The sequence below is a fragment of the Hyaena hyaena genome, unplaced genomic scaffold, assembly GCF_003009895.1.
Source record: "Hyaena hyaena isolate Hyena2069 unplaced genomic scaffold, ASM300989v1 scaffold_421, whole genome shotgun sequence".
In the NCBI taxonomy this organism is placed as follows: domain Eukaryota; kingdom Metazoa; phylum Chordata; class Mammalia; order Carnivora; family Hyaenidae; genus Hyaena; species Hyaena hyaena.
Genome location: NW_024081057.1, coordinates 1,063,104 through 1,196,836, shown reverse-complemented (window position 1 = coordinate 1,196,836; position 133,733 = coordinate 1,063,104). Strand labels below are relative to the sequence as shown.

The following is a 133,733-nucleotide window of genomic DNA, read 5'->3' as shown; positions in this document are numbered from 1 at the left end:
AATTCCTGGGGCGCCTGGGTGGCTTAGTCTGTTAAGCGTCCGACTTTCGCTTAGGTCATGATCTCGCAGTTCGTGGGTTCGAGCCCCGCGTCGGGCTCTGTGCTGACTGCCAGCTCAGAGCCTGGAGCCTGTTTCAGTCTGTGACTCCCTCTCTCTCTGACCCTCCCCTTCTCACACTGTCTCTCTCTCTCTCCTAGAAATAAATAAAACATTAAAAAAAAAATAAAAAAAAAATAATTCCTATCTGGGACCCTCCCTGAATCAATCAATTAAATTAGAACCTCTATATGAGAGCTCCTTGGGTGAGTCTATCATGCAGCTAGGATTAAGAATACAGGAACTAACTTATCTCACTTTGCCCAGGACCTTCCCCCACCCTGTTTTAAAACCGGAAGCCCCATGTCCCAGGAAACCCCTCAGTGCCGGACAAACTAGAACGGTTTGGTCATCCCAGTTGAAAACCAGGGCCCTACTTCTCAGCCTAACCCTGGAAGAGTTAGAAGTGCTGACCAGCTACTCTTAATACTGTCTAGCCAAGGCTAACTGGCCCTGCGTGGGTGGGTTCGGGACTCTCTGATTAGGGTTGTGGGGTGGGGGAGTGTCCGAGGGCACTCCAGGCCTAACTCTGGTTACAATATCTCATCAGTTAGTTTCCCAGGAGCGAGGTGCCATGTCGAGGAGCTGAGCTTGAGCTCTGAATACCTTTCTCTGGCCCATGGCAGTAAATTCAGGAGCTCTGATTTTAAACCCTCAAGGCCACAAACATTTCAGGAAGGGCCCAGCGAGGTGAAGACAAGTTCTAATAAAGGGTGGGGCAAGGCGAGCACTTGGACCCCAGCGGCTGAGTCTCTGGCCCCTGAGACCAGGCGGGGCCCCTCAGGCCCGAGGCTCCAGCAGGCTCAAGGTAGGCGTCTGCTTGTCTGGCTAACCAGGCCCTGGGTCACGGGCAGGAGGTTTCGGTAAGCGCTGCAGGATAAGGCACACTCCTAGCCTCTGAAAACACTTCTCAGTTTCCGAGAACTGCAGAGACCCTACAGAAGGCGCAAAGCCTCGGAAACCCTCGACCCTCCCAGGTTCCTCCAAGTCCGAGCACAGTGCCCCAACTAGACTACAGAAGGGGACAGGGAGGCCGACACAGCCACGCGGAAGTCAGGGTGGAGCGAAACCGAGAGAAGTTCAAAAGCGCAGATAAGACCGCGACCGACTCCCGCGGGGAGGGCGCCGCGATGGCCGGAAGCGGACGCGGGGAGGAGGGTGGCCCGGCCCGCTTGAGTGCGGGGAGGCTCGGCCGCGGGGGCGCTGGCTCGCGCTGGGGCGGAGGGAGGTGACCGCGCGAGCGGGCGGCGCCACCCCGGCTCCCGGGCCGGAGTCGGCCGGCCTGGGCCGGGAGGGGGAGCGGTTACCGGGTCCCGGGCGCGGGCGCGGCTGGCGGGCGGCGGGGCCGGGCTGGCGGTGCGCGCTGGACTGGGCCGCAGGCTCCGGCTTCCGCGGGCACAGTGGGAAGGGCCGCGGGGGAGTGAGGCCGAGCGCGGAAGAAAGCGTCGCGGGAGGCGGGGGAGGAGGGCGCCGAAGGGAACGGCAGCGCGGGAGCACCCGTTTAGTCCTCACTTGGCATGTTTTTAAGGCACCTTGCTAATCGCTTACATTCCGTTTCGTAATCTTCATCGCAGCCCTGGAACCTTATTTTTTCAGATTAGAAGACAGAACAAGATGGAAAGAAGAAGCCTTTGTCTTCTTTGGGCTTCAATGCTTTTCGCCTGCAAAATCAGACGTCTGGACAGACTCCTTGTTCCTGAGACTGGGGCTAGTCCTTTAGGAATTCGTAATCCACAAAGATACATGGCATTGTTTTAGCTCAACTGTTCTTTGTCGGAAAACGCGTTTTATTAAGTATAGATCTAGTCTAGAGTGAAGTGCCTTCGCAGTTAATTTTTTTTTTTTTTTAAAGAAGCCAGACACTTGAAAAACTGTCCTCTAGCTGTGGCAAATGCCCCTGGACTCACATTTGTGCTTCTGGGTCCCAAGCACTTAGGAGGCAAAGTTTGGGGAGCTGGATGGATGTCAGCTAAGGTTTAGTCGGTGCCTCTGGGCCGGGCCTGGTCAGTGTAGCAAGCCCAGCTGGGACTCACAGGGACAGAGGACTTGGATGGGCGCCCCCCTCCTTTCTTCTGCTATCTATAACATTCTGCTAACCCTGTGGTCTCTGCTTACTCAGGTTACCTCTCTCCAAACTTTGGCCCACATGTTCTCATTTGACATATCTACACAAGTGTACCTGCCATTGACCAACTCTAGTTGGATGGGTCTCAGATTCCAGAAAGAGAAAGTCTGATCAGTCACTGTTCAGCTAATGGACGGTGGTCATGGAGTTCACATATATGCCAGGGAGCCATATTCCCAGAGAGGGATACAGGCCAGGTAGGATCTCCCACGTCTATCCATCCCTTCTATCAGGTATACTTAACCACTCAAAGGCCAGGGAAACTGAAGCACCTGGCAAAGATGCCCTAAGACACAGCTGTGTTGGTTACAATGTTCATGACCAACCAGGATGGAGTCTCAAAACTCCACAAGGACAAAAGTACTTTCCACAGAGTTCTCCCACCAGGCCGGACTCCCAGAGGCCTGCAAGACTTCTTCATTATTCTGTAAGCAGAAGCGATGGCCAGAGACTCTTCTATAAATCGTCTGACTCCCTCAGATGAATAAAAACTTCTGCACAGACTATGAGGAGAACAGAATTCTGAAGGCCAAGCAGGAATAGCCGGAATGTGTTCTCTGAGACTTTGACACTGGACCACTGTTTAGTTTTTATAAGATAAAAAATTGCTTTTATTTATTTTGTTTTTTGACCCTACAGATTAGAGTGTGTAGCTGTTTGTGGCTTTGAAGCCAGTGATTTTCAAAGCAGAGCCCCAGGGCCCCCGCAAGTGTGCTATTTCTTTCACGTGTCCCTACAAAGTCCTCTAAGGGAAGCTTCTACAAGACTGTGAGCATAGAGGATTTACCGTGGTCTCCATACAGAGGGCCAGGGCCCTCTGTAAAGATTAGAGAGCGCACAGGAAGCTGGAGGAGCAAGTGACCTGCCCAAAGCCCACCAGCTGTTTGTGCAGAGCACAGGCCGGCACTCAGGCTTATTTTGGAATCCCTGCGAGGCCAGGCAGCAAGGCAAAGAAGAGAAAATATAGCATTCAGAGAGACATGCCTGGGGTCTCTGAGCATTTTGACCTCCTAAGTTGAGAATTCATTGTTTCACTTAATGTGTGCGGTGGTTGTTTGAGGCAATGGGGTGGTATTTAAGCTCCAGTGCTCTGAATCCCCCTCATTACTCTGGGTTCCTGACTCTGTAACTAAGAGTTTCAAACAGACAGTCTCAAAATATCAAGAAAAAACAGACTAGTATCATTCCAACTACCTTTTTTTTTCAGAAATGGACACGCCGATCCTAAAAATTTATACGGAAATGCAAGGGACTCAGAATAATCAAAACAATCTTGAGAAGAAATTACCATCATGGAAGACTTACACTTTCTGAGTTTAAAACCTAGTACAAAGCTGTGGTAGTCAGGACAGTGTGGTGCTGATGTGAGAATAGACAGATAGATCCATGGAGTAGAATTGATAGCCCAGAAATAAGCCCATACACATATGGTCAACTGATTTTTAACAAGGGTGCCAAGACTTTTCAATGGAGAAAAAATAATCTCTAAGCAAATGATGATGGGGTAACTAGACAGCTACAGGTTAATGGGGAATTTGGATCCCTACCTCACACGATATGCAAAATTCACCTCAAAATGGATAGAAGATGTAAATGTAAGAACTAAAATGGTAAAACTCTTAGAAGAAAACTGTGGTATGAATCTTCATGACCTTGGATTAGGCAAAGCCTTCTTAGATGTGATACCAAAATCAAATGCAACAATAACAAAATAGACGAATTGGGTTAATAAGTGTTTGTGCATCAGAAGACATGATTAAAAGCAAGTGAAAAAGCAACCTGCAGAATGAGAGAACATGTTTGCAAATCACAAATCTGCTAAGAGTTGAGTATGCAGAATATAGAAGAAACCGCTACAACTCAATAATTAAAAGACAACCTGATTTAAAAATGGGCAAAGGACTTAAACGATGTCTCTCCAAAGAAGATCTGCAAATGGCCAACAAGCACTTAAAAAGATATCATAGTAATTAGGAAACTGCACATCAAAACCAGAAGGAGATACCACTTCACACCTACTAGGATGGCTTGCATCGGAGAAATTGTGTTGGCAAAGACGTGGAATAATTGGAGTCCTCATATACACACTGAGACCCATTACTGGCGGGAATGTAAACTGGTTTAGCCACTTGGGAAAACAAGTTGGCACTTCCTGAAAATGTTAAAGAGTTACCTGATGGGCGCCTGGGTGGCTCAATCGGTTAAAGCATCTGACTCTGGCTCAGGTCATGATCTCGCGGTTAGTGGGTTCAAGCCCCGCGTCGGGCTCTGTGCTGACAGCTAGCTCAGAGCCTGGAGCCTGTTTCAGATTCTGTGCCTCCATCTCTCTCTGACCCTCCCCTGCTCATACTCTGTCTCTTTCTAAGAAATAAATAAAACATTTTAAAAAATTGAAAAAAAAAAGTTACCTGATGACCCAGTTATTCCATTCTTAAATGCATGCCTAAGAGAATAGAAAACATATCTTCATACAAAACCTTGAACACAAATGTTCATGGAAGCATTATTCACAATAGTCCCAAAATGGAAACAACCAACTGTTTATCAATTGATGAATGGATAAACAAAATGTGATATATCCATACAATGGAATATTATTCAGCACAAAAAGAAATACTGTAGCATGGATGAACATGTTGTGACACAGACAAACCTCGAAAACATTATCCTAAGTGAAAGACAGACAAGTTCAAATCCTATATGGTTCTCCTTATATGACATGTCCAGAATAGGAAAATCCATAGAGGCAGAAAGAAGATCAGTGGTTGCAAACTGAGTGAAAGGAAAATGTGGAGTGACTGCTAATGAGGATAGGGTATTTTTAGGGAATAATTTAAGTGTTCTGGAATTAGACAGTGGTGATGCTTGCACAGATTTGTAATATACTAAAAATACTGAGCTGTACACTTTATTTTTTATTTATTTATTTTTTTTAAGACTTTCAGGGTCCATTTTTAGCTTCTTTTAACATCAGAAGGAAGAACATCAACTTTCAAGCCAGGAAATTATGTTATCTTTACACCAAGGTAGTTATAGAATATAATTTTTAATACCATTTATGAAGGAGAACCCCACAAAGGCAAAAGTGCCTTAGGCCCATAAAAGTCACACTGCAGGCCTGAGGAAACCACCAAGTAATGAAAATACTTTTAACTTCCAAGGGAAACATTTCATTCACTTGGATTAAATACTGCTCTGTAGCTCTGCAGCCACGCTCGACTCCCTCGTGTTCTCCTAAAAGTGCAGCAATCTCCCGAGTCATGTCTGCTCACGCTATTCCCACCATCTACATCATCTCTTCTGTCTACACCATCTTCTCCACTGGGCAAATATTCTGACGTCTCTCACCTTTGTGCCTTTTGAAAAGGCATTGCAGCCCTTGGTCTCTGGGTTCTGACTATTCGCATCACCTTCATCAGCCTTTGCTTTGCGTTTTAATCATCCACTCAGGGAGCCAGCCGTACCCTAAGTCTGTAGGTGCGGTGAAGCTTAGCGGTAAAGACCAAGGATTTCGAACTGGGTCCTAAGTTTGAAACCCAGTTGTGCCATGTTCTATCTATGTGATTTTTTTGCCAAGTTGGGTCACATACTTTACTTCATCTGTAAAATGGGAACAATGATAGCATTTGCCTCATTGGATTGTTATGAAGATTATTTGAGAATACACACATGTGTGCACACATATTCACATACACAGACTTACTGCTGGGAACATAGTAAGTACTATGTAATGATAGATATTATCATTATTTAATGTTAATTGATATTATTATTATCAATTGCTAGGCCCTAAACATACAAAGAGCCCCTTACGGGGTTCAAAGTCTAGTGGGAAAACCTGAGCTGTACACTTTAAAAGGTGGGTTTTTTTAAAGTTTATTTATTTATTTTGAAAGAGAGAGAGAGCACATGTGCGAACCAGGGAAGGGACCAGAGAGAGGGAGAGAGAGAATTCCAAGTAGGCTCCATGCTCAGGGGAGCTAATCTCACAAACCGTGAGATCATGACCTGAGCCAAACTCAAGGGTCGAATGCTCAACCAACTGAGCCACCCACGTGCCCCAAAAGGGTGATATTAATGCTATGTGAATTATGTCATAATAATAAATTGCAAAAAACATAAAAACTGAGTGGTTAGGAGTCACATTACCCAAAAGAGCTGCCCAGAGACAAAAGCTTTGAAAGTGTGATGGGGCAGATAGGGCCCTGAGAAGGAGCAAGTTGCTCCCACTGGGAGTACAAGACAATCAGAGTTTTGATCCAGACATAATTTGATTCATCAGGAAACAAGTTTAGAAATCATTTCTAAAAACTCAGAACAAAACAAGCAAGCCTCTTCCAATGCTGCAAGTTTCTACTGGGTAGTTAGTATGCACTCCTTTCTGCTCTTTTAAATAAAGTCTTCCGTTGATGAATTTCTTTGGAATAGTAGTCAATGGGGCATAATTAATACAGGTTGGAGATACCTTTTAACACTCTGATATCTGGTCTTACTCCATAACTTTTGAGAAATCTGCAGAAAACCCTGAGAAGGGCACAAATAGTTCTATAGTTGATGTCATTTCAGGTGCTGCTTTCTTACCATCTGAGCAAAGTGTGCATTTATAAGAGATGCTTGTTATAGGGACTGGATGCTGATTTCTCAGTCGCCTTTTTCCTTCCACTGGCCTGTGCTAAGCATTGCTCTGTGTGGATGAAAGCCTCTGTGCCAAGTTCAAAGGTACTTTTGTTCATGCAGACAGGAAATCATGCCTACCCACTGATTTCCACTGAAGCAGAATTAAGTAAAAGCCTAGACTCGTGTTCCATTTTCTCGGGACCATTGTCCATACTGACCCTGTGTGTTCTGCATATTTTTTCAGAGTGGTAATAGTTCAGCAGTCACGGGTATTGTTGGCTGTCAGGACGGGAGGTCGTGTGCTGGCCTTCTGTGGACTTAGACACGTCATGTCACTGGAGCGGACTCTTGTTGCTTTGTTCTGGGAGGGGAACTGGTCCCATGCCACCTGACAGGTGCTGGACCTGCCCTTTGCTCTTCCACTCTCTCAGCCTGGTCTCACGTTTCCTAAGAATCTTCACATATATTAGCCCATTTATCCACCCGGCCATCACGTCATTTCCAATTTTCAGGAGCTGAGACTCAGCAAGATGGTGGCCTACCTAAGGGTACATGATTAGAAAGCAGTGCTGCTGGGATTCACCCCCGCTTCAACATCCAATTTTCTTTTTATCCCGCCATGACTCTAAGTTGCTTGGGACTTGGAAAAGATTTTTTTCCATGAATCAGGCATTCTGTAAACCGGGGAAAGATAGCAGTGTAGGAGCTGCCTTACAAACATCCTGGGACAGACCGCCATGAGATGCTTGACCAACATCCACATTCACCTACTCTTCTGATGTGGCAAGAGGTGCAGCTAGAAAAGTCACGAGCCCTCAAACTTCTCTGCCTTTAGGGGTGACCAAGTGAGCAAGTTTGGGCCAATGAGATATAAGCTGAAAGCTCTGGGTCAGTTTCCAGGACAGCTTTTATAAGGAATAGACTCAACTAGTGCCCCTAGGACTCAGATTTGTGGCCTGGTGTTAAGTCGGAAACCGTGAAGGGTCTGAGATGTTACCCTGCTTGGAAGCTAACGGGTTAGCGTGCCACACTTTAGGTATATCTCCTGACAGGAGACAGGGGGGTTTCTGGATCAGAGAAACTGTTGATTACTCCTGGCCAAAGCAGCCAAATCAGCATCTTAGCACCAGTTCACACATCTCCACCCCACAGGGGAGGTGATGGCAAGAACCCGATGTTACCTGCACATGCAGTGAGATTGGCATCACCGTAGAGGAGCCCTGAAATGAGATGTTTCGTACGCCGTTGGCACATTTGCGTATTGAGATGACTCATTAATCCTCAGTAGTTCTTGTCGCTATAGAATTTAGTTAGTTCTGAGCCCACGTGGCCCAAAAGATTTCTCCAACATCACCTTGAAATATCCCAGCCTTCACCCACTGCGACGATCGAACAGCACTCAGCTTTCTTCAAACCAAGTGTTTTCATATCTCTAGCTATTGCCATTCCCTCTGACAAAATGCCATTCCCAGCCTATTCCACAACTGGCTTTCTCTCGCCACTGAGGTGTTTGCATTAATGTCGTCTTCCCTGAGAACCCTCCCTGACCATTTTCCCTTCCCTGTGTTTCTCTGTCAAACTACTCTTCTTATTTTCTTCATAGCACCTACCGGATTCTGAAGATCTCTTGCTTGCTTGTTGTGGTTCAGTTTATTGTCCACCTACCCACTAAAACGTCAGCTGCTTGGGAGCGGGACCGTGCCCCCCTCACCACTGTGCCTACAGACCCTGGGCCCAGCACCACCCATGTAGGCTCTTAATATTTGCGGGTTTGGGTAGGTGTGACAGCCACCTCTCTTTTCTAGGAGTGAGATGGTATATACTGTTTGTCACTTTGGATCGGGCTTCGAGCGCCCTCAGAGATCACCCTTCCCCCATCACCCTCATATCGCCCTGTTCCATTGTCTTCATAGCACTTACTGCATCAGATTTATGTGCTTCTTGGCTGTTTTCTCCCCTCTATTCTAATGGGAGCTCTTTGAGGGCACAGACCTTATTTGTGGCATCCACCACCCACGCCCTGGCACCTGGAACAATCACCAGCCACACTCAGTACATGCTTGAAATGAATGTACTTGAATGAAAGCATAAAATGCATAGAAGATGAAAGGTCTGCTTGAACTGTCAGCCACCTAAATGTCATCGGTTAGTTATTTAGTAAAGGCCAGCCTGCAAAAGTTGATGGGAGACTGATATGATTCCATAATTGGGGATGCCTTGGTGGCTCAGTCAGTTAAGCATCTGAGTCTCCATGTCAGCTCAGGTCATGATCTCACCCTATGTTGTGGCCTGCACTGACAGCATGGGAGCCTGCTTGAGATTTTCTCTCGCTCTTTATCTCTGCCACTCCCCTGCTTGCACTCTCTCTCCCTCTCAAAATAAATAAACTTAAAAAAATTCCATAATTGGTGGCTAAGCTAAGCATCCCTAGAAAACAATGGTCAACAAAGGTATTTTCAAGCTTCAGAATGAGAACATGTTTTGTTTTGTTTTGCAGATGAATACATGGAGAACTAGAAAGTCTGCGTAGACTGAAGTGGTCTCAAATGTAGAAAAGAACCTGCAGCTGCATAACTTTCTTCCTCTGGGTGAACCAAACAACCATTTCTTGTGGCCTCAATCTGAGTGTAGCCCCTATTCTAAGAATACTTACTGTCACCTATTGATAGCATTAGATCAGTGGTTCTTACACACCAGCGTGTATACATATCATCTAGGCCTATGCTTCTCAAACTTTAACATGCAAAAGCTTCACTGAGGATTTTTAAAATGTCAATTCTAATTCAGTAAATCCGGGACAGGGCTGAGATTCCCAGGCGAGACCAATGTTGCAGGTCTGAGGACCAAACTTTGGATAGCAGGTACCTAGAAGGTTTGTTTAATGCAGATTCCTGGGCTCAATCTCCAAGATCCTGATTCCAAAGGTCAGTAGGGGAGGCCCAGGAATCTTTATTTTATTTTTAAAAAATGTTTAATATTTATTTATTCTTGAGAGAGAGAGAGAGACAGAGACAGAGCATGAGTAGGGGAGGGGCAGAGAAAGAGAGGGACCCAGAATCTGAAGCAGGCTCCAGGTGCTGAGCTGTCAGCACAGAGCCTGACACAGGGTTTGAACTCACAAGTTGTGAGGTCATGATCTGAGCCGAAGTCGGACACTTAACGAACTGAGCCACCCAGGCGCCCCAAGGAGAACACTTTAAAATGCAGGTTATATTAAAAAAATATACAATACTGAGCTGAGCTTGCCTGAAAGGAGTAGGAAGACTGGGGACCTTCGACAACGTGTACCCCGAGCTGTGGGAGGAGGAGACGGCGGCAAGTTTCCCCCAGCGTAGATATGGGACTTGAGAGAGGCAGAGGCTCCTGGGGACAGACTTTAGGAACAAACATCACAGCACATTCAGAATTGCATGTGATTCTATAAATGTGGGCCTCTACCCACCCTCCCACATCAGGTAAGCATTGGATAGGTTGTCCCGGAAGGAGGTGTGACCTTGGGCCAGGATGGTCCAATCAGTGCCTACAGTTGTATCTCCAGCTGATACAGTCTCCAAAGAAGGCTGTAGGCTGAAGGCCTTGTCCCAGCAGCTCCCAGCAGCTGGGGAAGATGCTCTTCCTGAAAGAGGATATGGGCCGAGCATCGTGCATCCACTCCATTTAGAAAATGATTGAAGAGGAGTAGATGTCTCATTCCCCTGGGACTGGCTTAATGAAACTGGTGGACATTTACTCTGCCGTTCACTCATTTTTTATTTTATTACTGATACATAATTTTATATATGGTGTATGATGTGTAATTATCCTCCATATATATTGCACATCTGCAAAGTACTAGGCACTGGGCCAGGCTCTGGACATAAAACAAGACCTCTGCCTTTCAGGACCCCAGAGTCTGGGGAGCGGAGGGAGAGGGACATGCACAGCCCACCTGAGAAATGCTCTTAAGGGAAGGAAGCAAGCCCGAGTGTGGCTCAGCACAGATTGTTGGGGCTCAGGAGTCACACCCAACACTTCATGGAAGACATGGCCTCTGGTCCAGCTTCTGTGACTCAGGTTTGCAGCTATAGGTACAACAGAAGAAGCCTTCTTTTTACCCACTCAGGCCAAGCAGGAAGTTGATACAGAGCATTTCGCTCCCTTCCCTCTTACCTGGTACCAACATCCTGAGCTCCACCTCTCTGGTTCCTGGATCCGTCATAAAACATAGTGTTTACATTCAGCGCCATTAGATGGCAGTATTGGGTCAAAAGAGCTGTTACAGATGCTTTATTGCAAAATCAACCCTAGATTAGGGTTTTGGTTTATCCTGGGGGTGAGCTGGGTGGGAGTGGTGGTGAGTTCCTGGGAGTGGCAATAGGATTTTCAATTTTTTTTTACTTTAATTCATCATATTGCATATGGCATCTATATTCATGGGCCCAAAAGGATTTTAAAAAATCAAGCAAATAGAATCTTGCTTTCCATAGTAGACTGAAATCACTGTTCCCTGTTTTCCAAGAAAATTGGTAAGCTGGAATTTTGCTATGGGAATTATCTTTTCTTACTATGTCTTCCTTACCTTCTGGCCAGGTACCAGGTGTACACATTGGTGATGTTACACTTCATTGTTTTCATGATCTTCCGTTGACACCATCTCCTATCACCTTTGCCTGTTCCCCCAGCTTCTCTAAGTAGATGATGATTGGAAAGCATCTATGTCTAAAATGTTTATGATATTTTAGAATCAGAAGATAGGTTGGACCTTCCCTGATAATTTACAGATGCGAAACCAAAGTTGGGAGTCTCATCTCCAAAGTCATCTGGTTCATTTCCTAGTAATCCCCTTTTGGTGGAATTAAAAATCTCACAGTTCCTGAGTTTGAAAGAGAGAGAGACAGAGAGAGAGAAAGAGAGCCCTGAGGGACAGAGAGACAAGGAAAGAATCCAAAGCAGGATCCAGGCTATCAGCTCAGAGTTGGATGCCGGGTTTGATCTCAAGGGGCTTGATCTCAGGCACGGTGAGATCATGATCTGAGCCAAAACCAAGAGTCAGCCCCTCAACCTACTGAGCTACCCAGGTGCCCCAGGAAACGATCTTTTAAAGAAAACCAACAGATGTTTTGCAAGGCAAAGTTATTCATTCAACAGGCATTAAGCATTTCCTAGATGCAAAGCACCACATCCAACATGAGTGGAAGCTGACAATGGTGGTGTCATCCTTGCAGACACTTCCCGTCAAGTGCGGGAAAGAGAGGATGTTACACAACCCAGTGTCTTTATAGAGGAATGACCTTTAAAAAAATAAACAGATGCAAGAACAACAAATAAAAAATTATGGACAGTTCTGTCAACTTCTCACAAGTGGGGAAGATGATGTAGAGGGAAAAGGGTAGAGGCAAAGGAATGAAGCCGGCGGTGGGGTTTAGGAGCCGGTGGCAGAGAAGTCGCGGGTTGTCACTGTGAGGCAGGAGAAGGCAAGGATGCTCTTACCCACACGGGCCTGCAGAGAAGGTTTTGGATGGATTCCCAGATTTCTCGTGGGTTGGGAGCAGCAGTGAAGGCAGTGGGGAACGGGGCGCACAGACCATGGCTGGCCCACCCAGCACCCCCAGGGGAGGGGAGTTTGGAGTTGCTGTGGCAAGTGACATGGGTATGTCGATACATGTCTAGAGTCTAGAACATTCTCGGACAAGGAAGATGGGAGATGTGTGAGCCCAGCTGGGCACCTGGAAATCCCCATACAAGTCTCATGATGTTAATCACCCATGATAAGAACTTAGTTGAGAATATCTACAGCTAAAAAAGTAAGGAGAGGAGAGAAGGAGGACAAAAGAAGGAAGGAAAGGTCATAAAACAGTGTTATTTAGAAATGTGGAGGAAGGTACTAGGCGAAAAGAAAGCTAAAAGAGTGGAACATAGTTGCAATCACCTCATTACATTACCATTTATGTGTGTTTTGTGTGTATTTTTTAATTCTAGGGCCAGCCCTGATTCTCACACTTTAGCGTTCCCTAAAATGCTGAGGGAGCTTGCCAAACACCAGGCCCACCCTCTGACTCTGAGCAGGTCCACCACCGGCCCAGGCATCTGAGTGCTTAAGCTGCTACAGGATCCCTTGGGCGCTTCCACTCTACATTCTGAGAGAGGTGGAGAGCAGGATGGAGCCAAGCCCCAAATTCTCTTCCAGTTCACATGCCCCTCCCTGTGGGATTTTGACCAACCACTTCACTTCTCTGTTTCCCCATCTTAGCAAGGGGTCGAATTAGGTCAGAGTTTCTCGAGCTTTTTGAGAGGTGAAGGTTGAGGATCTAATGAGAGTCTTATCAGAAAAATGCACACAATTTCAGGGTGTCCCTAGACCCTTCAGAGTCCCTTAGATTTTTGGTTACAATCTTTTGGAAAGAATGTTCTCCAAGAACATGCCCCTTTCATCTCTGATGTTCAAGACTGATCTGGATTCTGGAGCCTGTGGGCAGGCTGGCTGGGGAGAGAGGCCAGGACTCCGTCTAGACAGCTACTTCATAGTCCCGGCCTGTAGGTGGTCTCATGCATTGAACGGGCACCTCACACTGCCTTTGATGGGATCAAAGAGCTGGTCGCTAACTTGGCAAATACAAATCTCCCCCACCTTGACCAAGACACTAGTGGCTATGCCTCCCGCTGGGAGCGATGAGGGACCAAGGACATCTAGGGCTAGAAGGAATCAGAACATCTCAAAGAGTTGCATTTAATCAAAAATGGATTCTAAGAAAGATAAATGAGCTTGGGGGAAGTGGGCCCAGCTCTACCCTTCTTCAGATCCTGGAGAAAATGTTCTTTCTAGATAAGTAATGATTTTGATAGTGGCCATGGTGCTCATTCCTCATCTGGTTCATGGGCTCATATGCCCTGGAAAGGGGCAACCTGTGCAACTGTGAGGCCCAAAGGTCATTGTTAAGCCTGAGAAGACCTTTAATCCAGACAGAAGCCTATTATCTAGGGCCATTGGAGGCCGCTAGATTGAGTGCTGAGTTCAGACCATTTTGGGTCTAATCGAAGGAACCATTGGCTCCTACTGCTTCTCTAATCTCAATGAGATTAATTGAATCTGTGGCATGTGGCCAGCTGGTCAATGGTCAGAGGGCCAGGTTCTTAGATAGGAAGAGCAAACTCAGGGCCACTGAAGTTGTGAGCCACCCACTGGGATATGTGTGCTAGCCCAGGGCTCCTGACCACAAGCCCATCGCCCCCCCCTGGAGGAGCGGCCATCCATGGGAGGCTGGTGGGACTTGCCGCCCAAGATATTTATGTCCCCCATCAGCCTACTGTCCTGCTCTCTCATTCCCAGCCTCAGTATCCTACTACTACATCATGTCAGGCTATATAACAAAGCAGAATAAGGTTGTCAACTGTTCTCTCTGAGATTATGCCTTCTTTGTCTTTTTGTTTTGTTTTATTTTTGTTATTTATGATATGACATGATTACACTAAATGAAAGGTACTCAGAATATATACTCAGAAAAGAGTATATATGGTATGATTGCACTTACATGAAATTCTAGAAAACTCAAACCAGCCCAGTGACAGAAAGCAGATCAGTGGCTGCTTATGGGGCAGTTCGGTGGCAGAGAGTAAGAGGGAGGAATTATAATGGGGCACAAGGAAACTCTAGACCGTGATGAATATTTCATTATCTTGATTGTAGTGATGGTTTTAGGGATTCATACATACTCTACATTTTATTTTATTTTTTAATGTTTATTTATTTATGTTGAGAGAGAGAGGAAGAGAGAGGCAGGCAGAGAGAGATGTTGAGAGAGAATTCCAAGCAGGCTCCGGGCTGACAGCACAGAAACTGACACCAACCTTAATCTCACAAACTGTGAGATCATGACCTGAGCCGAAATCAAGAGTCAAACCCTTAACTGACTGAGCCACCCAGGCACCCCTCAAAATTTTCATTTGAAATATATGTAGTTTATCATATATCAACTAGACCTCGATAAGGTTGTTGAAAATTAATCTCCTACTATAAAATAGTTCAACAAAGTGGCCAGGTTTCTGTCAACCAAAAAAAAAAAAAGCATCTTCCTATGCCAGTTAGAAAATATAATTGGATCTACAGTATCAGCACAAATCACAAAGCGTCTAGCAATTGACTTTCTAAAACGTGATACCTCCGTGGGGAAATTTTTAAACTCCATTAAAGAATCTATGAGGATATGCACTTGATGGGATGGCTCAATATCATAAGGATGACAAGCCTCTGTAGACTGATGTAGACACAGACATAGGTATAGAAAGTACTTGATTTATCAGAAATGCAGAGCTCAAAGTAAGAGAAAGTACAGCACCATCGGAACAAGGTGGGGGTTTTATTAGCAAAGAAGATGTTAGGAAACAATCAAAAGTGTTTGCTGTATCACGAAGCATGGTGCAGGGAAGCATTTCTGACCAGGAATCAAGAGCCTAGGGTTCGAATACCAGGTCCAACACAAGAGCTCTGGAACTTTGGGTCAATCTCTTAACGTTTTTGGCCTCTTACCATCATCTATAAAGGCAGAGTCTGCACCATTTGATCTCTAATAGTATATGTAGCTCCACATTTCACTGCTGAACTTGAACTAACAGTCTTTGGGAAGGTTGAGTGAGTTGCCTACTCCTCATCCCCCCTGTTCCTGCACCTTCACCTTTTGCATAAGCCACCCAGGAAGTAAGGAGGTGCCTCCAGGCCTCTGAATCTTCAGCCTTTGTCCTTTACGAAGATATCCACATGATTGATCTCCATTAATCCTCTCCTCAAAGCCAAGGGACAGCCAGCACTGACGCTTGGGAGGATCAGAGCTCTGCAAATGTCCCATGGTCAATGGTCACAGCTTGTTAATATCTTGGATGAGCAAAGTCCTGGCTCGAGGTAAATGCTCAATAAATATTTGTGTGATGAGTGAATAATTAAATTGCTTCTTATTCTACAAATGGGAAAACTGTGGTCAGGGAAGCTGATGTACCCCCAGGGTGGTGGGGCCAGGAATCCATGACCCCTGGCCACAACTCCCACTCTCTTTTCAATAGATGGTAATGCCTATTACTCATGTCCTTTGAAGATTGGGAGCAGAGGTAGGAGTAAGAAACAGGGACCCTCCCCAAGGGGCACTGAAGATGACTGGCAGCAATAAACTGTAAAGGCTGCAGTCTGAGTCTGTGAATGGCTCAAGGTACAATTTGGGGCCATCTTGGTCGGCTCACTTGAGGGCCAGAGTGGTCTCCTTAGGCCAGGGTGTGGTGATCTCCAATGGAGATTTGAATAGAGTGGATGGTGGTTAACTTGCAGGGTCAGTGGGGGAGATCCCAGGATGCTCAGGGAGGCCTCAAGCAATGCATTCAACCTCATCAGCAGAGCTTTCCCCAGAAGCATCAAGGGCCATGCCTTACTAATGAAGCACAGAACCTTCCTTGTTCTTTTCTTTTCTTGTTCTCTCCTTTCCTTTATTTTATTTTATTTTATTTTATTTTATTTTATTTTATTTTATTTTATTTTATTTTTTTATTTTAGGCAGAGAGAGCAAGCAGGGGAGGGACGGAAAGAGAGAGAATTTCCCAAGCAGGCTCTACACTGTCAGCATGAAGCCCGATGCGAGGCTCAAACTCACAAACTGTGAGATCATGACCTGAGCCGAAGTCAGACACTTAACCAACTTTACTCTATGATGACGTGACTCCCATCTCTTGGTCCTGATCATCACCCTCACACCCGAGGATGACAGAAATGGCTTACACTAGAAACAGAACAGGGCAGTGTGCCACTTGGGGGTGGAAGCAGAAGGCAAGGTCAAAACTACTTGCTGCCTTAGAGGCCCAGTGCTGGGAGTGGGCAGGGCCTGGCCCTCAGCACAACTCTGAGAATGCCACGCAAGTGGGCTTCAGTGGCTGACGAGCAATCGTGACTGGGATAGACTGGGTCCCAAGAGCCAAAGAATCTGCTCCTTCCTGGGCAGCTCCTGCCTGGGCTCAGCCTGGGCCAGAGGTGAACGAATAGGAAAGGCCAGAGACACTGCTGGTGCAGCATGGGGGCTTCTGAAACAGTAGCAAAACCTCATTCATTCATTCATTCATTCATGCATTCATTCAATAAATGGTTATTTATAGCACCTGCAATGTGCCAGGCACTGATTTCTCTGATTTTCTGGTCTAGTAGCCAAACTTGCTGGTGACATACCAGAAGAGAAATTCCCAATTCTGAGTATGTATACTTCATTAAAATACAAAGTTGTTTTCCATTTAGAATGAAAATGTGAAGAGGAGACACCTCTGGCATAGAGGAGACACTCCTGGCATTGCTCCCAGAAAGGCTGCCGTCTCTGCTATTTCCTAGCTGTGCAGCCTCAGACACGATGTTTTCTGTCTCTGGATCTCATTTTCTCTGGGTGAAATGGGAGTTGTAGTGTGCATCACGCCTGCCCAACAGGGCCTTGGGAATACATAAGTTCCACTGAGCTGCGCTATGCAGATTATGGCTCAGCATTTTATTCTAACCTTTGGCCATTTAGATTCTCTTTGAATCAGTCTCCCCAACTATAATGAAAAATATCAACCAAACTGTGTCAAGAGTTTGTCTGCTTGGGCCTATTGGAAAAAGGGGAGAAGAAGGGGAAAAATAGTTGGGGAGAGGGAGGGAGGCAAACCATGAGAGACTCTTGAATGCTGAGAACAAACTGGGGGCTGATGGGGTGGGGGGAGGGGAAGGGGGGTGATGGGCATGGAGGAGGGCACTTGTTGGGATGAGCACTGGGTGTTATATGGAAACCAACTTGACAATAAACTATTTAAGAAAATAAAAGAAAAAGAAAAAGGAGTTAAGCAAAAGGTTGGAGACACCTGACCGGTCCCATTCAGGCTCACACATCTTTGATTTATTATTATTATTATTATTATTATTATTTTATTTCTTAGAGAGAGAAAGAGAACGTACACAAATGGAGGAGAGGGGCAGAGAGAGAGAGAGAGAGAGAGAGAGAGAGAGAGAGAGAGAACCTGAAGCAGGCTCCACGCTCAGCATGCAGCCTGATGCAGGGCTCAGTGTCCTGACCCTGGCTGGAATCATGACCTGAGCTGAAACAGAGAGTCAGACACTCAACCAACTGAGCCGCCCAGGCCCACACATCTTTGTAACAAAGTTTCAAATCCCACTTAACCCAGTTAATCCTGCCCTTTCTCAGAGTTTCCTTGTAAAATTTTGCCCTGACCTTGGAAAACAACCCCTATCAGAACTATTTTCAGCAAAGACAGCCAGAGAAAGCTGACAGACTCCAGGGCCCTGAGTTACAAGAGGGTAGTTTAGTCAAATAATATTTAGTTGAAATTTAACCATATTGTCAAAAGCTTTGTTCAAAGGAGGGACTTGGGCCCGAGTTGGACCTGTGATTACAAGTGTCCCTACCCCTGATGCACACACCTGTCAGCAGATGGGGAGATCCCTCCTCTCAGTGGACAGTGTGCCTGTCATGAGCTCTGCCCACGTCATGGAATCTTGAACTTCATGCTACTTTCCAAGAAAAGGGGCTTTAGCGTTTCTACGAAATGTTTATAAGGATGTTGCTTAAACAGATACAAGGCCCTTTCTCATAGATCTCTAATTACAGCTTCACTCTGTCCAAGGTGTTTGTTCCCTTGGGTAATGGAAGATCTGCCAGGAGGCAAAAGCCGGAAGAGTTGTCACTTGTAGGCAAAGTGTGTGACATTTGTTTTATTCTTATCCGTTCACTCAGCCATCCCACAGGCGTATCAGGCACATCCAGGCACGTCCTGAGTGTCTTCTACTCTAAGGGATTTTGCTAAGCTCTAAAGATACACATAAAAACACCATGCCTGCCCTCAAGAAAGTTACAGGTAGGGGCGCCTGGGTGGCTCAGTAGGTTAAGCATCCGGTTTCAGCTCAGGTCATGATCTCACGGTTTGTGGGTTCGAGTCCCATGTCGGGCTCTGTGCTGACACTCAGAGCCGGTTTCAGATTCCATGTCTCCCTCTCTCTCTGCCCCTCCTCACTCATTCTCTGTCTCTCAAAACTGCATAAATGCTAAAAAAAAAAATAAAAAAAAGAAAGTTACAGGTAATAAACACAACAGAAATAAAAAATGTGATTACAAACCCTAACTCTCCAACTGTACCATTTTACTCCTGAGTTAATATTATGATGGTCATTTCCTAACAATTGAAATCCTCCCAGTCATAGATCAATAAACTGAAAGTAAGCAGTAGAAATTTTTTGTTTTTTGTGTTTTTCGAGAACTTTACTTATTCTTTTTTTTTTAGTTTATTTATTTATTTTGAGAGAGAGATAGAGAGAGGCAAAAAAGGAGAGAAAGAATCCCAAGCTTGCTCTGTGATGACGGCATAGAACCCGATTTAGGGCTTGAACACATGAACACTGAGATCATGACCTGAGCCAAAATCAAGTTGGACGCTTAACTGACTGAGTCACCCAGGCATCCCAAGAACTTTACTTCTTAATCAAATTTCCACAAAGTTTAAAATGTAACAATTCAATAGAAGTTTGAGGCACAGGGGAGAGATGATAATTCAGGGATCTGCAAGATTTTCCCTTTAGCTTCAGACCAAATGGAGCCTTGGGTATCCCGGTGCTTGTCAACAGTGCTGCAGAACAGCTCAGGGTTACATTTTGAAACCTACCGCTCTTTGAGACCTTGACACTTTCAAAAATTCTGCAGAGCATTTGGTGAGGTACCATTTATAGTGAGGCAGTCGCAAATGTTTGGAGAACATTTGTGGGAAACAACCTGTTGAAGGATTTAGCGTGGTTCCTCCTAAGTGGACTCACTCCTGGGTCCAGTATTTTTTTTTTTTTAATTTTTAATGTTTATTTATTTTTGAGAGAGAGAGAGAGACAGACAGAGTGCAAGCGGGGAAGGGGCAGAGAGAGAGAGAGAGAGAGAGAGAGAGAGAGAGAGACATAGGATCCGAATCAGGCTCTAGGCTCTGAGGTGTCAGCGCAGAGCCCAATACAGGGCTTGAACCCACAGACTGTGAGATCATGACCTGAGTTGAAGTCAGATGCTTAACTGACTGAGCCACCCAGGCACCCCCCAGGTCCAGTATTAACAAAGGGAAGGTCAGGACAGTTTTGACATTAATCCATCCTTCTGTCCTGATTTCCACTCAAGTTTCCCACAAAGTTGGTGAGTGTAGTTAGATCCCTGTGAATTAGGTCGCGCTGAGAAATATGATAGAGTTTGACTCCTCATCTTGCATTGCTATCACTGGTCTGGGCCATGTAGCCAGAGTCCGTGGGTTTGAATCCTGGTTCCTTCCTCTGCTTTTGATCTGGGTGGAGCTTAAATTCCGTAACTTCTCTGTGCCTCGTCTCTAAAATGGGTGTTGTGAAATATGATAATTCATATAGATATGCCTGGTACCAGTGAGGGTCAGGAAGTATTAGCTGTAACAGCAACGACACATGGGACGGCCATGAAGCAGAGCCATTGTGAGTCCCGGTGAGACTGCCCACTGTGGTCCAGAGCTGAAAGTGACTGGCTTTTCCCACAGCCACAGGAGGAGGCAGGACCCATCCTTCTGTAGCAGAGAGAGACACTGCTTGAGTATTTCTCACATGGCAATGATGGCCCCATTGTCAGAAATCTAATCATACAAGAAATCCACTGTGAAAAAAATCAAATGAAAGCAAGCAAAAAGTACCTTTCTGCTACTCCTTCACTTCCTACTGCTCTCTTCCCAGGTAAGCGCTGTGAACTGTGGGGCGTGCCCTTCCAGACTTTCTCTACATGCGTGTGGGTGTCTGTGCATACATAATCATAGCTATTGGGCTTTTAAAATTCAAACAAAATCATTCTACATTTTTTGTAACTACTTTTTATTACCTTAACAGTCCATCTCTGGAAATATTTCCAAGTCGCTCATGCTTGTCAATGGCTACACAGTAACTGAAGTCATGGATGGACCATAATCAATGTAGTCAATCCTGTAATGGTGGATATTCTAGTAATCCCTCTCAAGACACCCCTTTTTTCTGGGGGTTATATTAAATAACACTATAAAGAAAGTACCAATATGGAGGCTCTTCCTTCATGAACCCTCCTTCACAAAACTTCCAGACTAAGGATATTCCAGACCACACACCCTTGAAATGAGAAGGTACTACACTTTTTTTTTTTTTTGACATTTTAAGTTTTTTTTTTTTTTTACAAACAGTTTATTGTCAAATTAGTTTTTACATAACACTCAGTGCTCATCCCCAAAGTGCCCTCCTCCATGCCCATCCCCCCCTCCCCCCCACATCCATCAGTCCTCAGTTTTTGTCAACATTCAAGAGTCTCTCATGGTTTGCCTCTCTCCCTTTCCCCCACCATTTCCGCCCTTCTTCTCCCCCTTGTTCCTCCGTCAAGTTCCTCCTAATCCTCCTATACGTGCAAACATATGATATTTGTCCTTTTCTGCCTGACTTATTTCGCTCAGCATAACACCCTCAAGGTCCATCCATGTTGCTACACATGGCCAGATTTCATTGTTTCTCATTGCCATGTAGTATTCCATGGTATAGATAAACCACATCTTCTTGATCCATTCGTCTGTTGATGGACACTTAGGCTCTTTCCATGTTTTAGCTATTGTGGAGAGTGCTGCTATGAACATTGGGGTACATGTGCTCCTATGCCTCAGCATTTCTGTATCCCTTGGGTAAATTCCTAGCAGTGCTATTGCTGGGTCATAGGGGAGTTCTATTGTTAGTTTCCTGAGGAACCTCCACACTGTTTTCCAGAGGGGCTGTACCAGTTTACATTCCCACCAACAGTGTAGGAGGGTGCCCGTTTCTCCACATCCTCGCCAGCATCTAGAGTTCTCTGATTTGCTCATTTTAGCCACTCTGACTGGCGTGAGGTGGTATCTCAGTGTGGTTTTGATTTGTATTTCCCTGATGAGGAGGGATGCTGAGCATCGTTTCATGTGTCTGTTGGCCATCTGGATGTCCTCTTTGGAGAAGTGTCTGTTCATATCTTCTGCCCATTTCTTCACTGGGTTGTTTGTTTTTCGGGCGTAGTTTGGTGAGTTCCTTATAGATTCTGGATATTAACCCTTTATCTGATATGTCATTTGCAACTATCTTTTCCCATTCCTTTGGTTGCCTATTAATTTTCTGGGTTGTTTCCTTGGCTGTGCAGAAGCTTTTAATCTTGATGAGGTCCCAACAGTTTATTTTTGCTCTTGATTCCCTTGCTTTTGGGGATGTGTCAAGTAAGAAGTTGCTGCGGTGGAGGTCAAGGAGGTTGTTTCCTGCTTTCTCCTCTAGGGTGTTGATAGTTTCCTGTCTCACGTTCAGGTCCTTGATCCATTTTGAGTTTATTTTTGTGCATGGTGTGAGAAAATGATCTAGTTTCATTCTTCTGCATGTTGCTGTCCAGTTCTCCCAACACCATCTGTTAAAAAGGCTGTCTTTTTTCCATTGGATATTCTTTCCTGCTTTGTCAAAGATCAGTTGGCTGTATACTTTTGGGTCCACTTCTGAGTTCTCAATTCTGTTCCATTGGTCTATGTGTCTGTTTTTGTGCCAATACCATACTGTCTTGAGGATGACAGCTTTGTAGTAGAGGCTGAAGTCTGGGATGGTGATACCTCCCGTTTTGGTTTTATTTTTCAGTATTACTTTGGCTATTCGGGGTCTTTTGTGGTTCCATACAAATTTTTGGATAGTTTGTTCTAGTTTTGAGAAGTATGCTGGTGCAATTTTGATTGGAATTGCATTGAATGTGTAGAGTGCTTTAGGTAGTAATGACATCTTAACTATATTTATTCTTCCTATCCATGAGCATGGAATGTTTTTCCATTTCTTTGTGTCAAGAAGGTACTACACTTTGAAGTTTGGTATTTAGGGATGCCTCATGGCTCAGTTGATTAAGTGACCAACTTTTGATCTGAGGTTCTTAGGTCTTGATCTCAGGGTCATAAGTTTAAGCCCTGCACTGGGTGCCACACTGAGTGTGAAGCCTACATGAAAGAAAGAAAGAAAGAAAGAAAGAAAGAAAGAAAGAAAGAAAGAAAGAAAGAAAGAAAGAAAGAAAGAAAGGAAGTTAGCTTAGTTTTTACTGAGCTGTACTACGTATATGAAACCAGGCAATCCCATCAGGTAAGAGGTTGAGTGACAAGGCAGCCTGAACGAATTCCTCTAAACTATGTTCACCAAGTTTTGGCTGTTTCTGTTGCACTGTCGACATGGATGCTAAGTTTTGCCCTCAGGATTTTAAGGGTACCATGGACATATGACAGTGCACAAACAATCTAGTAGGGACTGAAGAGGGATGGAGAGGAGAGGAGACTGTACAGCATGAACATACACAAATAGCATCATTACATCATTATAGCCACCTTGTTCCTCAGGCACATGTTGACCTTATCTCTGTGCCAGGGACAATGAAAGTCTGGTTGGGGAGACAAGGATGAATGTTTGCACCCTGCTACCTAGCACCTTACCATCCAGAGGGAAAGGAAGACATAAAGCTAGGTGAGGTTGGAAGAGAGTGGTACAAACAGTGAGAGAGGCATGGAAACTCAGTCAGGAGAGTTCAGAGTGAGAAGGGCATACTTCCAGCTGGGAGAAGGAAAAGAGGGAAGAGGTGAGGATGATCTTCCTCTATTACCCACTGGATGGCACTAACACCCTCATGGTCACCAAGGCTGGAGCTTCTCCCCCCATCCATGCACCTACAGTAGACCCCCAAACACTCTCAGTTACAATTAATTACACAATAACATCCAATTCCCACCCAACCACCTTCTCCCTAGATCACACCCCCCTCGTCCTTTGCCAGAATTTTTATAAAAGTTTCCTAACTCATTTCTCTACCTCCAGATATCTCCCCATCAAGCTGGTCTTTCCTGCTGCCTCCACTAAGTAATCTTCCAAAACCACAATCACACCTCTCCTCTGCTTAAAACTTTTCTTGGCTGTCCATCACCTACCATAGCAGTATCCAAAATGCTGTCACCAGCATATCAGCTTCACTATTTCTTTTTGTCATATCTTCAGGTACCCTTATGCCAGTTTTTTGTCTGTATCTCTCAGCCCCTCACCCTCACTCACCGGTCTGCTCTGTATTTTAGGGACTTGCAGTCTACAAACTACCGTTTCCAAACTCATTTGCCAGCTGCCCTGTTAGGATCTCAGGCACGGAGATCACCCAATCAGCAGAAAAGTGGAAGTCAGAAGGAGGAGGCAATCTTGCTCAGCAGCAGTTGCTGCACATTCTAAGTGGTTGCTAGTGTGGCAGCAGGAATGCAGTAGCTCTAGATTCCAGCAGCCTGGCTGGAGGCGGCCCCTATCAGTCATTCATGCCTGAGCCTAGGCGATAGCCCTTGATTGCATCCAGCACTGAAGACGCCAGCCACTTCCAACACTGTAGAAGCAAGTGAAGGCCTCTGGAACCCAGCCCAGGGGCATTAATATCCTTGAATCTCCTTTGTTTGGTCGTTCCAGCTCTTCTAAAACCTTGGTGACTAATCCCCTGTATTAAATTTCCTCATTTGAAATACCTAGGGCAATATCTGTTTTCCATACTATTATTTATGTACTATTTTTCTTGAAGTTACTCCTCTTTATTTACAAACTTTTTATTCCTTAAAAACAAACTTACCCTGTCCTAAGCAATAACATCTATGAGGTCCTAAGTTGATGTATATTTTTCAAATCTTTATTAGACTCAATGCATAACTATTAACATAAATATGTCAACATAAAAGTGTTCATCCAGGTACCATCTAAAATCATCTCCTGTGCTGATACATACTCCATTCTGGGTCTATACAGACTCTACTCTGGGGGTCCAATCCAGTCTCTCCTTCACTGTCAGGCTGTGGCTTCTGTTTCTGGTCCCCTGTCCCCAGTACACCTACAGAAACTCTTCCCTTTTCCTCTCTACTCTTCTTCCCTGAACCTCATGCTTTGTTCAACAGCACCCTATTTTTCCATGCCTTTTCATGCTTTGTTCTCTATTCATAAAAGTATCTTGACTCCTTCCCTGACCAGAAGATTCCTTCATTCATTAATTCAATCATTCCCTACAGTTTGAAGTTGTTTTTTTTTAAAGTTTATTTTATTTATTTTAAGAGAGAGAGAGAGCAGGGGAGAGACATAAAGAAAGGGAGAAAGAGAATCTCAGTGCTGTCAGTATGGAGCCCGACGTAGGGCTCAAACCCATAAGCTGTGAGATCACCTGAGCCGAAACCAAGAGGTGGATGCTTAACTGACTGAGCCACCGAGGTGCCCCTATTTTGAAGTTTATTCAAACTTCATCCTAGTCAAAAGGCAGCTTAAACTCTCATCGTGCTGCCTACGACACAGTGAGTCCCTTTGGAGATTCAAAAGGTAACTCTCCCCCCAACAAATTTCAGAGTGGGTCAGTGTATGCTGGTTGCGTGAATACTTGAGAAGCAGGTAAATCGTCTGATGCCTGTGGCTTTGTTGGGATCGAAGCTGGAGAAAGGCTTCCCAGGAAACCCTGGAGGAGGAAACAGAATGATGTGCATGATCATCATGGAGCACAAGGGGTGTGCTTATAGAGTTACCCATATGGGATATTCCAGTAAAACCAATATAGAAAGAACTACAGATCATACCGTTAGAGAATTAGAATTTAGTGAAATATGCTTTGCACAGCACTTCTCCTGGACACAAAGGCCCAGCAGCTACCTCTGGATCTTTCATTTCTTTGAGTTTTGTCTTCACACACATGGACTATCAGGTTACTTGATCTAGACTAATAGGACATTTCTGAGCCCAGAGTAAGTCAACCATGAATGATTCAAGAAGTCAATGGCATCTGGACTATTGTCCTATCAATATTTTCTAGACACATACTCCATGGAAAGTGCAATGCTAATTAGGAGAATTTTCAGGAAAGTAAGCAAGCTATACCTTTAAAAATTATAATATGGAAAAAATAAAAGTAAAAAATATAAGCTTTGGAATCCAACAGACTGGGTTCATGTTACTACTTAGCAACTTCTTATTTGGTAACTAGAAGCAGTTACTAACCTCTTTGTACTTTAGCTTTCTCATCTGAAAAATAGGAATAATAACACTTAGCTTATAGTATTGTTCTGAGAATTTGATGAGATAGTACAGAAAACCTATGTACTTCATGTTAGGTTAATAGAAGCTGCTATTTTATCACTATTAATGCAATAGAATTAAGGGAATGGATTAAAAATTGCCATTGGGGACTTTAGTCTAGGGAAGCAGAGAAAGCAGAGACCTCAGGAGGGCTGTGTGTTGGGGGGATGTGCAGCTGAGCCTCAGGGGTGGGAGGGGGGTTTCAGCAGAGTGGCTGTCCCCGCTCTGAAGGTCTGGTGACTCATGGCTCTGAAGCAGAGAGAATGCAGAGTTGCAGGGCAGAGGTGATGGGCTGGCAAGCTTTCTCTTTGAAGTGTCAGGCTGACTTTGAGGCCAACTGGACTAGCTTTCAACCCTCGGAGGGCAAGGGACACAAGGACACAGGGACACAGGACAAGCAAACACTATTAGCTTCACAGCCAAAATAGGAACCTAAGAAACAAGACTTACAGAGAAGTCTTGAGCTCTTTCTTGATTACACCAGCTTACAAATCATCCCCATTGCCTGCCACAAAATCCACAGGACTTTCTACTCTGCTGTGTCACAGTAAAGGAGAAGTCACAGGGCGGGGGAAGGGAGGGTGGCTTAAATACATCATAGGAAGGTCTCCTTTTCTACAAGGATATTCCTAAAAGTTGTAAAAGGAAGTTGTGTTAAGTAGACTTTTCGATGCAATTTGTGTAGGGTGATTCTTTTAACAGTGCAAACCACCACCCACAATATTTGTTTATCGTATTTGCCCTTTGGGTCCCCACTGGGTTCTTCAAGCAGGCAGATGTCTAAAAATGCCAAGGATATTGGATGGTTTTAAGGCAGATTCCATTCTAAGTACTAGACAGTCATTTACACAGGGTTCTTTAAGGAAATGCAATGACCGAGATAGAATAAGCATATGAAAAGCTTAAGGAACGGCTTTTAGGACCACCTCAGCTTCGTGGCTTAGTTGGTTAGGGTAAGCATCCGACTCTTGATTTTGTTTAAGATCTCTGTGCTGTCAGCATTGGAGCCTGCTTGGAATTCTCTCTCTCCCTCTCTCTGACTCTTCCTTGCTTGCTCTGTCTGTCTCTCAAAATAAATAAATAAACTTTTTTAAAAAAAGAATATCTTTTAAAGTTTTTTCATTGAAAGCTATGCATACTGAAATCCCACCAAAAGAATTTAAGACAGCACATAATAAAAATCACGAGACTTCCAGGTCCCACCAGATGGCCAACTGAGCCGATGTAAACTCTTCCTTCAGCATGGTGAAAATGCTCAAGCCAAACCCTAACGGTCTTTCAGATATATAGCTGATGTCACAAAAAGAAAGAAAGAAACATCCTCAGGTTCTGTGAGCACAGAGGGAACACAAAGAGCAGGAAGCAGTTTGATGAGGCTGGGGCACCTGGGGAGGTGTCCAGACTTGGAAATAAGCCTGCTTGGCCAAGAGTGTGGGTTCCCATGCCCTCAGGAGCAGGAGATGGGGCGTTGGGCTTGTAAAATACACAAAGTAGGAACCAAGATGGCTGCTAAGGTTGGAAGACACTACGTACCAGCCCAGGGAGATGGGAAGGAGCTTGTCTCCAAGTCAAGAGGTAAACATAAAAATTGGTCCTGGGCTAGAGATACCACTGAGATGCTTGGAAAAGCCAGTGCAAAATGCTCTGATCCCCTCTGACAGGAACTTCATGGTCCTGAAGGACTTGGCAGTTTATACAGAGCTTTCACAAGGCAGACAATGCCATGGCCATTTAACAGAAAAAGAAGTGAAGGGTCCATAAGGCTGAGTGACTTGTCCAGGATCACACATCAGGGAGAGAAATCTGGGCCCAAATCCAAGTCCTTCCCCTCCACAACCGTGCCTGTCGCAGAAGTATGGGCAGCTCAGGGCACCTCCTGAAACACCCAGGAAATGGGCAGCCTGGCACTGTGGACACCCTGGGATCAGATGCAACTGTAGAGGTGCCTGGCTTAAAATGAATGCCAATCATATTCTGGCCACCAAGAGGCACATCTCCCCTTCTCCCATGCCTTCACACTGTTCATCTGAGTAGGGAGCATGAGGAGAAGGGATGTCTAGTGGGAACTGGGGAGGCATTACAGTTTGGGGGCTGAAAAATCACACATGGCTCCCATGGAGTGAGAACCTTTTTTTTTTTTTTCTCGAAAACCACTTGAACTTTGTCATTGCAATTAAGCTTATCTCTTCTTGTGTTTGTTTAGCTTGTGGGTAGGGGATGTCATAACCCTCTCCAGTTTTATGGAAAGCTACTTACAAGCGTTAGATTTTGAAATGGCCATTAACCTCCTTGGCCTGAAGACTCACTAAAAAAAAAAAAATTGGGGGTGGGGGTCAAAGGAGGCCATTGCAGATTGCCTGAGAAGGCCCTCTCTGAGATCTTCGGGAGACAAGAGGTCCTGGTCTCGTCTGTCAGGCTGTCTATTTGCTGCAAGAGCTGGTGGGTATTAATAACTGCTGTGCCAGTCCATTGACCAGTCTCTGAGTGAATCGTGCCCAGGTGCTGCCTGGCCTGGGTAGGGAGGAAGTACAGAAGCAGGCAGAAGGGTCTGGAAAGGGTCAGACACCAGAAAAGGGGTTCCTACCCCAGGCTTCCTGAGAGGGCTCTGGGATGAGTGCTAACTTCCCCCAAGGAGAGAAATTCATGAACTTCCTTCCTGTTCTCCACCTTAGATCCTGGAGAACAGCACTATGGGGTGTGTCATTTGACATCCATGGTTAAGGGGAGAGGGTCTAGATATTGATCCAGATATCCCTTTATCTGAGGAGAGATGCTGGGCAGCCAGTGGTGGCACAAGAGAGAGTGGGGTATCTAGGGCACTGCCAGGAGATCCTCCCAGATGGAGCGCTTAATGCCTAGGGGAAGAGAGTTTAAATGGCCTCATCATTGCCATTTCCTTAGTGATTCTTCCATTGGCTTTGGACTATAGAGATCCTATCTCCCCACTCATGCAAATGTTTACTTGATAAATGTTTGAAAAGTTCTTTGGGTAGGTGGCAGGTGAGGTGGGTGGGTGAGGTCTCAGGTAGGACTTGAATTTAGTCAGGCGCTCAGTCACTATGGCCATTAGACAGACACCACTAGCCATTAGCTAGTGGATATTATCCTACATCACCCAGATGTCATCTCAGATCACATGGCAGTCTGGAATTTGGATAAAATTGGATTAAATTCCCCTAAAGGCCTCGCTAAGGTTCCTGGGGATCCTTGGAGGGACCATACTCCCATAGACACTCTGCTCTCTAATACAGACAGTCCCTGACTTATGTTCACCTTGGGAGCTTTTGAGTTTACAATAGTGTGAAAGTGATCCTCATTCAGTAGAACCCATACTTTGTAAATTTTGAGGTTTCGCCAGGCTGGTGATATGCAATACCATCATCTGTTGTGATGCTGGGCAGCGACAATGAGCCTTGGCTCTGTCTGCCACGTGATTGCGAGAGTAAACAGTCAATACACTTACAGCCATTCTGTGTCCATGCAAACTCTGTTTTGCACTTTCAGTACAGTAATCAATAAAATACATGGGATGTTCAATACTACATTATATAATAGGCTTTGTGTTAGATGATTTTGCCCAGCTGTAGGCTAGTGTCACCATCCTGAGCACGGGTAAGGTGGGCTGGACTAAGCTATGGTGTTCAGGAGGTTAGGTGTATTAGATGCATTTTCAACCTACAATGTGTTTATTGGGACATAACGCCATGGTAAGTTGTGAAAGCTGTATACTATTTCAGGTGTATTGTTTCAACTCCACCCTATCAATCTGGAAATGAAGCTCAGCCCTTCGTCATTCTCTATTTGTACATGTATTGATTTATGAATTATAATTTACTGAAGCATTTGAGATAGCGGGAGAGGGAATTAAAGAAAGATGGATAGAGACTGACTTTGTGGCCGATGAGCAGCTTCAAATTCAACATTAGCTTTTCCTGGAAGCTCTTAGTGCCTCATTGCCACTGGGGGTGTCTTCATGACTCATCACCCCACACCCACTCAGTGGTTCCCCTCCTTTCTGCCTGCTGCACTGCTCTCTTCCTTTCCCTGATGTCCAGGTGAGAGAAAGAAGACACAACTGGTTCTCTCCCTGGGTCCTGCACAGCCCAGCAGCCCTTCCCCATCACCACCTTAGCCCTGGCTGACCACAGATTGTAGATTTCACATTTCACTCACTCTCTCTCCCAAGCAGCTTCTTTAGCTGTGCGCACGCGCGCGCACACACACACACACACACACACACACACAGAGTTTCCTATCAGAGAGGAATTCCAACGCTAATTGTTAAGACAATGGATTTTTGACTTCTTTACACATACATATATACAATAAAAAGTTATTGTCCCACATGGAGGAGATTAGGGTCTAATATGGGCACCCTCAATACAATGAGACATATCAAAAGGTACACAATCAAGGTTCAAACAAGATGAGAGGATGTTCCCATCATCCTGTGAGCCACTCTCTCACTACCAGCTAGGTGCAAGGGCATTTGCGGTGGCTAAAAATGACTGTGAATTCTGGACGTACAAGCCTGCTCAGTGTTTGCCAGGGACTGTCCTGACCTGTGGCCCGGAAAGCACTTTGTGTCCTGGGCACTGTCAGAGGAGGAAGGCCGAGCAGGGAGGGCAGAGTCGAGCACCCAGCTGCACTGGAGGGAGAGGTTGACTGTGCTAGGATCCACATGATAGCAGGCAACCAGTGCTCTCTGCCCATGCTGCTGAGAGGGGAGTAATCTCTCCACAGCAGGGCATATGCCGTGCCACCTGTTAGGGATGCCGGAGGAGGGCTTTGACATTGAGCACGTGGGTGGACGAGGAGGCTTCTCAGGTACTTTGCCAGATCACCATGTCTAAGATTCTGGAGGTGTCAGAGAGTATGAGGAAGTTGGAGATACCAGAGCACGCCTCTACTGTGGGCAGACGCACTTGAATGAGTGTTGTGTTCCTCCTCAGACTTGTCTTCCTGCAGTGTCACCGTCCCCCTCATGAGCCCTCATCCACTCATCTGTCCCCTGACTCATCTACAAGCAGAACCCGAGGGCTGCTGGGCCTCCAGAGCAGAACCCCCAGGAGCCCAGAGTTGGCGGGTGGGTAAGGGAGCATGTAGGCATCCTAGGGGTTGTGCTGCCAGTGAGAGCAGACAGGATCCCCTGGCAGGGGAGAGCACTTCCAGGAAACAGAGAGCTCCAGCTGCAATCTCCTGCCATCTTCCCTGGTGCAGGCTGGAATGGCAGAGCAGGACTGCAGAGGAAGGAGAAAGGATGGGCAAGGATGGGAAGAGAGTGGTTGGCTCTCAGGCCTGGGGTCACATGGTGCCAGCCCTGTTCACCTCCTCTCACCCTGCAGTCTTATCTAGGCATACATGCCCAGTTAGACACACACACACACACACACACACACACACCCTGATCCTGGCTGCCCAGCCCCAGGGCTTCAGTGATTTGAGGGCACATGCCAACCTGACTACTCTACATTTCTTATTTTCCTTTCACCGGAAGACCCATGGCCTCATTATTCTTTGATGGTTTTTGTTTGCCGACCCATAATAAATGGGATACTTGCTATGTGCCAGGTATTGGGAATACGAAGGAAGAAATGAAAAAGAATACATGGAGAAATAATCCCAGTAGGATTTGGATCATAGGTATTTGTGAGGTGCTCTAGGAGCCCAGATGGTTTATAGAGGAGCTGAACAGGTAGAGGTGAGGGACGAGCAGAGTCTCAGTGGGAAAGCAAACTAGGGCATGGGCACCCTTACACGTTCAGTTGTCCCAGCACGTGCTACCTGCTTTCTTTCTCCTACCTTGTCTCTGCCTAGTAAAATGCATCTCAATTTCCACACACCCCATTTCAATAGTTCCCACTTGCCCTTCAGTATGTAGTATTTTGACATCTTTAAATGAAGACTGATGTGGACGGTACAGAGCTTATAATTAGCAAGAGGATTCCCAGAACACAAAATAGCTCTAAGGGCTTATGACAACTTTGTAAAAATTAAGTTTGTGTAATGATAAAAATGGAAGTGATCATAAGGTATGTAAATAAGAGGAAGGTTTTATTGTTCTTTTTGTTTTTACTATTAGAGAGAGAGAGAGAGGGTGCAAGTGAGTGAGAGCAGGGAGAGAAAGAGAAGGTGGGACTTGAACTCACGAACCCTCAGATCATGACCTGAACCAAAATCAGACACTTAATGACTGAGCCACCCAGACGCCCAATAAGGTCAAGTTTTGAGTTTAAAGGAATTCTTTGGTATTTTTCTGTGTGTCTAAATCTCAACACACACATGTATATGCACACATATACATATATATGGATATATACCTATGCACACAGGCACATACATGTGTGTACAGATATGTAACAGAAGCTTGCATTTAATGGAGGATTACCACATTAAAGTTTGCAGGGACTTAGGGCTTTGCATGTGATTGACATCGACTAATGTTTGCTGAATTAGAGCAAAGCACTGCTGTGCCCATCCTGTTTTTTTATCGTTGACCATTGCTCTTAGCAGTTAATGTTTGAACCTGGCCATAAAGGAGTCGACAGCTGCTGACCTATGGCCAACATTAGAAGCGGAAGGAGCCCCCTATAAATCAGCCCATGCTGGACATCCCAGCCCGCAGAGCTGCAGATCAGCTGTGGAGGGAGACTCGTCGCCACCATGAACTTCTCCGGCAAGTACCAACTACAGAGCCAGGAAAACTTTGAGGCCTTCATGAAGGCAGTCGGTGAGTGCTGGGCTGGACGCCAACGCTGGGGGTCATGGCATTGAGGGTCTGGCCCTGCCAGGGTTCTCGATGAATCAGGGTCTCAATGCTGGAATGGGAGGAAAGGCACAGGCCAGAAGCCATGTGATGCATCCTTGGCAGTGATTTGCAGCTTGTGCTCGTATCCCTCACTGGACGAGGCTACTTCACAGGCAAGTGGGAAGCACTGAGCTAGGTGCTGATCTGGATTGAAGCAATCTCTTCTGGTACCTCACTGTGTGAGCCTGCTCATTCATTCATTCATTGTCCTAACAAACATTGATTCAAGTCCAACCACATGCTGAGTACTGTGTTGGATGGATACCAGGGAGACAGATAACAATGAGCCACATTCCCAAGGCACAGTTTAGAGAGAGAAAAAGAGAAGAAATAGATGCAATAAAGTATCCCCGAATGCGTACTGAGCGCTGGCTCACTGCTAGGCACCATGTTAAGCCCTTAACATGTAATAAATCCTCACCAAAAATCTCTAAGTTGGGTACTAGTATTTTTCCCATTTCACAGTCAAGACAGCTGAGGCCTAAAAAGGTTAAGTAATCTCAACCAAGGCCATGCAGGCAGGAAGTGTTTGCCTTGGTATTTGAAGTAGATTCTGGTTCCAGAGACTCGACTTTAAACCCCTGTGACCCCCAGAGTCATGTGCAGAAAGATGAGGCTCTCACGGGAGGGCATGGACAGAAGACTTGGTGGTGGTGAAGGTGAGCCTAAGCTGGGCCTTGGAAGATGAGCGAGTGTCCCCTAGGGGACAGGGGGATGAGAGTGTGCTCCAGGCAGCAGGAACCTTCTAAGGAAAGGGCCGATGTGACAAAGAAGTGTGCCCAGGGGGGCAGGGCAGGGAAGACTGAAGGCAGAAGAGGAGGACCTTCAGGGCTAGCCGAGGGCTAGGCTCTTCTCCTATAGGGTGTCATGCCGTCTCTATTTCGAATCCCATACTTGGCCCCTACAGGACCCTCTACCTGCACTGAAAGTGCACTTGGACCTCAATTCATGTAACAGTGTAGATATGACCTGAAATCTGTGAAGCTCTGTCCCAGGGCAAGGGACTCCCACAGCGTCTTCCTCAAGAGCCTTGAAGCAGAGGCCGAGGCAGGGGTAGGTGGACGGAGGCTCTGCGGGCACAGCCCCAGCTTGGGAGTGTTGCCCCGGTACCTTATTCATAGCCAGTCTTCTCACTCTCAGGAGGGACCTGGCTCAGAAAATGAACTGTGTGGTCGGTGTGGGTGTGGAGAATGACATGCTGACACTCAGAGAGCAAAGTCTGGCGTGAGGAGGGAGGGCGAGCGAGAACCAGGGCGCTCACTAGAGGACAGGGTCTGCAGGACACAGGAGTGTCTTCTTTATAACCCTCCTGGCAAAACAGGGGACTGCCAGCTCAGGCCCAGGCAGGCCACCGACCTTTCCTTTCAGAGGTCAGCCCATGTTGCTCACAGGACTTGGTTTGTGCCTGTGGCCTCTGGGGAGACACGGCGCCTCCCTCCCCGCCCCACACCACACACTTTCTCTGTGGCCATTGCCTTGCAACTGCCATCTCTGAACCTCAGATGGTTTCCGCCAGGTCTGCCGGACGAACTCATCCAGAAGGGGAAGGACATCAAGGGGGTGTCCGAAATCGTGCAGAACGGGAAGCACTTCAAGCTCACCATCACCACCGGGTCCAAAGTGATCCAAAATGAGTTCACTCTGGGCGAGGAGTGTGAGCTGGAGACCATGACTGGGGAGAAGGTCAAGGTAGGAGGTGCCCCCTTGAGTCGCCCTCTGTTTCTGGAACTTTCCCTGGAACCTGGCCGCAGGGCTTCATCCCACCAGGCCCCCGCCTCATAGTCCCCACCACAGATACCTTATCTCCGAACCCACTTTGAGGCTGGGAGGCAGAAAGACAAGACAGCTCCAGGGAGGAAGCTCTAAAGAAGCCCTTCCAGTATTCCTGTGACTGTGTGGGTGCTCTGGCTCAAGAATCCAAGCTCTCCCATGTGGAGGATATGGGGGACCAGTCATGGGTTCTCCCAGGACCAACAGTAGACAAGCAGGAATCAGTGAAAAACCCTAAGCAGAGCTGTGACGTCATCCTTGAGCCCAAACTAAACTGGCCTTGCTGAGCCTAGAGCTGCTGGTCATGAGGAGAGACTTCCTGGAGGAGGTGCTGGCAACATCAAGAATACCAGAATGCCAAGACCCCAGGCAGGCCCTCAGACTGAGGCTTTAGAAGTCCTTGGGCCCCGGGCCTCAGCTACCTCATCTGTAAAATGGGCATAGACACCCTTTTTACCTCTTCTGATGGCCTCTCCTTTCTGCTTCTCCACATAGGACATTAGAGGTCAGGAAATCTGTAACAGGAAATTCTCTCGATAGGCCTATAGCAAGGGGCAAGCTCTCATGGGTTTTACCACAGCCTTTTTCCAACTGTCCATTTTGGAGGCAAATTTTTTATTTTGGCCAGAGTCTTCTGTTACCTGCTGGGTTTCTGTTGCCTCCTCCTGGATGCATAAGGCTTAAAAAAGAGACCACCATAGAAAATATAAATATGCCAGAAGGAATACACACCAGAGCTAAATATGTGTTTTCCCAACTGGCCAGTATTTGGAATTTTGCTACTACCTCTGTGCATCAGCTTGGAGAATTGATACTTAACTAATTTTATTTTAGTGCTTGTAGTTGAGACCACTTCAATGTCCTATGCTCATTTCTAGTTCAATTAAAAGTTAAGAGACAGAGCATGAGTGGGGGAGGGGCAGAGAGAGAAGAAGACACAGAATCCGAAGAAGGCTCCAGGCTCCAAGCTGTCAGCACAGAGCGCATTGCGGGGCTCAAACCCATGAACTGTAAGATCACGACCTGAGCCGAAGTCAGACACTTAAGTGACCGAGCCATCCAGGGGCCCCTTCTTTAGCTTTTAAATGCAGCTCCCATTTTTACAGCCAGAGAACCAGGGGGTGTGAGTGGTTTAGGTTGCTGTAAGCAGAGAGCCACGCAGGGGAGCCAGCCTCATGAGCGAGATGTTCCTCACAGGTCATCTCTTCTGTCCCTTGCAGGCAGTGGTTCAGATGGAAGGTGACAATAAGCTGGTGACAACTTTCAAAGGCATCAAGTCTGTGACCGAACTCAACGGCGACATAATCACCAACGTAAGTTGGCACTCTGAACTTGTGGTTCCCAGTGCTTGAGGGGAGGGGAGAGGTAGAGTGGGGAACAGCTCTGTCATCTTCCCTGTTATCAGTCTGTGCTAGCACTTACTGAGGACCCACTATGTACCAGGCGGTTTACACACATTATCTTCCCAACAACCCTGAGTTTTCTAAGTGGGGAAACTGAGTCAACAAAAAACCAGGGAATGGCAGAACTAGGGTTCCTTTGATTGGGGCCTGTCACACAGGGCCGTCATCCACAGTTGTACACTGCACAACCCTACAGGGGGCCACTCCCATTATAGATGGTGTAGACTTGTATTCTTATTACCATCTTGAAGTGGTAAGTTAGCCATTTTGTTCTGACAAAACGAGTGCCGTGTATTTGGACAGTTTCCCAGCAGATAGGAGTATGGCATCTTGAGGAAGGGCTGCCCTTTTTTATTTCACCAAAACCCCCATACGTGTTGGCGGCAGCTCCCGGCTGGTGCTTCCCCACCTCTCCTGAGTTCCTTCAGGCTGCCTTTCCATCCCCACTTTCCAGGTCAGGGTCAACCACTCCAACCTCCCGCTCTTCCTTCTCTCCTCATTGCTATCTCACTTCTTCCATCCATACTGAAAAGGGACGGGAAACAAGAGGCGCTTAGTAGGACAGACACCGTTCACATAGAGCCACCAGCGTGGCCCACCTTTCTCAGTCTCCGCTGGGATGGGGCCACAAGACTTGCCCACAGGCATTTACAAGGAGAATCATATTCACAGCAGCTTTATGGTAGCTTATCAGAGTGGCACACACTAGTTGTGTAGCCATCCCCGGTGCCTGATGGCCGGCCACGTCCTATCCCTGATTTGGAGGTGAATAGTGCAGTGTTTCTGCTGCAGTTGTATTCCTCTGGCTCTTCTTTGCTTTGAGGAGTAACAGAAGGCAGAACGCTGCCCAAGGGGTCTGTGCACCCCTGTTCAAGTGGGAAAAATCCCTCAACTAGAGAGTCAACCAGGAAACATGCAGTCCCACCCCTGCTGGGCACATTCACAGCACATCAGGAAGGTGCCAGCAGGAGGAAGGGAGATGAGCCTGAACTCAGTTCCAGCCAAAGCCCCTTGATAGGCCTTTTTTGTACTTTGATATGCATTTGATAGCTCCCCTAATCTTTCCCTCTGCCACGAGGGAGGCAGGATGAGGGATTTAATTGACAGGTTGACCTATCCAAGGTCATCCAGCTAATGAACTGTAGAACCAGGGTTCGAACCTAGTTCTTTCCTTTCTATTCCATTGCTGCTGAAGTTAAGGGGCTGCTTTGCAACCCCGGTGACATTACCCCGGGTCATCGTCACAGACTTGTATAAGAGAACCAGGGGGAAGTATGGGTGGTGGGGTTGTGCGGGAGAAAGGAAAGTCCCTCAAAAATTAAAAAACTGATTAATCCGATGGTCCAATGCTTTTATACACTTCCTGGTTCTTTGAGAGGAAAATTTTGCACTACCTGCTATGTTCCAGGCTAGGTGCCTACGTGTTTCCACGTATGTGTGCTCTTGGTCCTCAGCATGTGTTTGGTACATAGTAGGCACTCAGTGAAACAGAAATTGGACTGGAATGGACTCATTTGGATGGTCTTGCTCTGACTGCCATTGATATAGAAAGGAATTCACTAAATGACAGGGCAAGTCTCTACACAAGGAAATGAAGTGACCCAGATCTAGCATGGGATTTTAGAAAAGATTGCCACCTCTCCCTCTGGTCCTACAGAAAACAGAGAAAACTTCGGGTCGTTTCTTATGCTAGCATATTTGGGATGATTCTGTAGCCTTAACTACCTTGTGCACTCCACATCAGAAGAACATTTTGTGATTTTTTTTTTTTACTTTCAGACCATGACATTGAATGACATTGTCTTCAAGAGAATCAGCAAGAGAATTTAGACGAGTCTGCATTTCATATTCTTTTACTGTGTAAAATTAATGTAATAAAGTGAACTTTGTTTTTAAAAAAAAAAGTCTTTTCTTCTCGATTGATGGTGCTGTGAGTATCAATGTGCACTGACCCACCTAAATCTTCGTAAATCTTGATGATCTGCATGTTCCATCCTGCTGGGCCAGGTCTGAAGGATGGCTCTCACCCTGAAAGCAGCCCCTACGCTGCCCACACAGGTGACCCTACACGGAACCCAAGATGTGGCTGGATCTGTATGGCAGCCCTGGAATGATGTTCCTGGTCAGCTATACAGGCAGGGAGCCAGAGCAAGAGGGTGTGCTGGCTCCCTATAGGGACAGAGGACAGGAATACCAGGCAGGCACCCACCAGGGGACATGAACTGAAAGACTGGGCTCCGACCCACCAAATGAACAATTCACTCTCCTAGAGGGGTGCTGATAGAGGAGCTTAGCAGGAGGCACCAAGTGGGCAGAGGAAGGTCAGGTGGAAATTCCCCCCATGCTACGGGTAGTGGGAGAATGTGGAAAAAGCATTTCTCTGAACAGCACTTTGTATCAGGCTCCGGTAGCTGTTATAGGTTGAGTTGCACCCCCCCCCCCGCTAAAATTCACATAATGAAGTCCTAATCCCCAGGATGGCAGATTGTGACCTTATTTTGAAATAGAGACATTGCAAATATAACTGGTTAAGTTAAAAGGAAGTCATGCTGGAGTAAGGGGACCCCTAATCCATTATGGGTGGTGTTCTTAATGAAAGAGAGATATTTGCCGACAGAGACACCCACATGGGAGTATGCCATGCGAAGACCAGAGTTATGCAGCCACAAGCCAAGGATGTACCAGAAGCTAGGAGAAAGACCTGGAACAGATCCTTCCCTACCTCCTTTAGAGGGAGCGTGGCCCTATCCTCACCATGATCTCAGACTTCTGGCCTCCAGAACTGTGAGATAACACATTTCTGCTGTTTGAGTGGCACAGTCCAAAGTACTTTGAAATGGCAGCCCTAGCAAGCTGATATGGTGTTCATTCCCCACATCCAAAGAGCAGCCAAGCTCAGACACATCTACCCTCATCATGTCTTTCAGCTCCAGACCCGTACCAGCCCACAGAAAGCTCTCAACACAGTTGCCTTAAATATGAATGAACCTGTCACATTTCCCACCTCCTCTCTTCCCACTTCGGGAGTTGAACCCCCATAACTTGTTATGTGGATGGTTGCACAGGCCCTATAGCATCTCCCCACCCCTCTCTCTCACTTACCTACTCAGTCATCTTCCTTAAAAACAGCACTGATCATAAAGCTTCCTAGTTCATTGCCTTGCACATAGGAGTCCAACTCCTCAATGTGCATTCATGTCTCTATATCGGGAGTTAGGAAATGTTTTCTATAAAAAGCCAGAGAGTAAATATTTTCAGTGTTATGGGCCATCCAGTACCTGTCACAGCTGCACAGTTCTGCTCTTATAGCACAAAGCAGCCCCAGGCAATACACCAACAAATGGGCGCGGCTGTGTTCCGACAAAAATTTATGGACATTGACACTTAAATTTCATATCATTTCTGGGGCGTCTGGGTGGCTCAGTCAGTTGAGCACCCAACTTCATGACAGGTCATGATCTCACAGTCTGTGGGTTTGAGCCCCGCATCAGGCTCTGTGCTGATAGCTCAGAGCTGAGAGCTCAGAGCCTGGAGCCTGCTTCAGATTCTGTGTCTCCTCTCTTTGTCCCTCCCCTACTCATGCTGTCTTTCTCTCCTCAAAAATAAATAAACATTAAAAATTTTTTAATTTCATATCATTTCCATGTGCCATAAAATAGCATTCTCCTCTTGATTTTTTTTCCCTCAACCATTTAAACACAGAATGTCATTTTTAGCTCGCACACTGTGTAGAAACAAGTGGCAGCTGGTCTGACCCATGGACTGTAGGTTGCTGACTCTTGCTTGATAATAGCCTGTTCTGCCTTATCTAGCTTCAACCTTTTCCTGTAATATACATTCTAATCAAGCTAAATAATCTCTCATTCCCCTAGTAATTTAAGTGCTGCCTCTTTCAAGAAGGCTTCCTGAATTGTACAGCTAAAAGCACTCTTTCTGTCCCTCTGGCATTTTACCTACACCAGTTTATTGGATGATATTCTTCCTGCCTTGCACTATAATGTTTGACATATGTGGAGTGGGGTCTTGAAAAAATAGGGAGACCATAATTTGGGGAACTAAGTTACACTTAAAGAAAGAGCTTCAAAGCTTCAGTAAGAATTCAGAGGTAGGAGATACAAGAAAAAAAGCCCCTAAAGCACACTATGCCATTCACAAAAATAAATTCCAGATGAACTGAAGAGCTAAATGAATAAATGTGAAATATTAAAAATTGACACGGCAGATAAATCAGTATATATTGATACATAGAAGACTGTCTTAAGGTGCAAAAAACATGAAGAAAAAGATTAATTCATATTACAAAGGTTTGTATGAAAAGAGACTATAAACCCAGGTTCCAAAAAAAAAAAGCAACCACGTGAGAGAAAATATTTGTGACTTACATCACAGAGGTTAACACAATACAAAAACCTCTTCCAAATCAGTAAGAAGCCCAACCAAGTCAATGAGAAGGTGGGGTGAGCACACTAATGGGCAATTCACAGTGTGAAATATGCTTAGTCTCAGAGTAATCAGGGACGATTAAGGGATGTAAGATGAGATACTGTGTTACAAATCAAACTAGTAAAAAGTAAAAGGATTGATAACGTCGAGCGTTTGCAAGGATGTGAGTGAGGAAAGGCTCTCCCATCACTGGTAGAGATGTAAACTGTTACAGCCCACATGGAGCGCCATTTAATGGTATCCACTAATATTTTCTAAATTCCCTAATGTCTAGCAATGCCACTCTTGTATATCTCCCTAGAGAAGTGTTTTAACACATACCCAAAAAAGCATATAAGGATGCAAGAGCCAAAAACTGGAAACAAATGCCCATGAGTAAGAAAGGGCTAGATAAACTGTCGCATAGTCATACTCTGAGATAACGTGTGGTAGGTAGAGTAAATGAATGAGGTAGGTTTTAAGTGTTATTGTAGAACTCTAAGATGAAGCTTCAAAAAAAAATAACAAATTTCCAATTGTACATGTAAATGTTGTTCAAATGTGAAACAAAATTTTCTATTTATATAGATTGTTGGAACATCAGATAGTAGCCATCACCTCTGGTGTGGGAGTTCAAGAGAATTTTTTACATTATTTGTATTAAATTTTTTTGCAAGGAACTAATTTTGTGGAACTGGCTTTTTAAATTTTTTATTATTAATTAAAAAAAATTTTTTTTGAGAGAGAGAGACAGAGTGCAAGCAGGTGAGGGGCAGAGAGCAAGGGAGATGCAGAATATGAAGCAGGCTGCAGGCTCCAAGCTGTTAGCACAGAGGCCAATGTAGGGTTTGAACCCACGAACCATGAGATCATGACCTGGGCCGAAGTTGGAAGCTCAACTAACTAAGCCACCCAGGTGCCCCTGTGGTACTGGTTTTTTTTTAAACGAGCCATGATTTTTTTTTAGAAGCAGATGATTTAGAGTCAAAATGTTGGGCTTGAAGACATGGTTCTAATAAACTAATCCATGATTTTGGACCTCAGCTTTCTCATCTGTACAATGGGCACCACAATATCTCCTCCTGTGGCTTTTGTAAGGAGCCCATGAAATGATGCGTGTCATTACTGCTCCTCAGCCTCCGGAGAGAACTACAGTTGGGTAGGACCTTAGAACCACTAGCAGCAGCTATGTTATGCCCAGAGAAACATCTGTGCACAGATGAAGAAGCACGGAGAGGGAAAGAGGTTTGCTAGGACACCTGGCTGAGGTCTTTTTAAGCTACGGGAGGAGAAACATAGTAGAAGCAAGGTCTCTTCAGTCAAGCCTCCAGGGATTTGACAAAATTCCCAAAATCTCCTCCTAACTGGGATCTTCCCCTGGGAACAGCCTTCTTCTGGAGGGGATTGTTTGTGTGTTTATGCCTGAAAAGGAAATTAATTTTATGCTGAATTTGGATTTTGTACAGGTGCCCAGAGAACTTTGGACCTGAAGTCACCTTTAAATAAATTGGATAAACAGCTGTTGATTGTCACAGCTCTTTTCACCTTGACCCCTCTCCCTTCCTGACCCTGTCCTCTCCTCTCCACCTGTCCTGTGAGCATCCTGACAACAGTGTGCACTCTGTACCCAGGAATGCCGACTGATTTGTAAAAAGCCAGATTTGGCAACTAGATGCACACAAATGTAGACATTTCCAGATTTCTTCTTCCTTTTTAAAAAATTTAATGGTTATTATTTATTTTTGAGAGAGATAGAGACAGAGCATGAGTGGGGGAAGGCAGAGAAACAGAACCCGAAGCAGGCTCCAGGCTCTGAGCTGTTGGCACAGAGCGTGACGCGGGGCTTGGACCCATGAACAGGGAGATCATGACTTGAGCCGAAGTTGGACATTTAACCGACTGAGCCACCCAGGTGCCCCTCTTCTTTTGTTTTTTAAACTTTTTTTTTTTAATATTTTTTTTATTTATTTCTAGGAGAGAGAGAGAGAGAGAGACAGCGTGAACAGGGGAGGGTCAGAGAGAGAGGGAGTCACAGACTGAAATCGGCTCCAGGCTCCGAGCTGGCAGTCAGCACAGAGCCCGACGCGAGGCTCGAACCCACGAACCGCGAGATTGTGACCCAAGCGAAAGTCGGACGCTTAACCGACTAAGCCACCCAGGCGCCCCTCTTCTTTTGTTTTTTAAACTGACTCCCAGTAGGATAAAGAAAGTGATTTCAGGGTGAATGGAATGTCTAATATAATTTATATTCGATATTCAGAGGTTTTTTTCTATACATATTAGAGGCATATTGACCATCCCATGATTTTCTAGCATTTCCTACTAGAAACACATGGAGATAGATATAAAATTAAATTATCTTCTCCAGGGATGCCTGAGTGGCTCAGTCGATTAAGCATCCGACTTCGGCTCAGGTCATGATCTCATGGTTCATGGGTTTGAGCCCCGCATTGGGCTCTGTGCTGACAGCTCAGAACCTGGAGACCGTTTCAGATTCTGTGTCTCTCTCTCTCTCTCTCTGCCCCTCCCTGGTTCGTGCTCTGTCTCCATCTCAAAAATAAATAAACGTTAAAAAAATTAAAATTAAATGTATCTTCTCCACACAACCTGGCCTCATTCAGCCAAATCAGGACTGAGAGGCATTAAGCTCTGAGGAGACAATGGTCCCAGGGAGACTAGCTGTCTCATGGGGTGTGGAGGTCAGGAGGAGATTAACCTATATTCCATGATGGCGCCAGTATGGTCCATGATGCGATCCTGGTGGGGAAAAGCCCCAGACTCTGCCCGGCTAGGAAAATGCTTCCGAGCAAGTGACATTCCAGCTGACTTTCAAAGCGTTCAAAGATATTTGCCTAGCTGGGAGGCATTGGTATAAATGCAGGCTTGGCAAGGGATGAGGCAGAGAAAGGATATGGAGTCTCTGTCATGGTAAGAAGTCTGGACTTGATCCTGGAGACAGTGGGGAATCATTGAAGAGTTTTTAGCTGCAGTAGTAAACGCATTGTGGAAAATTATTCTGGCCATGGTGTCAAGGACCAATGAGAAGGGCCAAGGCTGAATACAGAGACACCATTAAGAGACGATAGCAATGGTCCAGGAGAGAGATGTGGGGGCCTGAATCAAGGCCTTGCCTGTGAAGTCAGAGCAAAGTAGAAAGGTTCAAGAGCATTTAAGAATTAGAATCAATGGGCTCTAGCGACTAGAGGTGAGAAGCGCTTTAGAAAGACATCTGTCAGGGATGTATCCATGGGAAAAAAAAAAAGGCTTACTTAAAAGGGTTCTCCGGCTGAGGATATAATGGAAGTACCATTTACACAAGTGTAGTTTGAGTAAATGGAACTCACAAGGTAGGTGAGGCACTCAGGCAACCACTGGAAGCCATTATCACCCATAGGTCTGTAAGGACAATGTGGGGGACTGCAATACTCCCCTCACTGAGCACTGGAGCCATCGGAGGGCCACCCAACAGGAGTCAAACCCCGCATAGGCAGGGAGGAGGAGGGGGAAGGGTTGCTGCAGGGAATAACACACAACGACTCCTCTGCCTTCCCATCTCCTACTGGGGCCTCCCATTGACTGAACAAGAAAGCAGAGATTGGCCTTTCTGGGCACAGAGCAGGGCAGAGAGGGAGGGAGAAGGGATGTAAGATAAAGGGAAATAAACTAGCACCATGGAAACTCCTTTAGTCACAAGTGAAAAAATCTACTTCATCTCACTTGGACCAAAATTAAAGTAGAGTGGCGGGAGCGGGGGTGTGGGGGTGGGGATGGTTCGCTGATTAATAGAAGTGGAAAGACCAGGTGGGTCCAAAGTCTTACAAGGTCATCAATGCTTCTTTCTCTTCTTATCAAGTCCTTTTCTCCCTCAATGGTAGTTATGTTCTCCCAGAGCTTTGCAAACAGATGTGAGTATGACTACCAGCGCCTCCAGGGTCACAAACTGAGAGTTATATTCCCAGAGAAGAGCAGGGACTCTTCTTCCTCCAATGCAAGAGGGCCCTTTTGACCCAACTGCCTAGCTTGGGTCACATACAATGGTGCCAGCTTCCAAAACAACATACAGCTTGGCAGCTTAGTCATGGACCATGGTGGGAGTACGTATACAATAAAAATCAGCAAATGCTGGGGCACCTTGGTGGCTCAGCTGGTTAAGCGTCTGACTTCAGCTCAGGTGATGATCTCATGGTTCATGAGTTCGAGCCCGACGCGGGGCACTGTGCTGACACCTCAGAGCCCAGAGCCTGCTTCGGATTCTGTGTCTCCCTCTCTCTCTGCCCCTTCCCATGCTCATGCTCTGTGTCTCAAAAAAAAAAAAAAAATAAAATAAATAAGTTAACATTGGGAAACAATCAGCAAATGTTACAAATCAGGGCTTTTCGTAACACTGCTGTTAAATGCTTCCCGGCACACCACTGTGTATCAGGGAACGGCGCACCGTGATAGGTCCAGGCTGGGTCTTGAGCCAACCTGTCCTGAGCAGCAGCCTACAAACTTCGTGAAGCAGAGGAGAGTCTCTAGAGAGTGAGTGGGTGCTGTTTTCACAACTGGGGAGATGCTGGGCTGAAAAGAGCAGCGCAGAAGCCCACTATAGGAGGTGAAGGAGGAGGCACCTAATACCCCAGATCTTGGGGAACCAGGTAGGAGTGAAGTAGAGGTTTGGAGGGAAATGATGAGTTCAGGCATAAACAGGTTGGGTGCGAGGTGCCTGAACACCCACCATAGTGAGCAAGGCAAAATTTCCCTCAAGATATAAACTTGAGCCAGCCAGATGGTGAATAAGGGGAAATAACTGTCTTACAAGGCCAAATGTCAATGCCACAGAACAAAAGCTGCGTATCTGGAACGCTATCTACTGCTTCCAGTTGTAGTTCCCTGTATGACTCCTGGCTCCTTGCCCCACCCAAGAAGGTGCCTGGCTTACAGTGGGATTCCACACACACCACACACCACACCTGCCTGGGACAGGTGAGCAAAAGGAAGGCAGTGAGAAAGGGCTGTGGTCCACTACATGAGAACTTACAACCCGTGTTTTGGTGAATGAGGAACAGAAAGAAGGCAAAGTTGATATGGCAGCCAATATGATGCAAGGGAAGGAAAATTCATTCTCCTGGATCCTGGAAATCCAGATTCAAGTCCCAAGCCTTCTGCTCAGTGGTTTGCAGGTGTGCATAACGGGCTGCTTTGAGGGCTTGATAGCAAAACTGCTGTAGTGGGCAGAATAACAACCCCAAATATGTTCACAAGCTGGCCCGCGGAACCGTGAATATGTCAGCTTACATGGCGAAGGATTTTGTAAAGACCTTTAGATGGGGAGATTATCTTGGATGATCCTAGTGGGCTCAATGGGATCACAAGTGTCTTTATAGTGAAAGAGGAAGGCAGGAGAGTCAGAGGAGCGATGAGGTTGCTGACTGGGGCCACAGGCCAAGGAGTGTGGGCATTCTAGAAGTTTCTAGAAGGTGAAACAGACAAGAAATAGATTCTTCCCCTAGAGCCTCCAGAAGGAACCCACCTCAGGGCACCTGGGTGGTTCAGTCGGTTAAGCATCCGACTTGATCTCAGCTCAGGTCATGATCTCACAGTTCCTGAGATGGAGCCCTGAGTCGGGCTCCTCGACGTCAGTGAGGGGCCTGCTTGGGTTTCTCTCTCTCCCTCTCTCTCTCTCTCTGAGCCTCTTGTGCTCTCTCTCTCTCTCTCTGTCTCTCTCTCTCTCAAAATAAATAAACATGAAAAAGAAAAATATCCAGATGGCCAACAGACACATGAAACGATGCTCAGCATCCCTCCTCATCAGGGAAATACAAATCAAAACCACACTGAGATACCACCTCACGCCAGTCAGAGTGGCTAAAATGAGCAAATCAGAGAACTCTAGATGCTGGCGAGGATGTGGAGAAACGAGCACCCTCCTACACTGTTGGTGGGAATGTAAACTGGTACAGCCCCTCTGGAAAACAGTGTGGAGGTTCCTCAAAAAATGAACAATAGAACTCCCCTATGACCCAGCAATAGCACTGCTAGGAATATAACCCAAGGGATACAGAAATGCTGAGGCATAGGAGCACATGTACCCCAATGTTCATAGCAGCACTCTCCACAATAGCTAAAACATGGAAAGAGCCTAAGTGTCCATCAACGGATGAATGGATCAAGAAGATGTGGTTTATCTATACCATGGAATACTACACGGCAATGAGAAACAATGAAATCTGGCCATGTGTAGCAACATGGATGGACCTTGAGGGTGTTATGCTGAGCGAAATAAGTCAGGCAGAGAAGGACAAATATCATATGTTTGCACGTATAGGAGGATTAGGAGGAACTTGACGGAGGACCAAGGGGGAGAAGAAGGGGGGAAATGGTGGGGGAAAGGGAGAGAGGCAAACCATGAGAGACTCTTGAATGCTGACAAAAACTGAGGACTGATGGATGTGGGGGGGAGGAAGGATGGGCATGGAGGAGGACACTTGTGGGGATGAGCACTGAGTGTTATGTGGAAACTAATTTGACAATAAACTATTTGTAAAAAACAAAACAAAACATGGGGCGCCTGGGTGGCTTAGTCGGTTAAGCGTCCAACTTTCGCTTAGGTCATGATCTCGCGGTTCGTGGGTTCGAGCCTCGCGTCGGGCTCTGTGCTGACTGCCAGCTCGGAGCCTGGAGCTTGTTTCAGTCTGTGACTCCCTCTCTCTCTGACCCTCCCCTGCTCACGCTGTCTCTCTCTCTCTCTCTCTCCTAGAAATAAATAAAAACATTAAAAAAAACAAAACAAAACAAAACATGAAAAAGAAAAATAAAAGAGAACCCAGCTGTGCTGAAACCTCAGTTTTAGCCCGGTGAGACCCAGTTTGGACTTCTGACCTCCAGACCTGTAAGGTAATAAATCTGTGCTATTTTAAGCCACTTAGTCTGTAGTAATTAGTTACAGCAACAACAGGCAACAAATACAGCTCCTAAAGATGTCTAGGAAACTTTGGCCAACCGTCCTCAGACCAAGCTGAGCTGTGGAGGCTGACAGTGACAAGGTCATGCCAGAGTTGTCGAACCTGTGTGGTGGCCCGTGGTCATGCTGCATGTTGTGCTTCTCTGAGACTGATGAGGTACTCCTGGGCAACGGAAGATTGGGGGATTTGTATGCAATGTTGGCCCAGCAGTGGGCAAGGGAGCTTCCAGAAGTACTGCTAACCTTCAATGCACTGGATGTTATCATCAGCACTGTGCACACCTCTGTCCAAGAGCTTGCATTTCTCAGTGCTCTCACACGTGTTGCTCTTCTCTCTGCTGTATGCCCCAACTATGCTGATTCCCCCCTGCATTCTTATTTGTTTAATGTTTATCTATTTTTGAGAGAGAGACAGAGCGCAAGCAGGGGAGGGGCAGAGAGAAAGGGAGACAGTGAATCTGAAGCAGGCTCCAGGCTCTGAGCAGTCAGCAAAGAGTCCAATGTGAGGCTCAAACCCACGAGCCCTGAGATCATGACCTGAGCCAAATGAAGCCTGATGCTTAACCGGCTGAGCCACCGAGGTGCCCTAGGAAAGATTTCTTTAATGATGTTCTTAACTATTCATTCTGCTACTTGTATGTAGTAAACCCCGTTTTTAATAGACTGACAACACTACAAATGAATGTGTTCTTTTAAAGTCAAGCCGATTGCCCTGGTATAAATATTCCCGCCACGGCCAATGCCAAGCTATCAAGGTGATGTTGATGAATGTCGAGTTTGGAAGATATGTGCACAGTCTGCTCTCACAGGTTGGGAAGAGATGGTCCCCACATACTGCTGCTTGCATCTACTCTTGACCTTTACTTTCCTCTTAGGGGAAGGGACCCTCATGGCCAGAGTGCCCACAGAGCACATAGGATGAGCCAGGCATCCTTCAGAGGGCTTTCACATTTTATAAATTTAATTCTCACAGCAACCCTGTGTGGGAGGTAGATATGAGGAAACTGAGGCATGAGTGAAATCTCCAGTCCAAGGTCATGCAGCTAACATTAGGAGAGCTGAGACAGGAACCTCGCTTGTCTCAGCATCCATAATCTTAAAAACCACACAATCCCTAAAACCGCATTGCCTAATACAGCAGCCAGTGATCACATTGGCTTTTTAAACTGAAATTAGTTGAAATTAAATATAATTTAAATTCAGTTCCTCACTTATAATAGACACATTGCTAAGAGCTTGAATAGTCACATGTTGGTAGGGGCTACTGTACTGGATGACACAAATACAGTATGTTTTCATCATCACAGAAAGTTCTATCAGACGGTGCTGCTCTACACGGACTGTAAGAAAGAAGCAGCTACACATATTTGCTTGGAAATATGGACAATTTAATGGCCTTTGTTGACTACTGTAACATAAAAACTCAAAACACGCAGTTTTAGGTCTCTTCTGCTCTGAGATAAGCAAATTCATTCACTTATTCATTCATTCGACACATATTAACTGAGCACCTATGTTCCAGGACCTGTGGTAGGTTCTGGGGATAGAAAGATAAAGAAAGGGACATGGCTCCTGCCCTCCAGGAGCTCACAATCTGATGGAGGAGGAGGCAGACAAGTAAAAAGGCAATTATATAAGCTGTGAGGAGAGTGTTATGGTGGGGGATTTGAGGGTGATGTGAGAGACTCAGACAGGCAGCAGATCCAAGGAACTCAGGGAAGGTTTCATAGAGGAGGTGATTTCCCAACTGGATGCTGAAAGATGAACAGGAGTTCACAGGTTTCAGATATTTTAGATAGAATGTTTCAAAATTCAAAGAGAGGCCCGGAAGAACATGGGTCACTCAGAGACCCATGAGTAAGTGGGTTTGATCAAAGTCTAGGATGCAAGCAATGCAAGGAATGGAAGCAAGTGGCTAGAGCAGAAGTCGGGTGTTCTCAGGTGGTGTGTGCTGAGGGACAGATGTCGGGGAGGGCAGAAAGGAAAGAGAAAGAGTTTCATTCTGGATGTACTATGGGCGGTGTGCCTGGAGAACATTTGAGAAGATATGTGGGGCTGGAGCTCAAGACAAGGTCTGGGAATACAGATTTAACACTATCAGCTTCAAGGTGGTGATTAAACAAGAGGCCTGGCTGGGCTCCTGCAGGGAGCGTGTGTAAAGCTAGATGATCATGAACCAAGAGTCACCAGAAGGAACAAACCAAATCCCAGGAAACATGCCAATGTTTCAGGGGCAGGTAGAGAAATGGGGTCAGGGGAGAAGAGAAACCACTTCAGAGAATCATCACAAGGAGGTGGTATCCAGAAATCAAGGCCTGGGAGTGTCAACTGGTGCAGAGAGGCCAAATAATATACAGACTAAAAAGTGCCCACCCACCAGAATTGACCTTGGTATGAGCCATTTCAGTGGAGTGGAGGAAGCCAGTCTGCACTGGGTTCAGGAGCAAATGAAAAGTCAAGAAATGCAGATAATAACTATGAAAGACAAGTTTTTTATTTTTAAAAAAAACATTTATTTATTTATTTTGAGAGAGAGAGAGCATAAGTGCAAGTGGGGGCAGGGTCAGAGAGACAGGAAGAGAGAGAATCCCAAGCAGGCTCCACAATGTTGGTATAGAGCCGGCTGTGGGGCTCAATCTCACAAACCATGAGATCATGACTTGAGTCAAAATCAAGAGTCAGACACTTAACCGACTGAGCCACCCAGGTGCACCAAAAGACAAGTCCTTTAAAAAATGTACTCAGTGGCCCCCTAGGTTAAGTGTCCGATTCTTGATTTCTGCTCAGATCATGATAGGATCATGAGATTGAGTCCTACGTTGGGCTCTGTCCACACTGAGCATGGAACGTGCTTGAGATTCTCTCTCTCCCTCTGTCTCTGCCCCTCCCTTGCTTGTGCTCTCCCTCTGTCTCTCTGTCTCTCTCTCTCAAAATAAATAAATAAACATTATAAAAATACTCAACTGTGAAGATTATGATCAAAGAGCCCTCAGCATGTTTGGTGACAGCATTGAAGAAGGAAGTGGACAGAGGAATGTCAAGGACCCAGGGTGGAGAGGGAATGACAGGTGAAGCAAGGCCCAAGGACATCAGAGGGGAAGAGGTCCAGAACACAGGTGGAGAGTTAGCTATGTGGGAGGGCAGGGGCTCCCATTCCACTGATGTGAGGAGGAGGAAAAGAAGGTCAAGCACAGACAAGACATGCATGAGTGTGGGAAGAGGACTGAGGGCGTCCAATCTTCTGGCCTCTGTTTCTCCATGAAGCAGGAGATGAAGTTCTGCTGAAAGCAGAGGACTAGAGGACAGGAGTGAAGCCCTCAAATAGCTAAAGGGCAAAAGGGAGAAAGAGCCAATGAGGTGCACATGAAATACTTCTGGGCTATGCCCAAGGGCCAGCTGAGGTTGGCAAGGAGTCTATAGAAGCGCCTGTGTTCAGAGAGCCACTGTTCTCTCTGGCTGTGCTTAGCATCTCCAGGAGCAGCAGAGGGAAAATAAGACAGCTGAATTAGTCCAGGATTGGACTCTGCCAGGCAGAAAGGGAGAATGGGCAGAGGCTTATCTGGAAGGAAGCAAAGAAAGTAGGAGGGTGAAACACTCGAGTATACATGTCATATAGTAATTTGGGTGGAGAAAAAAGACAGAGGTGAACAGGTAGGAAGCAATGACCACAAGGTTAAACATCAAAAATGGTAGAAATTAGGGTGCCCCGCTGGCTCAGTCAGTAGAGCATGTGACTCTTGAGCTCAGGGATGTGAGTTCAAGCCCCACAATGGGTGTAGAGTTTACTTAAAACTAAAATAAAATAAAAATGGAGAAACTATGGCCAGGAGAGGGTGTGAATGGGAAAACTGGAAAGATATCTGTAACTGAGTAAATAAAGAATCTGTGAAGCAAGAGGATTAGGTGATTTTTGTGAGTGGGCATTGAAGACACCAAATTTGAGGCAGAGGAGGTGGAAAACAAGACCATGTATATGGGAGAACCACCAGCGGGATGACAGATGACAGTGACAGAGAAGGGTAGTGGGTGGGGACAGGTTTTACAGGAGGCAGAAGAGCAATCATTTCAGCGTGCAGTTGGGCCCTGGAGAGAATGCTGGTGCCATCTCTAGGTCTGTTTGTATGAAGGCTTGGAAGAAAGGCTGATCTTTCTGTGAAAGCTTCTAGAGAAGGGGGCATCCTTGAAGAAGAGCCAAATGCCAGATATGAATATTCTGCAAAGATGTAGCACATTCAAAGAGCTTTTCAACAGTGTTTTGGCATATTTGCAGACCCACTGAAAGGCTAAGAGGGAGGCAGCAGGTGGTTCTGAGGATGAAAACAGAGGGATGGAGGAACCAACACAGAAATGACAAATATGGGGTCTGGTGGGATCACGTGAAGATGGTAGCTAGAGCTCTGGGGTCAAGGGTGGCCACAGGCGGTATAGAAGCATCAGTGACACGTCCCAAATGGAGAGCTTTGCTCCACAATTCCCCCAAAACATTGGTGAGAAGTTTAGGACCCCAGAAGGTAATGTGACAACTAAATTTGGCTGATCCCAAGACCCTAGCTCTTGGGTAGAAACCTGGCAAGTTGGTCACATCCCCAAGGAGATCTTAACCTAGGCATGCAGAGTCTAGGTAAGACATTCCTCCTGGTGAGAAGAGCAGAGGCCTTAAGGGATGGGCAGTGAGAGAAATTAGTCAAGGGAAATCATAATTATTCCTTAATTACTGGGGGCCTATGATGACGGCTAACCCGGTAAAGACTATCCAGGCACACGTAACCAAATAAAACCCCCCAAAACCAGTTCTGCCGAACCCATGACCATCAGGCATGTGTGTTTCTCCCTCAGCTTCACCCCGCTAAGACTTCAATCCTGGTTGGCTAGTGGCCAAGAAAATCTCAGATATTGTCCAAGTGGCACCCACATCACAGGGAATCAAGGCTTAAAAGTGAGGATGGGAGGAGGAGACACTCCCTCCATGTATTTTAGAAAGTTTCAGAATAATGCTTGGGATCCAGACTTTAAACTGAGGCCTCGAGCGGTTTGGGCAAAGCCCCATCTGTTTCTGCACATTCATCTCATCCTCATATTTACTAAGAGGTCTTGGTTCTCTGAGTAGAACCCAAATGGCCCAAACATTACCCCTTTTTTCTAACTCCACATTAGTCTGAGGAAACCGGACATCTTCCATCCTAGTCAGACAAGACCTGGGTTTTCTAGACCACAAGTAAGACCAGCAGTCCCTGAGATGCCTGCACAGGTGGGTGAGTAGCCACCTGAGACTCAAGGTGCCTGCCACCCTCTCACCTCTCAGCTCGAATATCACCTCCTCCATGACAATCCTCCCAATGCGCACACACACACTCATACCACACGCCAGCCACATGCCCTCCACTGCACCTGCCCCCATATAGTTTACCATTGCATTTATTATTATACTGTGCTTTAGTTGTTTACATTTTGGCTGCTCAGCTACATTTGAAGCTTCTTTATCCCTAGGGCCTACCACCCAATAAATATTTATAGGATAAATTGGGCTAGGCTGGGCCAGGGGAGAGTTCAGTTGAGTTGAGCTGGGTTTAAATGAACTGAAATGAACTTAGGAACACAGAGCAACACACTCCCACGGCAACAAGTGTGAACACTACCCTAACTTCCTCATCAAGGGTCTTCCCAGAAGCCCACCACCTGCAGAATGGCTCCCCAGGTCCCCAGCCACGGTGCCCCTCCCCCACCAGACAGGTCCTCATTGCTTCTTATGGAACAGAGCTGGGGCTGGCTCGTTGCTGGGCTCGGCCATGACCTGCATGGGCTGGTTGTTGAGAGCAGCCTCCCGCATCTTGTGGTACATGAACTCGTTTTGGCGGAACATGCGCAGCTCCATCTCCGTCTGCATCCGCATGGCCTGTGGGACGCAAATACATGACAGTGATCACAGGCCACCAGGACATATTGGCCTCTGGCCTACCTTCACCGCTTTGGGAAGCACAGACATTGGGGTAAATGACTCCCAGACTGAGATTCAGCTGTACCCACTCAGAGGACATACACACTCACACTCACACATACACACATACACACACACACATCCTCTGGGGGCCTTAAGTCCTGGAAGTGGGCTCAGTTTGTTAGGAAGAGGGAGCAGACCCCTGAGAGAGTAGCTTGAGGGATTATTCTCAACAGAGAATAATCACAGGAACTGATAAGTGGGGATCGGATCTGAACCCTGGATTGCTGCACATAGGTCCCAGCTAACACTGTGGGACCTTAGGCAAGGGACAACTCCTTCAGGCCTCAGATTCCCCACACATAGAGTGGGTGAGATTCCTTCATACTTCACAATGGACCAAGAAGATTATAGTACGTGACACATAGAAAAGCCACCATGCTCCCACATTTCCATTCAAGAAACATCTCCTAAGGGCCAGCCATCATTGAGGTACTGGGGATACAGCAGTGAATACAGCGGACGTAAATACGTTTGGCAAATTTAATACACTAGACATAAAGTTAGTCTCCTCAGACATTTTATGACTCCGAAGTCTGTCCTCCATCCCTGTACCATACTGAATGAGGACCATCCTCTGAACTCTGTCACCCTCAAATAAACCAGCCGTTCCAAGCACAAAGGTCCCCGCTATTAGGACCAGGCCATTAGCTAGGCCCTGTTCTGAGTGCTTTTCACACATTAACTCACTGAACCCTAATCATGACTCTGTCCTCTTCCTCCATTTTACTGATGAGGAGCCTGAGGCCCACACATTCCACGTTTGCACTCACACAGCTAGAAAGTGGGGACACTGGAGTTTGGTCCCGGCAGCCTGATTCCAGAGCCTGTGCTCCCCAGCTCTGCTCCGTGCGGCACAGCTTCTAATGTACATGGCTGCACATACACTGTGGGTTAGGCTTTCCCAGTCCATGTGTGGAGCATCTCAGGGTTCAAACCTCAGCTCTGCCGTCCACTCACTATGTGACCAGGGACAGTTTATTCCCCTTCCCAGGGCCTCCATTTGCTCAGAAGTAAAACAAGGCAGGTGGTGAAGTGAAGCAGTTCTGAATTCCCTTCTGGTCCAGTGGGCAATCTATGGACTTTCCAAAAGCGGAGTCCAGAACTTAGGAGGCCCATCCCTGAGATGCTACTTACCTCTAAGTCCTTGGTAATCGGGTGGGAGGGTCCATGTGTCACCAGGAGAATGGCATAGGCTTTGCAGATCATCCCATGCCCCACCTCAATGTTCCCAGCATGCCAGTTGGTCAGCCCCGCCCGCATCACAGCCATGCCCAGCTGGGCATTGTTGGGGTGGTAGAGCTTCCTGTGGGGGCATAGCAAATCACTGTATGAAACATCTCAACCTTCCTGATAGGTATGCAGCATTTGTCAGCTTACAATGTACCCTCATTGATTTGGTCCATCTGCTCTCTCATCAGCACCGTGAGGCATCTTCAACCCATAGGGCAGGGACTGAGCCACAGAGAAGGGGGGCGGTGACCAAACATGCCGAATGGCGAGGGTGTGAGAGCTGAGACTCTGACCTGGGTCACCAAGGCAAGTCCTCATGGGGAACAGGGGTCAGGATTGGACTCTGAACTAGAGGACAGGGAGCTGGGAGCTCTCGGTAGCACCCCAGCCCTCTCCCTGCAAAGTAGACATTCAGGGGAATAAAAATAACTTGAATATCCTTCTTGGGACAGAACTGTATCCTCACCTCCTTGGCACCCTCCTAACAAAGCTTCCATTTAGCATATTGTACAGGCTTTCTGGCTTTTGTTTACGAGGAATATTCTTTCAAAAAAAAATGTACCTTCTTGTGCTAACTTACTCATTTGGCCAAAAGATACAAATTCAGATGCCAGCATGGACATGGAAGGCAAGAGAAAGACATTGGCAGAGGGAAGGCAGGAACTTTGCATTTTCTAATTTATAAGCAAGGATGGCTAACACCTCTTCTTCTTCTTCTTCTTCTTCTTCTTCTTCTTCTTCTTCTTCTTCTTCTTCTTTTTAATAAAAGAAAGGTGGCAGAATTGTCTGTACTGACTGCTGGGGGAAATCCTTTTGAAGCACTTAAAGTCAAGCTGGACTTAGCCTTAAGAAAACCAAATGCAGAAGGTGCCACCCAAGTGATAGATGAGCTGGGGGATTTGGGAAAGACCAGGGATGACAAATAGGTTCATCCCAGGTCCTAACTCTGATCATTTGGTCAGTAGTACTCAGAGCATCCATGGTAAAAAGGCTCAATTTTAAAGATAAAGAGGACTGGGCACCACCTGGGTGGCTCAGTCGGTTAAGCGGCCAACTCTTGATCTCGACTCAGGTCATGATCTCATGGGTTCCTAAGTTTGAGTCCCACATCAAGCTCTGCACTGACAGTGCGGAGCCTGCTTGGGATTCTTTCTCCCTTTCTCTGCCCCTCCCCAGCTCGTGTGCACACACATGCTTTCTCTCTTTCTCTCCCAAAATAAAATAATAACTTTAAAAAAAAGATAAAGAGATGATGTAATCATCGATCAGTAATCATGATTGATTACTGATGCTGCTGCGGGTACAGGAGGCAGAGATAGCCATGTGCGCCATCTCTGCCATCCCTAGAATAGACAGTTCCAGAAGACTTTCTGAGACCCAGCATTGTTACCTACATATAGCCATCCACCATCCTCCTGGCATAGTACGAGGCCTCCTGGAAGGCCTGGAGGTAGGAGAGGACCTCTGAAACAGTGCTCAGCATCCGCAGCATGTAGAGGTTGGTGTCGGCAAACACTGGCTCCTGCTTCTGCAGGCACTCCCGGCACAATTTCACAACCTGGAAGAGACACAGGACCTGTCTGTGACCACTGTACCGCAGTGCATGCTTAACTCACATATGGGGGCACCATGACAACACTAGGCATTCTTTCTTTTAAGGCTGAGGAAATGGCTGACAGAGGTGGGACAGCACTAGTTTGTGACCTGAATAGCAAAATGGTCCTATTTGGCTATGATGTAGGCATGGAAAGGGTAACAGTGGGAGATACGGGTGACATGGCAAAAATGAGGAGTTTTCATAGTCAATAGGGAGCAGAGAGTTATGAATGGAAGAGAGAGTTTGACTGATTCATTGATTGACACTTAAAATAATGCAATGAGATAGGTACTACTAATATTCCCATTTTATCAGATGAGGAAACTGAAGCACCGTAAGGGTGAGTGCTTTGCCAAAGTCACACAGGCAGCAAAACATGGAGCAAGAATTTAAACTAAGCAGTTGAGCTTTATCTTAACCACCATTCCTGTGATTCTCCACCCTGGCTGGGCTCTGGAATTACCTGGAGACATTTTTCAAAACAGTGGTGTCTGGTCCCTACCCCAGGCCAACTGAAAGCAAACATCTGGAGGAGGGACCCTGGCATCTGTAGTGTGTATAAGCCCTGGGGTTGTCCTTATGCACAGCGAGTTTGGACAATCATTTGCGATGGAAGCATGTAAGATGAGCTGGCAGAAAGGGAGGCTCCCAGGAGGTTGGAAGACCCACCAGGAGGATGTCACCTTGGTTCTGGTAAGGAATAAGACAGGTCTGACCCCAGTCAGCTTGGAGTCAGGCTTTCCTGACTGGTTCCTGTGTCCACCTGGGCCTGGATTGCACCCCACAAAGTCAGAGGGTCTTTAGATTTTAGTTGTTCATTGTTCCTCCTTCCCTTGCCACTGTCACGGGAGAAATGCCACACAATTCCTTCCATTTCAAATGAGCAGAAACTAATTTTGCTCTGAGGCTCTCCCAGAGTCCCATGGGGCAAGTGGGTGGGGGTGTGACCCAATATGGGCTGGCAATCAGTCCATCCTAAAGACAATCCTCTTAAACCCATGGGGCCAGTGTCCAGGCCTACACCTGGTTCTGTGTTCTGTTAGGTTTGAATGGAAGAGGAGAAATGAGGAGAAGTCAGAGGAATGGAACCAGTGGGGGCCTCCTGATTGCTTCAGCTTCTACATCATGCCTCTGACATAGGTTTTCCATGCTGTTCAATAACACCCTGCTGGCGTGACTGTCTCCCCACCCGTCAGAACTCCTAGGAGACAAGGAGCATGTCGTGTTGGTCACTCCACCAATAAGGGCTCAGCAATGTACAATGAATGAGTAAATGAAGAGGATGAAGATAAAGGAGAAGCAGATAGAAATGAAAACAAATTCATCTCTCACACTGCCATGCCTTAGTGGCTTCCAAACCCAGCTACGTGCCTGGGTTGTTGAAAGGGCTTAGAAAAAAGCCACTGATTCACAGTCACTGTGTCCTGTTGCAGACTGGATGAATCATATCTTAGGCGGGAGACACAGGAATCTGCATTTCCAACAAGCTGCCCTGGTGAATCTGATGCATATACTCTGCAGGTCAGTGTTGGACAGTGGTCTCAATTTTGGGTGCACATTGAAATCACTTGTGAGTTTTGAAAAGCCTGACACCTGGGTTTCACCCCCAAGAGATTTAGGTGAAAATGTCTGGGTCAGAGCCTCAGCATCAGGAGTTTTCCACGGATTCTAGTGTACAGCCAGTTGACAACTCCTGCTGCTTCGAGAGCCAGGGCTGAAAGCTCAGTCAGTAGAAGACTGGAAACTGTAGCCAGGACATGCATTCAGTTACGATAAAGCAAGCAACTCTCGCTGCTGTTTCCATTCCTCCACCTCTGATGCCAACCTGAGATATCACAGATCCCCCAGGGACCCTTGCCAGGCTGCCTGTGCTCTCCTCAGACCCAGTTTCAGTAGGTTGAACAATCACTGAGAATACACCCCTAAAAGGTGCTAAAGGCTTAAGGGCAAGAAGAGTCATGGTCTAAACCAAGGGCTCTCCTCCAGAAAACCAACCTGCTGGTAGCCTCCTCCTCATCTCACCCCTCCCCATGTCCCTCCCTTACTAGAGAATCTTCCTCCCCATCCCATCCCTGTAAAAATGAATTCTTACCTCATGGTATAAACCCTCAGAGCGAGCCTTGTCGATTTTTTCCAGCGTATCCTTGGACAACTGTATCATTTCCTTTACCACTTCCTGAGAGGGCTGGGGCAAAAAGGGACATTGAGATAGAGACCCCTTCAGGAAGCAACCCATTGCCTTTTTGAATAGCTTCCATCTTTGACATTCAATGTAATACAAGATTAATGCCTTCCTCATTCTGAATGTTCATTTCCATAAATGCTTCCCAAGATCCCTATAGCTCTTCCAGCACCCTCATCACGCTTCTGATGCACGTGTACTTTCTACTGGTCAAGCCCTAGAACCTTGCTGCCAGCCAATTGTTCCCCACCTTGTGCTCATGCCTGGGTTTTTGAATGCCAGTGCAGAATCTGACATTCTCATTCTATCACCCAAAATATTTTGTATTGTTCGTCTTTACTTCAAGTCAATCGCGTATTCTACAGGCATGCCCTTGCATTTTAGTCTTCACAAGTCATTGGTCTTAAAAATGTTTTAATGTTTATTTATTTTTTAGAGAGAGAAAGACAGAGTGAAAAGGGGTGGGGCACAGAGACAGAGAGACACAGAATCTGAAGGCTCTGAGCTGTAGAGCAACATGGGGCTTGAACTCACGAACGGTGAGATCATGACCTGAGCTGAAGTCGGACGCTTAACCAACTGAGCCACGCAGGTGCCCCATCATTGATTTAAATACTGACAGGCACAGGGCTGAGGACAGAAGCTTATGGCTTGACCAAAAACTCATGCTCCAGTTTGCCACTGCAGTTCATAACAGAAGGGACTTGTGGCTGTTGGCATTCAAACCCTTCGAAAGTATCTTTGCATCCAGTTCATATTTCTTTGTCTTGACCAAATTACATCATGAGAGAATTTGTCACCGGTTTCTGTGAAATCTAGACTCATTAGGTTTACTGTGTTTGCCTATGCTAATAAAACTTTTTTCCAAAATGAAAATAACTTTGTTATTTATTCTGACCATGAAAATGACATATGGACATTGTAAAAAATATTTTAAAATATGAAAAAAGCATAGAGAAAAAAATGGAAATCCCTGGAATCCACCCAAAGATGAACACAGCATTTTGAGGAACACTTTCCAATGTATATCTACAGGAATAATATTTAAGATTTTTAACAACTGGTACAGGAAAGGCATTTACCAATCAGAACTGGCACTGACCACAAACAGCAAGTATGTTTATATGGCCTTAGCAGTAAGTACTGGCTAAACTACATGCCTGTAGATGCACACATGTGTGTGTGTAATGCCAGCAGCACCAAATACTTCTAGTATCAGATTTCTGTCTATAGTCTGTTTCTTTCACTCAGAAAGTTATGGATATTCCTCCATATCGATATAAAAATACAGCACCACTTTTAATAATTACAGCATTTTCCACTATATAAAGCCAGAATAATCTATTTAACCAGTTTTCCAGGGGCATCTGGGTCGCTCAGTCAGTTAAGCATCTGACTTCGGTTCTGGTCATGATCTCATGGTTTGTGGGTTCAAGCCCTGCGTCCGGCTCTGTGCTGACAGCTAGCTCAGAGCCTGGAGCCTGCTTCAGATTCTGTATCTCCCTCTCTCTCTGACCCTCCCCTGCTCACGCTCTCTCTCTCTCAGAAATAAATAAATCATTTAAAAAAATTTAACCAGTTTTCCAATTTTTTCACTATAAGGAATCAGGTTCAATGGCTCCATTTCGATTTGCTGCTTACATCATTTTGTGAGGTCATGACCTTCACCAGACCACCAAAAAGTAACAAGAGGATGGGCATTTGTTCCCATAAAAATACAGTCCCTTAATAGATGGAGATCAGGACATCCCTCAGTCTCCCAGCTGTCCTGAGCCAGTTCTGTACTGAGTGTCCACCCTGCAGTATGAGAGGCCCCTGGCCAGGACAGCTGGCTTCAGGGTCAGGATCTCCTAAGGAGTGGCCTTTATATTTATTCTTCTACACACCTCACTTTGGCTTCCTCAGAGTTCTTAACAATCCCAACAGTTTTGACTACCCTCATCTCCTTCTATATCTGGCCTCCCCGGAATCCTTCTGTATCTCTGGGGTCTTGTATGGTCTGACCCCAACAATTGATGTGTCCCCCAATGCTGCGACTTCTGCTCACAGGCCTCACTCCTGACCCAATCTGTCTTGATCTTTGCTATGGGTGAGATTTCTGGCTTCTGGCTCCCCTCTAGTCCCAGAGTACTCCTTCGCCTTCTGTTAACCTGGATCATGTCTTGGTTCCAGACAGGTCATTTAAGTGCATATCTGCTTTCCTAAACTCATTTGAATCAAGGACATCAATAGGAGGGGGCCCATGTCTCACCTGGTTGGGCAGAGTGCTGTAACTGGTAGTTCAGAGGTGTACCACCAATCTGTCAAACCTAGATTTTTCCTTTCATCCGTAGCTTATTGCTCAAAGAGTGGCTCATTAAAGCACTTCTAGTTTATGACCGCTAATCTCTAATCTATGGTAAGTTCCATCATCTTTAAAACTCAAAATTCTGGGGCGCCTGGGTGGCTCAGTTGGTTAAGCATCCAACTTCAGCTCAGGTCATGATCTCACAGCTCATGAGTTTGAGCCCCGCATCAGACTTTGTGCTGCCAGCTCAGAGTCTGGAACCTGCTTTGGATTCTGTGTCTCCCTCTGTCTCTTAAAAATAAATACACATTAAAAAAAAAAAAATCCTCAAAATTCTTAATGAATCTTATAGAGAAATCAGGTGATTGCAGGGTAGAGCTGGATAATACCAGGTGGTCAGGTGTTAATAAAAGTCTTGTTCAATTTAATGTTGTAAGGAAGAGTGTTACTTCAAGCTTTGGGAGTGAATCACGTTTGTACAAGGAAGCAACTGCCAAGATTCTCAAAACATCCTGGCTAGGAGGTTGTTAATTGTAGGTGCACTATGTGATAAAGCTATTCTGAGAGAGGAAATAGGGCTGCTCCATTTGGCTCCAGTTTTCAGAGTAAAGGCAGGAAAGCATGGTCAGTAGATAGGATTTTAGGAACACTGAAGAGAGAGACTCTCTTCCCCAGAAGCACAAAATAAATAGAAAACTAGGAAGAAAAGAGTGAGGAGCTAGAGCATAAGGAAGCACCAGTGGAGGATGGGCCGGAGGAAGAGGAGGAGGAAGACTAGGAGGAAGGGAAGAAGTCAGCAGAGAGGGAGGAATCATCAGAAGGGGAGGACCTCGTGGAGGGGGAGGAGCCGGAAAAGAGGGATGTTGGTTCCCCAACCTTAAAAAATTGGCACATTCCTATTGTGAAAACCAGGATGAGAGCTGAGGAGACAAAAAAAGAAAAACCTAAGCAATCCAAACAAGGAGGGTCCAAAGCTACAGTTGAAGGGAATGTTAAGCCTTTTGGTGTTCTCATTCTGTAAATATTTGGTTTTGACTTTTTATCCAGGTTAACATACACACATATATTAATGAGTTAACACATACATCTATTAAGGAGTCAGAAGGGATTCTGATGCCAATCAAAATTTGAGGAGGAGTCACAAAGGTAGAATTACTGGACAGGGTTTATCAGGCTGAGATAAAGCATTATAAACACATTTAAAGAAAAGCAGCTTTGAGGACCCCCATAGATACGATCAGCTTGAAAATACTGTTAACAGTGCAACTCCCTTTTTACAGATGAGGACACTGGCTCAAAAGGAAGACACCTACATTAAAAAAAAAAAAAAAGGAAGACACCTGCTCACACTCATAGACATTCAGGGTCATAGTCTGAACTCATTTCCCAGGATTCTTTCTACTACATTATAAAGGCCTTGAATTTGCCTTAGGATGCATTGCTTTTTTTAAAAAAAAATTATACTCAATTTTTGGGGCACTCAGGTGGCTCAGTTGGTTAAGCATCCGACCCTTGATTTTGGCTCAGGTCATGATCTCACGAGTCCTGCAAAGGGCTCTGAGCTGACAGTGTGGAGCCTGCTTAGGATTCTCTTTCTCCCTTTCTCTCTGCCCCTCCCCTGTTCTCTCTCTCTCTCTCAAAATAAGTAAGCATTTAAAAAATAAAAATAAGTTAAACTCAATTTTTTTTCTGATCAATATTTTTTGTTTGGGTTATTTTTATTTTGTTTATTTGTCTTAATAGAGAAACCAAATCTTATATAAAAATGATAGAGAGCTTTTGCTTTGGATCCAGGTAAGGTCAAGCAGAAATCATCAATCCTTCATATCAAGAGAGATGCCAACTCTGCAATTCACACTGAAGACGTGGGCATATTGTCACTGCCGGTAGCAGCATATCTAAGGTGAAGAGATGAGAACCAACAGCCACACATGGTGTAGTTGCCTTCATTCCTAGGTCTCTTTACCTGAAGCCTTGACTTCTGGAGGCCTCCTTACAGGGGAGGAGCAGGGATCCCTGAAGATACTCTCTCCCACTCCAACTCGATACCCAGCACTTTTCTACTCTAAGCCCTTCCCCCACACCCTCTTCTACACTCTCTCCACCTCAGGTCCGTAAAACTGCTGAACCCCTTTGCTAAGCCCCTCAGCAGGGAGAAGACCCTCACATCTATGCAGATCCACCTGACCCTCCACCTGTGCACCTTTCCATGGGGGAAAATAGAACAAGAAGAGTCCAGTCTTAGCCTTTTGTTTATACCATTGTTGGGCTCTCTCCCAGCTCAGCTGAGCTCCTGAAATCTCCTTCAGGAATCCTTCAGCTGCTCAGTGGTGTCACCATCAACCAGGCAGCAGGCTACTCAGGACTGAAGCACATTAACCAATCTCTACATTGCCCATTTCCATGGGACTAGGAATATCTTTGTGATAACCAGGCAACTAATCTCTTTGCCCATCTGCTCATGATATATGAAATTCTCAGCATTACTTAACCAGCAAAAAGACAAAGAGAGGAACTAAAACTTATCTGGTGTCCACTCTATATGCCACTCCCTTTACATATATTACTTTGGCCAGTCCCCGTAGCAACCCCTTCTGGGAGGTGCCATCATTCCTATTTTACAGATGAGAAAACTGAGCAACTTCACCAACCCAAACTCCTGGTAAGTGGTGGCCCCAGGACCCTAGCTGAGACCTATCTTCCATGCTCTGTCCACCATCCCACACCACCTTTCCAACAGTCACGCTGGTTCTCTGCATGGATTAGCTGTGAGATCCACCCTCGCCCACCCCTGGAGAAGATAGTTGCAGACACCCCAGTAGCAGGACTACAAATACCTTTGGGTCATCTTTCACCCCCAGAAAGAGGTCATCCTTCAGCTTTTTCTGGCAGTGCTCACACGTGCAGTCAAAGTAGTACTGCTTCTTCAGCTGCCTCTTGCGTTCCTCACTGACGTTAAGGAAGTCAATATAGGATACTGTCAGCTCCTCTCCTTCTGAGATCTTGCCCAGGGCCCGGAGCTCAATTCTGGGGAGGGTAAAGGAAGGAGTAAATCAACCAGGGTTCTCAGAGTGGGGTCTCTGCTATTCAAGGTCTCAGGGAGTTGAATCTCAAAGACAACTCCCACTAGCACTCTGAGAAAACTCCCCATCCCGCTCTCCCCCCAAAAGGGTAAATGTGACCCAGAGGACAATTTTCTGGGTAATTCCGCTCTACACATTATAATGATCAAATCTGCTCCATTTAATTAATTGCTCTGAAATCCAATTAAATAGATTCCCGGGAGAGGGTTGGGCATGGTCACAAAGCCATACTTAGCTTCCCTCCCTACATTTATCCTTGTACATTTAGCTATTGACTGCCTGAAACAAAAGAAAGGAGAAATAAAAAGGCCAAACATTCCAAACAGGAGAAGACTCAACAGTTGCCTCTGCTTAGTTTAGAGACTACTCTCTTGGAAGTACATATATCCAGTTACCCACAATTGTGGCCCGATCTGGGTCCTACATTAAGCCTTCCCTCACCTATCCTTCAGTCCACTGGTTCTGGTCTACATTATGTAAAGAGACAGGCCTGGAGATCACTGATGATGAATAAGCAAGGGCTGGCTCTGTTAGCTGGCTGCATTGTTCGTTTTGTATTTACTGGGGGATGTGGGTTTTGACTGAAGGTGGTTAGCAAGAGAAGACGGCATTTCAATTCCCTTCCAGCCTGGACCTGACCCTCTCCTTACCTACAGCACTACCACCTTACCAGGTCATAGATGTGGAAGGGGCTGAGGACAAAATCCCACTGCAGAGCTGACAACCAGCTAAGCCAAACAAAGCAGAGCAGCTCATGGGCTTCCCAACCATGCACCCTCCACTGAGAGCTCCAGAGAACGGCCAGGAAGCCCAGCAAGCTGGCTACCAAGCTGTGGTCTTGTATCGCCCCAGGATCTTCTCACTGCCCAGTGGGAAGCCATCACCCACAGAGTGGGTGGCAGAATGCACAGCGCTGGGGAGAACATCTGCAGAGAGATCTGTGGCTACTTCTGTCACCTCCTTGAGAGGCTGAGTCAGACACCTTGTGACCAGCAGTCCCTTCATGCACTATGAGGTGACAACCAGGTGAGTAACCACTGACTGGAAGTAACATGAGTGTCCAAGCATCTGAGGTGACCACTTAAGGTAAAAAAAGCCTTCTCCCAAAGCAGGGTACACTGACATGCCAAATAAATGTGATAATATATACAAACAGTTCATAGGGAGCCTGGTAAAGCCCCAGTGCCTCTTCAGTGCCCATGGGACCTCCTTCTTTTCTTCCCCACCCCAACTTCTGGCAGCAGCTCTTCCTGCCATGGTGAAAGGCAAGAGGGAGAGGTGAGCCATGTGATGCTCCTTACAATGCAGCTTAGAATCCTAATAGTCCCGCGGTTCGTGGGTTTGAGCCCCGCGTCGGGCTCTGTGCTGACTGCCAGCTAGGAGCCTGGAGCCTATTTCAGAGTCTGTGTCTCCCTCTCTCTCTCTGGCCCTCCCCTGCTCATGCTGTCTCTCTCTCTCTCTCTCTCTCATAGAAAAAAAAAAAAAAAGAATCCTAATAGTCCCCGCAGCAGGGGATCAACACCCCCATTTCACAAGGGAAGGTGCTGCCACCCAGAGAAGGGAAGGAACTCCCCTCATAAGGTCCCACAGCATTTTGGCAATAGTCAAGATGAAAAAAATCGAGTGCCATTCACACTTCACCTCATTATACTGCTCTCCCCAGACTATTCTCAGTCTGCCTCCCAGGTCTGCCTGCACAGGGAAGGAGATGCACCAAAGCCCTTGACTTCAGGCTCTGAGATTGTTCTAAATCGTTCCATGTGAGCACCTCCTGGACCAGTGTTGAGTGCAGATCTCTGGCATCTGGTCCTGGTAAGGTAAGTAATTCTGCCCCCACCAACCCCTTCTACAGACATGGCTCCATTGTGACATATTCCCATTAACAGTGATTCAATGCCAACTGAGTCAGGATTTCCAATAGCCTTTCTTCCTATCACGGCTCAGTCAATTCTTGCAAGGTCTCATAGTATCTCAAATTATCTCAATTGTGTAGAGAATTTTCAAAGCTCAAATAATTTAGTGTCACTTAAAAATGAAAAAATGCATGCCCTATTTTACCTTACTTGGGATTGGGGATCAGGGGATGAATAGCGACCACCAGTCCATTCTCCCTCTTCCATCTCTAATGCCTGCAATTCTAGAGTTCAGCTAATTGAGTCACATATAGGCAACTTAGTTAACTTACTTATTTCTTGGAGAGATTAAAAATGCAGTGTAGAGCCCCAGTGACTTAAAACTAGGAAAGTCCCTAGAGATGTGCTCATCTTGACCTTTGCTCTAAAGATGTGGAACCAAACACCCAAGGGATGATTGGAATCATCCAAAGTCACATGTAATGGAGGCAACACAGACTCCAATGTAGTGACCACTCCTGCCCCTGCCTTCCCAGAGCCCAAACTCCCATGCAGAGTCTTAATCCAAAGAGTATTTCAAGTACTTTCAAACTCAGCCTGAAATGACCCACCTGGGGCCATTTATTTGTCATTAAGAAAAGTCAAAGCAAAATCTAACCTAAATCACTAATTCATAGTCAGCCAGAAACATTGAACAAATAGCGTAAATAAATATTTATCAAAAAGATTGCAGCTTTGGGTGCTATTTGCAGAAGACAGTCTGGGTGAGAAATTGGGAGGGTTATACACAAACACAGTCCCTTCAGTAGGTCAGTAATACCAGCATTCTCATTTTATATAAGCAGGACTTCAACGGACAACATGGGCTTTGCTAAGGTGATGTGGACTAGGAGGGACTGGCATGCTTTGGGGTTGGGGGAGTGAGAGAAGCAAGGAGTGAAAGATAGGAAAGAAAAGAAGCAAAGAAAAGCAAAGGCACCATGGGGCGTGGGTAGGTGAGGAACAAAATGATTAATATACATGCATTTAAAGTACAGCATTCAGCAAAGACCAGGGTCTGGGCTGCGGAAGGACATTACAGCCAGAGAGCAGCCTCGGAGTCTCGGGAGGGGGCCGCCCCAGCAAACCAGGCAAGTGAGGGAGATGGGTCAGAGGGGCAGGGATGCTTGCAAGGACTGACCCACCTCATCTGGGTGTGAAACATGGATTTCACTGCCTCATGACTGAAAGACAAAACAGACACCCGAATGGAAATCATTACCATTGGCTGATCCAGTACAGCTAGCAAGGGTGCACAGCATTCCAACTTATGCAATCAAAGCTCTGGCCATCACCACCACTTTTATCTCAGCCCCTTCTGGTGGAGGCTCACTGGACAAGAAGCACCCTGCTATAGTGGAAAGTGCACTGGATTTAGAATGAGAAGTGCTGGGTTCAAAGGTCCTCAGCTTGGACAAGTTATTTCCCTTTCCTGGGCTCAGTGTCCTCAACTGTAACCTGGTAATGGGACTACCATGATACAGTGCATTTAATAATAGGCGCTAAACCATGTATGGGTGCTCGTATCTCACTCACAAGCATCGTGGCCTCTTTAATGTCTATCTTGGGGACCATGTGAACTGGTGGTGATTGGTTAGTTCACATGGATAGTATATAAAATTCGACTGGGTTAGAATTGGGTTCTTTCCACTATGGCAGGCAGCTAGGCCATGACTGCAAAGTCTTGCACAACAGCCAAAAAGCCAGGTGAAACAGGGCTGCTCAAAATTAGTGGACATGAAGAAGCCAGAGCAGACACCAGATTTTTTCTGAAGGAAGGGTTCCTGGGCTCCTACGGCTGTTATGTGTAGTGACAAGGGAAGCCCTGGGTCACCACTGGAGTGGTGTCCCAAAAGACCAGCCCCATATGTGGCTGAATTGGATCCTCAGCCAAGCAGGCTAACCTGGGACAATAGCCCCTCTGAGGAGGATTCTATGGGATCCACGCCAGTGACCCCCTGAGAGGCTTAGGAAGGGAAATGCAAATTCTGGAGGAATATAATCTGGGTCCCAAATAAACTTCTCTGTCTTGAATACCTTTCTCACTTGCTTAGAGCCTGGTGTCATGCAGGCCTTTGTTTCCAGAAATAGGAAGAAAAAGGGAAATCAGAGTCCTTGCTATATTGGGGTTTAGGTTTGATTCTTGACTGAGAACCAGAAACCATTGTCTCTGGTTTCCAGGAAGTTTGGGGGCAAACTAACTCATTGCTGATGGCTCAGAGTTCACTTGCATCTGTCATAAAAGCTTGTCTCGTCTCTAAGGGCAAAATAAATAATATTGCTTAGGCCTCATTCCTCCAAATCCCCCCAGCCCTGAGTCGTGGACATCCGGGGTCTCATTCTGTTTGCTGACTTCTCCATTTATGCCCACCCCAAGATCCATTCTTTGCCCCTCTGTCTCCTGATCTGTGCCTTTGGGAGTAGGGGATAAGGGGGAAATGCCTCTGAGAGCTTCATCACCCAGGGTCCTTTGCTCTCTGGTTTCTGGTTGGACTTTGGCCAGTGGGAGAGGATCAGAAGGTGGGAGGAGAGGGAGGTTGGGGTATTTAGTCTCCTGGCTCCCTCTCTGCCTGGCCATGACTCCAGCAATGGCTGCTTTCTCTATCAGAACAGCCAAGCTACTGGGTAGGGGAATGGGCAGTGGAGAAAGGGACCTCTCCCATGCTGCAGCTCTCACCAGTTCAGGCACAGTACTTCCTCCACCTGTCCCTCTAGGTCTGGAGGTAGTAATGATTTCATACTATTGCTAGGCCCTACACACCTCACCATTTCTTGTTAGTTTCTTAAACTTAACCCCTACCTCTGTAAAATTTCCTGTTATTTAATTCTTTTTGGGTAAACTCTGAGTGTGCCTTCTGATTTCTGCTGGGACCTTGACTAATATATGCTTCTGCCAAGCACCTTTTCAGTCATGTTGTTCTGCAATGACTGCCTGATAGATAATCCCAGCTTTGAGCTTTAAAACAGGTGCTTTTGGAGCACCTGGGTGGCTCAGTCGGTTAAGCATCTGACTGTAGATTTCAGTTCAGGTCATGATTTCATGGTTCATGGGATCGAGCCCCACCTCTGTGCTGACAGCATGGAGCCTGCTTGGGATTCTCTCTCTCTCTCTCTCTCTCTCTCTGTCCCTTCCCCCTCTCAAAATAAATTAATTTTAAAAAACCAGCAGAGGTTTACCTAACACATCTAGGCAGCCTCAAGAAACATGCAAGGACTCAGTTGTAACCCATGTGGAATTCTTTGCTGTCCTTCTCATTACCTTTCTCTTATACACATTTATTCTAGAATAATGAAATTTCTTTTTTTATTTAATTTTTTAAACTTTTTTTTTTGGTAATCTCTACTCCCCATGTGGGGCTTGAACTAATGACCCTGAGATCAAGAGTTGCTCGCTCATCCAAATGAGCCAGCCAGGCGCCACTAGAATGAGCTTTCTATTTGCTGCCCAGTCGAAATCCATGCTAGTTCAGGTTCCACAGTCTGGTTTAGGTCAAGTAGAGAAAACATAATAGGGTCTCCCCATCCCCATCATACCATCCCCAGTTAAAGACGTACTCACTTGCCATTGTTAAATATAACGGTGCAGTTGGGCCAACAGTCATGGTTCACCAATCCCAGGTTGGGGAAGATGCCCACACCCACTGCCTGCAGGCCTCTCTGGTCACTGAGTGTGAAGCCATTGCAGCTAATCTACTCAGAGGAAAAGATGAAAGAGTCGATTAACAGACATAGACCAAGGAGAGAACACCACCTTGGCTGTTGAAAATTCAAGACGTATAGGAGGATTAGGAGGAACTTGACGGAGGAACAAGGGGGAGAAGAAGGGCGGAAATGGTGGGGGAAAGGGAGAGAGGCAAACCATGAGAGACTCTTGAATGCTGACAAAAACTGAGGACTGATGGATGTGGGGGGGAGGGGGGATGGGCATGGAGGAGGGCACTTTGGGGATGAGCACTGAGTGTTATGTAGAAACTAATTTGACAATAAACTATTTGTAAAAAAATAAATAAATAAAACATTAAAAATTAAAAAAATAAAATAAAAAAAAAAAAAAAAAAAAAGAAGACTCAGTCCCATCCTGGAGATGCTTAGAGAGTCTGCAACAAAACAGTTCATCTCCTGTTCTCTAGGTGACTCCAAAGTACCCTCTAGGTGAGCACCCGTGGAGAGTGCTGTACTTTCTAAAATACCAAGCATCCTTGGAAGCTTTTGGTAGTCGTATTCTAAAAGGCCAAAGATGGAAATGTTGGTTCTGAGATGCCTCCCACTTTTCCTGTGCCTGGGTCTCACAGGAGTCTTCCCCAGTATCTATCTCTCTCTCCATGCCCTGCTCTGCCCTACTGTGTGTGTGTGTGTGTGTGTGTGTGTGTGTGTGTGCATGTGTGTGTGTGTGTGTATAGGGACAGAGGACTGTGTGCCTTCCTTTGCCTACCCGCCCTCAACTCCTATCACTGCTCATAAAATTGCCATCTCTTTTTGATTGTTTTGGGTCTGGTGGATGGATATTTTTTACTCCAATTCACAATTTTAAAATCTGATGAGTGCCACACTTAACATATATCTCTGAATGGAAGACAAATCAAATTGGTTATTACTTATGTGGCACTCCATTAATTTCCTTTTCCCCCAAAATCAGTTGTTCATTATAAAAACAGATTCCAAATACCTGTTCTGAAAAAAAAAAATGTGTAAGAATAAATACAACCTAGAATACATTAACCACTGCACACAAATGTCTGCTGTCTGCATAAATACATATGTAAACGTGCGCTACATTGCACTCCTGCATATGCATGCATGCACTCACATGGCTATTTGCCATAGATGTCTCAGGAATGTCACTTTCTCCATTCAATCTCATCAGTCATTCAGCAAGTACATGAAGTCAAGTCTGTGAGTACCACTAATAAGCTGTTACCTTGGGCAAATTTTCTTCTTCCTTGAGCCTCAGTTTTCCCATCTGTAGGTTGGACTAGATGATCTCTAAGGGTCCTTTCAACTCTGCACTTTGGTGATTATGTGGTCTTGTGGCTCTAGTCCCTGGACCACCTTAGGTATACCCAGGATTGGTCTATGGTATAATGGTCTAATGGTATACCCATTCACCCCAAGGCTATGGAGCTTCACTGATAAGAGTAAAAAGTCTAGAATCACCAGCCAGACTGCTTCTAGTCCTTTCTGGGATATAAGCCCACTATCACAATGTGGGCTTTGGAGATAACATAGCCTCTCTAGGCCCAGGCTTCCTATTCTATAAAATTGGAGTGCTAAAAACAATGATTTTATCTTGTATTTAAAGATTGTATAAAATAAGTATATGGGAAGCTACGATGGTTAGTTTTATGGTTATTATGGGCTGCAGTGCCCAGATACTTCATCAAACAGTATTCGGTATATAACATTTAAATCAGTAGACTGGGGGGTGCCTGGGTGGCTCAGTTGGTTAAGCATCCAACTTCGGTTCAGGTCATGATCTCATAGCTTATGAGTTTGAGCCCCACATCGGACTCTGTACTGACAGTTCAGAGCCTGGAGCTTGCTTTGGATTCTGTGTCTCGTCTCTCTCTGCCTCTCCCCTGTTAGCACTCTGTCTGTCTGTCTCTCTCTCAAAAATAAACATTAAAAATTTTAAATTAATCAATCAGTCAGTAGACTATGAGTGAAGTAAGTTAGCCTGTGTAATGTAGGTCGGCCTCATGCAATCAGTTGAAGCTGTAATTTAAAAAAATTTTTTTTAAACATGATTTATTGTCAAGTTAGCTAACATACATTGTATACAGTGTGCTCTTGGCTTCAGGGGTAGATTCCTGTGATTCATTGCTTACATACAACACCCAGTGCTCATCCCAACAAGTGCCCTCCTCAATGCCCATCACCCATTTAACTCTCTCCCCCACCCCCATCAACCCTCAGTTTGTTCTCTGTATTTAAGAGTCTCTCATGGGTTTGCCTGCCTCTCTGTTTGAAACTAGTTTTTCCCCTTCCCTCTCCCCATGGTCTTCTATTAAGTTTCTCAAGTTCCACATATGAGTAAAAACATATGGTCTCTGTCTTTCTCCAACTGACTTATTTCACTTAACATAATACCCTCCAGTTCCATCCACGTTGTTGCAAATGGCAGGACTTCATTCTTTCTCATTGCCAAGTAGCATCCCATTGTATATATAAGCCACATCTGCTTATTCCATTCATCAGCTGATGGACATTTGGGCTCTTTCCATGATTTGGCTATTGTTGAAAGCAATGCATTAAACACTGGGGTACATGTACCCCTATGCATCAGCACTCCTGTATCCTTTGGATAAATTCCTAGTAGTGCTGTTGCTGGGTCATAGGGTAGTTCTATTTTTAATTTTTTTGAGGAACCTCCACATTGTTTTCCAGAGTAGCTACACCAGTTTGCATTCCCACCAACAGTTGCAAGAGGGTTCCTGTTTCTCCACAACCTCTCCAACATCTGTTGTTTCCTGAGTTGTTAATTTTAGTCACCCTAACCAGTGTGAGGCAGAATCTTAATGTGGTTTTGATTTGTATTTCCCTGATGATGAGTGATGTTGAGCATCTTTTCATGTGTCTTTTGGCCACCTGGATGTCTTCTTTGGAAAAATGTCTATTCATGTCTTCTGTCCATTTCTTCACTGGATTGTTTTTTGTGTGTTAGGTTTGGTAAGTTCTATAAGATTTTGGATACTAATCCTTTATACTATATGTCATTTGCAAATATCTTCTCCCATTCTGATGATTGCCTTTTAGCTTTGTTGATTGTTTCCTTCGCTGTGCAGAAGCTTTTTATCTTGATGAGGTCCCAGTAGTTCATTTTTGCTTTTATTTCCCTTGCCTTCAAAGACGTGTCAAGTAAGAAGTTGCTGTGGCTGAAGTCAAAGAGGTTGTTGTCTGTTTTCTCCTCTAGGCTTTTGATGGTTTCCTGTCTCACATTTAAGTCTTTCATCCATTTTGAGTTTATTTTTGTGTACGGTGTAAGAAAGTGGTCCAGGTTCATTCTTCTGCATGTTGTTGTCCAGTTCTCCCAGCACCATTAGCAAAAGAGACTGTCTTCTTTCCATTGGATCCTCTTTCCTGCTTTGTCAAAGATTAGTTAGCCATACATTGTGGGTCCAGTTCTGGGTTCTCTATTCTATTCTATTGGTCTGTGTGTCTGTTTTTGTGCCAATACCATACTGTCTTGATTATTACAGCTTTGCAGTAGAGGCTAAAGTCCAGGATTGTGATGCCTCCCATTTTAGTTTTCTTTCAACATTACTTTGCCTATTCAGGGCCTTTTGTGGTTCCATACAAATTTTAGGATTGTTTGTTCTAGCTTTGAGAAGAATGCCTGTGCAATTTTGATTGGAATTGTACTGAATGTGTAGATTGCTTTGAGTAGTATTGACATTTTAACAATATTTGTTCTTCCAATCTATGAGCATGAAATGTTTTTCCATTTCTTTGTGTCTTCGTCAATTTCTTTCATAAGTTTTCTGTAGTTTTCAGCATAGAGATCTTTTACATCTTTGTTTAGGTTTATTCCTAGGTATTTTATGGTTCTTCAGGCAATTGTAAATAGGATCAATTTTTTAAATTTCTCTTTCTGTTGCTTCATTATTGGTGTATAGAAATGCAACCAATTTCTGTACAGTGATTTTGTAATCTGTGACTTTGCTGAATTCATGTATCAGTTCTAGCAGCTTTTTGGCGGAGTCTTTCGGGTTTTCCATGTAGAATATCATGTCATCTGCAAAAAGTGGAAATTTGACTTCTTTGCCAATTTGGATGCCTTTTATTTCATTTTGTTGTCTGATTGCTGAGGCTAGGACTTCCAACATTATGTTAAACAGCAGTGGTGAGAGTGGACATCGCTGTCATGCTCCTGATCTCAGGGGCAAAGCTCTCAGTTTCTCCCCATTGAGGATGATATTAGCTATGGGCTTTTCATATACGTCTTTTATGATGTTAAGGTATTTTCCTTCTCTTCTGACTTTCTCAAAGCTTTTTATTAAGAAAGATGCTGTATTTTTTCAAATGCTCTTTCTGCATCTATTGACAGGATCATATGGTTCTTAAACTTTTTGAAGCCTGTAATTGAACAAAGACGGACGCCTCCCCCCAAAACAAGAAGGGATTCTGCCAGTAGACTGCCTTTGGACTTGAACTACAGCTCTTCCTTGGGCCCCCTGCCTGTCAGCTTACCAACAGATTTTGTATTTGCCAAGTCTCCACTATCACAAGAGCCAATTCATTAAAATAAATCTCTTTTTTCTCCCTCCCTGCCTTCCTCCCTCTACACACACGCGCGCACACACACACACACACACACACACACACACATGCTATTGGTTCTGTTTCTCTAGAGAGCTCTATCACAGAAGCACTGGCACATGGTGAGGACTCAGGATATGTAGAGTATGGTCATGCTGTTGTTGTTATTACAGTAACCTCCCTCTTAGCCCACTCATCAGCATCACAGAAGGAAGACCCACCAGATGGAAGACATCTACCCCCAGAGCCCCAGGCCTGAACCTGCTGATCCACAAAGCTCTTACCCCTATGTTTTGGCCTCTTATAGCTACCAGAGGTCAGGCTTTACTGCTCCAAGGCAGCTCTCTCCAAAAGTCCTTCCTTTCATCTCCCAAATGTCCATAACCCACGACTCTAGGCTCTCCATTTTCCTGCCTACCATATCTGGGAAAAGGAAGGATCTCATTTCCAGCGTGACTGCCAGGCAACAAGGGATGGTGACTGGGTCTTAGCTCTCAATACAGACAAAGAAAAAGTAGAAAGCGCAGATTAACAAGAAGGTAAATTTCTACCCAAATCTACCATGCAGGGATAATGAACAGTTTGTGTGGGGAATGACTGCTTCCAATAGGGTGGTAATGACTTTCTAGTGAGCAAGGCCAGAACAACAGAAACGGGACAAAGGTTCTTCACTTTGGGCCTCTGTCCCCTCTGGTCCTTCTCTTGGCCTCCCCTCCCCAGTCCAGCCTGGCCACTTCTGAATGCTTCTTGGTTGACCAATCCCAGCTGGCACCCCCCACCCTCACCATGTTCCAGGGGATCATACCACGCCGAAGATGTGGGAGATATACTGCATGCTGAACTGCTGGCTCTGGGGCGGCCAGTACTGTAAGAAAGTGTCCACATCCACCCGCAGCTCCTTCTGCTCCTCTTCCCCAAAGTGCTCCACGTGGTTCTGTAGGTCATCCACGGCCACCAGGCAGCCCTCAGTGAGCCCGGTGCCCTCTCTCTCCACCCGCCACATGATGCGGGCCGCCAGCCTGTGGAGAGTGGAAGGGTTAGGGATGCCCAGCATGGTCATTCATTCAACAAACACATCCTGAGTGCCTACTGCGTGTCAGGCACAGTGCTGACCGACATAGATGGAATTTCTTTTTATCAATAGGAGCTTTTCATAGTGGGAGAGACCTAAGTTAAAAAATAACAGTAATTTAAACTAGTGTCAGTGCTGACCGACATAGATGGAATTTCTTTTTATCAATAGGAGCTTTTCATAGTGGGAGAGACCTAAGTTAAAAAATAACAGTAATTTAAACTAGTGTTAAGTGTCATGCAAAGAATAAAATAGGGTGGAATATAAACATAATAAAGAGTGGCTGGGGGAAGGGAAGCCAAGGTGATCAGGGGAGGTGATACTGAGGATGAACACTCGAGCTGAAAAGGGAATGAACAGAAGGAGCTGGCTCTGTGCAGATGGGAAGGAGCAGTGAGTACAAAGACCTTGAAGAAGGAATGAGCTTGACATGATGAAGGAACAGCAGGAAGTCCAAGGTGGATAGAGCGTAGTGAGTAGGGAGTGGAGAACAAATATAGGTAGAGAGGCAGGCAGAAGCCAGGTCACGTGGGGTCTATGAGACCATGAAAAAAGGGTCTGGGGACACTGAGGGATGGCAGCCTGGGTCTCTCCTGATAGTATGGCCAACTGAGATCTGCACTAGAGAAGGAGTCTAACAATCTGGGTTCAAACCCATTTCCACTTACTTTGTGACCCTGGGCAATTCATTTGACCTCCCTGACCCTATCCAGGAGCCAGTAAAAGACGATAATACATATCCCCTGATGTAATATTTGGAAGACAAAATAGTGTAATAGATGTCTACATGTGTATGAACTTATCTGTAGTCTTAGTGATTAAAGAGAGAGGTGGGGAAGACCATCTGGATGGGGCAACTATAAGCAAAGGCTCAGAGGCAGCCACAGGCTTGACATATGCAGGAAGCAGGGAGGGGGCTGGCGTGGCTGGGGCAGAGGGCTCTGGAGGAGGAGGGGAGGCAAGGCAGGATAGGAGGGAGCTCTTGGGAACATAGGGCGTTGAGTATGAGAAGGAAGGGTGCACTTCACCTTGACAGTGAGGGTGCCTTGTTACCTATTCAGCAGCCTATGCCCACAAGACGAGGCCTATGACTGAGGGACATTTTGGCAACTCTTGGCTATTCATTGAATGCATGCTGGCCAGGCACCTGCAAGGAGGTGGGGGTCTAAGGCAGATCTTGTCCCTGAGGGAACTCCTTGGCAAAGAACAGGCCCCTTTCTCCTCTCATTTGGGTCACAGAGTTATTTCTGCAAAGATGCCCTGCTGGCAATCCCAGGTGCTTGAGAACCAAGGTATTCCCACATGGAGTTCAGGACAGCACTGGAGAAAATTAGGCTCTGGTAGGGTGTCCATTGCCTCCAAATATTAGGGAAATGGTCCCCAAGTGTCCATCAATGGATGAATGAATAAAGAAAATATGGGGGGTGTGTGTGTGTGTGTGTGTGTCTGTGTCTGTGTGTACAAGGAGATCCTGCCATTTAAGACATCATGGATGGACCTTGAGGGCATTATGCTAAGTGGAAGAAACCAGATGCAGACAAAAACTGCATGGTATTAGTTATGTATGGTATCTTGAAAAAAGAAAAAAGTCAAACTCATAGAAATAGAGAAAAGTGGTTGCCAGGGTCTGGGAGTGGGGGAAACAGGGAGAGGCTAGTAAAAGCACAAACTTTCAGCTAGGAGATAAATAAGGTCTGAGGATCTAACGTAAAACATAGTGACCACAGTTGACAACACTGTGTTGCATAGCTGCAAATCCGCGGAGGGAGTAGAACATAAAGGTTCTCACTTGGGGAAACAAAAAGGAGATAGATGTGTTAACTAACTAGATAGTGGGGGGTGTCCTTTCACACTGTATACACACATCAAGTCACTGTTATGAACACCTTAAATATCTTACAATCTTATATGCCAAGAAACCTCAGTAAAACTGAAATTTTTAGAACATGAAAATAATCAAAATAAAAAAAAAGAACATGTTTTTAAAGAAGCAGGATTTCACAGATGGAACTAAGGGGGATGGGGAGGCTGAGTGAGCCATTTCTTTTGCAGTTTCCTAAAAATACTAGGATATCATGATTCCATTCTGTACTTGAACTTCACACCCCACCCAGTGAAAATGCTCCCAACTTCACCTTCCCCATCTCCTCTGCTCTCCAACGTCACCTCTTAAGCACCAGTCTGCAGCCCTATCTGATGACAGTGGCCCTGAGATTTCCAGCCACAGCCGCCCTGGGGATGCTACTAACTGCTGTGAATGCCTTTCGCACATGCAGAGTGCAGAGGGCTGTGTGCACAAGCCCAGGGACAAGTGGGCTATGGTTACTTGAAAAGCTCTGCATTTACTATACATTAATTTTATAACAGACTCATTACTCATTTCTCTTGTTTGTAATCAAGTAGGTTCTCATAGGTTTTCCAGATATATAATCATAATAATTATATATTATAATCATAAGTCTATAAGTTATGATATATCACCCAGTTAGAAGACACAGTGGAAGAATTTCCAACAGCAATTAAAGTATAAAATAGTTTGTAATAATTCTTAAACTGTTCAAGAAACATATAAAGAAACCTTTAACATGCATGTATAGTGGCAGATGTTAACTATACTTATCGTGATGTGATCATTGCATAATGTACAGAATTGTCAAATCGTTGTCAAACTATGCTATATACACTATGCTATACTCCTGAAACTAATATAACATTGTGTGTCAACTATACTTCAATAATAAAAAAAATTTTTAACTTTAAAAAAAAAAGAAAAGCTCTGCATTTTATCTTGATTTGCCTCTCTCTTTTTTCCCATTGCTCATATGTTTTGTTTCTTAAATTTCACATATGAGTGAAATCTGACTTACTTCACTTATCATACTCCTCTCTAGCTCCATGCATTTCGTTGGAAATGGTAAGATTTCACTTTTCTATGGTTGAGTAATATTCCATTATGTATATACACCACATCTTCCTTGTCCATTCAGCAGTCGATGGACACATGGGCTGCTTCCGTAATTTGACTATTGCAGTTATGCTGCTATATAACTACAGAGACAAACTGATGGTGACCAGAGCGGGGGTGGGGGGGGGTGAGTGAAATAGGTGATGGGGATCAAGGAGCGCACTTGTGATGAGCACTGAGTGATGTATGGGAAGATTCAATCATTATATTGTACACCTGAAACTAATATTACACTGCATGTTAACTGGAATTTAATATTTAACTGGAATTTAAATAAAAACACTTTTTATTTAATTCTGCTAGAATTAAACAGCTCAGCTGCTGTTGAGCTCTAGCTCATTTTGCCACATCTTCAGATTTTTTTTTTCAAGAGAAACCAGAAATCCTATTTTTTAATGTGGAATTTTCCAATTTTCTTTAACATTGGCAGATTCATTCTTTTTTTAAGTTAAACACTAGGGAGCCATTGAGAACAGGCCTACAGTCAACTCTAGTGAGGGGCTGTGGACTAAAACCATGGCCACTGGTACCTGGTTCTAGATGGGCTCCCAGATCTAAAGAGAGTGCACAGAAGTGCCCCTATTCAGTCTCTTTGAGGCTGTACCCTGATTTGCATTCAGCCTGGCTTCCTTGAGCCTGAGAATGCTTGCCACTAACGCCTTCCCCACTTGACATTTGGGAATCCCAAACCCTACCCCCAGGAACCAGGTCTGACCTGATGTTCTCATTGGGCACCGTCCCATATCTCTTGATGGCTGAACACTCGTTCTTGTGGTTCAGCCAAGCATCCTTCTGGCAGGTGCGGTCACAGTAGTGGGCGAACTTGCACTGTCCACAGCGATGAAGCTTCTCCTGCCTCTTGAAGCAGGTATGGCACACAAAATTAACAAGGCTGGGAATGGAGGGAGAAACAAGTGATTGGGGTGGCACAGCATATAGGGAGTGCACTGGACATTAGGTCCCAACATGGGGGACACTAGTGCACCCTGCCTATAAGCCTTTCAATTTAACTCCGCAAGTGTAGATTTAGACCCATATGCGGTAGGCACTGGGAACACATAACCAGCATGAGGAGGCTATGACAGCGGCCCCATGGGGTATTCCTGGAACACACTGGACCAGACACTTGAGGAGCCCAGGAAGTCTTCCAGGCCAAGGGACTAGGTGGAAATTCCTCATGGTCCCCTCGCCAAAAGCCACAGGTCACTGGCACCATAGCACTCTGTGTGACATGACCCTCTTATTCTTGAAATGCAATGTCCCTTTCCCCTGAAGAATAGAACTCGTAACTATCTACAATATGATGGGACATGAAACATGGTATTTTTATGCAAAATGGGGTCTGCGCATTCTGACATGTGTCACGGTTCCACGTGTTTTGCAAGAGTAACAATTACAAGGTTACTAATGTCACTGAGGTTGTCCGGTGTATTCACCTGACTCAGAGAGACAGAGTGGAAATGACATGGAAGATCTTGCCTGCCCATTCAGTGGATGAATAGGAAGATTCATGTTTCCCATCCCTGGTGTTTCCGGCCCCCCAGTGTTCCCAAGAGAGAGCTTTGTGTCTCCCAGAGTCTTCTTTCCGGCAGAAAACAGCATAGACTAGCATAAAGAAAACCTAACACCAAGAGGGTGAAATCTGGCATGATGTGCAGTATCTCAATATCTCTGCAATGTGGAGAAAAGAAATCCTGGCCACTGAGGCAATACATACATACATACATACATACATACATACATACATACATACATAAAATGAGGAAAACAAGTTCAGCAGTATGCGCAGAAGCACTGAGCTCCCTGGGAAAAACTGGGTATGTGAACTCAGGCTGGAATTTATGGTCTAAAGAGGCATCTCAAAAGTATAGGAAAACAGGATTTTTTGGAATCACGGAACGCTAGAGGCTGAAGAAAGAACCTTCGACAGAACACACAAACACAAGGATCCCTTGTGTCCATCCTTGACCTTGCACTTTTTAAATTCCCATAGTGAAAAAGAGTGTACTGCTTCCAAGAACAGTTAATCCATTGCTGGCCAGTCCTAATTATTGCAGATTTCCTCCTTAAGTTCAGCTTGAATTTGCCTTCCTGAGAAACATACTCCTATCATCTAATTTGGCTCTCTGGATCTTCGTCCAGTGGAACAAGCCTAGGTAGGTCAGTGATGCAAGAATTTGAAGACCCCTGCTCTGACTCCCTTCCATTTCCCATCTCACTCCCACCTCCTTCAACAGTCCTATTCTGGTCTCCAATGCACCCACAGTGGGTCCCTGCAGCCAAAGGAAAGTGGGTGCATCAGGGCAATCAAGAAAGATTCAACAGCCAACACTAGGGCATCAGGCTCAAGGAGAAGACCAAAGGTCAGGCCCTGTGGTCCCAGGAGGGCATCAAGAAATGGAGACACGTAGAGAGCCAAGCTGAGGGCCCTGCTTGAGCTACTGCTCTAAGCTAGGTCCTGGGCTTTCTGGAGTCCAGTTTTCAGCCTCTAGGTGGCCAACTCAACATGCTGTTATGTCCCCATCTGCTGTAAGGTATGTTGCTAAGAACTTGTTATTAATCATGAAATACTCACGGGCATGGAAGGTTAGTGGTTATAAGTTTAGAGCAGGTTCAAATTTATCCCCATAATAATGTCTTCCTTATTCCCATGCAATCTTGTAAGCCTTCCCAATGAGAGAGAAAGGGTAGAATTACACTAGCATATTTAGAATTGCACAGAATCTGCAGCCAATCATAGCTATGCCACAGAGGGTATTCCCTACTTGAGAAGGTCATTTGTCATGAGCATTCCAGCAGAACAGAACAGACAGGCTCATGCAGGACCTGGAAGATTTTAGTGGAATCTTCAAACCCCTAGAGATGGGGAGCTATGGCTTTTCTCATATCTGCCCCAAGTGAAGATGGCATTCCTTGGCAGGAATGTAAAGTTCACTAGCAGAGACTGAATTGCTGAAGAACCCAAGTAATTTGGATCCCAATGAGGCTCCAAATCCTGTCTCCTGGCCCCTCAAGGGTGGACATTGGGTCATAGTGTTTTATAATTACAATGCCAAGAACAGAAAATGGTATCCAGGTGTGGTGCTATAAACACTTTCCTGCAAAAAAATCTCACAGTTATTTAAGATCAAATTACAAATGTAGTCACTAGAATGTCCCAGGTGTTCTCAAAGGCACACAGCCAAGTCAGAGCTTCCCTCCATTTGTCCATATGATGCTGCGTTTTTTAAATAGCTTGAGGCATGACTGACATACACGTCCAAAATCTTTACTGTGATATATACTCTGACATATGCACATACCAGTGAAACCATCGCCATGACCAAGACGGTGAACCTATCCATCATTCCCCTCAATTCCCACACGACATTGAATTTTTTAACCTGAAGTAGGGTCTTCATCTTTATAGTATTCCAAATGGCCAAAATCATTTTGAGCTTTCATTTTTTTCATCACTTATATCAGTATGCTAAGCCTTGAGGTTCTGCAAGTCTGAGAGCATCTCTTAGTCTGGGAAGGGGAAAGAGGAGCAGATTCTTGCCTCTGGGGTATCAGGACTTGGACCAGGAATACAAACCCAAGGCAGGAAAGAAAGGGAAACGGTCTGGATCAAGACTTTTCACTTGGAACTCCCTGCCTATATGCCCTAGGGGCCCCAATCAGGGAACAACCCCATACTGCACTGCTCTGACATTTTACACCCAAACTGATATTTTTAGAACCTTCAAGCATTATATCCTCACATTTTTATTCGTACACATACATGCACATTCATATACATATTTCATGTTGAAACTGGAATTTATGCCTACCAAACATTATGCTTTGCAGTTCTCACACTATTTCACTGTTTCACATTTTAAAAAGGACCACAAACTCCAGGTGGTCACCTAGAATAACAAAAGTTCTTCTGCTTTAACTTTATGAGCTCTGCTTATTTCCTTTTTAAAATTAAAAAAAATTAACATTTATTTATTTTTGAGAGAGAGAGAGAGAGAGAGAGAGAGAGACAGAGCATGAGTGGGGTCAGGAAGCAGACACACAGAATCCTAAACAGGCTCCTGGCTCTGAGCTGTGAGCACAGAGCCTGATGTGGGGCTTGAACCCATAAGCCATGAGATCATGACCTGAGCTGGAGTCAGACACTTAACTAACTGAGCCACCCAGGTGCCCCTGGAATCTGCTTATTTCTAATATACTTAAACTTCAGGAAGAGGTAATAGCACAGGAGTTAGAGACATGAACTGTGGCCTTCGTAAGCTCAAGCAATTGTGAACCTTAAGAAACTGCTCTTGCAACAAACACGTAGTGGAGGGCACACGTGTTAGCGGCCAATGGAGAGTCCCTCAGATTAACTTCCAGGCAAAATACAATGTTTATTAAGGTCTATGTGATTTTAAAATGTACTAGCTTGGGGCGCCCGGGTGGCTCAGTCGGATAAGCGTCGGACTTCAGCTCAGGTCATGATCTCATGGTTCGTGGGTTAAAGCACTGCGACACGCTCTGTGGTGACTGCCAGCTCAGGGCCTGGAGACTGTTTCAGATTCTGTATCTCCCTCTCTCTCTGACCCTCTCCTGCTCATGCTGTCTCTCTCTCTCTCTCTCTCTCAGAAATAAATAAAACATTAAAAAATGTGCTAGCTTGAAGTTTATGCAACAGCAATTGTTTAGAACTTACACAAACATAGATTTTTCCCCCCAAGGAATAGTATTTTATCCCTGACATTGTTTAGAATTACTGATGCATAATAATAAAGATGGAATCTTTTAGTCAGGTTTTTAGAAGTCAGTTTTGTTATTGTTTTTAAATTCTGTACAGACAATCACTGCTTACTCTCTGCCCCATGGTTGGACCTCTGGTATTGCCCTTTCTTTGGTCCACACTGCCTTTAAGGAGGCTCAAATTTTCTTAGCCTGGCTCAGAGAGAGACAGTACATTTGTCCTAGAGTCTGCCTCCAGGCTCCCATAAATGGACTTACCACACTTCTTAATGGGGCCTGATTACAGAATAATCTATCTGCCATGAACTATAGCTATAATATGTCCATAAGAAATTCTAGTGCAAAGCCCTTGCATCTTCCAAGTCACTAACAACCATTTTGACCAAGAGAAGGCTGGAGACTGAGCCCTTCTGCTGCAGGGTGAAGACTTCACCCCAGGCTGGGTGACAGAGAGATCTCTGCAGTCACTAGTCAATCAATTATCAGTCCTTGAATCAATTCGGCTCTCAGTTCAACATCTCACCATCATCTTGTCTCATGAGAGTCTTTACCAATACTTTGCTATTATGAACTTTTAGTTACTTTTCATAAAAAGAAAATGTGGTCAATTTGGATGATTTATTTCCTTACAGTAAACTCTTAGGGGGTTCCAAATGTTAGCCACCAAACCATGCAAACTATTTTCTACAGGCTCACCCACCTGTTTTATACCACTTCCTATGATTTTGCTAGGGCCCGGAGTCAAATTTTAAAGGCTAGTGGAAAAGCATTGGGAGTTATCTCCTACCTTAGATCTCCTTAGGAAGGGGCTGACCTTTCTCTCCATTACTTCACCTGCCAATAAGGCTTAGCCATGAGGCTGGAACCAGGAAGGATTACGGGGGTAGGTTTGAAGCAGAGCTGGGTTTCTTGAACTTCCCTGTGTACACACATCACCAGGGGTCTTATTAAAATTCAGTAGGTCTGGAGTGGGGCCCAGGATCCCACATTTCTAACAAGCTCCTGGGTGATGCTGAGCTGTAACTTTGAGTAGCAAGAATGTAAAGATGAGAGAAAACTTACTCCTTCTGGTGGAGTGTGCAGGGAAGTGTCAGGCAGGCAGGAAAGGAAAGCTTAATTAAAAAAAAAAAAGCCAGTCTCTCTGGTCTCCATCTCCTTTAATGGTGGTAGGATGGGTTTTATGCAAGGTCAGACCTGGAGCCGCTCAGAGCTGGGTTCAACTCCTGATTCCAGTATCTACCTCTAGCAAGTACACTAACCTCTCTGGGCTGTCATTTCCTTATGTGAAAATGAGATACCAACACCTAGATCTTCATTTTTAAAAAATTTTTTAACATTTATTCATTTTTGAGAGACAGAGACAGAGCGTGAGTGGGAGCGGGGCAGACAGAGAAGGAGACACAGAATCTGAATCAGGCTCCAGGTTCTGAGCTGTCAGCACAGAGCCCGATGCGGGGCTCCAACCCATGAACCCTGAGATCGTGATCTGAGCAGAAGTCGGATGCTTAACTGACTGAGCCACCCAGGCGCCCCATAACAACACCTAGATCCTGATATCTTTAGACAAACAAATATTACTTTTTAATGAAACATGCTTACTCTTTTAAAAAATTCAAGCAAGAAGAAAATTACAGAGAAGTTCCAAAATCCCACCACTATCAGATTAAATGCAAAGTAGCCAGCTCTGAACCTGGCACAAGACAGTGCCTGGTCTACCCGCCCATCTGTCACATGGGGGTTTGGACCAGGTGATCTCAGAGCTCCTGATCTCCTCCAGCATCCATTAATTCTCAGGCAGCCGCCAGCGAGGAAGACCTCCTGACTAGCAGAGAACCCCTGTAAGAGGGGCAGGTAATTCTCTGACAGAAATACCTCCCCTCTTTCTTAGTAACCCCAGTGAGAGAGAGAGAGAGAATCCAGAAGACAGGGAGTCCTAAACCCACTTTTCGGATTCCAGGAGAAAGATACTTCTCCCTGCCAGGCTTAGTCAGACAACCTTCAGCAAGTCCCAATATTCCTCCTAGTCTCTTTCCCCAGTGCTCACAGAGGATGTTAAATTCCCACTTACACAGCGCTCTGCAATTTTCAAAGAGACATTGTAAGCAATTCTCTTTTGTTAAACCTTCACAACAACCCTTTAGAGTAGTGATCACTACCTTCATGGGGATGTAAGGATCCTTACAGGGGTTCCTGATGTCTACCACTGAGCCCAGCACAGAGGACAGAGGAAGCCACCAAAGCCCACTTTAGGGCTCTGCCTGCAGGCCTGCGCATTCTTTGCCCTGGCCAGCGGGTCCCCACTCACTCATTCTGCAGCCCTGCCCTGGGTCACATCACCTGTCAGAATCAAGAGGGCTAGAAGGGCAGCTGCTGCTCAGCTCCTTACATGGAAATAACCAGTTACTGGACAGATAAAGGCAAAGAGAAGGCGCCTGCAAGGTGGACAAGCCCCCTAAAAATACAGCCAGAAAGGACCAAACCAACAGCTCTGGCTTTCTGTACTGCTTTAAAACTTCTAGCCCGCCAGGGCTGTCCCCTCAAAAACTGAGGGGGAAGGGAGCATGTCTTAAAGAACATCCCACATTCCTCAAGTACCCAGAGCACTTTACAGTATTTTAAATTCCTCTCTCCTTCCTTACTTGTCCCTTTCACTCTACTTTCCTCTCACAAGTATTTATCGGGCATCCACTATGTGCTGTGCATTGAACTCGGTAATACAGCGCCTTAAAGATAAACAAGACACAAACCTTGATTTCGAGCAGTCCCTAGGCTGAGCTGGGGCATAAACACATATAAGCAAGGTGAGGTGTGCCATTCAGGAGTGCAGGTATCTCAGTGCAGGGTTCAAGAGAGACCTAACTCCCACTGAGGTGGGGAAGGCAAGGAATCCGGGAAGACAATAATCTGCGAAGGAAGGAGGCACTGTTCTGACCTCCAGCGATGGGCTGAGTTTGTATTCAGAGAACATCAGTTCTTCCGTGGAGGGGCACTGGCTTGAGTCCAAGGTGTCCACGTGTGTGGGGGGGGGGGGGCACCAGGTACATATAGGAGAGATAGGAGTAGTTATCTGACAAGATTGTAGGATGTGCTACACTGGGAAATAATGCTGGAATAAGACCAGAGACGAGGGGGCCTGGAATGCTACTCAGTAGTATGTGCTTATTCTGCAGGCAAAGGGGAACCACTGAAGGCTCCTGTGGAGAGGAGACACCCGCCCAGAGTCAGAAGGCTCATTTTCTTTTCTCCATGGCATCTACTTAATGTCATTTTGAAATGGCCCATGTCAACCTCTGAGGGGCATTGCTGCATTCACGTTTGCACCATATAGACCTTAGCATAAGAAGTTAGGTGATACTGCTTCCTTAGGTCAGATCTAGGTATTGCCTAGTTTTAACATCTCTTCTATATTAAAGTAGCAGTTCTCGAGATTTCCTCTGCCACACCTCACATGAAGAAGTTCACACACCTTACTCAGACCTGTCTGCATTTCCCACACTGTAGCTGTGACCGCACCCTATTTTTCATGTTTAAAACACATCTTCCAGTGTGACTGAAGATGACGTCACTGTGGGGACAACCTGGCATTTGATCTAATTTATATTGAAAAGGCAATTATTTGCAAACTTCTGCATCTAAGGATTAAATGTGTTTCATAAAATGTAGCAATACAACTTGTAACAGGGCATGTCACATGTCATCATGTCTTACATCTGCAACTAAAAGTGTCAAACTAAAGACATATTTCTAAGGGTACCTGGGTGGCTCAGTCAGTAGAGCATGTAACTTTTGAGCTCAGGGTTGTGAGTTCAAACCCCACATGGGGTATAGAGCTTACTTAAAATAAAATAAAGATGTAGTTTTAAATCTGCTATGATTATCTGCATCATCACGTGTAAATGTTTAACACTGCAAATTGAATACCAAACGGTGATTCATTCATTTCTGAACTAACTGTTCAGGAATTTCCTTAATCCCTTTATTAAATGATTTCCATTTATAACATCATGTGCTCCCACCACCCACCCACCAGCTGTTATCAGATTAAAGGCCACAGTGTGTTGGTGTGTATGCCTTACTAATCCTGGTGTTCCCACAAGCCCACATAGAATTACACTGGCTAAAAGCCCAGCTGTCTCCAGTGGACCTGAAGCTCCTAACTGGTCCGATTTTTAAAAAGCCTGGCTGGCATTAATTTCTCTTCAAGTACTCTACTTTTTCTTATGTGCTTATTGGTGTTTTTTCCTACACCTGTTTGCAGAATCCCCTGGGCACTTTCAACTGCTTAAACAGAATCGCTTAGGAACCAACCAAATTTTTACTTAAAGAGATTTTTGTAAAAATCCACTATCCCTGCTCCTCCTTAACATTTTGTGTGATGAATTGGATTAAAAGGAAATACGTCTTATTCGTTGTGGTAGGTTGAAAAATAGCTCCTCCCAAAATGTCAAGGTCCTAATCCCTGGAACCTGTGAATGTGTTACATTACATGGCCAAAGGGACTTTACAGATATAATTGAGGTTAAAGACCTTGAGAAGGGGAGATTATCCTGAAGCACCCCCATGGGTCTAATGCAATTACAAGGGTCCTTATAAGAAGGAGGCAGGGAGTCTTAGGGGAAGAAGATGCGATGCTGCTGGCTTTGAAGATGAAACCCAGAAATTCAGGCAGCCTGTGGAAACTACAAAAGCCTAGGAAACATAGCCTAATGGACCCATTTTAGATCTCCGAACTTCAGAAGAGTGAGATAATAAATTTGTGTTGTTTAAGCCACTAAAATTTGTGGTAATTTGTTACAGCAATGGTAGGAAACCAATACATGGGTTTGTTATGAGAAGCACTTTTTTCCCTGTGTAATCACATGTGTTTTACCTATGAGTCTCTGGATCTAAAGATTCTCAGGTCCCAGAAACAGATTCTGATTGTTCTGAAATTGATGGACAAGTGCCATTTCCTTTATTAAGTTAAGACTAAATATTATGAACTGGACTGCCAAGGAAAAAAGAAATTAAGTCAGCAATGGGGTGGGGGGTATGATAGCTGGACAAGATCCCAGGAATCTCTGTCCTGCCCTATGGCTTGTCCATCCATGGATGACCTGGGATGGCCTGTCACCTCACTAAGCCTCAGCTTCCTAATCTGTAAGAGAAGATTGAATATATTCAATGGGTCTCAACCTTCTTCTAGGTTGAAAGTGATTTTGACAGTGATGAAGATTCTAGACTTTCTCCCCAGAAATAAAAAGCACAGATGCACATCCACATAAACTTTGATCTTCCAAATGTAAGTCTCTCCTTCACTAAGGATCCATGGATGCAAAGCCTAGATGCACTCTAAATTCATAACGTCCGGGACTGTTAAAAAGGAACCATCAAATAGCATTTTTGGCTCCTAGAACTGCTCATGAGCACCACTCCCATGCCATGTCTTGTGTTTAAGGCTAAAATAAAAAATAATCAGAAGCAGCTCCATTTCTATATTAGCCCAGCACCTCTCTGTTGCTGCACCAGAGTCCTTCAATGTGAAAAAATCATGCAACCTACAGAATAGCATGCTAGAAGAGATCTTCAGGTTCAAATGACCCAATTCCCCTCTATTGTCCAACTCTTCATGGACATCATCTCAGCCAGGTTGCCACCAGGAACTACACAACTTTGGAAATAGCCTTTCCATCACTGCTAGCCCTGGTTTCCCATTAGGCAATAGAGACTCAGTGTCAGGGGCCTAAAAGCTTGCAAATGACCCAGGAAAAGGTTTGGAATTCATCATACCTTTGAATAGTCTCCAAATTTTCTTAAAACAAAAACAAAAAAAATCCAAAATGGAAATTAATAACAACTGCAATAGCAAAGTTATAAAAAAAAAAATCTACTCAGAAATGGTAAGCAAAGACTACCTTTTGACATATTGTGAGGTGGAACTTCTAAAGATAAAGGTGTCCAGGGCCTACCTAATTCTTAAATGTCTTGAGCTATAACTAGCACTTCTCCCACCACACATCCCATTTTGACCAGAAATAGGACTCTGTAACTTCGGCTCAAGGAGCTTGCTTCTCACCCTTCCGTCAATGAAATAAAGCTTAGAACCCTTTGTCTTGCAAATGAGGGTTCGTTATTTGTAGATGGCTTTTAAGAGAAGAGGTTCTCCAACATTTTTGTAAAATATGCTTCAAATTCCTATCCTGGTCAAATCTGATTCTATTCCAGATTGGCCATGAATCTATTTGTTTGTGGGTTTTGTTTGAAGATGATGATGGTGGGGGGTGCCTGGGTGGCTCAGTCTGTTAAGCCTCTGACTTCAGTTCAAGTCATGATCTCACGTTCATGGGTTCGAGCCCCATGTTGGGCTCTGTGCTGACAGCTCAGAGCCTGAAGCCTTCTTCGGATTCTGTATCTCCCTCTCTTTCTGCCCCTCCCCCTCTCATGCTCTGTGTCTCTTTTTCAAAAATAAATAAAACTATTAAAGAAATTGAAGATGATGATGGTGATAGTGGAATTTTACTCATAGTGTGATAAATGGTGCCCAATGGATCTCAGTCTGTAGGTCCACTGGGCTAACCCATTGATTTTATAGTTTGGAAAAGATGAAGGTTCTACTTCAGAGAACTAGAAGGGTCCTTCCAAGACCAAAAAGTGAAAAGATAAGGATTGAATTGCTCTGAAGGCCTGAGTCACTCTTAAGGCTAAAACCATTTATCTTCTCATTCCCCTTGACATAAAAGGAACTAAATAAGCAAAAAAATGAAAGTGAATGAATGCAATGACAATAAGTAACTGGAATAAAAATAAACTCAAAAAAAGAAATTTAAAGCTTAGACATAACTTGAATATCTATAAGATAGAAAAAATGAATAGTTTTAAAAATAAAAGACATGAAAAGTTAAAGAAAGTCAAAAGTAACTGAGGACTAGAAAAGAGTTAAAATCAAAAGAGCTAATACACCAAAATGATTCATAAGAATTCAAACAATTTAGAAGTTCTGAACATTAAGGAGTGATAAAACAAATGAGCTACACATAAAGTTTTAAAATGAGGGCATCAATAGAAAATGGACAAATCACAAAAGAAGGATGTAACAATCAATAAACATTTAAAAAAAAAAACCTTCACCTCCCTCATGATTATAAAATTCAAAACAAAATAATACTAAGATAAGTTCATATAGGTGAATCTGGAAAATACAAAAGTAAAAGTTAGTCTTCTGTATTAGTTCTTGATAAGGAGGCAAATGCTATAATGCTCATGGAAAAAACCCGGTATAATCCTCTTCGGTGGGGTGATTTGGAAATCTATAGTAAAAGCCTTAAAATTGTCTTTTCAATCCAAAATACACACTTCTAGGAGTTTATCTTTAATAAATAATCAGAGATGAACAGAGAGGTCTATTAGGAAAAGCAGAAAACAACTTTGCCATCCAAAGTATGGCACTGGCTAATCTGATATATAATAGTCAAAAGGCATACTATGTAGTCATTAAAAATTCCTTAGAATTTTTAAATTCTAAAAAATTTGGCTCAGTCAGTTAAGCATCTGACTGTTGACTTTGGCTCAGGTCATGATCTCATGGTTTGTGGGCTTGAGCCCCACATCAGGCTCTGTGCTAACAGCATGGAGCCTGCTTGGAATTCTCTCTCTTTCCCTATCTCTGCCCCTCCCCTGTTCATGCACTTGCTCTCTCTCTCTCTCTCTTTCTCAAAATAAATAAATAAACTTTAAAAAGTAAATTATATATTGTTTAAGAATATGTACACATGTGGTGAAGCTATTACTCAAGAGGCAAAGGAATAAATAACATAAAAATCAGGATACTCATTTCCTTTGGGAAAAGTTGGAGACAGGGTAGGGGAAGATAGAAAAGATACAATATAATGGCACACTCTAGTTAAGTAGGATGATGGTTTCATAGGTGTTCATTTCTTGTTATGCTTCATAACATACAGAGGTACATATAAGTCATATATATTGTTTGAAAGAATGTAGTCCTCAACTAAAAATAAAATCTTTCCTCAAGTCTGTGTTTGGAACATAAGGCAGGAAGTCTGGCTAGCACTAACATGGATTAGGACGTGCCTCTTCTATAGAATGATTAGAATGTGCCTCTTTTGTGGCTGACTCTCAGGCCTACCTCCCCACTCAGGTTCCTCATGTACAGTGGCTGAGTCTCCCCAGGAGGCCACAGTGGGAGGGCAGGATGGGCAAAGGTTTCCTTCTCTGCCTTTCCAGGCTACTCAGGTATACCCCAAAAGTGACGCCTCATGTGTGCAGTGACACATTTGGGAAAAATCACTTTTTTAAAGTATCTCTTTTAGATTTTTTTCAATCATTTTAAAGATCATTTACCCCAATCATCCCAGTTTTTATTATTGTAATAATAATATAACATTTTGTTAGCATTCTATCTGCAATATCACTAAAGTTGTTTTGTAATTATTACTTCAAATGAATGATGATGTATTTATAGCAATAAAACCATGTAAACCTCAGCCATAAAGAAGTGGTAGGAGAGCAGGCAGCCAAGAAATACTATATTCATGAAGAGAGTATAGGAACCCAGAAATACTTAAAGTATTGAATGTAAGACATCATAGCTTCTGTAACAAGATCCCAGCTGTGTGGTAGGAATGAAACCTACCTTTTAAAATAAGTGGGAAGGAAATAGACAACAATGTTTAGAGTTAGTATCTTTGTGTGAAGATACATTTTTTTCTTCCTTACTTTTACTTTTATAATGGAAGGAAAACCCACTCAACTCCAAACACTCTTAAAAGGGATACTAAGTGGCTACATTAGCTTTTAGGGAACTAGACGCACCAATGGAGGTATTCTATCTATATAAGGCAACGTGGCAACTCTGTGGCGCATCAAAATCATTGTTCTGAGTTTCTGTTTTCTAGCTTTTTTGTCTTTATTCTGAACCCAACTGACTCTTTTACCGCACTCACCTCCAGCCGTGACACACATACAAGTAAATTAATAAGGCCAGACAGATGCCTGTTGAAGAAGTATAACTGTCGCCTCCACCCCCTCATATTCCTCAGATGGCAGCCAGCCATTCACTGCCTTCTCCCTGAAGGTCCTGGGAGGCAGGAAGAAATGAAGATGTGAATGCTAATCAAATTATCTCTGAAAAGCAGTGCCCATTCCCAGGATGGTCTGTACAGTGAGCCAACCACAAAGCCTAGATTATCAGAGGCCATCTTGATTCAGATCTCACCAATGTCAGGCAGGTCACTCCAGCTTTAGGCACAGGGAACATTGTCATAATTTAATTACTAGGCAGGGTTTTTTTTTTTTAAATAAAGATTTAATACTAATTTAAAACTTTGGTGGTTAAGTGTAGACATGGTTGTGGGGAAATGGGAATGTAAATTTAATAGAGCCGCTTCAGAGGGCCTATTAAAATAGAAACAGCACACTCTGGCACAATTTCCCTTCTAGCCATATATCCTTGAGAATAATCACACACATGTGCAAGTGGACATGGTCAAGGATTTTATGTGCAGAAATGTTTGTGTTTGTGAAAAGCTAGAAACCACCGAGTGTCTCTCAATAAGGAAGTGGATAAATAAGTTTTCACGTACTTATTGGGTAGAATATCCATGGCAGTTGTAACTGGCCATCCATATTGCATATGGATCAACATGGATAGATCTACATGTGGATAAAAGAAACATATTTGAGGATAAAAAGAATTATCTATAGATTTATAGTTCCCATAAGGGTAGGAATCAAAAACATATTCAGTGAAAACAGCAAGTTCTAGAATGACATCTGAAGTATGATACCACTTCTATTTAAAACAAAAATAAAAGACAAACTACAGTGCTACATTTTTGATAAATGCAGATATAAGCATGTACTAGTACAAGAACATTCTAGAAGGAAGCACATGAAAATCATAACAAGTATTACCTCTGAAAAAAGACAGAGGAGATGGGTATTGGGGGTAGAAAAAGTAAAAAGGGATTGCAGCTTCATGGTGATATTCTAATGTGCCAATGGTAAATGGATTGTAAGGCTTACAATTACTTTTTGAAAGTCTCAGCAACTACTTTACGCTGTAATATATTTATTATACTCAAGAAGCTAAAGACATAGAGCCTTTTGTAAAAAAATGTTTCCTGCGAGGCACCTGGGTGGCCCAGTCAGTTGAGCATCTGACTCTTGGTTTTGGCTTTAGTAGTATCTCAAAAGTCATAGGTTCGAGCCCTGCGCTGGGCTCTGTACTGGTAGTATGAAGCCTGCTTGGGATCCTCTCTCTCCCTTTCTCTTTGCCTCTCCCCTTCTCACTCTCTCTCTCTCAAGGAAGGAAGAAAGGAAGAAAATGTTTCCTATAGCACCACACCTACCTCTCTAGTCTGCTCCAGCACACCCACTCAGCCAAGTTCAATGGTATTATGAGAAAGTGCCCCAGAGCCTTGGCTCACGTTTACAACCCTCCTAGGGACCAGAGCAAATCACATTAGTGATGACTCTTTGCAGAAAAAGTTATTCCAGAAAACAGCTGTCAGAAGTGTCATTCTGTTAAAAATGATCAAGTGGATTCTATCCCTTTCCCTGATGATTTTGAAAGCAAGTGTTTTAGAGTTTGGCACCTGGCAAACCAAAAGAGAAAAGAAGGCAACACCCCACATTGCGTACCTGTCGAAAACCACTGCAGAGTAAGCCCGCTCGGCGAAGATGACATCCGCAGCCCAGAACTCCTTAGTGGCCTTCAGACCCCTGCCTTTGCCCTCAGAAGTAAAGACCTCCACGTTCTCCATTCTCCCTATTGTCATTTCAGAGTCTTTCAGGCAGCTCGGCAGATATTTAACACGGAGCCAAGTCCCCTGTCATTGCTATTTCAGCACCTTCAGCATCTCAAAGAGCAAGCCTATAAATGGACAAGCACCTCCCCTTCCCTGCCCCCTCTCAGCCACGGGGGCCCTCACCTCCCCCTCTGCCACGCTTCCCAGAAATGGGAGTGGGCCAGGCAAGAGAACAGTGATCCGAGAAGGGTCACATTCATCACCAGCAAAACTGACAAAAAGCAAAAATGACCATGGGCTGGTGCACCTCTCGAATTGGGCCTGAAAACTTTTGCAAAGTTCCTTTGCAAGAAGCAGCTCTAGTTCTGGAGGGCGGTCGTGCTCGGCTTTCATTGGAATAGGGAACACTTGGTCAGTGGGGTATTTTTAGCAGCCAGATGCCTCTGTCAATCCCGAGCAGACAGCTGAAATGGTCCAAGAGAAGAGGTGATGCTTGCTGCTCTGGGAACCATCAGCTGTCAGGCTCATACTTTCTCAAGTGAGATGGGCCCCTTGTCCCCCTCTGCCCTTCCCCATAGGTGGACTGCTCACAGAATATAGCAGATGCCTAACTGACCCCCTTCACATGTACAGAACAGTACTATTTTGGCTCCAAGTGGCACTCCCCTTCTCCAGTATGACCTGGGGGTCCCACAGCACCCACACACGGGGCTCGGAGGTCTGGGAGCTCCCTGATGATGCAGGGGTGCTGGACACAGGCTGTATTAGGAGAGGAGGTAGGCCTTGATGAAAACCCTCATTTCTATCTTTTTATCATATCTCCCTTAAACATGTATCTGCTGCCAGGAAAACACCAACGTGCTTTCTTTGTTCCCAGGAATAAGAACATTGGAGGGAAAACTCTCAAGTGTCCATTGACCTAAATGACACTCTTCTTCTTTTCTGTTTTTAAGTAAATTCTACACCCAACATAGGGCTTGAACTCACAACCCCTAGATCAACCGTCACATGCTTTACAGACTGAGCCAGCCAGGTGCCTAAATGCCTCTTCTTGATGGCCAGACAGCTCTTACCAAAGTTGAAAAGACAAATACCACATGAGTTCACTTACCTGTGGAATCTCGAAAATAAAACCAACAAAGCTGAAAGAGCCTCACAAACACAGAGAGTCAACTAGTGGATGCCAGGGGAAAGAGGGGTGGGAGCATGGGCAAAAGGGGCAAGAGAGATACAAGTCCAGTATGAAAGGAATGAGTCACAGGGATGAAAGATACGGCATGGGGAATATAGTCAGTGGTACTGTAATAGCGTTGAATGGGGACAGATGTGAGCACAGCATAACGTACAGAGTTGTGAAATCACTATGTTGTAAGCCTGAAACTAATAATACATTGTATGCCAATGATACTTCAAAAAAAATAAAAATTAAATAATTTTTAAAAAATAATAAATTAATTAAATAAGGCTGGATGTCCCAAAGAGTAAACATCACATGCTCCCAATGGTAAAAAAAAAAAAAAAAAAGAAAAAAAAAAAAAAGAAAAAAGAGCCCTTCAATCCAGGTTGACTTCAAATGGATACCTGGACCCCCATTGCCTGGTAATTCGGAGCTCCTCTCAGGAAGGGAGTAGATTGTTTTCTAGACACTATACCCCTGGACCAGGTTCAGCCCAAGCCAAGGTCAAGAAAGAAATCTAGCTGCCCCAAGACAGAAAGAGAGCGAGCATTGAGCCCAAAGCTTTAGTTATATCTGTGAGTCTCAACCTTCTCAGAACAAGTATTATATTAAAGTGTGGTCAATAGGGGGCACCTGGGTAACTTAGTTGGTTAAGTGTCTGACTTTTGGTTTTGACTCAAGTCATTATCTCACGGTTCATGAGTTCAAGCCCAGTGTTCAGCTCTATGCTGAGCATGGAGGCTGCTTGGGATTCTCTGTCTCTGTCTCTCTCAAAATAAATAAATAAATAAATAAATAAATAAATAAGCATTTAAAAAAAAAAACTTTAAAAAATTAAAAAAGTGTGGTCAATAGAATAAAGCCCCCTCCCCCCAAAGGTGTCCTGGCCCTGCTCCCCAGACCTGGGAATATGTTATCTTACATGACAAAAGGAACTTTGCAAGCATGGTTAAGTTAAAGATCTTGAGAGAGGGAGATTATCCTGGATTGTCCAGTAGGGCCCCCTGGAACCACAAGAATCCTTACAAGAGGATGGCCAATGGTCAGGGTCAGAGAAGGAGATGGAACAAGGGAAGCAAGAGGGTCAGAGTCTGGGAGACATTTGAAGATACTCTACTGGTGGCTTTGAAGATGGAGGGATGGGTCATGAAACAAGAAATGCGGGTGGTCTCTGGAAACTGGAAAAGGCAAGTGAACAGCTTCACTCCCTCAGACTCCCAGAGGGAGAACAGCCATGAGGACACCTTGATTTAAGTCTAGTGAACCCAATTTCTGGCTTTTGACCACCAAACTATAAGATAGCAAACTTATGTTATTTTTTTTTTTTAATGTTTTATTTATTTCTAGGAGAGAGAGAGAGACAGCGTGAGCAGGGGAGGGTCAGAGAGAGAGGGAGTCACAGACTGAAACAGGCTCCAGGCTCCGAGCTGGCAGTCAGCACAGGGCCCGATGCGGGGCTCGAACCCACGAACCGCGAGATCATGACCTAAGCGAAAGTCGGACGCTCAATCGACTAAGCCACCCAGGCGCCCCTCAAACTTATGTTATTTTAAGCCACTAAGTAATTTGTTATGGCAAAAACAGGAAATGAATATATAAAATACAATAGTTTTGCATTCTAGTAAATATTTTATAGCATCCCTTTTGCTACTCTGAAACGAAATGGCATACATAATTTACCAGCTCTTATACCTAAAAATATAAATTACTAAATCTGGTAGCTTGAATGCTTGTGTAAGTCACTCCCCTCCGCCCCCAACCCAAATTTCAAAATATGGAAATTTTTGAATTTTTTCAAAATATGGTAATTTTGAAATTACCTCACCCTCTAAGATAATAAATGGTATTAGCAGGTGTGGGCTTTAGGAGGTGCTTAAAAATCATGAATGTGGAGCCCTCATGATTAAAAGGCTCCAGAAGGGTCCCTTCCCTAGGCCCCTCTGTTATGTGAAAACTATGAACGACCTAGAAGAGAATCCTCACCCAACCATGCTGATGCCCTGATCTCTAACTTCCAGCTTCCAGAACCGTACGACATAAATTTCTATTGTTTATAAGCTACCCAGTCTGTGGTATTTTGTTATTGTAGCCCGAATGGACTAAAACATTTACCTAACCTAATAAGGGAGAAATTAAGTGAAAGTTAGCCTATAACAAAATAATATATATATATCCTAAATCAAATATGTCAGCGAGCTCACTATGCATATGCTCAGGGACAACTACACTAGAAAACATGATAAAGTGTTTGTACCTTCAAGTAGAATCACTGTGAGAGTGAGAGCTGAAAATGCACATTGATTTTGAGGACACAAATATCACACAGGGCACTGTTGTCTGTGACACGATTTTCTGAAATGGTGAATTACTCTTAGTCAAGTTCTGAATGAAAGAAAGCATCATCCTTCAGTTACTAAGAGGTTGCTTTCCTGGAAATTTTAAGATGTACTAAAAATGACTCTAAAATGCCCCCTAAGTTCATGAGAACTGCTGGTCTTCATCATCAGGGAAAACCCATCTAGAGTTTTGGAAGGATTTCTTACTGCCCACTGGAGATGTTTAGCAGAAAAGATTCAGGAAGAACCTAAGAGCTGTCTTCAACTCATATATCGAGGTATGGATGAAACAGATTTATTCTATGCTTGCTCAGAGATCCAGCTAGGGGGCTAGAGTGGACATAACCATGTGACAGTGTGGTATGGTGGCTAGGGTCACAGATTTGAGCCTCACAGACCTTCAAAGGCATGTTTCTGTCAAGCCCTTTTCTGCTCCAGGAAGACAGAAACTTTTTCCATTATTAACAATTTTAATAGCCATCCAGTCTCTTTCTTTTGTGTGTCTGGATAAAGAAGGGTGGTAAGAGAGGGAGAAAAACAGGACAGCTCAAGCCAGGGGACTCCTAGTCTGGAAGAGAGATCTAAGCTGGGAGATTTCAGACAAGGAATGACAGGAATAACAACAATGGTTCCAAGCACCTATTTTGGATGAACTTCTCTTGCACCTCAGGCCACAAATACATGCGGAGAACATCACTATGGTTACCAAGTACTCCCATGCCCTAAGAAAGGTGTGAGGAAATTATTGCAGAATATGCAGAGCCAGGGTAATGTTGGGTCCCCAGTCATGCACTGTAAGGGTAGAAAAAGGTGACACGAAGAGACCAAGAATGGGGGCTGTTTTGGAGTTTTAAGTATCAGCACTTGGGCTTCAAGTATCCTCTTAATATAAGCTCCACTTATTAACCTGTATCTCAGGTTACATCTGTTCTCAGATTTCAAGTTGCAGCCCCCAAATCTTTAGCCATGGCCTGTATTCACATTACTGTCCTTCTGAGCTTTTGAGCAAATAATCTCAGAGGACTTGAAAGTGATTGCATTCCTTTCAGTATGTTATGCTGCCAATAGAGGGAATATACACAAATAAGTGTGAAGGTGGAGACATAAATGAAACCCAGAGGAATGGTTTTTGAAACTCTGAGACAGTTAGTATGCCTGAGTTAACACAGCAGTGACTGATCTACTATACTCGATGGAAAAACTCCAATCATCCCTTCTATTGGAAAGACTCGCTGGCTGGGCCACACACCTACAAAGGACCACCATCTAGTGGTAAATCAAGAGAACTGCAAGATTTATTTAGTTAAAGAACAGTCCTTGATCACTGAATTTCACCTCCTTTGTACCTGGAAGGTTCATTTCCACCTGGGGTCAACAAGTTTTTTTGAAACAGTGAACTAAGTATGGTTTATACCTTCTTTAATAGTTGGGGGGTAAAGTCAAAAGAATATGTTGTGACACATGAAAATTATATGAAAGTTGAGTTTCAGTGACCATAAATAAAATTTTATTAAAAAACAGCCATTCTAGGGGCACCTGGCTGGCTCAGTTGGTGGGTCATTGGGCTCTTGATCTTGGGGTAGTGAGTTCGAGCTCCACATTGAGCATGGAACCTACTTAAAAAAAAAAAAAAAAAAAAAAAACAGCCATACTATTCTGTTTACATATTTTCTATGGCAGCTTTCACACTGTAACAGCACAGCTGAATACTTGCAACAAAGACCATATGGCCCACAAAGCTGAAAATATTTACTATCTGGCCTTTTACAGACAATGTTTGCCAATGCCTGCTTTAAACTAATAACAGCTTAAAGCCTGGCAATGTTAAATAAGCAAGGGGCTGCTCACCGCCTTCAAGTGAATTCACTGGCTGATTCGTTTATTCATTTTATAATCCCTAGGAGTGACAGATTCAAAGAAAAAGTTCTTGCATACATCTAGCTCTCACATTCCAGAACGACAGGAGCAGGTCTCCTCCTTAATCGTCCATTATATCCTGTGTAACTACATCATTGGCAAAACTTCAAACTCTCTTGGGGCACTTGGGTGGCTCAGTTGCTTGAGTATCTGACTCTTGATTTTGGCTCAGGTCATGATCCTAGGGTCATGAGATCCAGCCTCACATGAGGCTCCATGCTGAGTGTGCTGCCTGCTTAACATTCTCTCCCTCTACCCATCTCCCCCTGGCCCTCTCCCCGACTCTCTCCTTCCCTCTCATTCTCTAAAAAAAAAAAAAAAAAAAAAAAAAAGCCTCCAAAAAAACCCCTTCAAATTCTCTGGTCTCTGTGTTCCTAGTAAAATAGCATGCTTGCTTCCATCTCTCTTCTTTTGGCTCCAAGAAATCCTTGGCTGCAAATTGCTTTCTTCCCAAGAATTCCTAAGTCCACTCAGTCCACATGCATTTGTCAGCATATTTATCAGCATTGTGCTCAGTAGCTGGATACAAAGATGAATAAAGTGCAGACCCGTCTTTAAAACGCTGACCATTTAGAAAGGATTATGAAAGAGCATGTAAAGATGGTGAGAGAGAGATAGGAAGGGCGGGGAGAGGCTATCTAGGCAGCCAGAGGAGTCCAGGAAGGCTTCAGAGAAGTAGCTGACAAAGAAGGAAGGGAGAGAACCAGAACTGGAAGAGACCATTTCAGCCCAAGGACACAGCCGCAGAAGCAGAGGTGTGGAAGTAACAACCTACAGACAACTGCAACAGGTTGGGTACTGTAGGAGCTACAGAAGCACACACACTATGCTTCTGTTCACCATGCTAGCACCAGAGCACTGCCCCTGGGGCCCACCGTTTCATATACATTTGCAAGTTTTCTAACAATAAATTATTGAATGTCTGAAATTGTGTTTCATTAACATTACCTCATATGTTTTTCACAATACCCTTTGAAGTGGGTTATGAAAGCCTCTATTTAAAAAGCAGCAGCATCTCGTAAGTATAAACCCCAGAGAAACTCTTGCATGGGTGCCCAAGGAGACTGCACGAGAACATTAGAACAGCACTGTCTGTAAAAGCAAAAATGGGAAACAAGCTCAATGTCGAATGGCTAGTTCATGGTGTTTTCATGCAACAGAATGCTATAAAGGTGGGAAGGTAAATTAATTAGAACCTTGCATCTCAGCATACCTTAATATCAAAATATAATAAGTGAAAAAGGTAAACTGCAAGGGAATAAACAGTATGTATAACAACATTTATGTAAAGTTTTAAATCACGCAAAGCAATTATTTCATGTTCCTTAGGAACACATACATATGTAGCAAAAGTATTAAATGAATAGGAATGAGAAATGCTGCATTCAGGACAGAATTTACTTCTGAAGGGAGAAGGAGTTCATTAGGAAATAGGGAGAAGGCATTCGAGAAGAGGGTGAAGGCACTCGAGAAGAGGGAGCAGCATATACAATAAACTGAGTTATGCAGTAGTTTGGTATTTATAGGAATCAGTAAAGGTTTATATGATGCTAAATCATAAAGTGAAAGCAGGGTGGGGAGGTGAACAGTAGGAAGAGTGAGATCAAGGTACACAGAAGCTCAGTAGTACTCCCGTTTGGCTTTCTCCAACAGACAATGGAGAGCCAGGAATGACTTCTAGATAGAAGGCACTGGCAGTCATATGGAGAGTAGACTGGACTGGTGAAGTCGCAAGGGGAAGTTAGGCATCTCTTGCTATGGTTCTAAGGGATGATGCGCACCTGAAATCAGGCAATGGCAGTGTGACAGGGCGGGAGAATACATTCAAGAGAAACTCTGTCACACTGCACCCGGAGACATGCGCCTCAACAGGAAAATGGGTGGAATACCGTACACGGTGAAACAAACAGGCAACAGCCTGGATGAACCTGAAAACGTTGAGTGAAAACAAGTTCCGGAATACTGCATAAAGATATAAATCTTGTGAAATTAAAAAATCATCCAAACTTTATTAAGCCACGTAAGTATGTAATAAAGATATAGATATGAAAAGAAACTACTAAGGAGGGAAGTGATTTCTTTGGTAGATGGGGAATGGGGTGAGTGAGTTTCCGGGTGTAAGTGCGCGCATATAGGTATATATTGAAGAAGGGGGACCAAGAAAAGTCATTTATGGACCAGTGACGACAACGTATCAGGACCAAGGCTTCTGCTTACTCTAACTCTATGCAATAAGGCCCTAACAAAGGAAAGACAAACAGATAAAGGAGATGGCGTATTTTTCAGGTACTTTGGAGGAAGAATCCAGAAGTTCCCACACTTTTTGTTTCTTAGTCGGTTTTAGATTCACTCACCCCAGGCGAGCGGCCCCACGCGCTCGCCCTTCCCTCCGTCAACGAGGGGAAAGTCCCCGGGGAAAGTCCACGGGACCGAGGGTGACAAGCCACAGTTAGAGCTGAGCCCCCAAAAAAGCCAGCGAGCTGGGTAGGACGAAAAGGGGCGGAGCTAAAGAGTCTCCCTGGGAGCGGGGCGCCCGCGCAAGCGCAGCAGTAACCCTTGCCGCCATGGCGTTGGCGCTGTCCAGTAAGCCGCCGGTGGTGGCGGAGACTTCCCCTCAGGAAGCCCGGTCTCCGCCTCCTCCTCTCACCCCGCCTGCTCGGCGGCGGAGGCGGCGGTGGCGGCAGCGCCTGTCCCTGCCTCTCCGCCACCTCCAGCCGGGCCTATACCCCGGCCGGCGGCGTTGGCGGGGAGGGGGACAGTAGTTGTAGACGCCCGCCCCTGCCTCAGAGAAGGTGAGTTCCCGCCCCGGCGGCGGGGGCGGCCCGGCCCATAGCCCCTCAGCCCCGCGGCCCAGTGAAGGCTGGGTGCGCCCAGAGTGTGCGCCATGGCCGACCGGGTCGGGGCCGGAGTGCATCCGCCCTCCTCCTCACCCGTCGCCCCGGGAAAGGGGCGCCACGGCCCTTCCGGTGGAGCGTGGAGGGGAGACGGACGCCTCGGCAAGCTCAGGGCGCTGAGGATTGAGGGGGCAGAGAGATGGCCAGGGAGCTGTCTTGACTGGAGTGGCAGGGAAAGGGAAGGGGGATTGATGAGGCAGCTCCGAGGGTAAGGAGAGAAACAGCCTGGGACGGGGAAGCCAGGACACCTCCGCGGGGCCGACTTCAACATCCGGGGAAGTAGACACTTGGGCCGAAGCGGAATTAGGACTTTGCCCACCGGAGGAAGTAGCCCCGGAGCTTAAACCTTCCGGGGCCCTGGGGCGAGAGCAGAGGGGCCAGGGCCTTGAGAGGTCCCTTTGGAGACTTTTCCTGGGCTTTTTGAGGGTAACACCCTATAAAACAAGCTTCTAAGATTTATAGGCCTGTCTTGATAGTGGTCTGAGTTCAGTACGGATCTACCAGTGTCAAAGATCGCAAAGTGGACAGTAGTGAGAGCGGTGAAAACCAGATTTTATCCAGACGCTCCCAACCGTAGGGGAAAGAGCTGAGCTCCATTTGCATTTGCGCAGAGGTGACTGGGAGTTTCAAAGGGAAAATGAGGGACCGGGGGAGAGGTGAGGGGTTCAAGAAGAGTCAGGGAAGTGAGAAATGACCAAGGGTTGTTCCTTGGGCATTTTGTTAGGCCAGCTGTGTCGGGCTGCTGGCAAGTAGAGACCTTAGGATTCTGTCCTCCCACAGCCACTGGGAGACCTAGGCCTCTCCTTCTCAGAGACAGGAAGGATTCACAGTCCAGATTCAGTAAGTACTCTTAAAAAGAGAGAGGGGGACCTGCTGTCAGTTGTTGGCACTGAAAACAGTTTCTTTTTGACAGCCCTGAGCTTTTTCTAGCAGGAGCTCCAAAGGGGACTGGGTCATCGCTGGGATTAATCCTTGAGCTGCCAGAGGCCATGTTAAAATGTGGTCAAGTCTCCCTGCAGGAGTTTGGAAGGAGTGTTTCTGCCCAACGTTTTCACAGTTCTCACCAACACATCTCCCCTAACACAAAAAGCTATTTCTTCATCATCTCGATCTAACAGATGTTTGAGTTCCTACGAGTACTATATGCCTGTGAACAGCCTATTTGTTCCAAACTAGGAAGTAAGGCTGTAAGGCAGTTTTGGAAAGGATTTTAGATGCTGGGGCTTAATCGCATTGCAGGTCTCAGTAAAACATTTAACCACCTTCAGTCTCATCATTTTTAGTATTTACCATGTTGACTTATGTTGCTTTTTGTCTCCAGAGGGAAAGATGGCGGAAGCCAAAATATCGTCGAATAATTTAGATTCTTTGTTTTCTGGAGAGAGATCAGTATAATAATCTCACGAAAATAATTTTGTTTTTACCCTCTTTCATGATAGATTCTATTTTTTGTACTATTCAATAGTCTTACATATTTCACTTTGGAGGAATGACAAAGTAAAAAATTTAAAAAGTATATGCTTCTTAAAACATTTTTAGAAGCACTTTTTATAAATTCCATGCACTAAAAATGGAACGAGAAAGTCATTGCAACCAAATGATGTCCTAGTGAATCTCTTAGTGAAGGCAACCTTAGGAAGACTAGATTTAATGTCTTGAGTCAGCCTAGGTTAGTTATTGTTCTGAGATAAAAAATAAAATCTGGATTTACTTGTTTTCATACCAGACTTACTGCCTCTCACCAACAAGTAAACCTGAGCAGTTTACAGATAGATGTTCAGACTACAGTTCAGTTTGGCCCCTGTAGCCAGATCACAGAAAGGTTTGGAAACAGTTTCTCACGGAAAAACAGGTTTTTGCCAGATGGCATTTTTTGTTTTTCGTGTGTGTGATGACTTTGAATGTGTGCAGTTTCTTAAGACTTTGTACAATGTCAGTTCACACAATGCTAGCTGTAACCATTCTATACAACTTCCAGGTGGTATAAGGAGAATACTGGAGTAGGAATCTTGACTAGTAATAGGTTCTAGTGCTAGTTTGCCCACTAGTTGTATGACCCGAGTAAGTCCCAAGCACTTTTTTCTTTTTTTTCCAAACTTTCAAAGTCCCAAACTTCCTTTTTGAGTTTTGTCATCTGTGGGGAGGCAGAATGGGATTAACCCAAAAGAATGGTTCTCAGCCAGGGATTATTTCGTGCCCCTACCCCAGAGGACATTTGGCAGTGTCTGAAGACATTTTTGGTTTCTACCACTGAGCACGGAAGGACATGGTGTGCACAGGTGCTGCCTGGCATCTATTTGATAGAAATAAAATGCCCAGGGCAGTCCCACACCCATGCCAACAAAGGATTCTTCTACCCAAAATGTCAGTGGTATCAGGGATGAGGACCTCTGTACCAACCAGACTCTGAGGCCCTAACTGACTTTACACTTCTGTATTGATATTCTTGCCATGGGTTGGCCGTGTACTAGAAGAGCAGTTCATAAAACACAAAACTTCGACGTATAATGGCTATCAGGTGACATTCAGAGTGATGAAATCTCTGGGTTAAGATTGAGACTATTCATTAGGATTTGAAAAACCAAATATAATTCATTACCTAAAAATTACCTCTTGTCACATTATTTTGGGTAAATATCCTTCATTAACTGTTCAGTTAACTGCTACCTAACAAATGGTAAATATGTGGCATATTATACTATTTAAAACACTAATAGAAGTCATATATTTTTACTTGAGATATTAGTAAAAGCCTTAAATAATTGCCAGGTTAGATAGTACATAAACAAGAAGAGGGAAAAAACATTGCTTGTTATTTACCCAGCATTTTTTTTTTCTTGGAAGACTTTGTTAGGAGATTAAAGGTATGAAAGAATTATTGTGCTTCCAGTTATTAAAATTCCAGTCTGTGTCAAGATCCTGATAGGACCATTCAAACCGATTTGAAGAACATCTGCTAAACCATTTTCACCTACAGCTGTATAGGTGAAACAGCTGTAACTAAGTGGAGTTCCTCTGTATTGAGCTTGAGAATGAACACATGTCAGTAAGGATTAAATATTGGCAAGCAGAGAATACATGGAAAGTATAAGATTACAAATAGGAAATTGAGAAACTCAAAAGAACCCAAAGAAATACCACGTAACCAGACTTATATGAAAAGATATAGACAGAATTTATGGTGAAGTTGTCATAATATTTTCCAGGACACTGTAATTCATTCTGTAACATTTCTCAAAAAAATTTTTTTTGGTTTCTCAAATATTTTTTACTGTTAAAATTTTTTTTACCCAGTAATTATATTCCTGAGGGATTCATAAAAATGAAACCACAAATAACCAATTCCTGGTTATTTGCTTCTTTTTAAGAAATTAAATGGACTTGGTTTGAGAATGAAGGACATTTTTGACTCCTTATTGAATCAGTAACCCATTTACATAGCATTGCCTAAAAATGTTTTCCTTTGTTTTCATGATATTAAGCAGAGATTTGGCTCAAATGACAAGAATCTAGCTAGTAACCATTGTTTTATTTATTCAGAAAACACTTTGAGCTCCTGCTCTGTGCCAGGTACTCTGCTCAGTACCGAGGATATACTGATGAATGAGGCACAACCCTTTTAAAGAGCTTAGTAGCTAATGTTTATTTGTGAAATTAGAAAAAGAAAAAAAACAAAAGGCAGTTTTAGAGGTTTTTTTTTTTTTTTAAACACCACAGTAAGTGTTTACTAATCTCTCAAACTGCAGTAATGGTGAGTGCTCCAGAGCTGGAGGTGGCTACTTTGCCTTTCCTGACACACAGCTTCTATCTCTGAGTCTGAAGTGGCTGCAGAGGAAACGTGGGATAGTAGTGTAAAGCAGGCAAATTCTCCATAGGGTGGAGAGGAAACAGGTTGACAGCCTCTAAAATTGTCAGTTTTAAGTGTAGATTAGCCAGGACTCCTGGGATAATCAGGAGGAGTTCATTGTTTTGTATAAACCTGTGCTCTGCCCAAGACATATTTGCTACCTGCACACCAGAGCATGTTATGTTGTAAATCTAATGTTGACAGATGGATAGAATGGTTTGGGAAGGAAGCTCTCTGGAGAGACATTAATGATTGATTGCTTGTTAGTTTCAGATCTGCTGACATTACTAGATGTCAATATATGAAAATATTGACTAGGCATGTAAAGTGACTAACAAGATTTCCCCTACTGTATTCATCACATATATGTTAGGACATAAACATTGGGGCTTTCCCCCCAACAGACCCATTCACAGCTACTAATCCCTTGAAAGGGATGGAATGCATCTGGTGGCATTCTGATGTAGGATGCCTGCCTTGTGTCCAAGTAAAACTAGCTTCACAAGCATGATCCTTGAGCTAGCTAGCCATGGAGTACTTACAATTATTGATGTTCAGAGACTTAGTTTAAATAAAGACAAATTTTATATTAAATATGTAACTATATTAAATGTATAGCACTCCCAGTTAATGATTTTGTTAATTCTTTTGTATTTTATCATTGGAAATATGCCATGGTAGTAAACCCTTAGTTATTTTTGTGATTGTTTTGTTAGTGTGAAATAGCTAGAGCTTGGCAAACTCCTAAATCAGATACTAATCTAATTTCCTGAAAAGGCAAGGTTAATAACCAGTATAGCTAGGAGTATTTCTGAGGCTGACAGCTACAGGGCTACATTTCTAGCACAATTAAGATCTCTAACAAATACTTAAATGGGTAAAATAAATAAATAAAAACCTGCAAAGATAACAAATAGTTACAAAAGATAGCAAGGATAACAGTCAGTTACTTAGTCTCCTAAAATGTAATGCTCTACTCTGCTTAGTCTTTCCTGAGATTATAATGGTGTTAAAAGATTGCAAAACTCAAGAGCAGGAACGAGGGAAGGCTATCCATTCTCCCCACTTCTATTCGGTATTGTACTGGAGGTCCTAGCCAGTAGAGTCAGACAAGAAAAACAAAAGGTGTTCAGATTGCAGAGAAATAACACTGTCTCTATTTGCAGATGATATGATCATCTGTGTAGGAAACACCAAGAAACCTAGGAAAAGACTACTAGAATAGGTTTAGCAAGGGGGCAAAATATTAGATCCATATAAAAAATCAATAGTATTTCTAAATATTAGCAACAAACATTTAGTAAGTTTAGATTTAAAGAAAAATACTGTTTACTACGGCATCAAAAAACATAAAGTACTTTTAGCTAGCTTTAATGGAATACAGAGAATGCTACATAACATTGCTGAGAGAAAAATGCAAATAATGGAAAAATATTAAATGTTTCCTAATACTTCTGAGTGAGTTAGATTTAAAAGTATATGGCCATAGGGTACCTGAGTGGCTCAGTTACTGGTTACGCATCTGACTCTTGATTTCAGTTCAGGTCATGATCTCATGGTTGGTGAGTTTGGGCCCTGCATTGGACCCTGAGCTAACAGTGTGGATCCTCCTTGGGATTCTCTCTCTTCCCCACTCATGTTTTCTCTTTCTCCCTCTCTCTCAAAATAAATACACTTTAAAACCAAAGTACAAGACCATACCATTTGGGGGTATATTTATTAAGGGGAAAGAACTAAGCTGAAACTAACCAAATTAACATACTAATTTTGCTCATTTTTTCTTCAGAGATGTTTAATACACATTTTTTAAAAAACATTCATGCTGTATGATGTTTAAGTGCCATGTCACAACATAAATGATGTGCATGGAGCATGAAATTTTTTTTACTAGATTTTTCACTTAAAATTCAGTTGATTTATTCATCAGACCTGAGACTTGCTGAAAACATTTTATACAGTGCAAAAGCTTGGCCTTTGCAATTTCTATTTTTTTAATTTATTTTTTAAAATATTTATTTTTGAGAGAGAGAGTACATGTGCTTGCAAAAACAGGGGAGGGGCAGTGAGGGCGAGAGAGAAAGAATCCCTAGCAGACTCCATACTCAGCATGGAGCCCAACACAGAGCTGGATCTCATGACTGAGATCATGACATGATATCTATTTCTAGAAATAAAAAAGTTTTCAGAATTTTGCTAGATATTTTCCAAAAATATTAGAAGGTAAATCTAAAAAAAATATTCCAGATGAGTTTCAGTCTAGACAAACTATTTCTGGCTTGAGACCTAATGCCATCCTGTAAGTAGTAAAATTAGCAGTATCCTTACAGGTTTCTGCTTCATATTGCATACTCCTTTGAGTATTAAAGTAGACATGACACACATTAACACAGGATATAAACTGAAATCTTCAAAAAGTTGGCTCAAAATCAGAAGAGCCAGAAGAGATAATAATGATCAAGTCTAACTTTCAGCTTTCTTTTTTTTTTTTTCTTTTAATGTTTATTTTTGAAAGAGTGAGAGCAAGGGAAGGGAAGATAGAGGGGGACAGAGGATCGCAAGTGGGCTCCGTGCTGACAGTAGACAGCCAGATACGAGGCTTGTACTCCTAAGATCATGACCTGAGCCACCCAGGAGCCCCCAGCTTTCATTTTATTTACTTTTTTAAAGTTTGTATTAATATGTTTATTTTTGAGAGAGAGAGAGAGTGCACGTATGTGTGAGCAGGGGAGGAACAGAGAGAGGTGGAGACAGAATCCAAAGCAGGCTCCCTGCTGTCAGCAAAAAACCCAGTGTGGAGCCAGAACCCACCAACTCTAAGATCATGACCTGAGCCAAAGTCAGTTGGTTAAGTGTCCAACTTGTGACTTCAGCTCAGGTCATGATCTCATGTTTAGTGAGTTTGGGCCCCCCATTGTGCACTGCGCTGGCAATGGGGAGCCTGCTTAGGATTCTCTCCCTCCCTCTCTCTCTGCCCTTCCCCCGCTTGCTCTTTCTCTGTCTCTCTCTAAGAAAAAAATATTTTTAAAAATAAGTACTAAAAAGTCCCTCTAAAACATGAGCTATCTTGAAATATGAAGAATTAGGTGGTACTGTCAGGCACTCTTGCTCTGCTTACATATAATCTTTATTTGGCTTTCTGTAGTTATGAGAATATTTGGTTGGAGAACATTTCACTATGTCAGTAAAATAGATGAAATCCTGAATAACAATAAAAGCTTATTCATTCAGTACTTACTATGAGCCATATACTGTTCTAAGCATTTTAATATATATTCATTTCCTTAAGGCTCACAACAACTCTTTGAAGTATATATTATATCCCTATTGTAGAGAATAGGAAATTAAGGCATAGAGAGGTTGAGAAATTTAACCAAGCTTACACAGCTAATAAGTGCCAGAACTAACTCCAGAGTCCCTGTGTCTGGCTCGTAGAAACAGTGAGATAAGTGACATAATATGATGGGCATTAGTTCTGCATAGGTGAATTGGCCTTATGTTTGGTGGATAATCTTTCTGGAAAAAAAAGCCAGCATTTAAAAATCCAGTTTAACAAATTAAGGTAAAATTATTTCTTTTTCCAAAAATATCTGTAATAAATCTTTAAGCTCTTCTAGTACACTTCATTGAGATATACTTTACTTAAAATATACACCTTTTTTTGTTTGTTTGTTTACTTATTTTTGAAAGAGAGAGAGAGCATCAGCAGGGGAGGGACAGAGAGAGACACATGAAGAATCCAAAGCAGGCTCCAGGCTCTGAACTGTCAGCACGGAGCCCAGCACGGAGCCCAATGCAGGGCTCAAACCCACAGACTGTGAGATCATGACCTGAGCTGAAGTTGGACGCCCAACCAACTGAGCCACCCAAGCACCCCATACACATATGTAAAGTACACAGGGCAGTGAGTTTTTGTCATGTGTATAGTCACATGCAACCATCATAAACAAAATGCCACATACTTCCATCAACACCCAAAGTGCCCATGCCTCTGTACAATCCATCCGTCCCTCTACTCCTATCCCTAGCAAGCACTAATCTGCTTTCTATCATTATCATTAGTTTCTATTTCTAGAATTTTTTGCAAACAGAGAATCATACAAGTAGGTACTCTTAGGTCTTGGCAATAAGCATGATGATTTTGAGATTTATCCATGTTGCCTGTATATTGCTATTTTGTTTCTTCTTTGTTGCTGAATAATTCTACTGTATTGATATACCAGGTTTCCTTTATCCATTAACCTACTGACAGACATTAGGGTTGCTTTAGTTGGGGGCTATTACAAATAAAGCTGCTATGAACATTCATGTACAGGGCTTTGCGTGGATGTATGTCTTCATTTCCCTTGGGCAAATACAAGTGAAATGGCTTGGACATATGGTAGATGCTTAATGTTTAAAGAAATTATCAAACTGCTTTGTCTAAAGTTGTACCATTTTAAATTCTAACAAGTAATGTATGAGAATTCCAGTTGTTCAACATCCTTACCAACATTTGGTATTTTTAGCCCTTTTAATTTTAATCATTTCCAGTGATAGTGTAGTAGTATCTCATTGTGATTTTAATTTACATTTACTTAGTCATATATAGAGAGGGGGGTGTTTATATATGCATATATGCATATATATATACACACACAGACACACACACACATACATACACTCTTTTTGAGGTGTCTTAAAATCTTATGCTCAGGGGCGGCTGGGTGGCTCAGTCGGTTAATCGTTTGACTTCGGCTCAGGTCATGATCTCACGGTTCATGGGTTCGGGCCCCGCATCGGGCTCTGTGCTGACAGCTAGCTCAGAGCCTGGAGCCTGTCTTCAGATTCTGTGTCTCCCTCTCTCTGACCCTCCCCTGCTCATGCTCATGCTGTCTCTCTCTCTCTCTCTCTCTCTCTCAGAAACAAATAAAACATTAAAAAAAAAATCTTATGCCCATCCATTTTAATTTGAATTTATCTTACTGAGTCATAAGAGTTCTATATGTATTCTAGATACAAGTCCTTTGTCTGATATATGAGATGGGAATATTTTCTCCCACTTTATGTCTTGCTTTTCATTTTAATTTTAAAGTCATAAGTAATTAAATTATAAACCTTGAAACAACTCAGAAATAATTCAGAGAGATAACTATATATAATAGAGAAACATTTTTAAATATTCATCATCCTTTCTAAAAAGTTTCTGATTTATAGTTTTTAAACTCATTTTTAGACAAACCTTATTCATCTATACACTGGTTCTGAAAATTAACCTGTAGAACCTTTAAATTCAGTTTTTATGGAGTTTTTAATTGCAAAGTAATGTTTTTTTGCACAAATTAAAACAGTACAGACATATGCAGAGAGCAAAACGTTAAATCTTGTCTCTGACTCCTTTCCTAACCCATATCTCAAGCCCCATTAAATATGTATCTTTTCAGATTTTTTTCTATGGATATTGATATATATATATACAAGATCAGACTCAAATCACACTAACACAAATCCATAATATTACCTAGTATCAAGGCTTTCTAAGTATTTCAAGGATATAGGCAATCAGGCAACTCTAAAGAAGCAAAGATCTTTAGGACATGAAAGATGGCTCCTCAGACATGCATCTTTGGCCCAAAATAATAGATGAGGTTTCTAAGTGAGGGTCCTCTCACACAGTGGGGGTATTTAAATTATGAATCATTTTATACCATTGCTTATGTGATATTCTTCATAGAGCTATGCCTCATAAGTCCTGAATTTATTTACTGTAGATAATCCTTAGGAACATCTTGCTAAGGGCATTTCAAAGATAAGTTCCCTTTCTTCTAGCCAATATCATTAGTCTCTTTTCTCAGAGGTCCAGAAGTTACCTGTCTTCTTCCTTCTCCCCCAACCCCTGAAAAGGAAATGAAGCAGCCCAGCTCCTTTAACTCCTTCCTATAAATAAATAAATAAATAAATAAATAAATAAATCGATAGATAAATAAATAAGAATATATTTAGTTTTTGGTTTTGTGTTAATAAATAAATAAGAGAATATATTTATTTTTTGGTTTTGTGATGTGTTTTTATACTAAAATTGGATTTTAGATTGATCAATAGATAGGTATTCTGGTATATAGGTAGATAAAGTTCTACATCTTGTTTTTTCCCCTTAATATATCATGGACTTTTCTCCATGACAATACATGTGGTTCCAACTCATTCATTTAAATGGCTGCATAGGAAGTACAATTTTGGCGTTCCATGATTGGTATCATATTTATAAACTAGTAAATTTCCATAAAATTGATTTCAACTGTTAGGAACTTTAGATAGTGGTACAGACCTCAAGCGTACATGTAGTATGTTTGGTGGAGATTATTTACTGTGGTGAGAAACCCTTTGAGCAAAAGTTCTGGAAGTTAATATGTGAATATGACTATAGCTTTAAGTGGCTTAGTGATCCTTGCTTGAGATCTTTTTTGTACAACTGTAGACTGTTGCCCACCCCAGATAAAGATCGTTTGTGGTTCCTTTGATTCCCAGATGACCTGAGATATAGCTAGAATCAGTAACTGTCTTAAAATAGACTGATTGTATTTCTCAAAATTGTCCGCTATAAAACACAATAATGCCAACGCCAAATATCTTTGCCCAGCCTTTCAAAACAGATCATTTCCATAGAGCCCAGACCCCTACTGGTGACCCAGTAACTTTTCTTTCAGAATATATTCTGGACTAAATAAAAATACACTATATTAAATATCAGAACCTTACTAAATGTTTGCATACTGAAATTTCATTCTAATTTGCAAAAAGATAGTAGATAGTCTTGCAGGCACTCAGGAAATTAAGATTTAAGATGGCATATGAAGTGATAGCTAGCTAAAGATTGAAAATATTACCTTAAATGTTTCATATGATCTTCAATGTTCCCTCCCTTTATTCATAGATACTACATTGAATGAATAAATATTGAGCTTTTACAGATACTCTTTGTAAAAGGTATATGGGAAGTAGTGATATAGTTTGAATTGCAAAGGATTTCACATTATGAGGGAGGCTGAAAATAAAGATCTTCTAAATCATAGGATTATTTCTTCTGAAGCTGATACTTTAATTTGAATGCAAACAAAACTCTGTCCTTAAACTTTTAGTTCAGACTAAACATGTTAAAAGTTATGAACGCTGTTTTCAAATTTAGAGGTAGACATTTGGGGTCACTGTGTTGTAAAACAAAATATAATTTATTTCTCCAGGGTGAAATATATGCTCAAAAAGCTAGCATAACCTTCAGGTTTATAGGAAGTAAAATAATAAGGAAATGGATTTGTGAATTTTCAGATACTGGATCTATGTTGGTGGTGTAAATTTAAACTTTGAACTACTTAATCTTTGTTGTAATAAGATTGTACTTGTTTTAGATGACTAGGAGTGGAGTATTAGACAAAAATAGATTTTGAGATCTCTGCATCATGTTTTTTAGCTTCCTGATTGTTGCACAGTCTCACCATTTGGGGAAAGTCCATGCTAGAAAACTGAAGCAGTTAATGGGAGAATATGATCAGATTTCTTCACCAAGTTCCCAGCCTGGTAAGGGTAAGTTTCCATTCACCTCTTTATTGATTTCTGCATGATCTGTAGGCTTTGGGGACTGGCTTCTTTCACTCAGCATGCCTTCAGGGCTTATCCATGTTGTACCACATATCAGCACTTCATTCCTTTTTATTGCTAAATAATATTCCATTGTATGAATATACCATATTTTATTTACCCATTCATCAGTTAATGGACATTGACTTGTTTCTACTTTTTACCTGTTGTGAATATTGCTGCTGTGAACATTTGTGTGTAAGTTTTTGTGTAAACATAGGTTTTCACTTCTCATGGATATATACCTAGGAGTGAAATTGCTGGGGCATATGGTAACACTGTGTTAACATTGTGAGGAATTGCCACATTGTTTTTCTTTTTTTTTCTTTTTAATTAGGAAACATTTCCAATGGTTATTCATAAAGTTATTAAAACAGCAAAAGTTGATTTACACCTATCAATAACAAAACAGGAAGGAAATGAAATGTTCAAGAGATATCCTAATAAGTTTCAAAGGAATATATACCAGGCTAAAAAGCTATAGTTAAACTGATTATATAACAGTTTATACTCATTCCTACATTTTCTCATTAAGTTCTTCCTTATATTTGCCTTTCCCTTTTCCAACTTGTTGAGATTTGGCTTTGCAGTCAAGATTTCTGATCAGGGGCGCCTGGGTGGCTCAGTAGATTAAGCATCTGATTCCAACTCGTGACTTCAGCTCAGGTCATGATCTTTCAGTTCGTAGGTTGGAGCCCTCCGTCAGGGCTTGGGATTCTCTCTCCGTCTCTCGCTTTCTGCCCCTCCCCAGATCCCTCTCTCTATCTCTGTCTCTAAATAAATAAATAAACTTTTAAAAAAAAAAAAAAGAATTTTTTTCTGATCTTTGTCCAGTTTTCCTGCTGATGACCACCTTGCTTGTGTAAATGCCCACATGGACAATTGTGCCATTACCTTCTCACATTGTACCTGCCCAGTGTAGATGACCTATGTCTTTCTATACACCTGGACTACCTTGCTGATTGCTAACCTTTATAGTGTCCTTGAACTGCCTGGACCTCATCATCCATGTGGATGGGCATGGAGCAGACATTGTACTTCTGCCACCAATCCTTGGAGAGTGGGGAAGACATGATCTTCCTGCACATGTGCAAGGGAGCGCTGCTGTGGCATTTGGGGGGTTTGCTGTGGTCCAAGGTCCCAAAGGGGTTGAACTTCATGGTGATGGTCTACGTGGCTCCGGGCAGGCTCAGACCCATGTGCATGCGGCCAGAAGTCCAAACTGTTTTTCAGAATAGCTGCACATTTTACATCCCCACCAGCGATGAATGAAATTACCCATTTTCCCACATCCTTGCCAACACTGCAGATCACCTGCCTTTTTTATTATAGCCATCCTTGTGGGTATGAAGTGTCAAAAATTGCTTGGGGTGCCTGGGTGGCTCAGTCAGTTAAGCGCCCAACTTCAGCTCACGTCATGATCTCACGGTTCGTGGGTTCTAGCCCCGCATCGGGCTCTGTGTTGACAGCTCAGAGACTGGAGCCTGCTTCGGATTCTGTGTCTCCCTCTCTCTTTGCCTCTCCCATGCTCACACTCTGTCTCTGTCTCTCAAAAATGAATAAACACTAAAAAAAGTTTGTAAGAATAAAAGTAGACAAAATGATATAATGAAACTTCATATACCATCATCCAGTTTCAGCAGTTATCACCATCTTTTGTATTTTGTTAGTGACTTTGTAAAAAACAGCTTTATTGAGATATAGCTAATATACAATAAACTGTACATAGTTAAGATACAAAATTTGATGAGTTTTGACAGACGTATATACCATCAGATGATCAATATAGTAAATATATCCAGACTCCAGAAAGTGCCCTTTCTAATCATCCCTCCCATCCTTTCCTGCCTCAGCCCCAAGCAAACACTGTTACTGTAGATTCATTTGCATTTTCTAGGGTTTTGTGTAAATGGAGTCATATGTTATGAACTCTTCTGTCAGGCTTCTCTCAGCATAAATATCTTGAGATTCATCGATCTTGTTGACTATATCAATAGTTCTCTCGTTATCACTGATAGTATTTCATTGTATGGATATAGCACTACCGACCGTTCCATTCACCTGTTGATCATCATTTCGCTTTTTTCCTTTCTGGGGCTATTACAAATAAAGTTACTATGAATATCCATGTATCATTCTTTGTGAGGACATTTGGACATATATTTACTTTTCTTTTGGGGGAAATATTGAGGAATGGAATAACTAGATCATACGGTAGGTGTATGTTTAACTTCCTCAGAAACTACCACATTGTTTGCTAGTGGTCGTGCCATTTTATATCTCTGACCAGCAATGTTCTAGTTGATCCATAGTCTTACCAGCAACCTGCTAATGTCATCCTTTTTATCCCAGGCATTCTAGTGAGTGCATGGTGGTATCTCATTGTGGTTTTAATTGACATTGCCCTGATGACAAATGATATTTTTTCATGTGTTCATTGGTTCTTTGCATCTATTCCTTTCTGAATTGCCTGTTCAAATCTTTCGCCTATATTGAATCAAATATTTGCTGCATTATTCTAGTTAGAATTTTTGTACTATTTAAGTTGAGTAGGAGCTAAATTTTCTGATTCACCAAATTAGACTTCATTTAGACTTGGCTTTTTAATCTCAAATTTCCAGAAAAGATAGCTGATCATTAGTGACTCTGGAGTGCTATGTCATGCTTCTTTCTTTCTGTTAAAGGGAAGAAACATTCTGTTCTATGTGAGTTATACCACCTCCTAATTTTTAGAGACAAAGTATATCACCAAAAATATATAGGGCATGATCTTGAGGTAAGTATGTTTTCTGCTGCATTTGTACTTGATGTAGGATTTGAGGTAGGGGAACGAAAAAAAAAAAAAAGGAATAGTGGTGCCCCACCAAAGGAATCAAAGAAACCAATGAAAAACTCATGTATCTACTTTAAATTTCTTCTGAAACTTTTCTCTGCATCAATCTCACATTCTCACAGCTTTCATCTCCATTTCCTCCCTTAACCTTCCCACCAGTGCTTTCTTTTATGTTATTTTTTTTAAAGTTTATTTATTTTTGAGACAGAGAGAGACAGAGCAGAGCAGTGGAGGGGCAGAGAGAGGGAGACACAGAATCTGAAGCAGGCTCCAGGCTCTGAGCTGTCAGCACAGAGCCCAATGCAGGGCTTGAACTCACAAACCGTGAGACCATGACCTGAGTGGAAGTTGGATGCTTAACCGACTGAGCCCCACCGGGTGCCCCACCCCCACCACTCCTCCCCGACCCACACCAGTACTTTACTAGAGAACAAACCAGAACATTCTAGAATGTTTTTTTTTTTTTTTTTACCGATCAGAAGTAATGGAATAAAATCCAAGTCCTGTACAGAAGATACAGAACTCTGTTCCCTCATCTTCCCTCATCCCCTATATGAAAGAGTAGTTTCATCTCATAGCAGAATTTCTCATTTCTAGCATTCCCAAACTATTTTATAAACATCCTTTTATTGTTAAGTCTTACAGTACTCTAGTCAGGTAAGTAGGTGTATTTATTTTATTTTGTTTGAGTAAACTGAAGATTTAAAAAATTAAATTACTTCTCTATGGTTCTGTTACTTCTCTTTAAAAACAATATACAGGAAACTGCTTAATCAGAACTTTAGGAAAATTGAATATTTCGATCAGGCCTCCTATCAGGGACGTGTGGTCCTTAACCACACATCCCTATATGCCTTACATTTTTAGCCATACAACAGAACCCTGTATCTCATCTGCTCTCTACCCTCTTCATCCCACTTCTGAGAATGATAGAACTACTTGTGAGTGGACTGGGAGATATTTGACTATCCTAATGCACCTTTTTGGCATATAATGTCATGATACTTAACTTTTATGCTGAATTAGGTTTTAATTTGTCTGGGTTTCTTTGTCTTGTTTTTTTGAAGCTCTCTTCAAGAGCAAAGGAAATATTCAGAATACAATAATCTAGTAAGAAGAATTTTCTCCCGTCTTCTCTATAGAGGATCCCTAATGAAGCATTCGAAGAAGACATATGACTCTTTTCAAGATGAACTTGAAGATTATATCAAAGTGCAGAAAGCCAGAGGCTTAGAGCCAAAGACTTGTTTCAGAAAGATGAGAGACGACTGTTTGGAAACTTGTGGGTACAAAGAAGAGGTTGCTTACAGACCGAGGTATAGAATGTTTGATCACAGACTCTCATCTGAGACTGCCCAGACGTACCCGAGATCGTGCCCTGTTTCACAAAAGGTGGAAAACCGGTTACCTCAGTGGCTACCAGCTCATGACAGCAGGCTAAGTGTAGACTCCCTGAGCTACTGCCAGTTCACCAGGGACTGTTTCTCCGAAAAACCAGAACCCCTGAACCTTAGTCAGCAAGCATATAACTGTCGCTCATACAGTGTGGAATCTGGAGTTTACAACCGTCTCTCCTCAGGAAACAGTGCCAGCACCCATCAAGCCAGTCATAAACAGATCCGTCCGCAGGGGAAAGGGCGCCCCGAGGAAGGCAGAGAAAAACCAGACGAGGAGCGGCCCAAGCATAAGAGGAAAAAAGGTTGTGAGGAAATAGATTTAGACAAACACAAGAACTTGCAAAGAAACGAAACACAGACGGAAACAGTCAGGGTCAGTACGAAAAAGCTTAAGAATCGAAAGGAGAGAAAAGGCCAAGACATGGCCTCTAAGAAAGAGGAACGTAAGCATAGAAAAGCGAAAAAGGAACAAGGTGAAGAGAAGACAGAGGAAGAAATGCTTTGGGACCAGTCTATCCTTGGATTTTGAAGATTCTGAGTTGGTTCTCCTGAGGTTAAATGGAAAAAATAGTCGAGGAGCTTGGTTTTATGATGTTCATGTTCATGTTGATTTTTTCATGTGAACAGGTACTTTAATTTCTAACAACAGGCCAAGTGAACAGAAAGTATTTAATATGCTTACTCTCCAGCATGGAAATTACTTTTCCTCATTTCCTTAAAGCATTCTTACATTTTTCTTCTCTATAGTGTAATTTTCCTTAATGAGAGTGGCACTGCTTTTACTCATCAAATTGCGATGATAGTAGAAGTATTTTTCCCTTAGGAGATCATTTATTTTAAATTGGAATATTAATAGGCTTTGCAAAATCTATTGCTTGATTTCTTTTAGTTTGGGGTGGAATATTTTTATATTCATTAGTTTTCTCTATGACACAATTTAGACTGATTTTTTTTCCTTTGTTAGCTCTAACTTGCAGTGCATTTTCTAGATTGTAAAGTGGAAAATGAAATATATTATAATAATAATAAGCTAAGGTTACATATAGTTTTAAAAGTTTCAAAGAGTCTTGATATAAAATCAGTTTATATTCTGGAAATATTTATAATAAAGTATTCTAATTTCTGCATTTTGTTGTTCTGTGTCAATAATATGTTCCCATTCAATGATGATTTTCTTTTGGAAAAGAAATAACAGAGTACTTGTACTTAAGAGGAAGATCTTTTGGGTGGGTCACACTTTACAGTTGTAAAAATTCTTTACTATACCTTGCTTATTCACATTTAAACCGACTTTTTGGGATAGAAACCTATTAATGACCACAATTTTTCCAAATAGTTGAAATTGAAGAGAGAGGAATTTATAAGAAATAAAACACTAATAGATTACTCTTTCCTAATCAGTGTTTTCATTCTGATCATTACCTTTTATTATGTAAAAGAAGTTATGGCCTGGGAATCTGAATCCCAGAATTTGAGTCTCAGCTATGCCATCAAGTTGTTATGTGACTTTGGGAGAGTCACTTAACTTCCATTTTCCTCGTTATCAAATATGAGTAGAAAGATTGGCCTCTAAAATGCCTTGGATAACAAGGTTCTGTGATATGAAAACTCTTTTTGCTTTCCACAATGCTGGGCTTACATGTCTATTTTAATATTAACTTTAGAATTATTTTGCTAAAAGTGATCTTAGCTTATATGTTAAAATGCATATAAATATATATATTATATGATATATATCTGTATCATATATATCACTCCATATACTCCCCCCCGCCCCCAACACACACACACCCATCCTCTTGCATGTAACCAGTCTCCCCACGCTTGCTGGGCTGCTGCCTTACCCAGCCCTGACCTCTTTCTCTGTATCACCACCTTGTTGATATAGCCTCCTACCTCACTGGGTCCCAAATAGCAAAGGAGGAAAGAAGGAGAAGAGGAAGGGAGAATAGATGACCTGTTTTATTTTAAACTAATGATCACAAGCCTCCAATCCATCAAGTTTCCATAGTAAGTTTCCCACTCTCAAAGATACCACTTTTATATTTTCTTCCCTTAAACCTTTCCCTTCCTAGTGCCTCCCAGAAGGCCTCTCTTCTCAGCTGATGACCTGACCTCACACTCCAGTGAGGAAATATGAAGTCTTCAGAGAGGAACTAACTCATTGTGGTACCATCAGATTTGTGAACTTCCCTCAGATACTCAGTTCTCTGTCTCCCCTCCTGTTACAGTTAAGGTATCCCTGCTCTTTTTAAAGATAGATCTCCCCTCATGCACTGGATCATATACCCTTTCACCTTCTCAAGGTCTTTATCTCTCCTGAACCCTGAGTCTCTCCTCCTTTACTGGATTATTCCCTTAGAATGGAAACATGCTTCTCTTTCTCCTCTACAAAAAACAACAACGACTCCCCTGACCCAAGGGAGTCATTCTCTCTCTTTCACCAAAGAACTTGTCTATGCCAGCCTATGCTTTCTCACCTCTCATTCTCTTCATCTCTGCCATCTAGTTTCCATCCCTTCTACTTTGCTGAAGCTGTTCTTGTCAAGGTCTCCAATGACCTCCATGTTGTCAAATCCAATGGATATTTTTTATTTGTATTCAGTTCTGCCTCTCAGCAACTTCTATCTGGTTGGTCAGTGCCTCTTCCTTGAAGTGCTCTTTCCTCAGCCTTCATAGCACTGTATTCACCTGATTTTCCTTACCTCTATAGCTCCTCCTTCTCATGGGCTTCTTTACTGTTTCCTCCTCCACCTACCTCTAAATGCATCATCATGTATAGTGCATTAGGGACTAGTTCTAGACCACCACTCTGGAATCACACATCCTAAGTGATCTTTTCCAGGCCCATGGGTTTAAACACACCTGTTTGTTGATGTTGTAGACTACATGTTCCCCATCCCCCAATTCATATGTTGAAATCTAATCCCCAGTGTAATGGTATATGGAGGTTGGGTCTTTGGGAGGGATTAGATCATGAGGGTAGAGCCCTTATGAATTGGTTTAGTACCTTTATAAAAAGAGGCCAAAGCTACCTCAGCCACCTAGTCTATGGTAATTTGTTATAGCAAGCCAGACTATCTAAGATAGATGACCTCTAAATTTCTATTTCTAGAGTAGATCTTCTCCCTGAGTTCTAGATTCATGTCCAACTGCACTTGTTGATATTTCCACTTGGAAACCCAAAAAAGTACTTGCTTCCCTCATCATCTGGCATTCCTTCCCACCTTCTCCCCCCCCGCCCCCCCCCCCCCCCCCCCCCCCCCCCCCCCCCCCCCCCCGTCTCTGTGAATAACAACAGCAACTCCATTGTTCAACCTTTTCTCTCCTACATCAGAGCCATCAGTAATTCCCCTGGGTATATCATCACATAATCTCTCCTATTGTCCAGTTTTCTGCATCTCCATTGACGGCATCCTGTCCCAAACCATCATTTATCCTTGTACCAAACAGGACAAGTTTGAAGAGAACTGCAGGACTGGAAGAAATCATCATGGGTTCTGAGTTCATGAGTGCAAAACGGGCACCAGAGACACCCAGCAACCAACTACGGCTATGGTCATCTAAGCCCTGAGGGTTTCAGAAATATCCAGCAAACAAAACCTGGCCTGAAAACAAAACAAAACAAACCTGCTGGGTTGAGAAACCAAATCGAGCTGGGAGGTAACACTAGGAGTAAGGAGAAGAGAAGGTTCAAACAGGGAGCAGGAAAATGTCCCAGATGAAACAAAACCCAGAAACAGCTGGAACAGCAAAATACAGCATCTAAGGTTCTCACCTGCGCAAGTAAAACCTGTAGGCCAATAGGAAATACAGCAGATTTTTCTGAAACGAGGCTTAGCCCTGAAAAACAAATAACGATATTTTGCACCCTTCACGATAACAAAAGAGGGAGCTCTGAGCTGTGAAGCTGCAAAAGGTACTCTAGGCCACCCCCTTCTCAGAAATGTCCTCCTAGTAGTCAAGGTTAACACATTTCATTAAATTTTGGAAAAGAGGAGGAGAATGTGCTCTAGCTACACATAACATATTACAAGAGAAAAATGAACTGTAAAATATTTTGACAAGAAGACACCAGAAAAATTTAGACACAAAACAGATGAAAAGTCTGACCTAACACTTCAAACAGGGTTGAAGTAAGAAAATAGTGAAAGCTTTGAGAAAAGCACATAGACTAGAAAAAGAATGGCCAGACAAGTGTGCAACTGAAAAAGAAAAGTAATTATGAATTCCAGGAAATATAAAATGTCATGCAGTAAAAAAAAAAAAAAAATTCTATTTTTCAGTCAGAAATATTCATTGAGCGTCACATTTGAGCAAGACATTGTTACTAAAACAGTAACCCTGACAGACACAGGAAAAAATAAGCAAAAGAAAAAAAATTGTTTTGGAAATAAAAGTTAAAAGGAATTCAAGGGAGCATAGACAATATGGAAAAAGGAAATAAAGTATAGAACGGAGAATAATGAAGATACAGCAACAGAAGTAAGAAAAAATACAAAAGACTTGCAAAAAGGTGATAAGGATAAAAGATAAGCAAAGGAGACTCAAATACACTTGTCCCTAAAGAAGAAAACAATCAGTGAAGCAGAACAGACACTTAAAACTGTGTTTATTGATGTGTAATTTGTGTTTATTAATGGCAATATGTATACACATTTGCAAAAACAGTTGCAGGTGTGCATGCAAAAGGTTGTTGACTTATTTAGGCAATGCATGGAGTGTTCTGACCCTGGGCAATAACTTATGCCCAAGACAGTTTTGAACTTTCAGATCTGACATACTTGGTTTTGAACTCCAGTTGTATATTTACAAGCTACATAGGGTCTATTCTTTGTTGGGGCAAATGGCAGCAATAATTTTTCCTTCCTGTACCACCCCTTAGAGAGTCCCTTCCCATACTGCTGAGCTTGGCCATGGGACTTGGTTTGGCCAACGAGAAGATAGCAAATGTGATGCAAGCTGGATTTGGAAAAGTGCCTGTGCTTGCTACTCATGCTACTTTTGGAACTCAGCCACCGGGAACAAGCCCTGCTGAATAACGAGAACCTCGTGGCCATGTCTCCATCACTCAGCTGACGTTGAACTGATTCCTCTTCCCCATGTACAAGGCACCTTGGCCACCCAACCCCCACTGAGACCGGCCAGCTGGCTCACAAAATTGTGAGAAATTACTGCTTGCTGTTCGACATCCTAAGTTGTTTGGCGGTGTGTGATGCAGCAAAAACTAACTTATACACTGTGATTTTAGGTGAGTTTCTGAATCTCTCTGGGTCTCAGTTCTCTCATCATATGGTGATGAGACAGATACCCTTGCAGCACTCTTCAGAAGATTAAATGAGAGGATATATGTCAAGTGCTGACACACCATAAAATACTCAACATAAAAACAAACAACCTTCGCAACCTACTCCGGAAGGACAGTCCTCAGGCTGGGCACTCTGCTTTAGTACTCTGTAGGCAGTCCTTATACCCAGAATGCCAGCGGAAAGCATGTGAAAGAGCTGGCAGCTGAGACCAAGGTATGAAGGTGCATGCCCCAGGTCACAGCACTAATCATGGAGGAGAGGGGTGCACTCTAGGCTTTCCCTGCCACACACCCCCAGGCTACCTGCCCTGGAAACAATGGATGCAAGGGCACTCGGGAACTCAGCTGGCTCTTCCAGGAGCATAAAGTATGGACTTTCATGGACAAGAAACAAACCAAAGAAAAGGACAACTCTCATAGGCAGTAAGGATATCCACATGTATCGTGGATCACTTGGAGAACAGGGTCCCTAATAACAGTGGATGCTGACTGGGCTCTGGCGCACAGCAAACATTTGACATTCTGTACATCTCATCCCCCACAGCGACCATAAAGGGAACTGCTCCCACCATTTTACATGGAAGAAAGGGAGACTCTGAGAACCACTCAAAGTAATTTTTCCAGGGTTACCCTGGAGCCCAGCCCTATCTCCTCCCAGATTTGAGGTTTGAACCCCAGCCCTTTAGGGAACCGATAGAATCCACGAGAAGGTGTGGTGGGTGGGGGTAGCTGGCAGACGGGTACTGGCTGGACTTCAGAGAATCTAGGGTCTTCCTGGAGGGACCAAGAGTGAGGAAACAGTTTTACTATAGACTTTGAAGGAAAGGAGGATGTCACCTCAGCACATATGAGGGAATATGCAGAGAATGTGAGGGCACAGAAGGCCCTGGAGGTTCTTTAAAAGTAAGGTGATAGTCTTGGTCTGATAAGAAAGGGGTAATGGGCTGTTTCTAGGCAGAAAAAGAGAGCATTGGACTAGAGGGTCTGGAAGATTCCCCTCCAAATGGGGAGAATGGAACCATGCACCATGAAATTTTACACTTCATCATGAGCTGTCAAGAGATGCCACCAACAGGATGAAAATGTAAGGCAAAGAGGGCAGATCTCACACCCATAGATCCAGCAAAGGAGGGGCACCTGGGCGGATCAGTCAGTTAAGTGTCTGACTTCCATTCAGGTCATGATCTCGTGGTTCATGGGTTTGAGCCCTGCATCTGGCTCATAGCTAACTGCTGGATCCTGGAGTCTGCTTTGGATTCTGTGTCTCCCTGTCTCTTTCCTCCTCCCCTGCTCATGTTCTGTCTCTCCTTCTCTCTCAAAAATAAGTAAACATTAAAAAAAAAAAAAAAAGAATCAGCAAAGGACTCATCTGCAGAATATAGAAAAAAATGCAAACAATACACCAGAAAAATGTTCAAGAGACCTCGATCAGAGCTTCACAAGAGAGAGGGCAATCTGGGTGGCTCAGTCGGTTAAGTAGCTGAGTCTTGATTTCAGCTTAGGTCAAGATCGCCAGGTTGTGGGATTGAGCACCCTCTGTTGGACTCTGATGCTGGGTATGGCAGAGCCTGCTTCAGATTCTCTCTCTCTCCAGGTGCCTTCGTGGCTCAGTCAGTTAAGTGTCCAACAGACTATATCATGATCTCACAGTTCATGAGCTCGAACCCCACATGGGGCTCTGCACTGACAGCTTGGGGCCTGCTTGAAATTCTGTCTCCCTCTCTCTCTCTGCCCCTCCCCCACTTGTGCTCATGCTCTCGCTCTCGCTCTCAAATAAATAAGTAAAGATTTTTTTAAAAAAGATTCTCTCTCCCTCTGCCCCTCTCCCCTACTCTAAAGTTAAATGAATTAATAAACAAACAAGAGAGCAACCCCCCCAAGCCAGGAGATGTTAGGAAAGGGACTCGGTATCATTGGAAACAGGGAAATGCCTGTTTTGTTTTTGCTTATTCTGAATTTCACTTTGATTATTACAATTAGATACAGAATTTAATTCGAAGCATTAGAAAGAATCAGAAGCACCCAAACACTTCTGGGGGAGGAGTTCAATTGATAAAACTTCTTTCAAAAAATATTTGGTGTTGCTGTGTTTGATAAAGCTGAGTATACAATGCATGTTACACAGAAATTCCACTCTTAGGCAAACAGCCTCTAGAAATGCAGATTTGTGGGCATCAGAAGATGTATATATGAATATTTATGACATTTTAAATACCCTAGACCAGAAACATTCATAACCCCATGAATGGATAAATGATCTGTGATTATATATTTTTTAAAAATAGAATGGAATATCACACAACCATGAACAGGAACACATTGTAGTGAAGTTCAGAAGTGTGTTGAACAAAAGAAGTGCACGCTGTATGAATTCCACTTGGGTAAAGCTCAAACACAAAAACTGACTATCATTTTTCAAGATGTCTACTTAAGTGATAAGCTATAGGGAAGGACGAGATTACCACAGAAGTCAAGCTAGTGCCCCACAGTTCAGGTGAGGAGGGAAAGGAGCCAGACTTCCGGGGTGTGGGCAGCGTTCTGTTTACTGACCTAAATATGGTTCGCTGCATATTTCCTTTGTGATAAATCACTGTGCTTTGTATTTTTGTTGTGTGCATATTTTCTGCATGTGTGCTATATTTCACAGTGTAAGAATGGTGTATTTTTAAAATTTTTTTGAAATAGACTTGAAACCAGATATAACGATGTCGATTAGCTTAGACACAGGTTGCATTCCAAGGTGATGAGCTTGGATGGCTTAGGTGTTCCTGAAGCAGCTTAAAAACTGCAGTGGGGACATGGGAATGCCTGATATGTAGGATGAGATCTAAAACTCAAGGCGGATACAAAGGAAGGGGTGTGGCTTGCTGCTTCCCTGGCTCGCAGGGGCCTGGCTAGGAAGTCTGAGCGACGGGAACGTTGGACTTCTTCTGGAGCTCAGAGTGAAACTTGCACCCGGCACTAGGCTCCTTACTTCCTCTTGAGATTCTAGCCAGTGGCCTCTGCTCTCTGTGGGCCCACAGGACTTCTACTTAACACGGCCTCAAAGACTTGTAAGCTTGAGAAGGTGAGGGTTCCATCTTTTTGTGGAAATTGCTTTCAGTAAACTAGTACATTCCAGGTAAGAGTTGAGCCAAACATGCTGGTGGCATTTGGGCACTAGTTGGGAGGGAAGATGGCTGAGGTGTGAACTGGAGGAGGTGGTGGGGCGGGGTGGGGGGAACCCTGGGTGAGGCAGGTGGGACTTCTTGGATCTGGGCTTCCTAGTGGGAGCCACACATTGACGATGAAGTGTCAGGGCCTTCCTTCACTCGTGTATTCAGTTGTATTTATTAAGCATCTACTTTATGCCAACACACTTTGATAGGGTAAGGAACTCCTATTCAAGTGTCGGGGATAGAAAATGGGCCAAATTTCAAAAAGCTAAATTGCATTTAGATCCTTGCTACTCAAAGTTAGTCTGGGTCCACGCAGCGCCAGCATCACCTGGGCCTTTGGTAGAAATGCAGAATCTCAGACCCCATTCCAGACCAGTGATTCAGAATCAGCCTTTTAACAATATCTCAAAGCCCTGGGTTAGGTCATGGGAAATACCATGGAGAGCAACCAAGTAGGGAAGGGGCACAGGGTGTTCCCCAGGGTCAGGAGGTGAGAAGGTGACAGGGCAACTAGGCCTAGAAGGAGTCTTCAGAAGGAGATAAATAGGTAAAGAGTTTTGTTGGCTTCTAGTGGAGAAGGACAAAGGCCCTGCCTGAGGTCAGGGTGTGCCGGCTTAATCCCCTCCAGCCTGGAGAACAGTGTGACTGGAAGGCAAGAGCACACGAGGGAGGGCCCCTGATGGATTTTGATCAGAGGAGTGGCTTTTGGCCTAGATTACATGATAGTTAAAGGATTAATTCTGGCTGCGGGTTTGGAAATAGACTTAGTAAGCAGGAGCTGAGAGACCAGTTAGCAGGGGACAGGCCTGATTCAGCAGAAAAGGGGTCTGGCCCCGGGCAAGAACCACTGCAGTAAAGAGAAGTGGTTTTTTGGGGGGTTTTTAAAATTTATTTCTGAGAGAGAGAGACAGCATGAGCAGGGGAGGGGCAGAGAGAGGGAGACACGGAATCTTAAACAGGCTCCAGGCTCTGAGTTAGCTGTCAGCATAGAGCCCGACGCGGGGCTTGAACCCATGAACCACGAGATCATGACCTGAGCCGAAGTCGAACACTTAACTGACTGAGCCACCCAGACGCCCCTCAGGAGGTATTTTGAATGTAGAACAGGGAGGACCAACTGACGGTGCTGCGTATGCCACGTGAGAGAAGCCAGGGAGCAGCCGGGGTCTCCTGTGGTTCCGGTCTGAGCAATGGAAGGAGGGACAGGAGCCAAAGGACACAAAGAGCCTGCAGGAAGAGCAGGCTCCTCAAACTTCCCACGAGTTCCCTTGGAGAAGCGTGGAACGGAGTCTCCTGGGTCTGGGGCGAGAGCCCGATGCAGAAGGAAATGCCTTAGAGAATTTGATTTCACCTGCACGGTATTTTGCGAATTTTGCTTTCTACTGTATAGTGTAGCCATGTTTGTCTTAACATACAGCACCCCAGCTAAGAAAACAAAGCCAGAGGGGCAGAGACGAGGCAGAGAAGTAGGCAGGGACCTGACAGCCTAGCAGGCCATGGAGAAAAGTAGAAGTTAAGGTAAGGACTCGAGAGCGGCCTGAGCAGAGGCTCTGTGGCCTGAGGGAGCATGGCTCTTACAGAGATGCTGGAAGAAATGGGGGACAGCTGTTTGGCTGATACTTGGAGACTGGGAATAGGTAACAGGCCAGACGTGGGGGGCCTCAGGGACTTAACTAAGGACTATTTTAGAACAATAGTAAACCTGAGTGTTTGGCTGGAGGAGGCGTAATGAGACTCACTTTTAAAAAATTACTCTGAGGGGCGCCTGGGTGGCTTAGTCGGTTTAGCGTCTGACTTTCGCTTAGGTCATGATCTCGCGGTTCGTGGGTTCGAGCCCCGCGTCGGGCTCTGTGCTGACTGCCAGCTCAGAGCCTGGAGCCTATTTCAGAGTCTGTGTCTCCCTCTCTCTCTGACCCTCCCCTGCTCACGCTGTCTCTCTCTCTCTCCTAGAAATAAATAAAAATATTTAAAAAAAATAAAAATAAAAATAAAAAATTACTCTGAAAAAATATATATAATGATTCCTCTGGCTGCTTCCCCAGAGCATGACTCAAGGGTGTGTTAAAGTGGAGGAAAGTTGATCTGCAGCACAGGTGAGAGAGGATGGGGCAGCAAGGATGAAACGCAGGGGGTTACTCCCCAGGGTGTCTAGTAGGTAAAATAGTCCAGACTTGATGGGTCTCAAGATACAGACGTTTTCTGCAGACACCTGAGTCCTCTCGGCTCTGCTCAGCATCCCTTCCCCCTGCTCACTTCCCCTCCCATCCGCCCCCCAGGACACAGCCTGGACCTCTCCTCTCCTTACCAGCACTTGTCATGGCTGTCTTGCATATTGAGGGGGCAGGGTATTGTCTGGCCATCACATAAGACTGTAAGCCTCCCCAAGGCAGAGAATACATCTGTTGAGATCACATACTTGCCCAATACCAAGCGTAACACCAGGCTGGGGTGCATGCTCGACTGTGCATGTGTCATGGATGGGCCGAGAACGGTGTCACACCAGTGGGCACCTCACACCACAGGGGACACTACGTAGGAGACACATGGCCGAATAAGACAGTTACGCAAGTCAACACATGAGTAAGCAACCAACCTGTCCCCATATCCACGTCTACCCTCACTTGTGACCTGCCTGCAGGCACTCCTACTGGAAGTGTAACCCAGCCCCAGCCTGTAGGGCAAGTCCTCCCCAGGGGATGGGGACCCTGTAACACACTCTGGCACCTTCCTCTCTTAGGCTGAGCTAGGCACCTGGGGGTCTTACCTGCCAGCCTGTACTAACAAATCCTTCACCAGCCAAGGTTTCACTCTTCCTCATTCTTCCATTTTGAGGAGGTGACCTGAGGCCTCTCTGAAATGATTTCATTTTGCCAAGATCCAGAATTGATTAAAAACCTTCCACAAGGGGCATCTTGGTGGCTCAGTGGGTTAAGCTCCCGACTTAGGCTAAGGTCATGATCTCAGGGTTTGTGAGTTAGAGCCCCGCACCAGGTGAGCATGAGCCCTGCATTGGGCTCCTCTGTCAGCATGGGATTCTCTCTCTTTTTCTCTCTCTCTCCCCTTGCTCACTCAAACCCTCTCTCTCTCAAAAACAAAAACAAAAAACACCCTCCACAAAACATTGAATGCCTCTCCTGGTAACTTCAGTCTTGCTTTAGGTTCTATTTAAGGAAGGAAGTTTCCTTCCTGACCAATAACATTTTAGGGCCAGACCAGCCTGACCTTCCCAAGGATGAGTGAGGGTCCTGGACCCACAGCCCAGCCTCTGGGTGGGCACAGCCACGCGTGGGCCCAGAGCACTGGGTGTATGTGAAACATTGCTGCCTTGTTGGTCAGCTAAAACCTAGGAGCACCTACATTTGCAGAAATTTGGTTTTGTTTTTAAATCACAGTCCACACCTGTTCTGTCACAGCAAGCGGACTCTGTAAAATTGAGGCAAATCCTTTGTGCACTGAAATAGGAAATGGGTCTAAATACATTGTTTGGGGAGAAAAGGTGAGATGAAAACCAGAATGCACCATCTGACCTCACACCTGTTGCCTCAAAGTTTAGATACAAGTCTTCAGGGAAGGTAATATACCTAGTAGTTATCTCTGGAAAGGAACGCCAGGGAAATGTGATTTTACAGGGCATAATTGTCACTGTAATTTGGTTTTTCGTTTTTTGGTTTTGGATGTTTACTTTTAGCACAAACAGGTATTTATTTTGATTAAATGGAAAGACAAAAACAATAAGGTAGAATGGATACAAGTTTCCCAAACAACCACCCATAGCCTGTTAGATGCTGCCATGACATTCCAGCCCCTCACGGAGAGTGTCATCTCTAACAGCCACTGACCAGTCACTCTGTACCCAAAACAGTACCAAGCCCTTCATTTGTAATCACTCTTTAAACCTCAGAACGCCTGCAAGGTTGGAACCAATATTGGAGTGGTCAAGTGAGCAGGCTCTGAATCCTCTCCACCTGGGTTCAAATCTTGGCTCTTCCACTTTCTAGCCACGTGACCTTAAGTTATTTAAACTCTCTGTAACTTGGTTTCCTCGTTTGTAAGAAAGGAATAATGATAGGTCCAGATTTTACCACTATTAACAGCATCTTTCTTTGTTCTTTCATGCCAACTATGAGGTTAAAACACACACACACACACACACACACACACACACACACGTATATACATAGAAACACAGTGTGTGAGAGAGAGAACATTTGATGACCCTTATTATTTCTTGGGGCATAAGCACAGGATCAAGCCAGTTCTGGTTTTGTAGAATTTATGAATAATTTTAGCTTAAATTAGTTGCTCCATATGTTTTGGCTTTCTTATAAATAACTAAATTTTCTTTTTTTCATTACACAGGTAGTAGTATTTATGACAAAAAAAAAAATCACAACCTACATACAATTAAGTAAGAAAGACTAAAATTAGCCATAATCCTCAAACCTAAGGATAACCACTGATAAATTTTACACATTAAGTATGTATTTCTAATCCTCAACTTTACAGTGTTTTAAGACTCATTTCCTGAGTCTGTTACACATTAGCATTCTCGGCCTATGTCAAAAATCTACACTTTGAATATCAATGGCTACATGGTATTTGTAGTATATGAACATAACATAATCTCCAGTAGAAATTTGAGAGCCTGATCTTTTCAAGCACAAAGAACACATTTGTAGCAGAATGATGCATTTAACAGAAAGTTTTTCCTCCATCTTTCCTAGAGAGATTTGTCCATAGTCAACATCATGGAAAATTCTAGGATCTATGACTCTTTTCAACATGAACTTGAGGATTATGTTAGAAAGCAGAAAGCCAGAGGATTACAGCCAGAGGTTTGCTTTCGAAAGGTGACAGAAGACTATGCGTACAGAGAAAGGGGCCATACTGCACCTGCACCCAGACCTCTCCTGGGGGAGCGGAGACTCCCCTTCTGGAGGTCCCACACCTTCTCCAGTTCCCACAAAAGGCAGAGAACGGTGGACAACCCATTACCCCCGTGGTCCGACCTTCATCACTCCAGACAAAGACTGGAATCTCTAAACCAGTGTCAGGAAAAACACGACCATTTCTTCAAGACCCTGTGGCGTCCGAGCCCACCTGTGCAAAGAGAGAGCCCCGACCCCCGTGCTGCACAACGCAGAGAAGATACCAGCTGCCTCTGGGAGGAGGGCCACACTAGAGCCCATCAGGCTGGAGATCAAGATCAATGCCAGAGGAGAAGGTCCAGGGAGGAGGAGGGCAGAGGAGGACGCAGCAAGGAGAAGCAGGTAGAGGGGAAGACCACACACGGCCAAGACGGAGAGTCCCACAAAGAGAACAGAAAAAAGGCCAAAGTGCAGCCAGTCCAAGCAGAGAGGCCCAAACACAGAAAGAAGAAGTGCACCCAGGACACCACAAAGGAAGGAAAGAGGTCCCAGAGAGAGAAGAGGCTACCTGGCAAAGAAAGCATCCAGGAGAGGGACTTGTGGGATGAAGCTATCCTTGGCAGCTGTTACTGATGTTGTGGGTTTGGGGACCCAATGTTAAATGACTTGGAGCTGTAGGAAAGGCTGGATTATATGGCATTGAAGTAATTCAGTGGCCACCACCTCAAAGAAAATAAAACTTGATCCCCACCTAAGACTCTGTTCAAATATAAAACCCAGAAAGCTTAACGACGTAAGTGTAAAAACTAAAATATAAAACTATTAGGGGAGTGCCTGGGTGGCTCAGGCATCTGATTCTTGATTTCAGCTCAGGTCATGACCCCAGGGTCATGGGACCGGGCCATGGTGTCAGGACCCTGCTTGAGATGTTCTCTCCCTCTCCCTCTGCCCCTCTCCTCTGCTTGCTCACTGTCTCTCTCTAAAATAAGAATGAATTATGTTTAGAACTATTAGAAGAAAACATAGGAAAATCATTTTTAGTCTTGGAGTGTGAATGGCCTTCCTGAATGAGACACATGAGTCAGGGTCCATAAAAAAGAAAAAATAATAAATGTGCTTGCAGAAACATGTAAAAAGCTGTATAACAGGGGCACCTGGATGGCTCAGTCGGTTAAGCGTCCTATTTCAGTTCAGGTCATGATCTTGAGGTCTGTGGGTTTGAGCCCTGTGTTGGGATCTGTGCTGACCACCCACAGCCTGGAACCTGCTTCAGATTCTGTGTCTCCCTTTCTCTCTGCCCCTCCATGGCTCCCTCACTCTCCCTCTCTCTCACACACAGATAAATAAACACTAAAAAATAATTTAAAAATTAAAAATAAAATCTGTTCAACAGAAGATTTTTTTTGCAAATTAAAAAAAAAATTAAAAGATAAACATTGTGTATATGCATAGAACACCTCCAGAAAGATATGCTGAACTGTTGGCTCTGGGGGCAAAAGCCAACTGAGTGGGGGACAGAGGTGGCAGGTAGACTAACTTTTCAAAGTGTTCATTTCTTTCTTTCTATTTTGAATGTTGTAATATCTGAGACTATTACCTTTTTTTTTTAAGATTTTTATTTTTACTTTATTTTTTTAAATGTTTATTTTGAGACAGAGAGAAAGAGAGACAGAGCAGGAGCAGGGGAGGGGCAGAGAAAGGGAGACACAGAATCTGAAGCAGGCTCCAGGCTCTGAGCTTCAGCACAGAGCCTGATGTGGGGCCCAAACTCACAGTGAGTTTATGACCTGAGCCAAAGTCGGATACTTAACCGACTGAGCCGCGCAGGTGACCCAAGATTTTTTTTTATTTTTAAGTAATCTCTACACCCAAAGAGGAGCTCGAACTTACAACCCTGATGATCAAGTGCCGAATGCTCCACAGGCAGAGCCAGCCAGATTCCCCAAGACTATTACCTTTTAAATAAACAAATATTTTTTAAAGGCAAGAAACACATTGGGAAAAATATTTGTGTCAGTTATCAAATTATTACCTCTTAGCTCCAAACAGCTTCTTTGCCCCTCTTTGTGAAACTGGACGGTGGAGACTGATCTCCTTTGCCAGCGAGCCTGGTGCTAGTGTTGGCCAATAGAGGGCGCTGGAGGGACATTGTAAACTGGGAGTAGGAGGAACTTTTCTTTTTCCCAAGGTTGCCAGTTTCCTTTGGCAATAAGTCCTTGCCTTTGAGTGTCTGATCTAGTTGCAGTCCATGACTTCTGACATATTTCTTTGTCCCTGGTGAGCTACGTCACCTGCGCATTCCACATTCTCTCTGCGGAGTCTGAATCTCAGTCACGTTAAGAGTCCATCTTCCAAGTTTCTCACTTCCTTCCATGCCTATCTCCCTCAAGGGTCAAGGGTGGGCAAACTGCAGCCTGTGGGCCAAATTCAGCCCCCTGCCTGTTTTCATGCTTCCCTCCATCTAAGAATGGTTCTTACATTTGAAGCCCAACTAAGCAAAATGTTATCTCCACGAAATGGATCCCATTCTTCTCATTAAAGAATTTTAGTCCAAAGTTTTGTTCACTTACTATTATATATCTTTTTAATTTTTTAATGTTTATTTTTGAGAGAGAGAGAGAGATAGAGCACGAGCAAGGGAGGGGCAGAAAGAGAGGGAGACACAGAATCTGAAGCAGGCTCCAGGCTCTGAGCTGTCAGCACAGAGCCCAACGTAGGGCTCGAACCCACGAACTGAGATGATGACTTGAGCCGAAGTCGGAAGCTTAACCGACTGAGCCACCCAGGCGCCCCTATATTTTTAATTTTATCAAGACAAAGGTTGTGAAGATTTGCATCCTGTATCATTATATATAAATATTTCGCAAAGCCAAAAATATTTACTACCTGGATCTTTACAGAAAAAAAATTTGCCAGTCCCTGCCTCAGACTCTCCTTGTCCCACTTTTGGTAATTAAAACATTTATTTGTTTAAAATATTTTATATTTAATTTTCTCTGTTTAAATTACTGGGATGGTTTGTCTTCTGATTGAAAATTTAATATTTTTAAGATGGCAATACTACACAAAGCAATCTACAAA

The 133,733-nt window shown here is 44.0% G+C and overlaps 3 protein-coding genes and 1 pseudogene across 4 annotated transcripts; 2 read left to right on the top strand and 2 right to left on the bottom strand.

The window, feature by feature from the left end:
* Nucleotides 1–32,583: 32,583 nt before the first annotated feature.
* FABP1 (fatty acid binding protein 1) lies at nt 32,584–37,765 on the top strand. The gene is made up of 4 exons (XM_039252651.1): nt 32,584–32,661; nt 34,256–34,428; nt 35,730–35,822; nt 37,692–37,765. The coding sequence occupies exons 1-4, from the start codon at nt 32,595–32,597 to the stop codon at nt 37,740–37,742; spliced, it is 384 nt and encodes a 127-aa protein (XP_039108582.1). The 5' UTR covers nt 32,584–32,594; the 3' UTR covers nt 37,743–37,765.
* A 14,590-nt stretch (nt 37,766–52,355) lies between these two features.
* On the bottom strand, nt 52,356–93,321 carry SMYD1 (SET and MYND domain containing 1). The gene is made up of 10 exons (XM_039252616.1): nt 93,200–93,321; nt 78,555–78,731; nt 74,608–74,821; nt 69,106–69,236; nt 66,692–66,730; nt 63,409–63,598; nt 58,195–58,287; nt 55,900–56,063; nt 54,410–54,578; nt 52,356–53,170 (listed from the first exon to the last, which is right to left on the bottom strand). Exons 1-10 carry the CDS (start codon nt 93,319–93,321, stop codon nt 53,012–53,014), a joined length of 1,458 nt encoding a protein of 485 aa, XP_039108547.1. The 3' UTR covers nt 52,356–53,011.
* An 8,016-nt stretch (nt 93,322–101,337) lies between these two features.
* Nucleotides 101,338–118,445, top strand: KRCC1 (lysine rich coiled-coil 1). Of its 2 annotated transcripts, none has more exons than XM_039252654.1 (3): nt 101,338–101,528; nt 112,922–113,034; nt 117,064–118,445. In XM_039252654.1, the coding sequence occupies exon 3, from the start codon at nt 117,074–117,076 to the stop codon at nt 117,845–117,847; it is 774 nt and encodes a 257-aa protein (XP_039108585.1). In that variant the 5' UTR covers nt 101,338–101,528; nt 112,922–113,034; nt 117,064–117,073; the 3' UTR covers nt 117,848–118,445. The 2 variants fall into 2 exon arrangements, with proteins under 2 accessions (XP_039108585.1, XP_039108584.1); XM_039252653.1 differs by having other exon boundaries at nt 101,339–101,528; nt 116,989–118,445.
* On the bottom strand, nt 113,606–114,248 carry LOC120245560 (annotated as a pseudogene).
* Nucleotides 118,446–133,733: the final 15,288 nt, after the last annotated feature.

Bases quoted from the DNA above. Each gene is read 5' to 3' on its own strand.
- KRCC1 (XM_039252654.1), top strand. From the start codon at position 117,074: ATGAAGCATTCGAAGAAGACATATGACTCTTTTCAAGATGAACTTGAA.
- SMYD1 (XM_039252616.1), bottom strand. From the start codon at position 93,321: ATGGAGAACGTGGAGGTCTTTACTTCTGAGGGCAAAGGCAGGGGTCTG. The intron at 74,822-78,554 runs GTCAGACCTGGT...CACTCTCCACAG, and splicing joins GTGCCCAATGAGAACATCAG to GCTGGCGGCCCGCATCATGT. The intron at 56,064-58,194 runs GTAAGAATTCAT...TGTCTCTTCCAG, and splicing joins CTGAGGGTTTATACCATGAG to GTTGTGAAATTGTGCCGGGA.
- FABP1 (XM_039252651.1), top strand. From the start codon at position 32,595: ATGAACTTCTCCGGCAAGTACCAACTACAGAGCCAGGAAAACTTTGAG. The intron at 32,662-34,255 runs GTGAGTGCTGGG...GGTTTCCGCCAG, and splicing joins GGCCTTCATGAAGGCAGTCG to GTCTGCCGGACGAACTCATC. The intron at 35,823-37,691 runs GTAAGTTGGCAC...TTTTACTTTCAG, and splicing joins ACGGCGACATAATCACCAAC to ACCATGACATTGAATGACAT.